At 46.5% G+C, this 140,812-nt stretch overlaps 5 protein-coding genes and 1 pseudogene across 11 annotated transcripts in view; 4 read left to right on the top strand and 2 right to left on the bottom strand.

The window, feature by feature from the left end:
• Positions 1-9,648: 9,648 nt before the first annotated feature.
• Positions 9,649-51,600, bottom strand: GTF2H1 (general transcription factor IIH subunit 1). Its single transcript, XM_062196406.1, has 15 exons — positions 51,361-51,600; positions 42,758-42,926; positions 39,263-39,455; positions 38,272-38,437; positions 36,928-37,021; positions 35,087-35,236; positions 34,568-34,647; positions 27,819-27,946; positions 27,628-27,706; positions 21,882-21,970; positions 21,388-21,505; positions 16,871-16,961; positions 16,308-16,423; positions 13,670-13,762; positions 9,649-10,680 (listed from the first exon to the last, which is right to left on the bottom strand). Exons 2-15 carry the CDS (start codon positions 42,909-42,911, stop codon positions 10,594-10,596), a joined length of 1,638 nt encoding a protein of 545 aa, XP_062052390.1. The 5' UTR covers positions 42,912-42,926; positions 51,361-51,600; the 3' UTR covers positions 9,649-10,593.
• Positions 51,601-51,821: 221 nt separating this feature from the next.
• HPS5 (HPS5 biogenesis of lysosomal organelles complex 2 subunit 2) lies at positions 51,822-102,856 on the top strand. 6 transcript variants are annotated; one of them, XM_062196403.1, is made up of 24 exons: positions 51,915-52,149; positions 52,468-52,616; positions 58,899-59,067; positions 60,726-60,836; positions 60,975-61,039; positions 61,463-61,655; positions 63,928-64,061; positions 69,191-69,403; positions 69,703-69,774; positions 77,073-77,161; positions 79,779-79,957; positions 80,599-80,757; positions 81,964-82,153; positions 82,806-82,929; positions 84,196-84,345; positions 85,650-85,727; positions 85,991-86,571; positions 91,421-91,541; positions 91,746-91,901; positions 93,094-93,213; positions 93,954-94,067; positions 96,568-96,674; positions 100,026-100,296; positions 102,131-102,856. In XM_062196403.1, exons 3-24 carry the CDS (start codon positions 58,960-58,962, stop codon positions 102,189-102,191), a joined length of 3,396 nt encoding a protein of 1,131 aa, XP_062052387.1. In that variant the 5' UTR covers positions 51,915-52,149; positions 52,468-52,616; positions 58,899-58,959; the 3' UTR covers positions 102,192-102,856. The 6 variants fall into 6 exon arrangements, 5 of the variants coding, with proteins under 5 accessions (XP_062052386.1, XP_062052387.1, XP_062052385.1 ...); XM_062196402.1 differs by lacking the exons at positions 51,915-52,149; positions 52,468-52,616 and adding an exon at positions 51,822-51,904; XM_062196401.1 differs by lacking the exon at positions 52,468-52,616.
• On the top strand, positions 87,651-88,575 carry LOC133764408 (COX assembly mitochondrial protein homolog; annotated as a pseudogene).
• A 13,767-nt stretch (positions 102,857-116,623) lies between the features above and the next one.
• Positions 116,624-119,141, top strand: LOC133763140 (serum amyloid A-1 protein). Its single transcript, XM_062196410.1, has 4 exons — positions 116,624-116,776; positions 117,917-118,011; positions 118,309-118,447; positions 118,891-119,141. Exons 2-4 carry the CDS (start codon positions 117,921-117,923, stop codon positions 119,027-119,029), a joined length of 369 nt encoding a protein of 122 aa, XP_062052394.1. The 5' UTR covers positions 116,624-116,776; positions 117,917-117,920; the 3' UTR covers positions 119,030-119,141.
• A 4,244-nt stretch (positions 119,142-123,385) lies between these two features.
• Positions 123,386-128,026, bottom strand: LOC133763138 (serum amyloid A-1 protein-like). Its single transcript, XM_062196407.1, has 4 exons — positions 127,917-128,026; positions 127,394-127,488; positions 124,083-124,221; positions 123,386-123,635 (listed from the first exon to the last, which is right to left on the bottom strand). Exons 2-4 carry the CDS (start codon positions 127,482-127,484, stop codon positions 123,497-123,499), a joined length of 369 nt encoding a protein of 122 aa, XP_062052391.1. The 5' UTR covers positions 127,485-127,488; positions 127,917-128,026; the 3' UTR covers positions 123,386-123,496.
• A 10,596-nt stretch (positions 128,027-138,622) lies between these two features.
• Positions 138,623-140,812, top strand: part of SAA4 (serum amyloid A4, constitutive) — a 6,945-nt gene continuing 4,755 nt past the window's right edge. For both annotated transcript variants that reach the window (XM_062196409.1, XM_062196408.1), the window contains exons 1-2: positions 138,623-138,721; positions 139,486-139,580. In XM_062196409.1, coding sequence (XP_062052393.1) covers positions 139,490-139,580 — 91 coding nt within the window. In that variant the 5' untranslated portion in view covers positions 138,623-138,721; positions 139,486-139,489. The remainder of the gene's footprint in view (positions 138,722-139,485; positions 139,581-140,812) is intronic.

Here is a 140,812-nt window from a genome sequence, read left to right on the forward strand (position 1 = left end):
ACAGTGCTGGCCCCAACACTTTCCTTCCCTCCTTCCTTCCTTCTCCCCTCCCTTTTTTTTTTTTTTTTTTTTTTTTTTTTTTAAAGATTTACCTATTTATTTGAAAGGCAGAGCTACAGAGAGGCAGAGGCAGAGGAGAGAGAGAGAGTCTTCCATCCGCTGGCTCACTCCAGCTGGAGCTGAGCTGATCTGAAGCCAGGAGCCAGGAGCTTTCTCTGGGACTCCCACGTGGGTGCAGGGACTTTAGGACTCAGGATGTCTTCCACTGGCACCCCCCCGCCCCCCAGGCCATAGCAGAAAGCTGGATCGGCCATTTTCCAGAGTGAATGCGGGGAGAAAACAAGACAACAAAGACCCTTTGAAATCTTCCCAGGGCCTACAGCTTAATGAATAGGTGATGGCACTAATAACATAACTGGAGCTGGTGCGCCTCCCTGGTGGCTTGGATCCAGGAAGCTGTCTGCTCGTTGGACCTCAGGAGAATGAAGCAGTGAGTCCACCTCAGAGCCGTCTGTGCTTGTCAGGATGCGGCCTGATCCCGCCTCCATTATTTATGGCAGGCAGAAGCAAAAGTTCCAGCCGCAGGAGCAGGCTGCAGAGACAGCGAGAGAGTGCGGGGAGAGGTCGTCTCCCACTGCACAGATGGTGCGTGCATTCCAGCGTCGAGCTTGAACCTTGGCTCTCCACTTCCAAGTCATTTCCCCTCTCTGAGCCTCGGTTCATTCTGAGGCTCCACGAGGGCACAGACTGTCTCCCATCAGCTAGGAGAGTGCTTTCAAGACTATGCAGCTCTGCAAGGGGAGGGCTGGAAGCATAGTGCCTAACTGTTGAATGAATTCTCTGCACGAAGCACGAATGGCCACATGGCATGGCACACATCTGGCAATAAGATCTAATAGATGTTCCTTTCTTTCCCTCGTTCTCTCTCAGTGTTGGTATTACATTTCAGCCTGAGTCAGCCAGCTTCCAGCTGCAGCCGGGCAGGGGTGAACAATCGTAATAAATGATAGGAAAACAAGCGAATGCTCGTTTGTGCCAGATCCTAGTCTGCATCTCTTTAAGATTTGTTTATTAATTGGAAAGAGCAACAGAGTGAGAAGGAGAGACAGAGAGAGCTCTTCACTCTCTGCTTCACTCCCCAAATGCCTGCAACAGCTAGGGCTCGGTCAGGCTGAAGTCAGGAACCTGGGAACTCCATCCGGGTCTTGCATGTGGGTGACAGGGACCCAAGGTGCATTAGCAGGCAGGTGGATTGGGAGCAGAACAGCAGGGACTTGAGCTGGCACTCTAATATGGGCCGTGGGTGTCCCAAGCGGCAGCTTTACCTGCTGTGCCGCAAGGCCTGCCTCCAGACCCTCTTCTAAGCAGTTACACTTATTAGTGAATTCAGTCTTCACAATAAATCTAATATTCTCACTGTGCCCATTTTATAAATGAAGAAGCTCATGTTTGGAGATTAAGGAGTCACATGGTTATTAGGTGGCAGGGTGGGGATTTGAACCCAGACAGCTCAATTGTGGCGTTTGCATGTTTAAAACACCTGCACGGATCTATCCACAGGACACGTCAAGTGGATGACTTTTGTGTTTTTAAGGAAATTCCTCTTTCCCAGTCCTAGCTGTGATATGTGGCACTACCATCTTCAGGACGAGTTGTGCTCGCTGGAGCCTGTGAGGAACTCTGCTTTGAAGAGAAACCTTTTGCACGTATTTGATCAAATTTCAAGGCTGCTCTCCTCCCAACTCAGCAGGTTCGCAATGGCTCCTTTTCCTCCTTTAAAAAATATTATTTATTTATATTATTATTTATTTATTATTTTATATTATTTATCCTTTTCCATTGGTTCACCCCACAATGGCTGCCGCGGCCAGCGCGCTGTAGCTGGCGCACCACGCTGATCCGAAGCCAGGAGCCAGGTGCTTCTCCTGGTCTCCCGTGGGGTGCAGGGCCCAAGGACTTGGGCCATCCTCCACTGCACTCCCGGGCCACAGCAGAGAGCTGGCCTGGATGAGGGGCAACCGGGACAGAACCCGGCGCCCCAACCGGGACTAGAACCAGGTGTGCCGGCGCCGCAAGGCGGAGGATTAGCCTAATGAGCCTCGGCACCGGCCTTTTCCTTCCTTTTTAAAAAAGATTTATTTGAAAGAGCCAGAGAGAGAGGAGAGAGAGGAGAGAGAAAGAATGAGAATCTTCCATCAATGGTTCACTCCCCAGATGGCTTCAACAGCCAGGGCTGGGCCAGGCTGAAGCCAGGAGCCATGAGCCTCTTCCAGGCATCCCACGAGTGGCAGGAGAACCAAGCACTTGGGTCATTCTCCGCTGATTTTCCCAGGCCATTACCTGGGAGCTGGATCGGAAGTGGAACAGCAGGGACACGAACCAGCACCCATATGGGATGCTGGCACTGCAGGTGGCAGCTTTATCTGCTATGCCCTAACACTGAAGTGTATGGCTTCTTCTTTTACCTCCGGTTTCATTCCAACCTCTCCAATTTTAGCAAATGGCTAAAACAGCACATGCTTTTCTTCCCATTCTCACCGAAAACATTCTGCCCCCTAAATAACAAACATAAAATCCAAATGAAACATTAATTTCAAAAGGATTCTGGATTCTAATTTTCAGTGTTCTCTTACTTGAAGCTGACATTTGACCCAGATTTTACATATTACACTCTAGGCAAAAATGAAGGAAACATTCTTCTTATGTCCCTGAGTGGAATTTATTTCATAAATACTGCAAATGAAGATGTGAAATGCCATAAGCAATATGTTTTTTAAAACCTCAAAATGCTCCTAAGTTGGAGAATGCAGGACACCACAAAAAACAAAAAAATCCCGAATAAAGCCGGCGCCGCGGCTCACTAGGCTAATCCTCCACCTGCGGCGCTGGCACACCGGGTTCTAGTCCAGGTCAGGGCGCCGGATTCTGTCCCGGTTGCCCCTCTTCCAGGCCAGCCCTCTACTATGGCCCGGGAGTGCAGCGGAGGATGGCCCAAGTGCTTGGGCCCTGCACCCTACGGGAGACCAGGAGAAGCACCTGGCTCCTGGCTTCGGATCAGCGCGATGCGCCGGCCGTGGCGGCCATTGGAGGGTGAACCAACGGCAAAGGAAGACCTTTCTCTCTCTTTCTCTCACTGTCCACTCTGCCTGTCAAAAAAAAAAAAAAAAAAAAAAAATCCCTAATAAAAGCACTTGCATGGTCCGTTGAGGGAGTTTTCTTCTGCTTGTGTTTCTAAGGGTAAGCAAGGAAACCAAGGTGCAGCAGTGCTCCACTGCACGGCTCAGCAAACCTGCCTGAGGATGTTACAGCAAAGGCGGCACTTGGCACCTGCTGGACTCGGCGCCAAGCCTCTGTCTCATGTACCCCAGGCCCATCTTGTAGACGAAGAAACAGAGATGCAGATGAGTTGTTCAAGATCACAGAGCAGTGAGTGATGTAGCTGAGATTCAAACCCAAACAGCTTTGGTCCAATGTCTGTGCTGTGTGCCACAGCTCGGCTGTCCCGCGTCTTTGCTGTGGAGGAGTCAGGCCGGCCCGGAAGCCCACTGGAACACTCTGCTACATTCTAAACGTGGGGCTGAAGGTTCCAGGTGAGAGGGACCTGGCTGGCACAGGGAGAACGCTAGGACCTGCAGTGGCCCAGGCCAAACTTGTTCTCACACACAACCAACCAGCTGCCAGAAACAGCATACTAATGGCCGAAAGCCACAAGCACTGGGCTTAGTAAGGACTACTAATGGATTCTTCTTTAGGGAGCCGAGCTCCTTGGTCAACATGGCTCTTACAGTGCAGTCAAGTGTGTGGGTATCGCTGTCAAAAAAACCTCGGGCTGCAGGCTGGAAAAAGAATTTGAGTGCACAGAAAAATGCCCAGGAGTAAATGCACAGAGCACTAGCTCAGCAGAGTGGGGCTTGGGGACAAGGGAACAGCAACATTTTCTATTTTATATATTTCAGCTCTACACAAACCTTCAAGAAAACAGGAATTCTACTTTACTTACCTTTTTTTGAAATATTTGAGAGGCAGAGCTACAGAGTGGCAGAGGCAGAGAAAAGGGAGGTCTTCTATCTGCTGGTTCGCTCTCCAAATGGCCGCAATGGCAGGAGCTGGGCCGATCCAAAGCCAGGCGCTTCTTTCGTGTCTCCTACACAGGTGCAAGGGCCCAAATACTTAGGCCGTCTTCTGCTTTCCCAGGCCATAGCAGAGAGCTGGATCACAAGTGGAGCAGCCGGGACTCGAAGCAGCGCCCATATGGGTTGATGGCACTGCAGGCTGCAGCTCTCCCTGCTGTGCCACAGCCAGCCCCTAACTTACCCTTTTTGAAGTTTTATTTCAAAAGCAGAGTGACAGAGAGGGAGGGACAGATAGAGGTCCTCCAACTGCTCATTCATTGCCCGTATGTTCACAATAGCCTGGGTTGGGCCAGGTTGAAGCCAGGAGACCAGAACCCAGTTTGGGTCTCCCACGTGGACAGCAGGAATCCAATCACTTGGGCCACTGTCTGCTGCCTTCTCTGGGGCATCAGTTGGAAGCTGAGCAGCGGGGACTCGAACAGCTGTGCAATATGTGATACAGTGTCTCCAAGCAGCAGCTTAACCTTCTGTGCCACAATGCCCCCCTCACTTTACAATAATTTCTTTCAAAACATTGGGGACTGGCATTGTGGCACAGTGGGTTAAGTAAGCTGACACTTGCAACGCTGGCATCTCACACAAAAGTGCCAGTTGATGGGGAGAGACAAGGGAAGGAGAGGTCGAGATCGAGATCTTTCATCTGCTGGTTCGCTCCCCACATGCCCACAACAGCCAGGTAAGGGCCAGGTCAAAGCCAGGAGCCAGGAACTTCATCCAGGTCTCCAGTGTGGGTGGCAGGGACTCAAGTACTGTGGGTCATTACCTGTTACCTTCCCAGGCACATGAGCAGGGAGCTGGATTGGAAGTGGAGTAGCTGGGGTTCACCAGCACTCACTCTGAGGATATAGGTGTCCTAAGTGGCAGCTTAATCTCGTGCCACAGCACAGGCCCCTACAATAATTTTAAAAGTGGGTATTAGTGGGCAATAATACTGTATATGATATTTCCTCCCCTCTTATTTGAGACAGAGAGGGATAGGGAGATAGGGGAGGAGGAAGATGGATCTTTCATCCACCTGTTCACACCCCAAATGCCTGCAAGAGCCAGAACCCAATTTGGGTCTCTAACATGGGCAGCAGGAATCCAAGAACTTGAGCTGTCATCTGGGGGCTGCCAGGGTATACATCAGCAGGGAGTAGGTGGGAAGCAGTGCAGCCAGGACTTAGACCAGGCACTGACATGGGAAGCAGACACCCAAAGCACCAATCCAGCTGTGGTGCCACACCAGTCCCTGCCATCCCCTTTTTGTTGCTCATGTAGCTGCTTGGACTGGAGACAAATAGTTTAAGGAGAGGCCTTCGGATCCCAACATCTAGTGAACGTGAATCTGACACCCGACGGGAGGGCGAGTCAGGTGAGGTAAGGATGCATCTCTGTGACTATAATAAACATTTGGGTGTCTTGCTGTTCAGTCTGTTCACCTTTTAAGATTTTCATTTACCTAATTTATTTGAGAGGCAGAAAAAATTCTTCTATCTGTGGGCTCACACCTCAAATGCTCACAACAGCTGGAATTGGGTCACGCTGGAGCCAGGAGCTAGACATTCAGTCCAGTCTCCATGTGGGTGGCAAGGAGCCACCTACTTGCTGCCAGCTGGGGTGCACGGCAGCAGCAAGCTGGAATGCAGCGCAGAAGCAGGACTTGAACCACACTCCGGTTCAGTGGTGATCTCCACACTGTGCCCAGACTTCCCCGTCTGTTTACCTTTCATGTAACTGCTGAGAGCAGGGTTTAAGCCTACCATCTTGCCATTTATTTCTGTCATCAGAGCTGGGTAAAAATTTAAGCCAGATTGATATCACACTTCAACTTCAGTCCACTCCTGGTATCAGCCACCACCACCCCCGCCCCCCCACAGCAGTTTGCTGGTGTTGGTTTTTCATGCTCACTCTGCTGGGGTGGGTGTAGGAGCTGGGCCTCTGACTCCAACCCAACAGGTCCAACACCGTGATCACCATTAGGTATTATGGGTTCTGTGAAACACTCTATGCAAGCAGAGTTCTCTGGTTAGTCGGGAAACCATTTAGCCTCTTCTAAAGCTTCAATATGCATCCAAATAAGGGAACGCAGTACACACTGAGGGCGAATCACTCCTTCACCAGGTCTAGGCAATGCTCCAGTACTGGACAATCTGACAGCTGAAAGTAACTGAGACTTCCCTGGCCTCAAGACCTGGAAGAACAGCTGAGTCTTGAAGAAGCTAAACTGGGAAAGGGCAGAGGTAATCCTGAGGAATCCCATGTACGTCTTGACGCTACAGACAGCAAATCTAAGTTTGAAATGGGCAGCTGCCATCCCAGGGCACTGCCAGTGTGAGAGAAGACGGGGAAGGCACCAATAGGAAACGACTTTCTGGATTAAACTCTTGGGCTGCACGAGTGGGTTACCTTTCTAGGCAGATATTAAAACATTCTTCTGTTTTCCAGATTGAAATGGTTATCACCAGGTTTTTTTGTAGTCTAAGGCTGAAGCAGACAAACACTACTGACGTTACTCTTCTAGCCAGAAGAAACTTTCTCCAGGGCAGAACATGCTTCCGTTAAATATATTAAAATAACTGTATTTTGGAGTCCTCTGGGATCCTGGGGCCTACTAGACAGACTAATTCCATAATGTGATTTGTGACAAATGAAGCACAGAGCAGAATCAGAGGCAGGAATGATACAGCAATCAAATGAAAAACTGGGCAATGGAGTGCCGGGCTGGGTAGGAAATGCAGACATCTCAATCACTAAGGGAGTGGAGAAGCCTTAGCAATTGAGAATAATTGGAGGCCTCTGCCACTAACCTACTTGTGTGACTTGGGTAACTTATTTAACCTTGAAATCATTTCTAATCCGTCAACCAACCTGTGGTATCCACCTGCTTTGCCAGTGGTTGGGAATGAAGTGAGGCAGTGGGGAATGCTTGGCACAGGGCTGGCCTGGGGCAGCCCTCACCCACCAGCGGCTGTTATTTCCTTAAAGGGGAGGCAGGGAGCCGCTGATACAGCTACTGAAGTTCATCTGTAAAGGGCTCCATGGCTCAGAGGTTTCCCAAATGCAAGCTGGACATTGTATGGGAGGTTTGCTCTGGTGAAAGCACCCTGAATTCCCGACTCCTGAGAGTGGGCACGTGCACCTCAGGGATGAAAACGCCTTTACTCAGCCCCCTCTTTTCTCCTGACCGGAACCTATTTTAATCTGGATATGATTTCCAGTCTGGATTATACCAATGGGATTCTGGGTTCTGGACTCCCAAACCGTCAGAACTTCGTATTCTAAACAATAAACACCTTCTCCCCTCAAAAAATTTGCTGGCTCAAAATTTCTGGCCAGACCCCTCAGGCCTTATGGGTTACGCCTGAATTTCTGACCTTAGAATACAAGGCTATCCACATCCTGAATTAAGTCCATTTTCCTAACCTCCAGTCTAACAAATTCTTCCTGTTCCCCTAACACATCAGGGCCTTTCAAATCCCCGCACCTCCTCATGCTTTCCCCTCCCTCAATCTTGAACAAATGACTCTCTATCCTGCCAATCCTATTCGACTTTCAAGGCTCAGCTGCAATACTACCATTCTAAATAAAGCCCACTTCAATTCCCCCAAATTCTTTTCTTCCTTCAGGCTCAATTATATGTATCTTTTTTTTTTTTTTAACATTCATTTATTTATTTGAAAGGCAGAGTTGGAGGGAGGGGGAAAGAAACAGAGAGACAGATAGAGAGAGAGAGAGAGAGAGAGAGAGTGATTGATTCCATCCTCTGGTTCACTATTCAAATGGCTCCAATAGCTGAAGCAAGGAGCCTGCAACTTCATCTGGGTCTCCCACATAGGTGGCAGAGGCCCAAGTACTTGGAACATCTTTGCTTTCCCAGGCACATAAACAGGAAGGTGATCAGGTAGAGTAGCTGGGACTTGCATAAAGGCTCATAAGGGACGGTACTCAAAAAGGATTGTTGTGTCACAATGCCAGCCCCTGTATCATTTAAATTTTTTTTTTTTTTTAAATTTATTTTAAAGGCAGAGTTAGAGAGAGGCAGAGGCAGAGACAAAGAGAGGTCTTCCATCTGCTGGTTCACTCCCCAGAAGGCTGCAATGGTGAGTTGTGCAGATCCAAAGCCAGGAGCCAGGAGCCTCCTCCAGGTCTCCCATGCAGGTGCAGGGGCTCAAGGACTTGGGCCATCTTCTATTGCCTTCCCAGGCCATAGCAGAGAGCTGGATTGGAAGTGGAGCAGCCACAACCTAAACCGGCACCCATATGGGATGCCGGCAGACTGCAGATTTAAAACGCTTCGCTAGAGCGCCGGCCCCGTATCATTTAATCTTAGTACTCAGCAGAACATTTTATTTATGTCTGCTTCTCCCAGTAGACATACTTTTTAATTTCAGACCTTTTTTTCTAGCTGCTCCACTGCTGCCAGGAGTAATTGCAGCAGTCTTAATGCAATGGAAAGCATTTTGTGGAACTGGAAGGTGTAAAGGATTGAACCATGGCTGGTCTGATCTGCAGAAGAAAAAGCAAGAATGAGGCAGAAAATGACACGGACTCTATTCCTTTTTACCAGTTCAACATCACAGGTTTTGACTTGTAACCACTGTATGAAGAATTAACAGCTTGTAAGATACCTTAAAAAAGAATGAGTACGGGTGAGCATTTAGCCCAGTGGTTGTGACGCCCATGTCCTGGAGGCTGGCATTGTGGCACATAATTAAGCCGCTGTCTATGGTGCCAGCATCCCATATGGGCACCGGTTTGTGTCCCAGCTGCTCCACTTCCGAGCTAGCTTCCTGATAATGTGCCTGGGAAAGCAACAAAGAATGGCTCAAGTCCTTGGGCCCCTGTGCCTTCGTGGGAGATCCAGATGAAGCTCTGATCCTTGGCTTTGGCCTGGCCCAGCCACGGCCACTGTAGCCTTTTGGGGAGTGAAACAGCAGATGGAAGATTGACGTATCTTTACCTGGCCCCCCTTCCTTCTCTCTGTAACTCTGCCTTTCAAATAAGTAAATGAAACCTTGAAAAAAAAATGCCCATGGTCCCACATCAGAGTGCCGGAGTTTGAAACTCCAGTTTCCTGCTCATGCCGACCCTGGGAGGCAGGGGTGGTGGCTCAAGTATTGGGTTCCTGCCCCCTGTGAGACTTGGATTGAGTTTCCAGCAATTGGCTTCAGCTGTAGATATCCAGGGAGTGAACCAGTGGATAGGAACCTCTAAAATTTAAACTAAGAATGAGCAGTCCTTGAGCAGCTCACCCATGCAAATATCACATATAATAAGGAATGACAAGATGTGTTACAGTTCAGAGTATCTATAAAAAGTTTTACTTTTTTGTGTAAATTTTAATACAAGATGTCTAAAGTCTTAGATAAACTGAGTTGATCGTGTTAGGAACAAAATATGGCATGGATTCCAGAACAAGAATATATGAATAGATGTGTAAGTATGTAAATGTGTGTATGCGTGCGCGTGTGTTCAGTCGCTATGCAGTGATTATCAATTTGCCAAGGACAGTAAGATACTGCAGAAAAGGATATATGAGAAACATCTTTTATTTCTTCTAAAGAGGTGAAAATAAGTAAGATTTCTTATATTTTTCACTCATAAGATTTTAAACTCTTAAAAATGCAATATCTTCTTTCAAAGCACATGCCATCTTTAAAAAAAAACTTAGCAATGTACATTTGCACTCAAAAGAAAAACATGCAGCGTCATTGTCTCCTGACAAAAGTCTGCATATAAACCCCACGCAGCTTTCACATGTTCCCTCTTTATATTTAGGGCCTCAAGACCACCAACATTCAGTGCAATATTTATCGATTCTTATTTCCCTAGGAAACACAGGACCAATGATGTCTTCTGACTACAACTGTCTCTGGATGGCTGAGCAACAGTCTCCCTCTGATTTAAAGCACCCTCTTTGTAACTTGCGGATGTAAGGTACAACTAGAAGTCAGAGAAACTTGAGGATCCAAGGGGAGGAAGGAGGAGAAACACTTTAGGTCTACCCTGTGCCATAAACTTAGGAAAACAATTTACACAGAAAAAAAAACCACAAAACAAAAAAACCTCAGATTTTATCAATGCACCCTTTAAAAAAGTATTTTTAAATTTCTGAAAGCAGCTTAATGTGAATCAAAAGCAGTTCCTGAGTAACTGCAGTAAACAGTCTTTTAAAATATATATATGTACACATATATATGTACACATACATACATACATACATATATATATATTAGCAACCTAGCTCATTTTGGTTCTGCCTTAATTTACCTCCCCAGCATTCAGCTGAATCAGTCCCTTTCTTCTTGTCAGCTCCCCATGTGCAAGTACAATAGCATCAGCTCTGGGAGTCGGCAGAGTGCAGATGTTTCTTGTCACTCTGTGTGGTCATCTGCATGTCTACTAGGCCAGGTTTCCAGAGTCACTGCAGGTCACATTTCTCTTCGATCTCACATCACATGTGATAGTCATGGACTCCTCACGTTTTCTTCATTAGACGCCGAGACTGCCACGTGTGGAGCTTGTTGTAGGCTGTCTGCAGCATCTCTTCTATGTGGCTCACCAACTGAAAAAAAAACAAAAACAAAACAAAACACCACAGCGGGACATTTAACTGCTGGGCAAAGGCAGGGGAAGTTCCTGCTTCTGACCGGACTCTGGCAAGTACATCAGAGTGTGGTTTCCACACTCACCTGCAGTGCCCAGTCCACAAGGCACTGGGCAAGCCCCCTGCAAAGGCGCTAGCAGACACATTCTGTACGGGAAGATACGCTGATGTGCAGGAAAGAGGCTGGAAGCTCACCCGCAATGTCTGCCTGTCACCCAGCAGCAAGTGGACAACATCAAAGCAGTCATTGGCCTCTGTGCCCATTTATCTGTCAAATGGGGCTGCAGGGGCCAAACTCGGGTGGTGATTTCTAGATTTAAACACTGTTAAAGCTGATTAAAGCAAGAATGGTGGCAACAACAGAACTTTTTAACAGAGCATCTGAAAAATGCTGTACTCCCCTGAAGATTCTGAATCAGCAGGCCCAGGATGAGACCGGGGAATCTTTTTTCTTTCTTTCTTTATTGATTTATTTGCGGGAAAGGGGGAAAGAGAGAAGGGAAGAGAGAATCCATGTATTGGTTCACTCTCCAAATGCCCACAATGACTAAGCAGATGGCAGGAACCTCATTATCTGAGCCAATGACTGCCTCCTAGGGCCTGGAAGAGTGGGAGCTGGGAACTGAACACAGGCACCCTAAAGTGGGACACAGACATCTCACTGCTAAGCCAATCACTCATTGTCCCAGGGATCTTTTGGCTTTTCAAAAGTGCCTTCAGTTAACTCTTCTGCACAATTTTATGAAGTACTTTTCTGTTTTCTTAATAGTTTTTCCCAGCTCCAACCTGACAAGATGTCAATGTAACTTAGTCGATTACCTACTACCTGGATGGTTTCAAGGCTCTGGATAATGGACTACATCACATTTTAGATCAGGACTACAGAACTGAGCAGAGATCCGTCCCGGTCATGGGCATAACTGAAGTCAACAGGATCACACTGACTCTTGAAGTAGAGTATCTTTAAAATACCTATTTTCTTGGTGGTGGATAATGTTTACATGGTTAGAAGTCTTTATAAAGGTCCGGCATTGCCGGTGCAGTGGCTCAACAGGCTAATCCTCCGCCTTGTGGCGCCGGCACACCCGGTTCTAGTCCCGGTCGGGGTGCCAGATTCTGTCCAGGTTGCCCCTCTTCCAGGCCAGCTTTCTGCTGTGGCCAGGGAGTGCAGTGGAGAATGGCCCAAGTGCTTGGGCCCTGCACCCGCATGGGAGACCAGGAGAAGCACCTGGCTCCTGCCATTGGATCAGCGCGGAGCGCCGGCTGCAGCGCACCGGCCGCGGCAGCCATTGGAGGGCGAACCAATGGCAAAGGAAGACCTTTCTCTCTGTTTCTCTCTCTCTCACTGTCCACTCTGCCTGTCAAAAAAAAAAAAAAAAAAAAAAAAAAGGCCAGCGCTGTGGCTCACTAGGCCAATCCTCTGCCTGAGGCGCTGGCACCCCAGGTTCTAGTCCCGGTTGGGGTGCCGGTTCTGAAATGGTTGCTCCTCTTTCAGTCTGGCTCTCTGCTATGGCCCGGGAAGGCAGTGGAGGATGGCCCACGTGGTTGGGCTCTGCACCTGCATGGGAGACCAGGAAAAAGCACCTGGCTCCTGGCTTCAGATCAGCGCACTGCGCCGGCCATAGCGGCCATTTGGGGGGTGAACCAATGGAAGGAAGACCTTTCTCTTTGTCTCTCTGTCAAAAAAAAAAAAAAAAAAAAAATTGTCTTTATAAAGTCTTTAGGTCAATTCTGGGAGGATGGAGAACATGAAGTCCTTGATTCCTTTTTTTTTTTTTTTTTGACAGGCAGAGTGGACAGTGAGAGAGAGAGACAGAGAGAAAGGTCTTCCTTTGCCGTTGGTTCACCCTCCAATGGCTGCTGCGGTAGGCGTGCTGCGGCCAGCACACCGCGCTGATCCGATGGCAGGAGACAGGTGCTTCTCCTGGTCTCCCATGGGGTGCAGGGCCCAAGGACTTGGGCCGTCCTCCACTGCACTCCCTGGCCACAGCAGAGAGCTGGCCTGGAAGAGGGGCAACCGGGACAGGATCGGTGCCCCGACCGGGACTAGAACCCGGTGTGCCGGCGCCGCAAGGCGGAGGATTAGCCTATTGAGCCGCGGCGCCGGCCTCCTTTTTTTTTTTAAGCTTGTCAATGGCCAAGATAAAAGCAGTCCAGAGTTAAAAGAGCCCTCTTACTTGCCACATCTATTGTTATAATGTCTGGACAGTATAATAATTATGGCTCGATGGGTTGTGGCTCTACTGAATCAACTGGAAGAGATCAAAAAAAGGGAGACGAACACCTGAAGAGTGCTGACACCACAGCCTCCTGCACAGCTGTACATGGCTCCTCGTCACCACACCGCTACAGGCACAGCGCAGCTACAGCCAATTGAGGAGGCCCACAAGCCAGAATCTGTCACCCTTGCCTGTTTGGGGAGACATGGCAAGCTTCTTTTCTAAGTAATGCTGTTTTGTATTCTGAGAAAATTCACTTAGAACATTAGGGAAGAGACACAAAACTGTACTGGTGATGATTTTTCTGCTTTTGATTATCCTCGATATTAAGGCAGCTGGAAGCCAGACACAACCTAAGTAACAGTCAGTTTACTGTCAGGGCAATTCTACTTTTCCCCACGTTGACAGGTTTGCTACCAAGTTTTTCCAAATTAATGGTACACATTTTTAAGAACATATAAATAGGCTCTAAATCTATAAATAAAAGGATAGAGGTAATTATCACAACTGTCTGGTCAGTTATGACCTCTAGAGAGAGGGGAGTGGTGTGCAATTGGAAACAATTGTCACACAACAGTAACAATCTACTGCTATTCCTGATTGGTGAGTATACAGCATTTTATTAAAAAAAAAAACTCCAAGCAGCAGAAAACAAAGTATCTACTCACTCAGATTAAAGCAAAGTTAATTTTACTATAAACAGAAAGAAAATCAGATTGTTGTCTTACATTTGTGCTTAAATACTGTCTTCGAATTTTTTCTTGGAATGGGCAGAGCTTTGTAACCTGGAATCGTTCCAAATTACTTTTCATTTTTATTACCTAAAAAAGATGAAAAACAATTATAGAAATATCTCAAGAGAACCTGTAAGAACCAAGACAAAAACACTGCTTTCCACATAGGAAGGTTATATTTTAAAAAGGGCTGGTGCTGTGGGATAGTGGGCAAAGTTGCTGCCTGCAGCACTGGCATCCCATGCTGGCACCAGTTCAAGTCCCAGCTGCTCCACTTCTGATCCAGCTTCCCGCTAATGAGCCTGGGAAAGCAACAGAAGGTGGCTGAAGTGCTTGGGTCCTTGCAACTTCGTAGAAGACCTGGAAGAAGCTCTTGGCTTCTAATTAGCCCAGCTCCGGCTGTTGCAGCCATTTGGGGAGCAAACCAGCAGATGAAAATCTCACTCTCTGTGACTCTGCCTTTCACATAAAAAAAAAAAATCTTTAAAAAAATTTATACCATTTCTATTTTAGTGACAGAGGAACATCTCTGTTCTTGGATATTTATATACACTGTTAATTACTTCCTTAAATTCCTAATTGATGAATTTCTAAATCAAAACACTCCACAAAAGGTAATATTACTAGCAGTGGAAGGTTCTCAGCAATCTGGCCAATCTGATTTTAAGTTTTTTGTTCTTTTACAAATTAATAAGTGCAAACGGTCTTTTACTTTAGTTTTAATTATTTATTAATGGGTCTGAAAATTTCTTCTTATACTTACTGGGCCACTAGCATTTTTTTAAAGAAAAGATTTATTTATTTGAAAGGAAGAATTACAGAGAGAGGGAGAGGGAAACAGATACCTTTCTTCCATTGGTTCACTCCCAAATGGCCCCAACAATGGGGGGTTGGGTCAGGCAGGAGCCAGGAGCTTGGAACCGCATCTGGGTCACCCATGTGGGTTCAAGGACCCAAGGTCTTGGGGCATCTTTTTTTTTGACAGGCAGAGTGGACAGTGAGAGAGAGAGAGACAGAGAGAAAGGTCTCCCTTTTTTCCATTGGTTCATCCCCAATGGTTGCTACAGCCAGTGCACTGCACCGATTCGAAGCCAGGAGCCAGGTGCTTCTCCTGGGCTCCCATGTGGGTGCAGGGCCCAAGCACTTGGGCCATCCTCCACTGCACTCCCAGGCCACAGCAGAGAGCTGGACAGGAAGAGGAGCAACCAGGACAGAATCCGGCGCCCCAACCAGGACTAGAACCTGGTGTGCCAGCGCCGCAGTGGAGGATTAGGCCATTGAGCCACAGTGCCAGCCGGGGCATCTTATGCTGCTCTACAAGGATTATTAGCAGGGAGGCTGGATGGGAAGTGGAATAGCTGGGGCTTGAATAGGCACTCACAAGGGAGGCCAGCATTGCAGGCAGCGGCTTAAGCCATTGCCATCATGCTGGGCCCGCCACTAGCAGTCTTAGTGAGTTGCCTAATCTTCTGCCTTCTGTTATTAACGAAATAGTTATCTTTCCCTGTTTGTAAGAATAATCCACAAAGTAAAGCTGTTACTACAATTAATGTATAAATATCTTACCATTTATCAACAGCCCTCTTTGTTTTAAACATTATTTGAGAGGCAGAGATGGAGAGTGAACTCCTCTACTGACTTTCCCCACAATGGCTACAGCCAGGCCAGGGCTGAAGCCAGGAGCAAGGAGCTCAATGAGGGTCTCTTACGTGGGTGGTAGGAATGCGACTACTTCATGACCATCACCACTGCTTCCCATGGTCTGCATTAGCAGCTAAATGGAATCTGAAGCCAGAGCCAAGACACAAAGCAAAGCACTAAAATACAGAATGTGAGTATCTCAACCAGCACCAACTGCCAGATCAAATGGTTCCCCATGTCAATCATCCTTTATTTGGTTAAAAGGATTTTAGTGTTTATAGTTAGTGCTATATTTGTTGTTGAGTCCTCAATTTGGATTTCTGTACCCTTAAAAATATTCCAAATAATCTAATGTGATTTTTTTTTTTTTTTTTTTTTTTTTAATTTTTGACAGGCAGAGTGGACAGTGAGAGAGAGAGAGACAGAGAGAAAGGTCTTCCTTGTTGCCATTGGTTCACCCTCCAATGGCCGCTGCGGCTGGCACATCTGGCTGATCTGAAGCCAGGAGCCAGGTGCTTCTCCTGGTCTCCCATGCGGGTGCAGGGCCCAAGGACTTGGGCCATCCTCCACTGCCTTCCCGGGCCACAGCAGAGAGCTGGCCTGGAAGAGGGGCAACCAGGACAGAATCCGGTGCCCTGACCGGGACTAGAACCCGGTGTGCCGGCGCCACAAGGCGGAGGATTAGCCTGTTAAGCCACGGCGCTGGCCTGTATTTTAATTACTCATACAATGGCTTGGAGATTAAGTCCAAGTTTTAAGTTATATTAGTTATGCAACTGGTCTAGGTCTCAATTTTCTCATCTATGAAATGAGTATAATCAACACTTACTCCATAAAGATCTTGTGAGGCTTAAATGAAATAACGTATATAAAAATAGTTACCCCAGTGGCTGGCCCATACTCAACACTCAATACAATTTGGTGATTTCAAATTAACACCTCACTAAGTTGCTAGCACAAACAGCTGGCTGTACTTAGGATTAGTTCCAACCTTTTCTTCTAGGAATGGTGTATTAACAGGAAAACAGGACCAGAAATGCCGCAGAAGTTCTCCAACAGCCACATACAAGTGTTTCAATTCAGACTGAATATCATTTGGCACCATCTCTGCAAAAGAAGGAAGACATCCAAAGATAAAACCTATTTCCACACATGTATAGTCTCTTGAAAAACAACTAATCTGAGAATAAATCTGAACATGCACTTTTGACCAATGCCAAACCAGGATGTGTTATTCTGAGAAATGGTTTTGTGGCTTAGAGAGATCACATAATTAAAAATTATATGGGATTCTGCAGGGACTTTCTGATTTCCCCTTTAGTCTAAGAGGTAGGGAAAGAGGCTTTTAGTATGACGTTAGGAAAACTAGCAATATGTCATATATTTATAATAGTAAGACAATTCTGGAACCTAAACTCTCATCTAGATGTTTTAGAATCTGAGTCTACAAGACAACCATCTCTGAAACATCCCAAAGGGAAACCAGCAGAACATGAGCGCTCCGCCCACTTTGCTCTTCAGAGCTCACTGAAGCAGAGGGACAGCAGTACATACGGTTTATGGCTTGCTGTGTCCCTCCTTGCATAAGTGCTCCTCCAGGTGACAATGCTGTAATGGTACAACTGGCAGCACCACTTGAGAGAACCTGAAAGGAACAAAGACATACAGATTGGTTTTCCTCCTTATTGCTGCTTTTCTTAAATTTCAGCTTTACAACAAAAGGTGAAGTAGAACACTTATTCCTGTATAAACACATCCTTTACAGCAGGGGTGAGAAACATCTGGCTTGTTGGCTGTAGAAGGCCCATGAAATCATCACAATGGCAATGACAATGGCAAGCAGGACAACAAATTCAGTAAATTTACAGAAGGCTAATCTTTATAACAGTGATTACTTTTGAAAAAGATTTATTATTTATTTGAAAGGCAGGGTTACAGAGAGAGAGGGAGAGACACAGAGATCTTGCATTTGCTGGTTCACTCTCCAAATGGCCACAACAGCCAGGGCTGGGCCAGGCCAAAGTCAGAAACTTGAAACTTCATCTGGCTCTCCTATGTGGGTGGCAGAAGCTCAAATACTGGGGCTATCTTCTACAGCAGGTTAATTCTTTAAAAACAAACAAACAAACAAAAAAAACAACTTTATTTATGTATTTGAGATGCAGAGTTACAGACAGAGTGAGGGAAAGAGAAAGAAAAAGGTCTTCTATCCACTGGTTCACTCCCCAAATTGCCCTCAACGGCTAGAGCTGGGCTGATTTGAAGCCAGGAGCCAGGAGTGTCTAAGGTCTCCCAAGTGGGTGCAGGGCCCAAGCGCTTGGGCCATCTTCCACTGCTTTCCTAGGCCATAAACAGAGAGCTGGATTGGAAGAGATGTAGCTGAGACATGAACTGGCACCCGTTTGGGATGCTAGTGACACAGGTGGAGGCTTGGCCTCCTACGCCACTGCGTAGGTTCCTATGTAGGTTAAATTATTTATTTATTTATTTATTTATTTTTGACAGGCAGAGTGGATAGTGAGAGAGAGAGACAGAGAGAAAAGTCTTCCTTTGCCATTGGTTCACCCTCCAATGGCTGCTGTGGCTGGCGCGCTACTGCCGGTGCACCACGCTGATCCAAAGGCAGGAGCCAAGTGCTTATCCTGGTCTCCCATGCGGGTGCAGGGCCCAAGGATTTGGGCCATCCTCCACTGCACTCCTGGGCCACAGCAGAGAGCTGGCCTGGAAGAGGGGCAACCGGGATAGAATCTGGCGCCCCGACCGGGACTAGAACCCAGTGTGCCGGCACCGGTAGGCGGAGGATTAGCCTGTTGAGCCATGGCGCTGGCCCGGTTAATTTTCAAACTAATAATTTTTATGTCCTGCGAATAATGTTACAAATATCCAAAAGATGGGCTGGTGCTGCAGGGCAGTGTGGGTAAGCTGCCATTTTTCATGCTTGATTCCATATCAGAACACCAGTTTGCATCCTGGCTGCTCTGCTTCTGATCTAGCTCCCTGTTAATGTGCTTGAGAAAGCAGTGGCCCAAATAGTTGTGACTTCAGATGGCTCAGTCTCAACTGTTGCAGCTGTTTGGGCAGTGAATCAGCGGGTGGAAGATCTGTCATTCTGCCTTTCAAATAAATAAATCTTTAATAAATACATAGGTTATCTGTAGTTTCACCTTTCAGAGATTTACTTACCTTTGATCAACTGCAGTCAAAAAATACTAAGTGGAAAAGTCCAGAAACAATTCCTAAGTTTTAAATTCTGTGTCATTTTTAGTAGTATGATACACTCTTATGTTGTCTCACTCCATCCTCTAGGACAAAACAAGCCTTTGTCAACTAATCTACAGGCTACCCACCTTTTATTAACACAGAAGCTGTCTCAATGATCAGATCAAACTGTCATGTTATTGCAGGGCTACTGTTCAAGTTTTACTTAATAATAAAGTACAAGAGTAGTGATGCTGGCAATTTAGATATTCCTAAGAGAAGTCACAATGTGTTTCTTCTAGTCTAAGTGAAAATGTGAAAGCTCTTAACTTAATAAGGGAAGAAAAAAAAAATTGTATGCTGAAGTTACTAAGATCTGTGTTAAGAATGAATTTTAAAAGGTGAAGAAGGGGAGCTGGCACTGTGGCATAGTAGGTAAAGGTGCCGCCTGCAATGCCAGCATCCCACATGGGTGCTGGTTAGAGTCCTGACTGCTCCATTTCCAATCCAGCTGAGATTGCCTGGGAAAGCAGTAGAAGATGGCCTAAGTCTTTGGGCCCCTGCACCCACGTGGGAGACTTAGAGGAAGCTCCTGGCTGCTCCATTTCCAATCCAGCTCTCTGCTATGGCCTGAGAAAGCACTGAAGATAGCTCAAGTGCTTGGGTACCTGCACCCAGAAGAAGCCCCTGGCTCCATATGGGCCTAGCTCCAGCTGTTGTGGCCATTTGGAAGTGAACCAGCAGAAGGAAGCTCTCTCTCCCCCTCTACCCCTCTGTAACTCTTTCAATAAATAAATCAATCTTAAAAAAATAGTCAGGAAAGAAAACACAATTCATGTTATGTGAGGTGTTGTGGTACAGCATGGGATCCCCAAATCCTGTATCAGAGTACCTGGTTCAAACCTGGTTATATCACTTCTGATCCAGTTTCCTGCTACTGTCTAGGAGACAGCGGAGGATGACTCAAGTAACTGAGTCCCTGTCACCAATGTAGGAGACTAGGATGGAGTTCCTGGCTCCTGGTTGTTTGGACATCTGGGGAGTCAACCAGCAAACAGAAGATCTATGTCTCTTACTCTGCTACTCTCAAATAAATTAATAAATTCCAATCTTCTAAAAATTCTTATTTTTTTAAAAATTTTATTTGTAAGTCAGTTAGAGAGAGAGAGGGAGAGATAGGAGATCTTCCATCTGCTGGTTTACTCCTGAAATGGCCATAGCAGCCAAGCTGAAGCCAGGAATAGGAGCTTCATCCTGGTCTCCCATATGGGTGTGGGGACCCAAGGACCTGGGCCATCCTCCACTGCTTTCTCAGGTGAATTAGCAGGGAGCTGGATTGAGAGCAGAACAGCCAGGACTTGAATAAGTACCCCAACGAGATGATGGCATTGCAGACGACGGCTTCACCTGCAAAGACAGCCAGGTGGCCATGCCACAGTGCCCCCCACCCCTTTCATTTTTATTCTAAAGGCAGAGACAGAGACAGACAAAAAAAAAAAGACCTTCCATCCACAGGTTCACTCATCAGATGTCCACAATAGAGGGCTGGACCAGGCCGCAGCGACAAGCCCAGAACTTAATCAGGGTCTCCCATATGGTTGGCAGGAAACCAAAGCACTTGAGCTGTCATTTGATGCCTCCAAGGGTGGGTATTAATGAGGCACTGGAACTAGAAGTGCAGCTGGGACTCAAACCCAGACACACTGATACACGAACAGGGTTGTCTTTTTTTTTTTTTTTTAAAGATTTATTTGTTTATTATGTGAAAGGCAGAGTTACAGAGGAGCAGAAGCAGAGAGAGAGAAGGAGGTCTTCCATTAGCTGGCTCACTCCCCAGAGGGCCACAATGGCTGTAGCTGGGCCGATCTGAAGGCAGAAGCCAGGAGCCTCCTCCGGACCTCCCATGCAAGCCTAGGGGCTCAAGGACTTGGGCCATCATCCTCTGCCCTTCCAGGCCATAGCAGAGAGCTAGATCAGAAGTGGAGCAGCTGGGACCTGAACCAGCGCGCATATGAGATGCCAGCACTGCAGGTGGCGGCTTCATCTGCTAAGCCATAGCACTGGCCCCCGACAAGGGTCTTCCAAGCAGTGTCTTAACCACTATGTAAAATGTCCATCTCTATGTTAGTCTTGCTGTTGCAACTCAAATTGTCAAAGTTACACTACAGTGCATAGTAATTTCACTATTAAGATGGAAAATGCATTACATTAAACAGCCTAATACTATCTGTGGCTTGAAGCATCCACTGCAGGTCTTAGGACATAACCCTTTGGATAAGGAAGATTTTCCCAATAAATGAGTATATGGAAGTAAAAAATGAGCAACCAAAAAACTCAATACCCTGTTTTATATTACCATCTTTTCTTCAGATGGCACTTGAACATGAAAAACACCTTTTCTCCCTACTTCTTGATTTTTTCTCAATGTATTTAGCAGAAATATGTCTTTAAGCACACTTATAAGTGGTACAGCTCGATCTGGCTGTATTCATCAAATGACAAAGGAACTGTGGGAATTCTGTTCTTTAAACTGCACAAGGGGCCGGCACTGTGGCACAGTAGGTTAATCCCCTGCCTGCTGCGCCAGCATCCCATATGGGCACTGGTTCTAGTCCCGGCTGCTCCTTTTCCGATCTGGTTCTCAGCTCTTGCCTGGGAAAGCAGTAGAAGATGGCTCAAGTCCTTGGGCCCCTGCACCCTGCTGTGGGAGATTCAGAAGAAGCTCCTGGTTTCAGATCAGCCCAGCTCCGGACATTGTAGCCATTTGGGGAGAGAACCAGTGGATGGAAGACCTTTCTGTTTTTCCCTGTCTGTGGCTCCACCTCTCAAATAAAATCTTTAAATAAAATAAATATACTGTACAAGTCACCTACCTGAGTTAACCTAGGTGTATAAGCTTCCATTTCTTGCCTAATACTTTGAAAAGAATTAATAATGTCCTGACTTGTTGCATACTGTAGTGACTGGATTGGAGTCGGACCATGATAATACCTGAAGGTGAGCAGAGAAGAAATAATTAATTACAAAGAGTAAAAGAGTGCAAACATTTGTATTTCAAACATTTTAGTGACCAATACAATATTCCCCCTCAAGGCAAAAATTACACTACAGTTAAGATTTCAATAAAATAAAACTTAATTTTCAAAGTCAATATTAAAACACAACAAAAATCCAAAACTTATTTTCTTACTTTAATCATCTGGATGCCTCCCCAAGATGTACAGAGTGAATTTTTCAGGAAAAAGGCTATCCTACTTTTACAGTAACAAATCGATTAAAATGTGTTTCACTTGCTGTATATTTTCTACACTGGATTATTTTAGTTAACCATTCTGTTTCAAGTTAATTTAGTAACAATAAGACTTACCTATCTGACTTCTTAAGGTTTAGTGCAATTGTTTTCACAGAATTATTTTTCCCCAAGTCTTCATATTCAATGGATTCTTGTAACTTTGCCTATAATGATTAACAGAAGTTTTTATTTTGTAACTTATGTAAGTAATGAACATGATTGAAAAATAAAACTGTACGGAGAGAAAAAGTTTTCTCATCATGAGCTTCACTTTCTAGAGATGACTCTTACAGTTGAACCAATTTTCTCACCAACCATTTACATATAGTACCTGTTTTCCTATATTCTGATACTAAGTCATTATTAAATCTCTAATTTCCATCAGTCTGGTAGGTAAAAGTTACCTCCTCCCCTTTGCTGGCTCACTCAACCCTCCCCCACCGCCACCCCTAGTGAATTATCTGGTCATGCTTTCTATTGGATAATTTTTTAAAAATTCTAGGTGCTGTAAACACTTTCCTAGTTTGTAAATTTTTTTTTGTTTTAGTGATTAGAAAAAAATCCTTATTCACCTTTTTTGCTTATCACAGTTTAAATTTTGCTTAAATCGTAGATACACTCAGAGCTTATTTTGGAATAACGAGTAGGTAGGAAGTCTGAGTTGATTTTTACTATTTATTTTTTGAAATGATTATTTAAAAAAGATTTATTTCTTTTTTTGAAAATCAGAGTTACAAAGAGGGAGAACCACAGAATAATCTTCCACCCAATGGTTCACTCCCGATGGCTGTAATTGTCATGGCTGGGACAGGCTGAAGCCAGGAGCCAGATACTTTATCCAGATTTCCCACACGGAAGCAGAGACCCAAGCACTTGGGACACACTCTGCTGCTTTTCCCAGGACATTATCAGGATCAAAAGTGGAGCAGCTGGGACAAGAACTGGTGCCCATTTAGGATGCTGGCATCACAGGTGGCGGCTTTACCCACTATGCTGCAAAATACTGACCAGTAACTAAATTATTAGTTTTTTAAGATTTTATTTATTTGAATAATTTCAGGGGGGAGAGGGAGAGAGAGCAGACAGGGAGAGGAGGTGGAGAGAGGGAGGGAGGGAGAGGGAGAGGGAGAGGGGTCGTCCATTTGCTGGTTCACTCCCCAAATGGCTGCAACTGCCAGAGCTGCGATGACTTGAAGCCAAAAGCTAGGAGCTTCCTCTGTGTCTCCCACGTGGGTGCAGGGGTCCAAGGACCTGGGCCATCCTATGTTGCTTTCCCAGGCACATTAGCAGGGAAGCTGGATTGGAAGTGGAGAAGTGGGGACTTGAACCAGCGCCCATATGTAATGCTGGCACTACAGGCTGGGGCTTTAACCTACTGTGCTACAGCACTGGCCCCTAATTAGTTAACACTATGGTTTTGAAATGTCCTATGTGTGATATATACTTAATTTCCCATGTATTTGGGCTTACTTCTGACTTTCTTTTTATTAATCCTTTTCTCCTGTGTTAGTAGCAAATTGCCCAAGTTTCTCAAAACAAAAGGTAATGCCTATAAAGATTAAATAAACTATGTAAACATTTTTTTAGTAAAGCAAGATTTATTTGTCAGAAACCTCCTGCCACAGCAGCCAGGAGGGGGGCTCCAAGCAAGGGAGACCCCATAAACATTTTTAAAAATCAGTTCTATACCATTTATTGTCTATATGGCTATGAAATTCATCTTTAACTACCAAGATTAGAATCAGAACATGTATATTATTAAATATATCTCAAAAAAGGTTGACAGCTTAGTACTTTATTTACATATCTGAGAGTTAGACACAGAGAGGGAGAAAAATCTTTCTGTTGGTTCAATCCCCAAATGCCAGCAATAGCTGGTGCCTGGTCAGATTTAAGTTGGGAGGCAAGAACCCATTTCTCCCCTGGGGGTGACAAGGACCCAAGTACTTGAGCCATCTCCTGTTGCCTGCATATCAGGAAGAAGCTAGAATTGGAATTGGAACTAGGACTCAAACTCAGGCATTCTTATTTGGGAAATCGGCATCCCAAAAGGCATCTTAAAAGCTATGTTAAGGGGCTAGCATTGTGGTTTAGCAGATAAAGCATAACGCCACCACCTACAATGCCAGCATCCCATATGGACAGCAGTTCATGTCCCAGTTACTCCACTTCTTTTTTTTTTTTTTGACAGGCAGAGTGGACAGTGAGAGAGACAGACAGAAAGGTCTTCCTTTGCTGTTGGTTCACCCTCCAATGGCCGGCGCGCTGCAGCCGGTGCACCGCGCTGATCCGAAGGCAGGAGCCAGGTGCTTATCCTGGTCTCCCATGGGGTGCAGGGCCCAAGCACTTGGGCCATCCTTCACTGCACTCCCTGGCCACAGTTGCTCCACTTCTGATCCAGTTCCCTGCTAATGGATAAGAAGAAACAGCAGAGGATGGCCCAAGAGCCTGTGCCCCTAACACCTACGTGAGAGACTGGATGGAATTCTAGGCTCCTGGCTGCGGCCTGGCCCAGCACAGCTCTTTGCAGCCATCTGGGGATTAAACCAGTAGAAGGAAACTGTCTCTCTTCCTCTAGTGTAACTCTTGCCTTTAAAATAAATAAATTAAAAAAAAAAAAAAAATTCAAAGGGGCCGGCACTGTGGCATAGCATGTTAAGCCGCAGCCTGCAATACCCATCTTATGTTGAGGCTGGTTGGAGACCCAATGGCTCCACTTCAATTCAGCTCCTTGCTAAGGCACCTGGGAAAGTAGAAGACAGCCCAAGTACATGGGCCCCTACATCCATATGGGAGACCCACAAGCAGCCGTGGGCTTCTGGTTTTGGCCTGGTCCAGCCCTGGCCATGTGGGAAGTGAACCAGGGGATGGAAGCATGTGTGCTCTTGTGTGCTCTCTCTTTCTCTCACCCCCATCTATGAACTCTGCTTTTCAAGTAAATAAAAAATAAATCAGTTTTTCTTTTTTAAATGCTATGTTAAATGCCAGCCCCAACAACTATTTCTGAACCTCCCATTTTGTAAAAACCCTCATATAATACACAGCAGTTCTGACTTGAAAGAATATTTATAGGCAGGATTTACTGAATATTGTAAAAATTCACACAAAGAAAAGATTCTGGAAACGTTCACAACCAAAAATCAAGATTATTTATTGAAAAGAACAGCATGGCATCCTAGAATTCTTATTTAACTTCTTTCTGTATCTTAGAACTTAGTTTTGCTTTTTTTAGTTCAACAAAGAAGTATCTCAGAGTTTTGTTAATTTTAAAGGTAACACATGACTGTAGAAACATTAAATTACTGAAAATACATGAAGTGAGGTTTTCTTACAATTCCTTTACTGAAATTAAAAAAACAAAAAACAAAACAAAAAAATTTATTTATTTGAAAGGCAGAGCTACACAGAGAAACGAGAAACAGACCTTCCATCTGTTGGTTCACTCCCCGAATGGCTGCTAAGGCTGGGGCTTGGCCAGGCTGAATTCAAGAGCCAGGAGCTTCTTCTGGGTCTCCCACGTGGGTTCAAGGGCCCACGTATTTCGGCCATCTTCCACTGCTTTACCAGGCACATTAGCAGGGAGCTGGATCGGAAGTGGAGCAGCCAGGTTGCGAACCAGCCACCCATATAGGATGTTGGCATTGCAGGTGGTTGTTTAATCCACTGTGCCACAATACCAGCCCCAAGATGATAATTTGTATTATTCCTTTTGCAGGTCACTTAAAACTCATAAACATTTTGTTACATGTTAAAATTACATTATAGAGAGCCGGCACTGTGGTGCAGCAGGTTAATGTCCTGGCCTGAAGTGCCAGCATCCCATATAGGCCCGGTTCAAGTCCCGGCTGTTCCACTTCCAATCCAGCTCTCTGCTATGCCCCTGCACCCGCATGTGTGACCCAGAAGAAGCTCCTGGCTCCTGGCTCTGGATCAGCACAGCTCCAGCAGTTGCAGCCAACTGGGGAGTGAATCATAGGATGGAAGATCCCTCTTTCTCTCTCTCTGCCTCTCCTCTGTGTAACTCTCACTTTCAAATAAATGAATAAATTAAAAAAAAACTATATTATAGGACTATAGTCTGATCTATGAACCATTTTTAAAATTTTTATTTATTTTTTAGTATTTGAGAGGAAGAGAGAGGGACAAAAAGAGCTCCTATCCACTAAATGCCTACAACAACTGGGCTTGGGCTGGGACAGAACTGGGATTGAAACCAGGAACTAGGAATGCGATCCAGTTTTCCCACATGAGTGGCAGGAACCTAATTACTTGAGCTATCACTGCTGCATCCCAGGGTCTGCATTAGCAGGAAGTTGGAGTCAGGAGCTAGAGCCAGGCATCTCTGATATGGGCACAGGGTTCTTAACTGCTAGGCCAAATGTCTGCCCAGTCAACTCTTTTAGATGCAATATACATGCTCTTCAACCTTTAACATTTTTGACAACGTTGGGGTTTATCAGGGTCTACTTCAGGGACCATGGGTCTATTTCCTGAAAAACCCCAACTTTGTCAAAAATGTTAAATTGAAAATGTATTCAATATCCTGGTAAATCTATCATGAAGTTGAAAAATTGAACATCAAATTATCCTAAGTCCAAGAGTCTTGCATATCATGATTTCTTTTAACTTTAAAAATGATTTATTTAATTTTCATTTAATTTAAAAAGGAAAACAAAGAGTGAGAAAGAAAGCAATCTTCTATCTGCTGGTTTCCTCCCTAAATGCCTGATAGGCCAGGCTGAAGCCAGGAACTCACAGAACTCAATCTGGGTCTCCCACATGAGTGGAAGGGAATTAAGTTCTTCCACCATCACCTGTTGCCTCCATGGTACAGCTTAGCAGGGAGCTGATCAGAAGCAGAGTGGCTGCGATTTGAAACAGGCACTCAGATATGATATGCAGGCATTCCAAACAGTAACTTAAACACTGAGCCACATGCCCACCTCAGGAATCCTTTTAAAGTCATTAATCACTATATCAATTTCCATCGTATAAGGGTGGGGGCCCAGCCTAGTAGGTAGGATACCAGAATCCCATACTGGAGTGCCTGGGTTCAAGTCCCAGCTCTGCTCCTGATTCCAGCTTCTTACAAATGTGCAATGGTTGATGGCTCAAATACCTGGGTCTCTGGCACTCATGTGTTAAGACTCGGCCTGAGTTCCCTGCTCCTGGCTTCAGGGTGGCCTAGCCCCAGCTATTGCAGGCATCGGAAGGAGTAAATCAGTGGGTGGGAGATCTCTGCTTCTGCCTTTCAAATAAAAATTTTAAGTGGGGGAAAAAAATTCCATCGCATGGATGTACCATAGATATCAAGATGTTTACTACTGTCTCTAGTTTGGCAAAGTTACAGAAAAGGAAGGAATAACAAGTAGCTAACTCTATCCATATTCCCACATCTCCAAATATTCCCCACAACCCCAAATGAGTTCTTCAATAATGAGAAGATACTTCCAGCTCTGAATGCTAGTTTAAAAATGACTTTCTTTTAAAATCATATACACGAAACTTTATAGTTTTTCTTTCTGTCATACTGCCTCCACAGAATATTCTTTCCTAGAAAACAAGTTCACTTACACACATAGGCACACAGAAACACATTTGTGGGTAAGTGTACATGTGACAGGGAAAAAGCCAATGAAGTTGGTTAATAGACTTGAGTCAAAGGCTTTGGCAAGCCAAAGCTGAGGAAGTATTCTTTATAATGCTCTACACTTGCGGCAAAATACTTAACATGTTGAGTTAGATGAAATAAGCAATATAAAGTTGTCAAAGGTGTCTGGAGAAACCTGAGCCCCAAATGGTCCAAATTTTCTGCCCATACCCTCTTGACTGCTGGCTGAAAGCAGTCGGCATCTCCGGAATTTCCATCAATGCTGCTGGGCTCACCATTTTGTGCTTCTCTTAAAACAAAGGAGAAAATTAATGTTAAAAGCTATAATCAGAACATCACCACAGCTCCATCTGGATATCCTGAGAAGCCCAGTTCACGGCACTCTGGCTTGTATACTTAACTGTTTCCTGAGACCTGCTGCCAGAACCATGGCACTGTGATGGTTGAATCTCTTGATGATGGCAGCATTACTATTCTCCTTTATGGACTTAGAATTGGAAGTAGATGGCACGGAGGAAATGCCATAGCCCTATGAGAAACAAGTTAGCAGATTAAAAATCAAAGTAAGGGTCTGATTTTTCAAAAAAAGATTTATTTATTTCAAAGGCAGGGCAATAGAGAGGGAAAGACCAAGAGGAATTTTCCATCTGTTGGCTCACTCCCCAAGAGCCACATTGGCAAGGTGTGGGCCAGGCTGAAGCCAGGCAAGAACTCTATCCTGGTCTCCCATGTGGGTGGCAGTGGCCCAAGCACTTGGGCCATCTTTCACTGCTCTTCCAAGCACATGAACAGAAAGCCGGATTGGAAGTGGAGCAGTCAGGACTCAAAACTGGCACTCTGATAAGGGATGTCACTGTAGCAAGCTGCAGTTTAACCTAATGCAACATCAGTCCCAGCGGTCTGATTTTTTTTTTTTTTTTTTTTTTGACAGGCAGAGTGGATAGTGAGAGAGAGAGAGACAGAGAGAAAGGTCTTCCTTTTTGCTGTTGGTTCACCCTCCAATGGCCGCTGCGATTGGCGCATCGTGCTGATCCGAAGCCAGGAGCCAGGTGCTTCTCCTGGTCTCCCATGCGGGTGCAGGGCCCAAGCACTTGGGCCGTCCTCCACTGCCTTCCCAGGCCATAGCAGAGAGCTGGCCTAGAAGACAGGCAACCGGGATAGAATCTGGCGCCTGGAACCGGGACTAGAACCCGGTGTGCCGGCGCCGCAAGGCGGAGGATTAGCCTGTTAAGCCACGGCGCTGGCCGGTCTGATTTTATCTATTATGAAACATATGTTCAATTGAAAACATTTGCTGGGTTATGGGAGTTAACTCTCATGAATATTACTAAATATCTGTAGGTAAGCATTTAAAATAAGTAACATAAATAAAAATTAAGCGGTATCACTAACTTGTGTTTCTAATTAATTTTTAAAAGTAGAGTTCCTATCTAATGGTTCACTCCCCCAAATGTCCACAACAGACAGGGCTAGGTTAGTCCAAAGCAGGGAGCTCAATTCCATCCAGGATTCCTATAAGGGTGGCAGGGACCTAACTATTTATGCCATTATCTGCTGCCTCCCAGGGTGTGCATGAGCATGAAGCTGGGATCAGGCAGAGATGAAACTCAAACCCACTCACTTTATTACAGGCTGTGGGTGTCCCAAGCAGCAAATTAACTGCTAGGTCAGACACCTGACCCATAACTACTCTTTTTTTTTTTTTTTTGGACAGGCAGAGTTAGTGAAAGAGACAGAGAGAAAGGTCTTCCTTTTCCGTTGGTTCACCCCCTAAGTGGCCGCTATGGCCGGCGTGCTGCGCATCTGAAGCCAGGAGCCAGGTGCTTCTTCCTGGTCTCCCATACGGGTGCAGGGCCCAAGGACTTGGGCCATCCTCCACTGCACTCCCGGGCTACAGCAGAGAGCTGGACTGGAAGAGGAGCAACCGGGACAGAATCTGGCACCCCAACCGGGACTAGAACCTGGGGTGCCGGCGCCGCAGGCGGAGGACTAGCCTAGTGAGCCGCGGCTCTGGCCCATAACTACTCTTAGTATCACAAAAGTCTTACACTCTGCAATTCTTTTTTAAAGAGTAATTTTGGTTTAGTTAGCAAAACAGCTAACTAAAAAGTGAACAGAATACAGTGTGAATAAAACATGAACTATGGAACCTGAAAGATTCAAAATCTGGCTTTATTACTTTTTCTACTATTATTCTAGGCAAGATAATATACTTCCCCAAGTTCTATAAAATGGGAAACTGGGGAATTACATAGTATGGGTGTTTTAAACATTGTATATTGAGTGCATGCTATATGTGGATGACCGATTAGACATTTGTTCTAATGTCACCTCTTCAGAGACAGCTCACTAGTCATCTTATTTAAAGTAGCTTCCGTCACTTAATCCAGTCATTCCCATCACGTTACCCTCTCTACTTTCTTTATAACAAATGTCACTTTCAAAAAAAAACCTGTGTTCTTACCTTATTTTATCTGATAACTGCCAGTCCTAGGCAGACTCCTCACTACAGCCTCAGTTCCATGAGGCTGACCTTGTTCTTACTTTCTGGCCTACCCAGGGCATATATTAAGTGCTCAGTAATTATTTGATAAACTGAGACGACCTTGTGCCACAAGAACCTAAATATTAATTAGCAAGAACCTGAGCTGTAAGCTAGGACATGCAGGTAAGAAGTAGTAGTCAATCCCCTTGGAAGAGAGGAGGAGTAGGTTTGAAAAAGCTTCATGGAGCATTGCCACGCAGAGATGGGAGACAGTAACACTTAAGGATGAGGAAATTGCTTAAACAAAGGCACAGAAGCAATGTAGTAGGCACTGTATCACAGCTTTATTTGTGGTTCAGTACAGCCAGAATGAGGTGGGCCTGGGACTGGTGAGACATAAGGCTAAAGAGGAAAAGGTCTGTCAGAAAAAGACTCTCATGTTATTCACCAACTTATCAAATAATTACCAAGTACTTATATAGACCATATGTTAGTGAAAGGCCAGCACACCATAAAGTCTCGGGGTGCTCACGCTCTGGAAGACTGCAATTATCAGGTAAAAGAAAGTAAAAACAAGATCATTTTTCAAACTGACAAACATGACAGGGAAAATAGGATAATATGGTAGGAGAGATTGTATAAGGGGAAGCTCCTTTAGATAGGGTGGTTAGGAAGATCTCTGTTTATGTGTCATCAGACTAGATGTCTACTGCCAGCATGACACAGAGGGTTAAGTCATCATTTGCGACACCAGCACCCCATATTCCATTCTAAAGTGCAGGTTCAAGCTGTAGTGGCTCTACTTCCAATCCAGCTTTCTGCTAACGTGCCTGGGAAAGCAGCAGATGATGGCCCAAGTATCTGGGTTCTCATCACCTGCCTACATCAGAGACCCAGTAGGAGTTCTAGGCTCCTGGCTTTGCCCTGGCCTGGCTCTGACTGTTGCAGGCATTTAGGGAGTGAACAAGTGGATAAAAGATCCATCGCGGGGCCAGTGCTGCGGCATAGCAGGTTAAGCCTCTGCCTGCAGTGCTGGCATACCACATGGACGCTGGTTTGAGTACCGGCTGCTCCACTTCCAATGCAGTTTTAGGCTATGGCCTGAGAAAGCAGTGGAAGATGGCCCAAGTTTTTGGGCCCCTGCACCCACGTGGGAGACCCCAGGAGAAGCTCCTGTCTCCTGGCTTTTGATCACCTCAGCCCCGGCCGTTGCGGTCAATTGGGGAGTGAACCAGAGGATGGAAGACCTCTCTCTTTCTCTCTGCCTCTCCTTCTCTTTCTGTGTAACTCTTTCAAATAAATCTTAGAAAAAAAAAAAAAAAAAAAAAAAAGACCTTTCTCTGTCTCTCCCTGTCACTCTGCCTTTCAAACAAGTCTTTTTTCTTTTTTCTTTTTTTTTTTTTAAAAAAGAGGGGCTGTGGCCAGCGCCGCGGCTCACTAGGCTAGTCCTCTGCCTGCGGCACCGGCACCCCAGGTTCTAGTCCCGGTTAGGGCGCCGGATTCTGTCCTGGTTGCTCCTCTTCCAGTCCAGCTCTCTGCTGTGGCCCGGGAGTGCAGTGGAGGATGGCCCAAGTCCTTGGGCCCTGCACCCGTATGGGAGACCAGGAGAAGCACCTGGCTCCTGGCTTCGGATCAGTGTGATGCGCCGGCCGCAGCGGCCATTGGAGGGTGAACCAATGGCAAAAAGGAACACCTTTCTCTCTGTCTCTCTCTAACTTTGCCTGTCAAAAAAAAAAAAAAAAAAAAAAGAGGGGCTGCTATTGTGGTCTATTGCCTATGATGCTGGCATATCATATCTGAGCACCAGTTTGAGTCCCTGCTGCTCTGCTTCCAATTCAGCTCTCTGCTAATGCATAGAAAGCAACAGAATATGGCTCTTTGCTTGAACCCCTGCCACCCACATAGGAGATAGAGTTCCAGGCTCTGGCTTTGGCCTCGCCTAGCCCTAATTGTCACAGGCATCTGGGAAGTAAACCAGTGGCTAGAAGATCTCTGTCACTCTTTCAAATAAATAAACAAACCTTAAAAAGAAAAATCAGATAAAAAAATAACAGACATTAATCATTGAAAGAAGCTAGTTAGGGGAAGAACAGGTAGAGAAACAAGTACAAATACCTTTAAGTCAAAAAGCTTACCAAGGAACTAAAAGGTAATTGCATCTGGGGCATGAGTGATTGGGAGGGGTCCAAGCTGAGGTACAAAGAAGCTGGGAACTCAATTCCACTCTCTTATGTGTGGGTGGCAGGGACCCAAGTACTTGAGCCATTATTTGCTGTCTCCCATGGTGTGCAAGCACCTCACTGTAGGACACAGGTTTTACAATTTTTTTTTTTTTTTTTTTTGACAGGCAGAGTGGATAGTGAGAGAGAGAGACAGAGAGAAAGGTCTTCCTTTTTGCCATCGGTTCACCCTCCAATGGCCGCTGCGGCCGGCGCATCGCGCTGATCCGAAGCCAGGAGCCATGTGCTTCTCCTGGTCTCCCATGCGGGTGCAGGGCCCAAGGACTTGGGGCATCCTCCACTGCCTTCCCGGGCCATAGCAGAGAGCTGGCCTGGAAGAGGGGCAACCGGGACAGGATCGGTGCCCCGACCGGGACTAGAACCCGGTGTGCCGGCGCCGCAAGGCGGAGGATTAGCCTGTTAAGCCACGGCGCCGGCCAGGTTTTACAATTTTTTTAAAATAAAGCTTTATTTATTTATTTGAAAGGCAGAGTAACAGAAAAAGAGGGAGACACAGAGAAGCCAGGAGCCAGGAACTCTGTCCTGGTCTCCTACATGGGTGGCAGGAATCCAAGGACTTGGCCCATCATCTGTTGCCTTCTTAGGTGCAGCAGGAAGCTGGATCAGAAGCAAAGTAGCCGGGACTCAAACTGGCACTTCAATATGGTATGCTGGCACTGCAAGTGGCAGATTAACCTGCTGTACCACGCCAGTTCCACAAGCAACATCTTAACCACTACACCAAACACTGGCCCCAGGCAGTAGTTTTGATTTTATTCTAAGTTCAATGAGAAGGCATTAGAGTTTTACCTAGAGGAGCACTATGATCTAGTTTTAATTACAATTCTTACTGCTAGAAAATGAATTATCAAGGATAAGAGTGCAAACAGCAAGATCAGGGGCCAACACTGTGGCCCAAAAGGTTAGCCTGTTGCCTGTGACACAGCATCCCATATCAGAGCACAGGTTAAAATCCTGGATGATCCACTTTCCATTTAGCTCCCTGATAATGTGCCTGGGAAAGCAGCCGCAAAGGGGACCCAACTACTTGGCCCCTGCCACTCACATGGGAGACCTGGATGGAATTCCAGGCTCCTGGTTTCAGCGTGGACCAGTCCCCAGCCATTGTGTCCATTTGAGGAGTGAACTAGTAAGTGAAGATCTCTGTTTCTCTGGCTTTCAAATAAATAAATCTTAAAAAAAAAAAAATTATTAAGAACCACCAATGGGGAAAACGAGAAAATTGCATTTAAAAAGTTCTGGCAGGGTGGGTGTTTGGTGTATCACCAAACAGTGATATCAGTCACTGCTTGGGATGACCATACCTTATATTGGAGTCCCTGGACTTGACTCAGCTCCATGTCCTATTCAGTTTATGAATACTCTGGTAGGAAGCAGGTTATAGCTTAAGTACCTGGGACCCTGTCACCCATGTGGAAGACCTGGGTTGAGTTCTAGACTCCTGCATTGGCCTGGAGTATTTATTTAGTATTTACCTAGCTCCGGGTATTTATTGTGGGCATCTGTAGGGAAACCAGTGAATACAAGATCTCTCTCTGCCTTTCAAGTAAACATTAAAAAAAAAAAAAAAAAAAAAAAAAAGTTTAGCACCTCATACAGGAATTCAAGATAATTTTAATGGCAAGTAGCATTTGTAAACAGCATTTTTGACAAATCACTTCCAACAGAAGAACTTTGCTTTTTTTTTTTTTTTTTTAAATTTATTTACTTATTTGAAAGGAGGAGTTAGAGAGGCAGAGACAGAGAAAGAAAAAGAGAGAGAGAGAGAGAGAGAGGCTTAGAGGGGTCTTCTACCCACTGGTTCACTCTCCAGATGGCTGCCAATAGCTGGAGTTGAGCCAATCCAAAGCCAGGAGCTTCTTCGGGTCTCCCACATGGGCACAGGGGCCCAAGCCCTTGGGCCATCTTCCACTGCTTTCCTACGCCATAGCAGAGAGCTTGATTGGAAGTGGAGCAAACGGGATTCAAACCTGCACCCATACGGGATGCCAGCATTGCAGGTGGGGGCTTCACCCACTATACCACACAGTATAAGCTCCACTTTGCTTGTTTTATATTCTCAAGTAGAACATTTACATTTAAGACAATTTAAAAACTGTATACTTAAGAATAGGCTGTCAAAACTCCATTTATTACTTCTTTTTTTCTAAAAAGATCTTCCATCTACTGGTTCACTCCCTAAATGGCCACAACAGACAGGGCTGTGCCAGGCCAGAGCCAGGAACTTCATCTGGGTCTCCTGTGTGGGTGCAAGGGCCCAAGCACTTAGGGCATCCTCCACCGCTTTCCCAGGTGTATTGGCAGGGAGCTGGTTTAGAAGTAGAGCAGCTGGTACTCGAACTGGTGCCCATAAGGGATGCCGGCATTGCAGGTGGAGGCTTAAACTTCTATAGCACAGCGCTGATTCATATTTATTGCTTCTTACCTCATCTAATGGTTTATCCTCTAAAGCTGTCAAATCCAGTAGTGGGTTCTTCACTCCTAATGAAACCATTGTTTTTAATCCTAGAAAGTAAACAAAATAAAAGTTCATTAAGTCTTGTTTTTCCCAGAAATCAAAAAACATTTCATTAAGCATTTTCTGTATTTTATTTATTTGACAGGTTGAAAAATAGAGCATGAGAGAGGGAGACAAAGAACTCTCTCATCTACCAGTTCATTTAACAAACACCCCCAATAGTTGGGGCTGGGCCAGGTCAAAGCTAGGGAGCTGCAAACTCAACGCAGGTCTGCCACATGGGTGGCAGGGACCTAACAACTTGAGCCATCACCTGCTGCCAGAGTACACATGAACAGGAAGCTGAAATTGAAAGTGGCGGTGGGATGCAAACCCAGATACTCCAACATAGGATGCGGGTGTCCCGATGTCTTAACTGCTAGACCAAGCACCCATCTGACATTAAAGCTTTAATGACAGATACCGGTGAGTCAGGGATAAAGTTACCTTTTTCATCTATTTTGGCACATTCTGCAAAGAGATCCTTTGACCCTGTATTCAGCCTGTCCCTATGAAAATAATGGGACTGGAAAAACCGCGTCCAGAATTCCTTTTCTGTCATGTTGTGAGGAACATTTTCTGCATATTTCATTTTTACTGTGGAAAAAAAAAACCATAAGTTACATACCGAATTCCCAATTCTTTTTATGTTTTGTTTTAGTTTTATTTATTTACTTGAGAAGCAGAGTTACAGAGAGAGGGAGAGACAGAAACGTCTTCCATCCGCTGGTTCACTCCCAAAATGGCTACAACGGTGGGTGCTGGGCCAATCAGGAGCCAGGAGCTTCTTCTAGGTCTCTCACATGGGTGAAGGGGCCTGAGTACTTGGGCCATCTTCTACTCCTTTCCCAGGCCACAGCAGAGTGCCAGATCAGAAGTGGAACAGCCGGGACATGAACCGGGGCCCATATGGGATGCCATTGCCACAGGTGGCTACACCACAGCACCGGCTCCATGAATTCCTAATTCTTAAGGAATTAAGTTATTGAAACCTAGATTATTAACAAAACCTTATTTTGCACATGAAATTAAGTTTTGAAGCTTTAGTAGCAACACCAAGAGTCTAGGAGTGAGATCTTGGTTTGCTTGTTCATTTGTATTTGTGTGTGCTTTCAATCTCTGGTACTGCATTAGGTGGCAGGAAAGGAAGAGCCCAATACCTACTCAGAAGCTCTTCACTCCAGAAGCTTACTGTCTAGGGAACATAGTGTAAAGGGCATGGTTTCTTTTTTTTAATTTTTATTTTTTTATTTTTGACAGGCAGAGTGGACAGAGAGAGAGAGAGACAGAGAGAAAGGTCTTCCTTTTGCCGTTGGTTCACCCTCCGATGGCTGCCGCGGCCGGCGCACCGCGCTGATCCCAAGGCAGGAGCCAGGTGCTTCTCCTGTTCTCCCATGGGGTACAGGGCCCAAGCACTTGGGCCATCCTCCACTGCACACCCAGGCCATAGCAGAGAGCTGGCCTGGAAGAAGGGCAACCGGGACAGAATCTGGTGCCCCTACCGGGACTAGAACCTGGTGTGCTGGCGCCGCAAGGTGGAGGATTAGCCTGTTGAGCTACGGCGCTAGCCAAGGGCATGATGTCTTGACCCAGAGCCTGAATTTAAAATTCTAGGTCTGCCAGCTTCTATCTGCGTGACTTTGGGCATATTACTTAAATGTCCCTGTACTTCGGTTTCCTCAACTATAAACTGAGGGTTATAATAGTTCCCATTTCATAGGGTATTTGTGATGATTAAAAGGAAATGAGGATTTTTTAAAAGTAGCAATGAGGGGAGTCCTAAGGGAAGACAATTCCTAAGGACAACATGGGCTGGACCAGAAAGTGGGAAGACCAGTATATGGTTTAAGAAGCTCTGCTCAGTCACCCTTAGCTGCGCATCACAAACCACTAGTCCTGGGGTCAAGCATACTTTTAGTATGGTGTCAGCAAGGGAAAGGATTTGAGTTAGAAAGGTCACTCTGGATGCAGTCTGAGGAGTGATCTGAGTGAGTGCTGTGGAGAGACTCATTTACCGTTCTCTCTGTAGTATGTCATTTTGTTCAGGGATGCTGAAGGCCAACTAAAGCCTCAGAACCACCAATGGAGAGAATAATAAAATCTTAACAATGAACTGATTATAGTACATTATTTACTGAGACCTTAGTATCCACCATATGTCAAATACTGGGTAAAATATATATTTCACTGTACTTGATTAGGAATAAAGGATAAACATTTTGCTTTTTATTGATATATTACAAAATTAATCCGAATATTTAACCATCTGGAGAACTGTCTTTCCTTACCTGCTGGGTAAGTCCTAAAAATGGACTCAATGATATCAGAAGTTAAATTGTATCTCAAACCATTACAGCCATCTGTTTGGGGCCGGACATCAGCCTAAAACAAAGACCAGAGTCATGTATATATGCATATATTAGAAGATCAGGGACTATGTCAGATAATGGACAAAGATGGAAAATGACTTTCTAACTGAAATGCTGGAACTGTTAAGTCCCTCACCTTCACCTCTGGCAAGGAGACAGGGATCAAAGAAGCCCAGAATGACTTTTCAGTCTTAATGATCTGTAAAATGTGCTTCTTTGAAAGTCCAATATGGTCAAACAGGCATTAAGTGTGAACAAAGGCAGAGTGAAACTTTAATATAACATTTCCATAGCTTCCAAACTACTATAAACCTTGTTTAATAATTAAACTAACATTAACTGATTGTTTTGGTTTTTTTTTGACAGGCAGAGTGGATAGTGAGAGAGAGAGACAGAGAGAAAGGTCTTCCTTTTTGCTGTTGGTTCACCCTCCAATGGCCGCTGCGGCCGGCGCATCGCACTGATCCGAAGCCAGGAGCCAGGTGCTTCTCCTGGTCTCCCATGCGGGTGCAGGGCCCAAGCACTTGGGCCATCCTCCACTGCCTTCCCGGGCCATAGCAGAGAGCTGGCCTGGAAGAGGGGCAACCGGGACAGAATCCGGCGCCCCAACCGGGACTAGAACCTGGTGTGCCGGCGCCGCAAGGCGGAGGATTAGCCTGTTAAGCCACGGCGCCAGCAACTGATTGGTTTCTTTAGGAAAGACCTTCTCGATGCAGTTCACTGCTAAGCATGCAGAAAGATACAAAACATACAACTGGCAATCAAGCTTTTGTTGAGATGTAAAATAAATACTGCCCTAGTTCCACTGGAGTAGACTAAATGAACTCCTTTTTCTAATTCTACAGGTTAGGAATGTCCAGCTTTTCTGGGATTATTACACACAACTAACTCTGTATTTAAAGTAAAATATAGTAATACTCTGGTTTCTCTTCAGATCGTATAAATCTTTCACCTGAAAGTAAAATATAGCAATCATTTAAAAAGTACCAGAAAGCACTAACTTTGAAATTATCAGAAGAATAATTATGACCCACCATGCTAGGGTCAAGTCCAAAAACCAAGAAAATACAACTAATACAGAGAAATATAAATTAAAAAAAAAAAAATACTGTATATAATTTTAAGACATTTTAGAAGACTACCAGATACTGAATCTGTTAATTTACTTTAAGGAAATGTGAAATTCCACACAAGAAATTGCTTTGTTAGCAGATACTGGGGTTTTCACTTTTTAAAATTCAGCAATCTGAAAGGGTCACATACCAGAAATGCTGCAGAAATACCAACGTCCTGCTTATGGTTGGATGTGGAAGAACTATCTGTTGTGTTCACATTTAAGCGATTGGCCCAGAATTCCTCAGCACTGATCACTTGACTCACAACCAGGTCTTTATAGAGCTGAAACAAAACAGGATCTTCTTGCAGCATTCTGGTGACAGAATATATTGAATATAATTGAATTTCTAGAATAAAATGCCATTTAGGTAAAAAGACTTCAGTGACATGAAACATGGAAATACAATTCTTTCGAAATGAGCAGCAGAGGTCATTTAGTTCATTTTTTTAGTGATTCACAGCAAAATTCCCTCTTTGGAGGAACAAATGAAGTGGAAACAAAAGACTGAACTCTTTCAGGGTGTGGATTTGGTCTTATTCTCTGTGGCTCAATGACAAAAATCAGTGTGGCTGTAATTTGTACTGTAGTGTATCCTCTTTAACAAATATGGTGCGTGGGGAAGAGAGGCGGGAATCCTTGAGATTTTCCAGCACTAATTTTTTCATGGTAACCGTACTGGGAGCTGTAAGTACTGACAGCCTAACAGACATTAGTGATGGAACAGTTAACCTGATCAGAAAGTCTCATTATCTTACATGTGTCTACCCTTTTCACAGCATGCATTCTTTCAAGTTTCTTGTTCACACTCTTCAATGATTTACTTTTTTTCTCTGTGACTGGGAAAAGAAATTAAGGAACCACAATACCTTCTCATCTCAATTATGCTCCTAATCAGACATTAGGCTTGATGCAGTTAATTTAACTTCTGAGTTTGCACATTCTCATTGGCCCAAAGTCACTTATTAGTAAGATATTAGTTGAGAACAAACACAAGAGGTAAAGATACTACCGAAGTCCTTATTTTCCTGTATTACAGTATCACAGCAAAAGTGGAAAGGGGTTAACAACCTATCACTCTACTGGGAGACCAGAGAAAATCTAGCATTTCTTCAAAAGGCTAGTCTTTTCCTCCTTCACCTGTTTTTCTCTTCCAGTTCTTTATTTGCTTTCCTCTTAAATTTGGGCAGCAGCTGCTGAAGAAGGTCCTTTACTGCATCACGCTCTTTCACTGCTGTGCTTTCATTGGAAAAATGGAAGTTTGTTGTGTCCCCTGCATGCAGGACCAGCTGAAGCTGAATTTTAGCTTTTCCTTCTGGACTGATTTTCTGGCCTAAAAAGAAGCATGAGACTAATTAGATGAGGACATTCACACGTCAAAATCACTGTGTAACAGGTTAGCTCCACTCAAAAGATTCAGGATTCCTTTCGGTTTTAGCTGCCTTGTTCCTACCTCAGTGTTTTTGCAGTAATGAACTCTTCTCAAATAATCCCATATAACCAGAGTATAGCTAAATAAATCCACTGCTAACATCCTGTTTCTCCTCTTCAGTATCCTTCTGGTGTGGCACTTTTCACTCATTGCTCTCACTTCCAAATACTACTGGGCTTTTGTTTCCATTTAACTGGAGCAAACCTCTTTAAAGCATTCTAAACAGCCAACCAGGAGCCCTGAATCCACCTTTAACAACTGCATCCCATCAATATTATTATTAATAAAAATGGCTAGTCATGGTCCAAAGACTACAAAATATAGTCTGTGGCTTACTAACAACAAAGAAAAATATGTTATTATGCATGTGTGGGATCTGCTGTCATCACTTTAACCAAGTTATCAAATTCATTTATTATTATTCTTGCTCCAAATATTTAACCTGAATATAATCAAGCCTTCAGATCTTTCAGTTTAAAAGGAAACCAGAGGCCAGCGCCGTGGCTCAACAGGCTAATCCTCCGCCTTGCGGAGCACACCGGGTTCTAGTCCCGGTCAGGGCGCCGGATTCTGTCCCGGTTGCCCCTCTTCCAGGCCAGCTCTCTGCTATGGCCCGGGAAGGCAGTGGAGGATGGCCCAAGTGCTTGGGCCCTGCACCCCATGGGAGACCAGGATAAGTACCTGGCTCCTGCCTTCGGATCAGTGCGGTGCTGATCACCCATTGGAGGGTGAACCAACGGCAAAGGAAGACCTTTCTTTCTGTCTCTCTCTCACTGTCCACTCTGCCTGTCAAAAATAAATAAATAAATTAATTAATTAATTAAAAAAAAAAAAAAGGAAACCAGAGGTACAGGAATAGATTTAACAAAACCTTAAACGGACAGCCAGACAGATTTAGAATATGTGACACTCTATAAGCCTACACTGTACTATGGTAGAGACTGAAGAGACCACAACTGGGACAAGCATGGCACAGTGGGTTAAGCCACAATTTTGGATGCCCACACATCCATTATTGGAGTGCTGGTTCAAATCCTGCTATTCCACTTCCACTCCAGTTTCATATTAAATCTCTGGCAACCAGCAGATAATGGTTCAAGCACTTGTGTAGCTGCCAATCACATGAGAGACCTGGAAGGAGTTCTAGACTCCTAGCTTTGGTCTGGCCCAGCCCTGGCTATTGCAACCATTTGGGGAATGAAACAGCAGATGGAAGATATCTCTCTTTCTCTGCTTTTTAAATAAACAAACCTTGGCCAAAAAAAAAAAAAAAGAGAGAGAGAGAGAGCACAACTCTATGAACCTAGATTAGATACTGGCTTGATTAAAAAAAAATCAAAATAATATCTATGAAAGAAATTATTGGGACAACAGAGGAAATGTAACAACGAGCTATAAATTTATTATTGAAATGTTTTTGGTATCCTAATGATATTCAATAAAAGTGTATCTGGGGCCGGTGCTGTGGCGTAGCAGGTAAAGCCGCCACCTGCAATGCTGGCATCCCATGTGGGCGCCAGTTTGAGTCCTGACTGCTCCACTTCTGATCGAGCTCTCTGCTACGGCCTGGGAAAGCAGTGGAATATGGCCCAAATCCTTGGGCCTCTGCACCCCCCTGAGAGACCTGGAAGAAACTCCTGACTTCAGCTCTGGCTGTTGCGGCTATCTGGGGAGTGAACCAGTGTTTGGAAAACCTCTCTCTTTCTCTCTCTGTAGCTCTGCCTTTCAAATAAATAAATAAATAAAAAGTAAATATTTAAATTTTTTTTTTATCTTTGGAGATAAAATATGAATGCTGGTGCTGCATGCAGCAGCTAAACCTGCTGTGCTACAATGCTGGCCCCAGTTCCTATTGATAAGTTTTACTGTTGTTTAACTGTTAAATCTGTAATGTTATCATTGGAAACTTATGAGGCATTTTCCCACAGAAACAAAGTTTGAAAAGGAGGTATTATTAACAGGATAGTAGACAAAAAATCATATAACTTAGTACTGAAACCATGATGAAATTAAGATTCCAAGTTACTTTAATGGAGAAAGACAGAGATGTTGGTGATTTGCAGCAGCAAAGTGAAGGTCAATCCTTAGGGTATGACAGCTGTTTATAAACAAAAGACATTCATAAATAGGGCCTCTGCAAGTTGAAGGCTGTCTGCTTTTGGTGGTGTCACGTTGCTTGAAATCCACACTGGATTTTATCTAGAACAATCTATATCCAGGGAAATAGATGAATCCTCAGTACTGGTCACAGTTAAGGTACCTCAACTTGTCAAGGGATTATTGCCCCACCTCTCCTGGGTCTCCACCACGTCAAGATCTTTAGTCAGGTGAATTGTAGAAATTCCTGACAGATGGGGACAGCACTGTGGCACAATGAGTTAAGCCATGCCTATAGTGCTGGCATTCAATATGGATACCAGTTTGAGTCCCACTGCTCTGCTTCTGATCCAGTTCTCTGCTAATGTTTCTGGGAAGGCAATGGAAGATGGCCCAGGTCCAGGTCCCTGGGGCTCTGCCACCCATGTGGGAGATCTGGAAGAACTCCTGGTTTCAGCCTGGCCCAGCCCCAGTCGTCATGGCCATTTGGGGAGTGAATCAACGGAGGGAAGATCTTTCTGTCTCTTCAGCTCAAATAAATAATAAATAAATAAAAACTTAAATAAATAAATAATAATAAAAAGGCAGTTAGAGAGAAAGGGAGAAAGTGAGTGAGAGAAATCGTCCATCTGCTGGTCTGAGGCTGGGCCAGGCTGAAGCCAGGAGCCTGGAACTCCATCTGGGTCTACTTACATGTGTGGCAGGAGCCCAAGCACTCCAGTCATCTTCCATTGCTTTCCCAGCCTCATTAGCAGGGAGCTGGATTGGAAGTGGAGTAGCCAGGACATGAACTGGTACTCGCAAGGGACACTGGCATCACAGTCAACAGTGAAACCTGCTATATTACAATGCTGGCCCCAGATTATGCAACTCAAAGTATGTATGGAGATCTTCATCTGACTGACACACATGAACCTGTAAACACTCCATTATTAAGTGAAAAAAAAAAATTATATAATAGTACATATTCTATGATCAGATTTATTTCTACATGGTTGATTTTTCTGGATATCAAATAAAAAATCCACAAAGATAGTATAACTTTGTACAAAATTACTAGCAAACATGACATACACACATATCAGACCTTAATACAGGTGACTTACATTTAATGTCCGCATACATATGGCTGATTGTAAACCTATCTTTGCCTTCAGGTGCCCAAGCAATTCTTTCTGCCATGAGGTACAGAGCTCCATCCTGCTTCTTCTGACGCACCTTCTTTACAATCAGCAATACTTCTTCAGAGGAAGTTGCCATGATGGTTAGACGGTGCTAGTAGATAAAGAAAAGATCAGGAAAAAAAAATTTCACACATCAGTTGGGGTTGGATTTTGTTGACTTCCAGAGTCCCTTCTAACTCTAAAATCTAAAGCAGAAAATTGACAAGAAGGGAAAAAAGTCTCTTCTCTCAACCAAAGTTGAAGATAAAGTCATGTGGCATCTTCTATGATCAAATTCTATGTTCATACCTCATATGAGTTTACACTATACTATGGTTCATAGCACTTAGCAATTTCCCAAAGCATTTCCACATATAAGGGTATTTTTCATTTATTTTAAGACTTACATAGGACTCTACTGAATTTAGGTCAAATCTGTTTCAGTTGGAACAACTAAGGTCCATAGAATTTGTGTGCCCTTCCCTGAACTATACGCAGAGCTGAAATCACACACCTGGTCTTCCATGTGCTGGTTCACTCCCCAAGTTTCCTGATTTCTGCTCTAAGTTTCTTCTAAGTGCTTCAAAACAAACTGAGATGTCAACACTTAAAAACTTCACATGCCAGCTTCCCATCTTTTAAAAATGAAATGTCTTCAATGATTCTCCTTGTTTAGGTTGATGATTTTCTTTGTACATGGCTACCCAGCTCCCTGGGAAACTCTCATGTTTCCACATGCTTGCCTCTCTCCCCCATATTCCATGCTTCTTGGACTCTTTTTTAATCTTTATTATTTGAGAGGCGGAATTATAGAAGGACAGAGAGAGATGTTCCATCTGCTGGTTCACTCCCCAAATGGCTACAACTCTGGCAAATCTGGAGTCAGGAGCTTCCTCCAAGTCTCCTGTATGGGTGCAGGGGCCAAGCACTTGGATTACCCTCTGCTGCTTTCCCAGGCCATTGGATCAGAAGTGGAACAGCTGGGACTTAAACTGGTACCCATATAGGATGCTGGTATCACAGGAAGAGGCTTTAGCCTACTACATCACAGCAATCGCTATGATTTTTGGAATCTTAAAATCACCCAGCCATTGAGCTGTCTGGGCTCTACGGCAGATGCCAAAACTGATGGTGATATTTGCCATAGGCCGGGATGGGGAAAGCTGTGATACAAATGTCATATACACACTAGTTTTGGTGAAGATACGACTGGTGTTTATCCTAAAGGAATGGTTTAAAAATATAATTAAAAAATTTACTTCTTTAGGGAAAAGTTCAAAGTATAATTTTGGAGAAGTCAGCTTAAGAATTAAGTTTGCCCTGAGCAAACAAGTGAAACTTTATGGAAAGCATTTCTGAGAGGTTAAAACAAATGGGAACAATGAAATATTGGCTCTGCTATTAATTATTCAAAATAATTAGAGCTTCTCTTTAGACAAAATGGGAAAACAAGCATTAGGAAGCACAGCAGATATTAAAAACAATGGAAATCAGCACTTGGGCCATCCTCCACTGCACTCCCGGGCCACAGCAGAGAGCTGGCCTGGAAGAGGGGCAACTGGGACAGAATCCAGTGCCCCGACCGGGACTAGAACCCCGTGTGCCAGTGCCGTAGGCGGAGGATTAGCCAATTGAGCCACAGCACCAGCTGAATTATTTTTTTTTAAAAAATATTTATTTGAAAGACAGAGTTACAGAGAGGCAGAGGCAGAGAGAGGTCTTCCATGTGCTGGTTCACTCCCCAAATGGCTGCAATGGCCAGAGTTGAATCGATCTGAAGCCAGGAGCCAGGCACTTCCTCCAGGTCTCCCACGTGGGTGCATGGGCTCAAGGAGTTGGACCATCTTCCACTGCTTTCCCAGGCCATTAGCAGGGTGCTGGATCAGAAGTGGAGCAGCCATGACTCAAACTGGTGCCCATATGGGATGCCGGCACTGCAGGAGGTGGCTTTACCTGCCGCACCAGAGCATTGGCCCCAGTGAATTACTTCTTAAACCATCATCTCATAGGATTATAAAAGACATCACTAGATTTAAAGCACTATTATTTCTTTCTCAATGAAGCAGTTTTTTTTGTTTGTTTGTTTGTTTTTTTAGTTTAAAGTAAAATCTTGCTTTCTCTGAAGGTATCTCAACTCTGAGCACCCAGATCTCCCCTTTCATAGGTCTCTCCTTCAGTAGGTCTTTACAGGTCACTTCATTCTACAAGAAGGAAAAGGGTCAGTGTGAATACATTTATTCAATACATTTGTACTCAGCCTAGGAGCAATCGATCCAAATATGAATGTCTTTCAACATGATTCTTGCTTTCAAAGAGCTTCCAGGGGCGGTGCTGTGGCCTAGCAGGTAAAGCTGCTGCCTGCAGTGCTGGCATCCCATATGGGCGCTGGTTCAAGTCCCAGTTGCTCCATTTCCGATCCAGCTCTCTGCTATGGCCTGGGAAAGCAGTAGAAGATGGCCCAAATCCTTGGGCCCCTGCACCTGCATGGGAGACCTGGAAGAAGCTCCTGGTTTCTGGCTTCGGAATGGCACAGCTCAAGCCACTGCGACCATCTGGGGAGTGAACCAACAGTGGAAGACCTCTCTCTGCCTCTCGTACTCTCTCTGTGTAACTCTGCCTTTCAAATAATAAACCTTAAAAAAAAAGAGCTTCCAGTCTAGCGAGCAAGATGTGTGTAGATGTGCTATTTGTCAGTGCACACAAACCTGAATGTGTAAAGATCCCTCCTCCAGACCGGCGCCGCGGCTCACTAGGCTAATCCTCTGCCTTGTGGCACCGGCACACCGGGTTCTAGTCCCGGTCGGGGCACCGGATTCTGTCCCGGTTGCCCCTCTTCCAGGCCAGCTCTCTGCTGTGGCCCGGGAGTGCAGTGGAGGATGGCCCAAGTGCTTGGGCCCTGCACCCCATGGGAGACCAGGATTAATACCTGGCTCCTGCCATCGGATCAGCGCGGGGCGCTGGCCGCAGCGCGCCAACCGCGGCGGCCATTGGAGGGTGAACCAACGGCAAAGGAAGACCTTTCTCTGTCTGTCTCTCTCTCTCACTGTCCACTCTTCCTGTCAAAAAAAAATAAATTAATTAATTAAAAAAAAAAAGAGCCCTCCTCCAAAATGTTCTGAATTAGGACCAAGACAATTTTTCATTTGGGATGCTCTGATAACAAAGGTTCACCATAGAATATGTCTAAATTAATTTTTTTGAAAATTGAAATATAATTGAAAATCAAAGAAATGCCTACTTCTCAGGTGTTCTGTCCGATGTACTGAGAATTGTACACTTATTCATCATTACCCAAATCAATACAGTGCAGTTCCATCACCCCTGAAAGTTTCCCCACGTCTCTTCACAGCTAATATTCCTTCCTACGGAACTCTTCTGCTGCGTCCCAAGCACATTAGCAGGGAGCTGGATCTGAAGCAGAATAGCCAGAACGTGAACCAGCACACTAATAAGGGAAGTGGACACAGCAAATATAGCTGCACCTGCTGTGTCACAACACCTGCCAGGTGAGGGTACCTTACTGCATGTTTTACTAATGTGTGTCAGACACTGGACTAATTCACAGGCATAATGTTATTCAGTCCCAGGTTAATGAACATCTTATGAGGTAGGTTCTATTTTTAGTCCATTCTGTAGACAAGGAAACTGGGTCTGAGAAATCAAAATACTTTCTCAAGCATCAAGAAAATAGCAAAACTGCTACGAATCTGGGTCAGTCTGACCTTGGCGTTCCACTATATTATTCTGCAAACATATATGACTGGAGAAGGACATCAAATTCACCAGTAATTACCAACAGGTGATAGAAATACAGAGGATATGGGGCCGGCACTGTGGCATAGTGGGTAAAGCCATGGCTTGCAGTGCCAGCATCCAAAATGGGCACCGGTTCAAGTCCTGACTGCTACACTTCCGATCCAGCTCTCTGCTATAGCCTGGGAAAGCAGTGGAATACGGCTCAAGTCCTTGGGCCCCTGCTCCAGCATGCAAGACCGGGGAGAAGCTCCTGGCTCTGGATTGGCTAAGCTCCAGCTGTTGTAGCTTTTTGGGGAGTGAAACAGTGGCTGGAAGATTTCTCTCTCTGCCTCTCTGTAATTCTTTCAAGTAAATAAATAAAATCTTTTTTTTTGTCTTCTGGACCACCTACAATAAATATGTACTATGTAATGAGAAAAACAGCTATTAAAATGTCTTCCCAACAGCTTATGCCCTATCAAACCAAATGTTTATAAGGTAACATGTGAAAGTTTAGGGGTTAAGTTAGTGTGGGTAAAATTAAAAGCGCTCCCTATTTTGATTGTTTATTTTCAGCAATATGTATCACCATATGTTTTTAAAATTATTTAAGAAATTATTCTTTAACACTTACTGGGGAGGGCAGTGCTGTGGCGTAGCCGGTAAAGCTGCCACCTGCAACGCTGGCATCCCATGTAAGCATCAGTTGCATCCCAGCTGCTTCATTTCCAATCCAGCTCCCTGCTAATGTGCCTGAGAAAGCAGTGGAGGATGGCCCAACTGCCTGCGCCCTTTTACCCACGAGGGAGACCTGGAAGAAACTCCTGGTTCCTGGCCTCAGCCTGGCCTAGCCTTGGCTGTTGTGGTCATTTGGGGAGTGAACCAGTGGATGGAAGATCTCTTTCTGCGTCTCTCCTTCTCTCTTTAATTCTGCCTTTCAAATAAATAAATCTTTAAAAAAAATCTACGGAACTGTTAATTTTAAAAGCTAACCCTGCCTATAGAATGTAAAACTATACTGTATACCATTACAAACATTTTAGAAAACATGAATTAGGGGCTGGCATTGTGGTGCAGAGGGTTAAGCCACAGTCTGCAATGTCAACATCTCATATGGGTACTGGTTCAAGTCTCAGCTGCTCCGCTTCTGATTAACAGCCTGCTAGTGTGCCTTGCAAAAACAATGGAAGATACAGAGCCCTAGTACTTGGACCCCTGCCTCCCATGTGTGAGACCCACATGGAGTTCCAGGCTCCTGACTTCGGTCTGGCCCAGCCTTCACCATTGCGGCCATTTGGGAGTGAACCAGCAGATAGAAGATTTCCCCTCCACCCACTAATTCTGCATTTCAAACAAATAAATCTTAAAAAAAAAAAAAAAAAAAAAACCATGAATTAAAATCTGACAGAGCAAGTCCCCCTTTAACTAGGCTTACAGGCACAGATGAAGAGTGTTAGCTTTGGAAAAGGACAGAAAAACTTTCCTGAGCTGGGAAGATAAGGAAGATGAGTCAAAGACACATTTAAGCGGAGAATATATTAGATCAACTGAACTGGTCTTGAGTAAGCCACTTTAAACCAATTAGGAAAAACCACCTCTTACATATAATATGAAAAATCATTCATATTACATTTCACTTGGGGAAACTTTAAAAAATAATTTAGAGATAAGTTATGGGACACTAGGCACAACTGGTCAACTGTCTCACAGCTCATTTGCTTGGCAAGTTTCCCTGGTCATCTGTAGCACCTCTGTTAGTTGTACAAGGACCAATTTCAGGAGATGTAATTAACCACGGGGGCTACCCTACAATGGTTTCTCTGATTTCCAGATTTTTCATGAAGTTAGGAGATTCCTTGGGTGGCAAACAATTCTTCCCAATAGAACTCTGAAAAAGCCACAAAATAATTTATGAAAAATATTATTGGTGCAGGCTATATTTAAACAAATCAGGTGGCTAAAGATCTAGACTGACTTAAAAGATTATTCACTTTATGAAATAATCTGTCACAAGACTTCTTTAAATAGCAAAATCCTTCGGCAAAGGCATTAAGAAACTTAGTTACTATCTCACTCATTTGTGGAGTCCAAAAACACAGCGATCTTTCTGAAAAGTATAATGGTGGTTACCACAGGCAGGGGAGGGGGAGAGGAAGGAGGGATGGGGAGAGGTTATTAATAGGTGCTAAGTTACTGATAGGAACAAGAAGTTTTGTAGTTCTTCTGCACAGTAGGATGACTACAGATAATGTTAATGTACTGTAAATTTCTTAAAAAAACTCTAGAAGACAGCACTTTGGATATTTTCATCATAAATAAATGTTTGAGGAGATACGTACTGAAACACCATACAGTGTCCATAAATATGTACAATTTGCATATGTCTGTTAAAAAAATTTTCTGAAGATAAGCATCTATGCCTTGTTATTTGGCCTCCATATATTCGTTTGGCCCTCTTCCCACCCATTAGCTCATTTTTTCACTTTAAGCATTAACGTTACTAGCTAAGATTTCCTAGCATCCTCGCCACACTTGCCACACTTCACTTTTGAAGTCATGATTTTGATGTACATCTCCCCTGACAGCCTGCCAGCTTCCTAAAGGAAGGCAGAGGCCACACGCACTATTTTGTGTTCACTGCAATACAACGCCCAGCAGCACAGTTAGGCCCACAGGAAGAACCCAATAAACCACTGAGACACTGAAGATCTTTGCTATTAAAAAGACAAAAGAAACCTTTGCACATACATCCTGGGCTAAACTCCAGGAAGTGCTACAGCTCTCAACTCACAGATGGGACTACTACTTCTCACAGATTCCAGTGATAGGAATAAGAAACAAGCGAGCAGAAACCTTTAAATTATTGCATCTCTGCATTTCCATTACCTATACCCCTAGATAAAGATAAATGGAGAGAAAAACCACAAGTGAAACATACACTCCTTGGCACTCTTTCTTAAGCTGCTGGTACGATCAGCACAAAAAAATGGAGATTGGGAATGCTGCTTGCCCTTAGGCAACAAAGTGTTTAGCAACTCAACATTACTGGGAATAACACCTTAGAAATACGTAAAAAGTGACCTAAACATGCTGGTTTAAGGACACCTTCCCAGTTGTTTTTCATTTCACAGCAGTGCAGGGAGAGGCAGGAGGGAAATGCGGCACAGATGCATAACAGAGGGCAACCGGCTCACACCCACTAATAAATACTGCAGGCTGACACGAGTCCATGTCCAAAATCAAGAGAAGAGTCATCAGTTGGCAATCCAAGTGAGAGAAGGACTATAAAATCAATGCCTGACCCCCCCACACTGAAGGCAAGAGAGATATAAAGTAAGGAGGGCACAAAGACAGCTCTAACAGCAGGATCCCTAAGGTAGAAATGGTGGCCAAAATGCTAGGGAAGCTCACAGCACACCAGACAACACTCTGCTGATAGGTGGGAAAAAAAAAAAAAAAAAAAAAAAGAACACAGAGAAGCAGGCTATTAAGATGGACCGATGTCAGCAGGGAGAAGCTCTGAGCCTTGAGGGCAGGACACATCAGGAGCATTCACAAACGCCTGGAGCTAACCATTTGCTTCACCTTTAACAAATTCTTCCTTTGGACTGCACCAATCCCCCTAGTATTTATAAAGAGCCCTTTCTCCATTGGCTTGGGTTACTTTTATACATTTGTACTGCAATGTGTATTTAGCTATCACCTATCAACGTGAGCCCCACTAAAGCTCAGCTGAGTGAGGTTAGCTGATCGTTTCTTTCTTTCTGAATGTGGAATTTTGGACTGCTAATAGTACAAAGTTCTTTCTAGAGTCCCAGACTCAACTGCTCTATTTTAAGTAAAAATTGGAGGCTGGCAACATCAGCTTAAATACCAAAGTCCAGATCAGTGGCTTTCAAATTGTGCTCCCAGAAGATGCTTCAGGGGCAGAGGCCAGGCTCAGGGCACGGGGTCTGGCCCTGCTAAACTCAGTTCTGCCAGAGCATGCGGTTTCCTAGGCTGGGGTCCGGGGCTTCCTGGGAGGAAATGGTTCTCCTTAAAAAGGTCTGGAACTCACCTGCCTGGATAGTCAGAACATCGATCTCTATGGAGCCAGTACTTACTGCAAGGTATATTTCAAATTACTCAATTTTCCAGTTTTTAAAACTGGATCTTCCAGTGCGTAAACATGTTATCTTTCCGCCACCTCCATTTTATAGATGTTAAAATGGTCGTTTAAGAGCCAATCAATATAGTATCTTACTCCACTCAGCCTCTGAGAACACTGGGAAATTTATAAAATAATTATGTATGTCCACATACAGATGGTCTACTTTTACAAAGGATTTGACAACCACATTGTGCATAACCAAAACTGGGTGTGTGGGTGGCACAAGTGTTAAGGCTTCTAAGAGAGGAAGGACTGACAGGTAGAAGCGAGGAATGTGCAGACCCCAAGGTGAGAGCTGCTCTTAACAGACATCGGCTCTAAGCACGTTCCCTAACGGGCAGGGCTCCCCTGCCCAGGAGAGGCCTCACTTCCTTATTTCTCACCAGGCAAGTCCGATCCTGGCTGTGGAGAAACCTCTGAGCCCTGCTCTCAGTGGAAGGGCAGGCATGCCTTAGACAAGTAGCTTAGCGGTCGCCTCCTCCCCGCTCTGGGATAATAAAGGGCAAACGAGACCGTAGGCTTGGGCACCGTGGCTACCGCGACAGCGACGCTGGGGTAAGGGACAGGATCCACGCCGTCCGGCGGCCCCGGGGCCTGTCAGCTCCTCACCGCCCACCACCGCCTACCGCTTGCCCACCCCCATTCTTCGGTCTTAACTTACCAGGTGGAAGCCACAACCCTGAGCAGAGAGTAAGTAGCTGTGTTGGGTCAGGTCGAGTTCCGCTGCGATTCTTAGAGCTGCTGCTGGGAAGAGGCGGAAACCCAGTGGCCGCAGCCGTCGCCACCGCCTCTGTTACTGGGGGGTCTCGCCTCCATCGCTGGCTGCGAGGGTTCTGAGGGCACGTGACCGGAAGTTCGAAGGCGGGCTTGCGGGACACGTGACCACAGAGCGCGGCCGCCATGACACCTTCCGCTAATTCCCTCCCTCCCCCACCGGTTCCCGGCTGTTTTGTTTCCTCTCTCCGGTCTTGAGCACTTAAGGATACTGGCATCCTGGCGGGCCACCCATTTGGTCTAGAGCTCCTCCGGTGCGGTCCAGCGCCGTGTCTTCAACCCGCGGCGGCTCGCCGACTGCAGGCCGTAGGGAGCGTCATTGCGACGGCGGCTCGAGGGGGTGGGGCCACGCGCAAGGGACGTAACCTGTCACGTGACAAGGAAGTGCCGTTAATGGCGTTGTCCCCGCGTCCCCGGCGCTCGTGGATGACGTAAGCAAGGGAAGGGCGGGGTAGGAGGGAATTGAAGTTCAGGTTTCGCTCTTAACTCCGAGTGGCCCGGTGCTGACCGAGAGAGTGCCTGACTTGAGAACTGGGAACTCCAGACCTGGATGTGGTGGAGCTGGGCTGAGACTTCTGGGCTGCTGATCTGTGAGCCTGGTTTGAAAACTTGGTTGCTGGGGCTCCTCTCTTCAAGAAATCTGAGTGCAGTATTTAAAGTTACTGCTGTTTAAAAGGTAGTAGTTCCCCCTAGGCGAAGAGCTGCTTGTGGTCAATGACTGTTTTGTTCATCCTGTGTCTCCAGTGATGCATGCAGGGCCTGGAACATAGTAGACATTCAGAATGGTGTGTGAATGAATGCATTATTGATTGAGTCGCTTTTTCTCCGTTGAGTTCCACAGTTCTCTGATCGTTACTTGTTGGATAGAAAGATCCCACTATAGAAATGGAAAAGACTGTTACTTTCCTATTGCAACATTTCTTTAATTTTTTTCTTTTTTTCTTTTTTTCTTTTTTTGTTTCTCCTTCCTTCTACAAACGCTTTTGTGGAGCAGCAAACACTGTTTACTACTCTTAGGTTATCATCAAGTGAATCGGGGAATGAAAAGATCTTGATTCAGGAGCCATGGGTTCCAGCTCCTTCTCTTGAGAGCTCGGTGACCCTTGGGCGGGCCAACCTCTCTGAGAAGTTTCACTGACTTAGGTAATACACATTTGTTGCCTCCTTCTGTGTACTTAGCATTTTGCTGAGCTGGAGCTGTGACAGACTTCGTAGAGGTAACATCGAAACTCAGCTTTGCAGAAATAGGGTTTTTGTTAGGTGGGGAAAGGCTCAGAAGGCAGCAAATACTAAATCACAGTCACAATCAGCTTACATAATGAAAGGGAAAGAAAAGTTTGTACAGGGGCTGCTGTGACACAGCGGGTTAAGCCAGGGCGTGGAGCCCTGGCATCCCATCTGAGTCCCCGCTGCTCCGATGCTAATGCACCTGGGGAGGCTGCAGATGATTTCCAGAGTACTTGGGCTCTTGCCACAATTGTGGGAGACCCAGATGGAGTTCCTGGCTGCTGGCCTTTGAGGCCATGTGGGGAGTAAACCAGATGATGGAAGATTTCTCCTTCTGATGCTCTGCCTTACAAATAGATAATTTTTTTGGAAAAAAAGAGAAATAGTACAATATAGTTGGGTAATGGGAGAATAAGATGCTCTATGAGGCTAGAAAAAAAGTAGGGATCAGATTATGTGTAAGAAGGGGAGCTAGCTGGCGCCGTGGCTTAACAGGCTAATCCTCTGCCTTGCGGTGCCGGCACACCGGGTTCTAGTCCCGGTTGGGGCGCCAGATTCTGTCCCGGTTGCCCCTCTTCCAGGCCAGCTCTCTGCTATGGCCCGGGAGGGCAGTGGAGGATGGCCCAAGTCTTTGGGCCCTGCACTTGCATGGGAGACCAGGAGATGCACCTGGCTCCTGGCTTTGGATCAGCGAGATGCGCCGGCCGCAGCAGCCATTGGAGGGTGAACCAACAGCAAAAAGGAAGACCTTTCTCTCTGTCTCTCTCTCTCTCACTATCCACTCTGCTGTCAAAAAAAAAAAAAAAAAGGGGGAGCTATTGGATGTTTGTACAGGGCTTGTTTTTTAAAGTACATTTAAAACTTTATTGTGGAAAATTTCAAACTCTGAGTTAGACATAATAAGATAATGAACCATCCCATATACCAGTTATAACAATGCATTGTTTGTACTGAGGTTTTAATTTCTAGGTATTTTTTATATCCCATTCTATTGTTTGTACTGAGCACTTAAATTTCTAGCTACTGTTGCATTTGGTTAATAGCAACTTTCAATTTGTGTTCAATGTTACTATATCTAGGTACTGAAGTAGCAAACTTTTATTTATCTTTTAAGAAAAATTTCTTTGGGTTTTAGATGACTGCTTCCTTGTTGTTCAGCCAACAGCCTGACATGGCCATTTTGAAAACACAGCTAATGCTATGTTTATAATATGGAAACTTAGTGTCCAGATCTAGGGAGCTATTGTTATCTACTCTATTTTGTGCTCATTCAGCTACTTAAGGGAATCATGTTGAGTTCTAAGCGCTGCATTCTCAGGCAAACTAAAGTGACTGTGGGTTGGCCAGAACACAGAAGAATTTAGAAAAGAAGACCTGACAATGCTTTTCAAATACTGAGAGGCTGTTCTGGAAGGAGCAAAATTATTTCCTTCAACTGTAGAAGCCACAGTTAGGCATAGTGGTAAGAGCTGTAAGTGATCAGATTTCAGACCTGTATTAAAAAAGACCTTGTAACACTGCGGGATGGAATAGGCAGCTTCAGGAGTGCTTGCTTTCAGTCACTGAAAATATTCAGGGATCTAGAGCAAAACTAATTTCTGAGTTAGGTGGATATGTACTGAATTACGTATGAGTCCTCTTCCACCTTAAGAATTCTGGGAAGGCAGTTAAGTGGAGTCCTGAAAGCTGGGTAAATCTAAATAAGAAGATCCAGAAGAGAGTGAGCCTAAAGTTAGGCATAAAGGTAGGTTTGGGGAACACTACCACCCAGCAACTTCTTTTGCTAGTACTGTTTTCTTTTGCATTCCCATCTTGGTTAAATCTTTTTTTTTTTTTAAACAAAGTAAGGACCTAAGTTTTTCCTCTGTTGTAAGATGTTCTGCCTTCATTGAGAACAAGGTGAAATGGCCTGTCTATCTCAGGCTTTTATTTCAGGAGTACAAGTAGAAGAGATGTTGTTGTCTTGATACCATCCCTTTCTGTCTCTTACGTCCTCTGTATTCAGAAAGTCAGAAGTTTTCTCCTTTCCCAGGAGACTTGTAAGGGAGCTGAAATGCCTTATCTTCACTTCCCCACCACCCACTCCTTAAGTTCCTTGTTTTCTAGCTTTAGCCCACAACATTTTACAGAACTTATTGTGCCCCTGCCCCAACACCAGATCTTTCAAAGCCTCTCTGTTGCCTGCTAAATTAAGTTTAGGTTCCTTGGTTTGAGATTCAGTGTTTTGTAATTTGGCCCCAATTGCCATTCCAGGTTTATCTTTCAAATTTCCATTGTCCTATGTTTCAACCTGTGTTTTCCAGACTAAACTTTTCTTCTCCAAATAGATGCTTTGCTTTTCCCTCTCAGGATCTTTGTTTGTTACTGCCCTATCTGCCGCCCTTTCCTTTTTCCTTGATAAGCCTGCTCTGTGCGCATGCTCCTTCCCTTTAAGACATTGTCTGTGATTCCCTTTAACTCAGTATGATCCCTCTATCCTCTCATTTCTAATACAGCACTTTGCTTAGGCTTCTTTTATGAGACCTCCATGTGCGTATGTATAGTATTTATTTTATATTCCCTATGTGGACATAAACTGGATGATATCTGGAATTATCTTACTTGCCTTGCTCCTAACATTGTGTGTGCCTGGTATTTTACTTTGTAGTTTATAAAATGAATGAGTGAGAAGAATAAAGGGGCCGGCGCCGCGGCTCAACAGGCTAATCTTCCGCCTAGCGGCGCCCGCACACCAGGTTCTAGTCCCAGTCGGGGTGCCGGATTCTATCCCGGTTGCCCCTCTTCCAGGCCAGCTCTCTGCTATGGCCCGGGAAGGCAGTGGAGGATGGCCCAAGTGCTTGGGCCCTGCACCCCATGGGAGACCAGGAGAAGCACCCGGCTCTTGCCTTGGAATCAGCACGGTGCGCCGGCCGTGGCGGCCATTGGAGGGTGAACCAGCAGCAAAAAGGAAGACCTTTCTCTCTGTCTCTCTCTCACTGTCCACTCTGCCTGTTAAAAAAAAAAAAAAGAATAAAGGAAAATTTTTCTCAGATCAGGAATTCTCAAATATTTTGAGTGTAGGCATACTAAAGAGTATATTTTATTTTATTTACTTATTTTTTAAGCACAATCACAATCCTTATAGAAGTTTGGCTGTTATTAATAAGAGTGTTATATGCAGAAAATAAGACTATCTTTTGTGCAAGCAGTGAAAAATATCATAAGCTTCCATATGTTTTGGTACTAGATAGAAATTATGTTCCATGGGGACAGGCATTCTGGTACAGCAGACTTCTTGGGACTGCTGCACTCCATGGTGGAGTGCCTGGTTCAAGTCCCAGATGTTCTGCTTCCAATCCATCTTCCTGCTAATGCATCCTGGGAGGCAGCGCATCATGGCTCAAGTGCTTGGGTCCCTGCGACCCACGTGGGAGACCCAGATGGAGGTCAGTGCTCCTGATTTCGGCTTGGCACCTGGGAAGTGAACCAGTGGGCAGAAGACCGATCTCTGTCTCTGTCTTTCAAATAGATGAACATAAATAAATAAACTTAAAAAATATATTCCATGAAAGTTAGGATGTTGTTTTGTACTTTGTGGTTATCTCCAGGACATAGAACCATACCTGGCATATAGATGGTGCTCAGTATATATTTGTTGAATAAATGAATGAGTGAATGATATATGTTTCTGGGGAAAACACCCCCACAAAACAAAGTATAAATAATGTAGAAAATGATTAAGTATAAACAGTTGTTTTTGAATTTTTCTGTGATATTATTTGACAGGATTGATAAAAGTTAAAAATAATAGGTAGAATTGCCTTAAATTTTATTGGTTTTTGTGGAAATCAGTGCCATGTGACAAAACTTGCATGTTAGAGTAGTCAGACAGATAACTCTTGTGTTTGTTTACAAATTCCCTCATTAGGAATTTGTCATTTCCTACTTTGTGTTCTTATTTGTTTATTTCTACCTTGTTTCTTTCACTGAATCTCTTATTCTTTGTGCTTTAGTTCCCTGTACTTTGCTTCTCACTTAGTAGGTGCACTCATATTCATTCAACCTACTTATTAAGCGCTTGCTAGGCTGGAGAAGAGACTTCCATGAAGAGTTACAGTGGAGGCTCATAGAGGTTTATAATTTAAGGCCTTTATAGAAGATTGCATTTTATGGGACACTTCTAAAGACAAGAAGATTTACAACTCAAAGAAGTGCAGCAGGGTTGCTCTTTTACCTCAGAGGAATTTTTTTAAAAGAGATTTATAGGCCGGTGCCGTGGCTCACTAGGCTAATCCTCTGCCTGCAGCGCCGGCACCCTGGGTTCTAGTCCCGGTTGGGGCGCCGGATTCTGTCCTGGTTACCCCTCTTTCAGTCCAGCTCTCTGCTGTGGCCAGGGAGTGCAGTGGAGGATGGCCCAAGTGCTTGGGCCCTGCACCCCATGGGAGACCAGGAGAAGCACCTGGCTCCTGCCATCGGATCAGTGTGGTGTGCAGGCCACAGTGGCCATTGGAGGGTGAACCAACGGCAAAAGGAAGACCTTTCTCTCTGTCTCTCTCTCACTGTCCACTCTGCCTGTCAAAAAAAAAAAAAAAAAAAAAAAAGAGATTTATAGGCCGGTGCCGTAGCTCACTAGGCTAATCCTCTGCCTTGCGGCGCTGGCACACCAGGTTCTAGTCCCGGTTGGGGCGCCGGATTCTGTCCCGGTTACCCCTCTTCCAGGCCAGCTCTCTGCTGTGGCCCAGGAGTGCAGTGGAGGATGGCCCAAGTGCCTGGGCCCTGCACCCCATGGGAGACTAGGAGAAACACCTGCTCTTGGCTTCGGATCGGCGCAGTGTGCCAGCCACAGCACGCCAGCCATAGCGGCCATTGGGGGGTGAACCAACGGAAAAAGGAAGACCTTTCTCTCTGTCTTTCTCTCTCACTGTCCACTCTGCCTGTCAAAAAAATAAAAAAGGAGAGGTTTATTTTATTTATTTGAAAGACAGAGTTACAGAGATAGGTAGAGCCAGAGAGAGAGAGGTCTTCCACCCACTGGTTAACTTCCCAAATGACTGCAACAGCCAGAGTTGAGCTGATCCAGAGCCAGGAGCTTCTTCTGGGTCTCCTACGCTGGTGCAGGGGCCCAAGGAGTTGGGCTGTCTTCTGCTGCTTTCCCAGGCCATAGCAGAGAGCTGGATCAGAAGTGGAGCAGCTGGGACTTAAACCGGCACCCATAATGGGATGCTGGTTCTGCAGACCAGGGATTTAACCAGTTGTGCCACAGCACCGATGCCCCTCAGAGGGATTTTACCAGTTTTCCTTATTTATTTATTTATCAAAAGATTTTATAAAGGTAAGTTTTAGTTATTTTATTTGAAAGTGAGATCCTTTCCAGATGCGGGTTCACTCTTCAAATGCCTGCGGCAGCCTTGTCTAGGTCAGACTGAAGCCAGGTGCCCAGACTCCATCTCAGTCAGGATGTCCCACATGTGGCAGGAACCCAACTACCCGAGCCATTACCTGCTGCTGCCTAGGATGTGCGTTAGCGTCAGCGGGAAGCTAGAATCGGAAGCACAGCCAGCGCTTGATCTCAGGCACCCTGATGTGAGGTCTAGATGTTCCAGGTGGCATCGTGACTGCTACACCAAAAGCCTAACCCGTTTGTTTTTAATTTGTTGGAGTAAAAAGCTCCTGTCTGCTGATTCGCTCCCTATAAATGGGCCTGTGCCCACAGTGGTCGTGGGGACAGAGGGAGATCAAAGCTGGGAGCCAGGAACTCAATCCAAATCTACATGGGTGGCAGAAAACCAACTACTTAAGCTATCCTTACTGCCCCCAGGGTCTTTTTCAGCAGGAAGCTGGCATCAAAAGCTGGGGTCAGATATCAAACTCAAGCACTCAGTTGTGATGGTTTAACCGCTGGGTCACAGGTTCGTCTCCAGTTTTCCTTTTTAGTCCTATTGTGCTCTCTTAGCTTACAGTGTCAGATAATAAAATGGGATTGGGTTATGGCGGGCCTTGAGAACCTGGACCAGATGCTGTAGGAATTTTAGATGGAATGATGTCTGAGCACACTGTTGCATGCAAATGACCCGTATGAGATCTCTTTCTACCTAGGTACAAAGTACTTCCAGAGTAGGGATCCTTGTCCCTTTCTCCCATTTCCCTGTGCACTGCATGAATTCATTAAATACATGAGTATGGAATGAATGATGAGCTTCTTAAATTCTGCGTTTGCAGGTTTTATTTGGACTGAGGAAAACTGTGCCTCTCAGAGAACAAGTTTCGACTTTCTGACTAAATGACTCTTGTGCCAGTCATAGCAGAACCCTACAGCCATGTGCTGGCAGAGTTTGAGTCTCTGGATCCGTTACTCTCAGCCCTGAGGCTGGACTCCAGTCGCCTAAAGGTCAGCGTCTTAATCCTTTTGTCGGTTTCATTTTCGTAATTTTGTGCGCTTGTTAAATGGGCCTGTGCCCTCGTAATTTTGTGCGCTTGTTAAATGGGCCTGTGCCCTCTAGTTCCTTGTGTTTTGTGGAATGTTGGGTGTCCTTACCTGTCTTAGTCATACCCTCCATAGCAATAGCATGATTTATCTTAGAGCTGTCATTTGAATTCTTCTCTCCCCTAGAAATCATGATCCTGACTGCTTAATTTTTCCCTCTCTGTGATCTTAGTGTCTTCTCTCAGAAAGTAATGTATTCGATTGAAAATAAAATAATAGCAATAAGTGTACACTCATCACATTTTTAAACATAAATATTTATTTATTCACTTATTTACTTGAAAGGCAGAGTTACAGAGAGAGTGGGAGAGACAGAGAGAGAGAGATACCTTCCATCTCCTGGTTCAGTCCTTAGATGCCTGCAACAGTCCATGGCGGGGCCAGGCCAAAGCTTGGAGTCAGGAGCTTCTAGAACAAAATTGTATAACTAATTCTAGAATATTCTCATTCCTACATTTTCACTGCGACCCCAAAGCAGCTTTCTACCCTCTGAGGAAAGGGAAGATAAGGAAGTGATAGGGAAAGTAATATGAGATATTATTATATTATTGTGAAGGTTGATATTAGAAGTTTTTCCACTGCAAGTCATGGACCACTTTACTCATAGTGGCTTAAGCAATAAAGACATTTGTATTTCTTTGGAGGTTAGTGTCTCAGGCTGTAGCATAGGGGCCCAACTATACTACTGAGGACACAGACCAGACTTTCCTCTTTCCTGTTCTGCTAGTATCCATATGACAGCAGGCATGGAGTAATACTGCATTCTTAATGTCCCCATTAGCCTCTCAATCAAGAATGAGGGGAACAAGGGCAAGGGTTTCCTGTACTTAGACTCTGCCTTTTATCTGAGAAAGTAAAACTTTCCAAGTAGCTCCCAGCAGACTTAGTTCCATTGGCTGCAACTGAGTCACATGGCTGCCCCTGGCAGCAATGGAAACTGGGAAAGTAAATACATAGGATTTCTAGCTTTTATGGTAGGAAGAAACAAAGGGGGCTGTGAATGTCTCAGATAATTTTTTGCCACAGGGTATTGAGCACAGCATGGCTCCTGATTTCTTTGGTGGATACAGAGAGGAATCAGGCCAAGGGGATGGAGAGACAGTCCAATGACCTGCATCTCTGCCCTATGCAGTCTCACTTGGCTGTCAGAGCTGTGGACATTTTGTGATGATTGTCTGGACAAGAAGTGATGTGAGTGAGCAAATGATTAGTGTGGGTGCTTTAATCCCTTGGTGAGTCATGTGGTCTTTCACTGTTGGGGTCAGCACTGGAATTGCAGCCAAATTGTACAAAACATGAATGGTGTAATTAGCAACTTTCGCCAAGGACAGATTACTCATTTACCCAGCTGAGCTTGTTGAGCCTTTTTCCATTATAACTTTAATAGTCAAGTGTTCTTTGGTATAAGAATTCAAGCATGAGTGCCTTATGTTGTGTCAATCTGAGCAGGGGGTCGGGGGAGAGGAGGAACCTGCAGGACACAGCCTCAGTGTTTGTTCCCAGTGCACAGTCTGTCTGGCTGAGTGCTGTGATTATCTCACACTGTCTCCTCACACATTTAGTGCACAAGCATAGCCGTGTCTCGGAAGTGGCTGGCTCTGGGCAGCTCGGGAGGAGGACTCCATCTCATTCAGAAAGAAGGCTGGAAGCACAGGCTGCTGCTCTCACACAGGGTAAGAGCAGAGGCGGCCCTGTCGCCCACCATTCAGCCTGTCTTGCAGAAGTGCACATTTCTCCAGTTTAGACAATCACTTGGAAGAAAAGAATGTAAAACTTGAGAGTTAAACATTATTTTCCCTTTTATGCTCTAGGAAGGTGCAATTTCTCAGGTTGCCTGTTGTTTACATGATGATGATTATGTTGCTGTGGCTACCAGGTGAGAAGCTTTTAAAATTAAATGTATTTTAATTAAAAATGTTTGTTAGGGTGACCAAAGATTCCAGTTTGCCTACAGCTGTCTCGGTTTTAGCAGTGAAAGTCCTCTCTCCTGGGGAATCTTTCTAGGCCCAGAAAACCAGGATGGACCGTTTGTTGGTCATCCTGGTGTTTATGGAAAGATGCTAATTTGAGGCAGTGATATTTCAAAGACCTTATAAGGGAAAGGGGAACAGAGATAATTTAAAACATTTAAGTTCTGTTATATTGGTCTAGTCACTAAAGCAAGGAAGTAGTATTTTGACACCTTTTTTTCTGAAGAATAAGAGTTGCATATATGTTTAATATAGTTGATACTGTGATTAATTAAGTCATACCTTTTCACCATTGCAAAAAACTTGATTCTGTGACTCACTTCTCACAGTCAAGGCCTTGTAGTTGTTTGGGAATTGAATCAAGAGCGTCGGGGGAAACCAGAACGAGTTTATGTGTCTTCAGAACACAAAGGCCGAAAAGTTACAGCTCTCTGTTGGGACACGGCTCTTCTTAGAGTGTTTGTAGGGGATCACGTGGGGAAAGTTTCTGCCATCAAACTCAACACTTCTAAACAGGCCAAGGTGAGAACCCGTCCAGTTCTTTGTGTATGTGCTTGGATATAAGGTGTAGTCTCATGGAGCTTTCAATTAAGGGATGTGAATTTACCAGCTGTATTTATTGGGGGGCTGATCTAGAGCCAAGAATGCAGGTTTTAAGGAGACTCATTTCTGTGTAGTACAGATGGGAGCCTGTTCCAGCTTGATTCTGTTGCAGAATGGCATCTGTAAACTAACTTCTATAATTTGCACATTGTATTGTAGTACTTCCTAATTCTCCTGTATGGCTCCTTTAAATCAAGTATTCTTTAATACAGGGTTATTAAAAAAAGATGTCTGTTTATTAGATAATGAGGATAAAATGGAAAGCAGAGACATCAGAGCAGTTATCCAGGCCCTGTTGTTCTCCTGGTCCTTAAAAGAAACTATTAAGTCTAGGAATATTTTCTTTCGGTATGGCTGTAGCTTGTTGTGGCTGGAATCACAAAGGCACCTGTGCTCAACTGCGCTCAGTTACTGCTGGAGTTAAAGGGCTGAGACTCAGGTTACCCTAGCAGAATGTTCCAGTCTGTTCTTGAAATAGAGCAGATCAGCTTCTCACAGCCCCACTCTTCTTACTGTCTTACTTTTGTGCGGGGTCCTAGCAGAAGAGATTAAATAAATGTTGGCTAAATTATTATTATTTTTTAAAATATTTATTTATTTATTTGAAAGGCAGAATTACAAAAAGAGAGAGAAGGAGAAAGAGAGTTCTTTCATCTATTGGATCAGTCTCCAGATGCCTGCAATGCCTAGGACCAAGCCAGGGGTCTGGAACTCCATCTAGGTTTCCCACATGGGTGACAGGGGCCCAGGTACTTGGGCCATCTTTGGCTGATTTTCCCAGGCGCATTAAAAGGGAACTGGATCAGAAGTGCAACAACTGGAACTTGAACTGGTGCTTATATGGGGTGCCAGCATTGCAGGCAGCTGCTTGACCTACTCTGCTACAATGCTAGCCTCCTGGCTAAATTATTTTAATGAACACATCAAATTATTATTCTGGCCTTGCCATCATGACCCATCAAGGTTACTGTTTAAATCTTCATATATTTTTGACCCAGAATACAATTGCTGCCTTACACATAGTATCTTTTTCCCAAAGGGAGAAGCACTATTTACCAGTGAAAAATTCTCTCATGTATTCTCAAACTTGCTTCATCTTTTTTCATTCCAAACTGTAAGGTTAGAAAAATCACAGGAGAGCCTTAAGAATTTTCTTCTGGGGGCTGGCACTGTGGCGTTGCGTGTAAAGCCACTGCCTGCAGTGCCAGCGTCCGTATGGGCACCAGTTTGAGTCCCAGCTGCTTCATTTTCAATCCAACTCTCTGCTATGGCCTGGGAAAGCAGTAGAAGATGGCCCAAGTCCTTGGGCCCCGGCACCTGTGTGGGAGACCCGGAGGAGCTCCTGGCTCCTGGCTCCTGGCTTTGGATTGGCCCAGTTCCAGCCACTGCAGCCAAATGGGGAGTGAACCAGCAGATAGAAGACCTCTCTCTCTCTCTCTCTCTCTCTCAGCCAGCAGATAGAAGACGTCTCTCTCTCTCTCTCTCTCTCTCTCTCTCAGCCAGCAGATAGAAGACGTCTCTCTCTCTCTTTCTCTCTCTCTCTCTCTCTCTCTCTCTCTCTCTCTCGGCTGGCGCCGTGGCTTAACAGGCTAATCCTCTGCCTTGCGGCGCCAGCACACCGGGTTCTAGTCCCGGTTGGGGCTCCGGATTCTATCCCAGTTGCCCCTCTTCCAGGCCAGCTCTCTGCTATGGCCCGGGAAGGCAGTGGAGGATGGCCCAAGTCCCTGGGCCCTGCACCCGCATGGGAGACCAGGAGAAGCACCTGGCTCCTGGCTTCGGATCAGCAAGATGCGCTGGCCGCAGCGGCCATTGGAGGGTGAACCAACGGCAAAAAGGAAGACCTGCCTCTCTCTCTCTCACTATCCACTCTGCCTGTCAAAAAAAAAAAAAAAAAAGAAGACGTGTCTCTTTCTCTCTCTGCTCTCTCTGCCTCTCTTTCTCTATGTATGTAACTCTGACTTTCAAATAAATAAATCTTTTTTTTTAAATAATTTTCTTCTGCAGTTATGTCCAAGTTATTTCACAAAACTTTTGAGTGAAACTTTGATACTCTAATAAGAAAATTAAATTTTAGCATATTTAAAATTTTTATTTTGCTCTTCAAGTTACTTTTATTCGGAAGGTAAAGAGGAAGAGGTTATGTATGTGTTCTGATAAAATACACTTTGTTTCCTTCTCATGTCCCTTTCAGGGAGCGGCTGCCTTTGTGATATTTCCTGTTCAGACGATAACAACAGTCGACTCCTGTGTTGTCCAGTTAGATTATTTGGATGGAAGACTACTCATATCTTCACTTACTCGATCCTTCTTGTGTGACACTGAGAGGTAAATTGACCAACCACGATTCAGCAGAAATACAGAAGTAATGGAAGGAACTTAGAAGTTATGTAGCTCAAACCCTTAGTCAGTTTTACAGATGTTAAAAAGGACCCAGTAAGGGAGGCAGGGCTGGCTGGATAGAGGAGGGAGAAAATCTGTTATGAGTCAGCTCTGGCCTGGGAACCCCAAGAGGAGATCAGGGGTGTACCCTCAGGAAGGAAAGTGGGGCCAAGCCTGGCACCTCTTGGGACAGAAAAACAGGGGCCAGGAGGTTGGAGCAAATGAACCCCGTGGCACCCTCACAGCCCCACTTCCTGCAGGCTGAGGGCCATCAGGAGCCCTGCCTGCTGTGGCAGGACTATCCTTACGTTCCAGCTGCCTCCCCCAACAACCCTGGGGTTCTGGCACAGCCTGGACCAGGTCATCCCCCATCCCCTACCCCCCAATCCTCCACCCCCACCCTACCAACAAAAAGAAAATAAAAAGGACCCAGTTATAGGGAAGCTGATGTGGGAAAGTAGAGTAGAGGTGACTGAGACAATCCAGGCGGTGACTAAGACAGGTATTAACTGAACTCTACTGCAAGGCATGGGCTAAGTGCCAGGAGAGAAGGCCAAAGGCCTTGACTGAGTTGTGTTGTTGTTTTTTAAAACTTGTTTTATAATTAATAGGATTTTATTAAAGATAAAAATTGGGTACAGAATATTTAGAAATATTTTGGTTGCGAAAGTCATGATTTCATTCTTTTTCTATGGCTGAGTAGTATTCCATATATATATGTACCACAATTTATTTGTTTTTAAAGATTTATTTATTTATTTGGAAGGCAGAGTTACAGAGAGGCACAGGTAGAAAGAGAGAGAGAGACAGAGAGAGAGAGAGAGAGAGATCTCTTCCATCTGCTGGTTCCTCCCCAAATAGCCACAATGAAGCCAGGAGCTTTCTCTAGGTCTCCCATGTGGGTGCAGGGGCCCAAGCACTTGGGCCATCCTCCAGTGCTTTCCCTGGCCATAGCAGAGAGCTGGATTGGAAGAGGAACAGCCAGGACTTGAATTGGCACCCATATGGGTTGCGGGCACTGTAGGCAGCAGCTTTACCTGCCACACCACAGCACTGGCCCCCCACAATTTCTTTATCCAATCATCAGTTGATGGACATCTGAATTGATTTCATCTTGGTTATTGTGAGTTGAGCTGCTATAAACATGAAGGTACAGCAGATCCTGTCTTTTGAAACAAAATGGATGCAATTGGTGACCATTATGCTTAGTGAGATAAGCCAGTCCCAAAAAGACAAATATCATATATTTTCCCTGATTTATGGTAACTAATATGCAGAGTACAAAAAAAGTATATGAGTGAAATTGACATTTTAAGATTTGCTTATTGTGTATAGCCCTTGTCTATACTCTTGAGTAACAGTGGTTTTTCTAATTACTCCTTGTTGAATTCTTTATTTAGTGGAGGGCTAAACTTGTGATTATAAAGTAAATTAAAAGTATGTCATTGTAAAAATTAAAAGAAATCAGAAGGAAGAGGAAAGATGGGAGCAAGGGAGGGAGAGAGGTTGAGTGGGAAGTATCATTATGCTCTTAAAACTGTCTATGAGATAGATAAAATTTGTTCCCCTTTTATAAATACAAAAATATTTTAACAAAGAAATTAGGGCAGCCTGTCTAGTAGGGGTTCTAGAGGAACTTAGAGCTTTCCATAAATACACCTTTCCAATGTCATTGAGTGATAGGTTTTGCTCTTCCATTTGCCCTTATGTTTGATAAGATGGTAATGAAAATGTCTATTATTTTGTTTGGTCCCCCTCTGAAATCTGACAGGAGGATTCCCAAAGACTTGCAGTGAGCCACCTTCACTACAGTTTATCTGATCTTAATTTGATAAAGACACAAAGGTCTAGGAAAGCAAGCTGTCTGCTTCCTCTGATAAAACAGTATCCTTTAGGCAGGAAAGACCACATTTGTCCTATTCATATGGGTGAAATGTTACTCTTATTCCCCTTAATTTTCAAAGGTCAAAATAGATAATAAAATCTTTTAAGATTTATTTATTTATTGGAAAGTCAGAGTTACACATCAGAGAGAGGAGAAGCAGAGAGAAAGAAAGAGAGGTCCTCCATCAGATGGTTCACTCCCCAGATGGTCACAATGGCCGGAGTTGCGCCAATCCGAAGCCAGGAGCCAGGAGCCTCCTCTGGGTCTCCCACGTGGGTGCAGGGGCCCAAGGACTTGGGCCATCTTCCATTGCTTTCCCAGGCCATAGCAGAGAGCTGTACCTGAAGTGGAGCAGCTGGGTCTCGAACTGGTGCCCATATGGATGCTGGCACTTCAGACCAGGGCGTTAACCCATTGTGCCACAATGCTGGCCTGATAATGAAATCTAAAGTAAACAAGGAAACAAAAAAGAGTTTTTGAAGTTGACAGATTTTTTTAAAAAATATTTAATTTATTTATTTGAGAGGTAGAGTTAAAGAGAGAGACAGATCTTCCATCTGCTAGTTCACTCACCAAATGGCTGCAACAGCAGGTGCTGGGCTAATTTGAAGTCAGGAGTCAGGAGCTTCTTCCAGGTCTCCCGTGTAGGTGCAGGGACCCAGGCACTTGGGCCATCTTCCACTGCTTTCCCAAGCTAAAAGCAGAGAGGGACATCACAAGTGGAGCAGGTGGGACATGAGCTGGTGCCTGTATGGGATGTTGGCTCTGCAAGTGGAGGCTTAGCAGCTACAGGGGCTGCCCCACTGACTTTCGCCAAAATCTCCAGGGTGGAGCCAGAGGTACAATGAATGGCACAGGAGTATATTTGAGGTAACTGTGAAATATCAGAGTGGGGAACAACTTGGAAAGAATCCTCTGTGTCAGTGTTCCAAAGGTCCTCAGCTATTTTCACATAGGGAAGTTTTCACCAGTCATTTTCTTTTTCTTGGATCCTGGCCAGCTACCATGTTCCTAAGGCCTATTCTTCCTTAGAAGTTTATTATGGGGAATTTTGAGCATACACAAGAGAGAAATGTATCATGAACCCGAATGTACCCATTTCACAGGGGTATAGCCAGAGTTGGATGACAGAAACATAGAACCCATTGCAAAAACAACATCTTTTAGATAAACCCACTGTCTGTTAGCTAGAATGCAGTTTTTAGGGAAATATACAGTACAATAATTTTTTTTTTTTTTTTGACAGGCAGAGTGACTGTGAGAGAGAGAGAGACAGAGAGAAAGGTCTTCCTTTTTCTGTTGGTTCACTCCCCATTGGCCGCTGTGGCCAGCACGCTGCAGCCAGCGCACCACGCTGTTCTGAAGCCAGGAGCCAGGTGCTTCTCCTGGTCTCCCATGCGGGTGCAGGGCTCAAGTATTTGGGCCATCCTCCACTGCACTCCCGGGCCACAGCAGAGAGCTGGACTGGAAGAGGAGCGACTGGGACAGAATCCAGCGCCCCGACCGGGACTAGAACCTGGTGTGCCGGCACCGCAGGCGGAAGACTAGCCTATTGAGCCGCAGCGCTGGCCAGTACAATAATTTTTTTAAATTATTTATATCAAAAAGTTGGGGGTTTTTTGTTTGCTTAACCTTTCCTTCCAACAAATAGCATTTAAGAAAAAAATAGTAGGATTCCTAATAACTAACCAAATAATAGATAAAAATTTACTTCTTCTGCCAACCATTGTGTAGTTTCTATCAGTATTGAGAATGAACAAGTTCAGTATCCTGAATAGAACAAAGAAAGAATTACTCGATGATAGAACACTGGATAATAGGACCTGATGATGCAATGTCAAGTTCTGGTTCTGCGTCTCTTTAAACCTTGCTGAAGGTCGGTTTCCCCACTACAATATGGTGATAGTTTTGAGGATTAACAAAGATAAGGTATATGAGAATACTTAAAGAAAACAAGATTCATGAGTATACAAGTAAGACAATAAGAAATATATTTTATTTTCCAAATAAGGAGAATAAAAATGCCATTACTTCTTATCTTGCTCTCTATATATTTCAAAGCACTTTTGTATCCATGTTCTTGGAATAAAGCATATGTTATATTTTTATTCACAAAGTAAATAAATACAGCAATATTTGTGGAGTTACCTGAGGTAATATAGTAAATTCATGCCAGTGAGTGTGTTAGACCATTCCCCAGTAGGAGACACTCAGTTTCTGGAGTGTTGGCAGTGCCGAGTGCTTTCTGTGGCCCAGACACTGCGCTGTACACCAACAGTTCAACTAAAGAGAAATAGAAAATAGCCTTTGTCCTGAAAAGTCGTAATCTCGTGTTCAGAGAGACGTCATTGCTGTATATAATGTGGTAAGCACCATGAAAACAGCACCAGAAGCTTGGATTCAGCCTGTGGGAGTCAAGGACATTTCTCAGAGGAACAGAGATGGCGCTGTCTTGGAGCATGGGTATCAGAAGTTTTTAGGGAGAGACCTTCTCCACACCACTGTTACTTTCTGTGTTCCCAGGCCATGTGCTGAGCTCTTGGGTAATCTAAGGCAACAGAGTTGCAGAAGACCTGGCATTTTGTGGGAGCAGCGAGGAGTTTATGGGGTGTTTATGATGAGGGAGATGAGAAGCTTCCAGGGAGTGTCCAGAAGACATTTTGCATGTGAGTGGGGATGCAGTCAGGGTTCGAGGGTAACTGAGATGCTTTGGTAGCCCTCACTTTGTAGATTTGCAAAGGGCAGTCCTCTTGATTGTAAATATTGATCATATACCCAGTAATGTTGCTTATTTCTCTTACTAGATTGTATTTAGTTTTGGATTATGTTGGATTATCTCTGTGTACAATAGTGTCATCCACATATATTGACAGTTTGTTGCTTAAAAGAAAAAAAAATGTCTTAATCAGGTTTTTTTTTTAAAAGGGGGCTTTCATATACTGCTGGGTCCCTCATTTTGTAGATAATAAGCTGAGTACTAATATGAAGTGGTTTGGTTCCTGTCACAGAAATGGCTGATGGCAAGATGGAGCCAGAGCCATATCTTGACGTTCCATTCTGTAGCTCTTTCCAGGAGATTGCTAACGTGACATTAGCGAGTGGACTCTTATTGGCAGTGCCGACTTGTAATGCTGTGACTTTTTCACTTTTCTGTAAGTAAATGTGCTTTCTCTTTCTTTCTGGGCATTAGAGAAAAGTTTTGGAAAATTGGAAACAAGGAAAGAGATGGAGAATATGGAGCTTGTTTCTTCCCCGGAAGGTGCTCTGGGAGCCAGCAACCTCTGATCTATTGTGCCCGCCCTGGCTCCAGGATGTGGGAAGTGAACTTTGATGGGGAAGTGATGAGTACACATCAGTTCAAGAAACTGCTCTCATTGCCACCTCTCCCTGTGATCAGTGTCAGGTACGGTTTTTATGAGTGATTGGAATTGTTAGAGGAATTTATATGGAGGGCTGGGATTGCAATCTCTGATATTCTATGTGTGTGTTAAATACTTTATTATACTGGTTTTAGAATGGAGTGGAATTTTTATTAAAAGATTTAGAGAAACCAAAAGTGTCTTTTCTCAATCATCTTTCCTATAATGGATGAATCAAATAAGGGAAGGTTCAGTTTGGCTTTTGGGGTTTTTTTGGAGGCAAGAGTTTCCTGCCATTGAAAAAAGTGTGATTAAGTCATTAACAGATGTGTTTACTTCCTAGATCAGAACCTCAGTATGATCATACAGTTGGCTCCTCCCAGTCTTTGTCTTTCCCCAGACTCTTGCATCTTAGGTAAGTTTCTCCTTTGATCCTCAAAATAAAATGGATGCTTAGCTTTTTCCTTTTGTTTCCTGTTCAGAGCAGGGTTTTTTTTTTTTTTTTTTTTTTTTTTGTAATACTTATTGGTGTATTTAACAGGCAGAATGACACTGAGAGAGAAAGAGAGAGGGGTGGGGGGAGAACCCCCATCTACTAGTTCAGTCCTCAAATAGCTGCAAAAGCTAGGGCTGATCCTGGCTGAAAAAGAGAGCCTGGCATTCTATCTGGATCTCTCGACTGCTTTCCCAGGTGCGTTAGCAGAGAGCTAGATCCAAAGTGGAATAACTAGGACTTGAACCAGCGCTCTGATATGGGATGCTGGCATCGCAGGTGGTGGATTAACTGGCTGTGCCACAATGCTAGCCCCTAGAAGCCCCTGACAGACAGAGTGGACAGTGAGAGAGAGAGACAGAGAGAAAGGTCTTCCTTTGCCATTGGTTCACCCTCCAATGGCCGGCGTGGCCGGCGTGCTGTGGCTGGCCCACCACGCTGATCCGATGGCAGGAGCCAGGTGCTTCTCCTGGTCTCCCATGGGGTGCAGGGCCCAAGCACTTGGGCCATCCTCCACTGCATTCCCTGGCCACAGCAGAGAGCTGGCCTGGAAGAGGGGCAACCTGGACAGAATCCGGTGCCCCGACCGGGACTAGAACCCAGGGTGCTGGTGCCGCAAGGCGGAGGATTAACCTATTGAGCCACGGCGCTGGCCTAGAAGCAAGTTTTTAAAATTGTTTTGGCTATGCTGTGGCGTAGCGGGTAAAGATGCCGCCTGCAGTGCCGGCATCCCATATGGGCGCCAATTTGTATCCCAGCTGCTCTATTTCCAATCCAGCTCTCTGCTATGGCTCGAGATAGCAGAAGATGGCCCAAGTCCTTGGGCCCCTGCACCCATGTGGGAGACCTGGAAGAAGCTCCTGCTCCTGGCTTCAGATCAGCTCAGTTGTGGCTGTTGCGGCCAATTGGGGAGTGAACCAGCAGATGGAAGACACCTCTCTCTCTCTTTCTATCTCTCTCTCTCCGCCTCTTCTTCTCTCTTTGTGTAATTCTGACTTTCAAATAAATAAATAAATCTTTTTTAAAAAAATACTTGACTAGTCTAAAAAAAGATTCTTTTTGCATTAATTTTGGAAAGTTAGGAAATAACTGTGTTACTTCAAGTGTTCTTTATCTAAGAAGAATGAAAAGATCCTAGAAATATACTTCCCTTTCCAAACCAACTGGACAGTTTAAGTGCCAGGGAACTTCTGGCACTTAGAGCTAAGAGCTATAGGTTGTGTTCTCTCAATCCCCCTACCTGGTAGAATGCTGTAATGAAAGCAAGTCCCAGGCTGAAATCACCATACACACAAGTAGAAGCACATAGCTAGCAGGCACAAAAATGCTGTAGAACTTGTAGAACTTGTAAGCTTGATGAAATTTCAGCTATCCTTTAGGGACTCTGGTAAGCATCATGCGTGGAAGGTCTGCTCCAGGCAATTCAGCCAAATGCTAATGTCAGGAATAAGCTAGCTCTCTAGTTGGCAAAACCCCCAGTTAACATAGCAACTCAGAGTGCCACTCTGAAGATGTCCACTGCTGGGCTTGCCAATTCTTACACCTGGTTCTGAGGGAAGTGGTGCAAGTGTTTGATTTACAGCTAACTGCTTTGTCTTGATCTCTACTTATTTCATCAATGAAAGGTATTTCTAATATCCCTTAGGCTGACTAATAAGATCTTGAATGCAGTTTTGGAGAATATCATGCAGAGGTTGTTAAAATGTACACTGAAGTGTAGACTCTTGATTGGGTTCTTTCAAAGGCCAATTACTCATAGAAAATGATTTTTTTTAAAGATGTATTTATTTATTTGAGAGACAGAATTATATATATAGAGAGGGGAGGATACAGAGAGATCTTTCATCCACTGGTTCACTCCCCAGATGGCCACAATGGTCGGAGCTAGACCAGTCTGAAGTCAAGAGCCAGGAGTTTTATCCAGATCTCCCATGTAGGTACAGGGGCCCAAGCACTTGGGCCATCCTCTGCTGCTTTCCCAGGAGCATTAGCAGGGAGTTGGATAGGAAGTGGAGCAGCCAGGTTTTGAACTGGTGGCTATATTGGGTGCTGGTGCCACAGATGGCAGTACTGTGTACAAAGCCACAGTACTGGCACATCTGCTTTTTTTAATTAGAGAGACATTTATTCATTTATTTGAAAGGCAGAGTGACAGAGAGGGTGAGAGAGAGACCAAAAGATATTTTATTTGCTTATTCTAATTGCCTATAATAGCCAGGGCTGGAATTCCATCTGGATCTCCTACATGGAATGGCAGAAACCCAAGTACTTGGACCATCATTTCCTGCCTTCCCAGGTGTGTTAGTAAGAAGCTGAATTGAAAACAGAGGAGCCAGGACTTGAACCACCTTTCCTAAGCAATGTTTTAAACTGCTGTGCCACAGTGCCAGCCCAAAGTGGTTGGTTTCCTACCACATACCACATGGGAGACCTGCACTGAGTTCCCATCTCCTTGTTTCTCTGCCTCAGCTGCTGTCAACCAGCAGATTTCTCTCTCTCTCTCTCTTTCTTTCTTTCTTTCTTTTTAAAGGTTTATTTATTTATTTTTGAAAGGCAGGATTACAGAGAGGGAAAGGCAGAGAGTCAGAAGTCTTCCATCCTCTGGTTCACTCCCCAAATAGCTGCAACAGCTTGGGGCTATGCCAGGCCAAAGCCAGGAGTCAGGAGCTTCTTCCAGGTCTCCCAGATGGGTGCAGGGGCCTAATCACATGGGCCATCTTCCACTGCTTTCCCAGATACATTAACATAGAGCTGGATTGGAAGTGGAGCAGCTGGGACTCGAACTGGTGTCCATATGGATTGCCAGCTCTGCAGGCGGCAGTTTAACCTGGTATGCCACAGCACTGGCCCTTCTATTTCTATCTCTCTCTGTCTCCTGCCTTTCAAAACAGAAAACAATTGTAATGTTAACTAATTGCCCCTAAGTGTGAGATTAAAAACTGATTTATGTATATGTCATATGCTCTACACTGAAGTGGTTAAAAATGAATTCTAGACAATATAATATATTAATAAATCCGTAATTTACCATGAAAGTTATTGACAAAAGATAGCTATTTGTCCATAATTAGATAAAGCATAATTTTAAAATCTTCCTTTAGCACACTTCTTTTATGGTACTTACTACAGATTATAACTATATACTCATGTAATATTTATGCTTTTTTTTTTTAACCTCTAAAAGGTAAGCTCCGTGAAAGTTCCATGTCTGTTTTGCTCACTACCATATTTTCCGTGCTTGGCCTAGTACCTGGCACGTGACAGACACTTAGATACCTGTTGGCTGTTGTGGGACGTCTGGGCTGTGGGGAGGTCCCTTACCTTATGTTTTTCTAATAGTTGGACCAAGTAGGCTTGGTTCTTCCAATAGAGTTGTTTTTTAGAGTTTAGCTTTTAAAAGGTCCTATTACTGTCCCTAGTGTGGCAAACAAAGCTTCTCATGTCTCTGCCTACTCCTCAGCCTAAGCAATAATTAATGCCACTTTGGAAACTTTGCTGACTCCTGCAGCAGGCTTGGTCTGTTGTCACACTCATGTATTATAAATTTCTTTCCCAGCACCAAAATCTCAACTTTTTTACCATGGGCACAGTGCTAGGCACATAGAAAGCTCTCAGCAAATAGCTAACTCAACAAAGATAAAAAAAAAAAAAAAACAGAAGACTTTTTGTTCCTGTTTATTTACTTTTTTCTCCATTTGTCTCCTTGCGTCCTTTGGTACCTTCACTATCAACGTATAAATCTCACAAGATGACATCTTTCTATACTATATTTTATTTTCTTTTGAGTATATAGGTATCTCTTTACTTGATTTTTTTAAGGAGACATTTTAAGAGATTTATTTATTATTTTAGTTATTTGAAAGTCAGAGGGAGAAAGAGAGGCAGTCAGAGAGATAGCGTCCATCCACTGGTTTGCTCCCCAGTTGGGCCAGGCCTAAGCAAGGATCCAAGAACTCAATCTGTGTCTCCCATTTGGGTGGCAGGAACCCAACTAATTGAGCCTGTTGCCTCCCTGCATGCACATAAGCAGGAAACCAGAATCAAGAGCGGAACCAGGACTTAAACCCAGGCTCTCCCTTATGGGATGTGAGTGTCCCAAGTGGATGCTTAAGTGCTACTGCAAACACCTGCCACCTTTCTTTGTCTTTTTAAACAGTGCTGTCCCAGTCTATTTATTATCAATGAAGGGATAAGTGAAAGAGGAATATATGAATTGCAAGTGTTAACTCTTATTTAGGTTCCACATTCCCATTTAATCTAGGCTGCTATTTCTAAGAAATGTCTCATACTGAATTTCAAGTAAAGCTATCAACACCAAGATATTGTATCTCTCAGCTCAGGGGTCCTCTGATGCCTTGTTTTTTTTTCTCCTCTGAATCTTGAAAGTAACCTCCCAGTTTTACTCACTTTGGACCAAAATTCTGACCATTTCTTTGATCATGTGACAAATATTATTTTCCTATGACGATAATGATCTAGTCTTTTATATTGAAAAAAAATGGTTATTATTTATGTGAGAACCCAAAACCTGTCAAATATTCCCCTTAGTTTCATGGCCATATGGAACTCTCGGAGACATAAAGGAAAAAATGAATGGCCCTGTTCTCAAGATTGTGAATTTTTTGAAAGATGTGGTTTATTTCTATAGAAAGTTTCAACAATAAAAAATAAGAGTTGTGACATGATTAAGTGCTGTAAGGGCGGAGTTGACCAAAAAAAGATTGTGTGCAGGAGGAGCCCATTGCTTTTGGCTGTAGGTGGATTTCAGATAGGAGCAGAACTTTTGCTGATCATTGGGCTGTGATGAGAGTGAAAACGTTGTTAAGCTGGGCATGCACTGACCAGAGGTAAGAGGAGAACGTTACTGGTGGTATACATAAAAAAGCAACATCCTCGAGAGAGGGAGATATTTGAAATATACTCATGTTGGCCGGCGCCGTGGCTTAACAGGCTAATCCTCCGCCTTGCGGCCCCAGCACACCGGGTTCTAGTCCCTGTTGGGGCGCCGGATTCTATCCCGGTTGCCCCTCTTACAGGCCAGCTCTCTGCTATGGCCCAGGAAGGCAGTGGAGGATGGCCCAAGTGCTTGGGCCCTGCACCCCATGGGAGACCAGGAGAAGCACCTGGCTCCTGGCTTCGGATCAGCGAGATGCGCTGGCCGCAGCGGCCATTGGAGGGTGAACCAATGGCAAAAAGGAAGACCTTTCTCTCTGTCTCTCTCTCTCACTATCCACTCTGCCTGTCAAAAAAATAAATAAATAAAATAAAATGAAATATACTCATGTTAATGTCAGCAAATTAGTATAGAAGGAAATGAGCAGAGATGGAGAGGAAGGTGGAGAACCAAGAAAGTATAGTGTCCTAGAATCTGGGGGGGGGGGTGAGATTTAGGAGGAGGAAAAATCAGCAGGCTTGGCCTCTCTTTGGGGGGGTCAGGAACCTGGAAATGGGAGTGGAGTTTGGCCTAATAATTTAGAAGTCTGTGTCTCATCTTGCACTGCCTGGCTTAATACTCAGCTCTGGCCCCTGGCTGCAGCTCACTGCTAATGCAACCCCTGGGAGGCAGCAGTGGTGTCTCAAGTAGTTGAGTTCTTACATCTATGTGGGAGACCCAGATTGCATTCCCACCTCCTGGTTCCAACCCCTGGAGGGGCATTAGTGGGCGTTTAGGGAGTGAACCAATGGATGGCAGCTCTCTTTCTCTGTTGCCTACCTCTCAAATAAATACTTTTTTTTTTTTTTTTAAAAAGCCCAATTAGATTATTCTAGGGGCCATATTAAAAAAAAGAAAAAAAGCAGGGCCGGCGCCGCAACTCAATAGGCTAATCCTCCACCTTGCGGCGCTGGCACACCAGGTTCTAGTCCCGGTCGGGGTGCCGGATTCTGTCCCGGTTGCCCCTCTTCCAAGCCAGCTCTCTGCTGTGGCCAGGGAGTGCAGAGGAGGATGGCCCAAGTCCTTGGGCCCTGCACCCCACGGGAGACCAGGATAAGCACCTTCGGATCAGCGCGGTGCGCCGGCCGCAGCGGCCATTGGAGGGTGAACAAACAGCACAAGGAAGACCTTTCTCTCTGTCTCTCTCATTGTCCACTCTGCCTGTCAAAAAAAAAAAAAAGAAAGAAAAAAGCAGTCTATGCCTTTCTGAGAATTCAGTCAAACTAATCAGAATTCCAGACAACGGTGCATCAGTAACAGAGGAAGTAGAGTCTATTAACCACAGAGAGAAGAAGTCTAAATTTGAACTCAGACCATTCTTGGTATAAATTGAACTCGTCCATATTCATGCTGAGTGACCTTGGACGTATTATTTCATCTCTCTAAGCCTGTGTTCTTTTTTCTTCTTCATCTTTTTTTTTTTTTTAATATAAAGTAGGAGTAATGCATACACCTTGATAAGCAGCTACAAAGTTACATGGTATAGGCAGAGCCCTTACTAAAGCTCTGGCACATAGTTGACCAAGGGCTCTTAGCCTTTTTCCACCTATACAATTAAGGACATCAAAATATTGCCGTTTGAGGCCAGTGCTGTGGCGTAGCAGGTAAAGCTGCCGCCTCCAGTGCCAGCATTCCATATGGGCACCAGTTCTAGTCCTGGCTGCTCCACTTTCAATCCAGCTCTCTGCTGTGGCCTGGGAAAGCAGTGGAAGATGGTCCAAGTCCTTGGACCCCTGCACCCACATGGGAGATCCGGAGGAGGCTCCTGGCTCCCGGCTTCAGATGGGTACAGCTCCGGCTGTTGGCAGCCAATTGGGGAGTGAGCTAGTGGATGGAAGACTTCTCTCTTTCTCTCTCTATGCCTCTCCTTTTCTCTCTGTGTATCCATGACTTTCAAATAAATAAATAAATCTTAAAAAAAAAATTGCCATTTATATAAGTGACTTGCCAGTATAGTGACGGGTGGTAGCATTTTAGTCTTTGTTTTAAATATGCCCCTTTTGGATCACGTGTTATTCATCTATTTAACAAACAGCTAAGTAGTCTGTAAGCTTTTCTTCTTGCAGATACCAGCCTTTTCTTTTTCTAGGAGATAGTATATATGTTTTTCAGTTTGACATCATTTTATGGGTTGTTGGTACAGACAGGAAGGAGGTGTTAGGAACTGATTTGTTGGATGACTGTTATTTTCTTTGCATGGTGTGATTTCACTTTAAATAGCTAATGAGAGGACTTCTGTATCCTAGCACACTCTAAATCTCTTGACTTCTTCCATTTTCTCTTGCAGTGAACATTGTGTGCTGACCTGGACAGAAAAAGGAATTTATATTTTCATTCCTCAGAATGTTCAGGTTCTTCTTTGGAGTGAAGTCAAAGGTAATTGTATTATTATTATTATTTAAGGATTTATTTATTTGTTTGAAAGGCAGAGTTATGGAGAGAGAGACACAGAGACAGAGTCAGAGATAGAGAGAGCAAGATCTCCCTCTGCTGGCTCATTCCGCAAATGTCTGCAATGGCCAGAGCTGGACCTGTCTGAAATCCATAACCGAGAGCTCCTCTGGCTCTTCAGTGTGGGTTCAGGAGCCCAAGTCCTTGGGCCATCTTCTGCTTTCCCAGGGTCATCAGAAGAAGAACAGCTAGGACTCAAACCCAGCACACATATAGGATGCTGACGCCACAGGCTTTACGTGCTATGCCATAGCACCAGCCCTGAACGATTTAATTATTGTAGGAGAAGTCTCTTGCAGTGTAAGAAGCTGAAAAATAGGGTGTGGGAGCATTTCTTTTAAAGATTAAGATCATAGATATTTTCAGTTGTAAGGTACTTGTCAAACATGTTTTTATGAATTTGTATTCAGCTGTTTATTTTTTCATGGATAATTTTAAGAACAATCTTCATTTATTTTTAGATATTAGTGATTATTACCAAAGAACAAATAGGCTAAAATTTTATTTATTTTCTTTTTTTTAAGATTTATTTATTTATTTGAAAAGCAGAGTGACAGAGAGAGAAGGAGAGATATGGAGAGATTTTCCATCTGCTGGTTCACTCCCCAAATGTCTGTAATGACCAGAAGTGGGCCAAAATGAAAAATCCAGGAGCTTCTTCCGGGTCTCCCACGTGGGTGCAGGGGCCCAAACACTTGACTTTTCTTCCACCACTTTCCCAGGCACATTAGTGGGGAGCTGGATAGGAAGTAGAGCAGCTGGGACTCGAACTGGTACCCATTTGGGATGCCAGCACTGCAGGCAGCTTTACCTGGTTTGCCACAGCGCTGCCCCCTATTTATTTTCATTTTTTGAAAGATAGAGAAACAAATAGAGAAACAAAAAGATAGAAAAGATCTTTTATCTTTTTTTTTTTTTTTTTTTGACAGGCAGAGTGGACAGTGAGAGAGAGACAGAGAGAAAGGTCTTCCTTTTTGCCGTTGGTTCACCCTCCAATGGCTGCCACGGTAGGCGCGCTGCGGCCGGCGCACCGCGCTGATCCGATGGCAGGAGCCAGGTGCTTCTCCTGGTCTCCCATGGGGTGCAGGGCCCAAGCACTTGGGCCATCCTCCACTGCACTCCCTGGCCACAGCAGAGAGCTGGCCTGGAAGAGGGGCAACCGGGACAGGATCGGTGCCCCGACCTGGACTAGAACCCGGTGTGCCGGGGCCGCAAGGCGGAGGATTAGCCTATTGAGCCGCGGCGCCAGCGAAAAGATCTTCTATCTATCTTCACTCTCCAAATGCCCACAATAGCCAGGGCTGGGCCTCACCAAAGTCAAGAACCCAGAACTGAGTCTAGGTCCCCTACATGGATGGCAGGGACACAAATACTTAAGTCATCTTGAGCTGGACCCTGGGGTGTGCAATTAGCAGGAGCTGAATGGGAAGCAGATGAGCCAGGACTTAAAACTCTGATATGAGATGCAAGCGTCCTAGGACGGCAGCTTATTCAGGGCATCAGATGCTCAGCCTACCTGGGTTAATCTGTATCCCTGCTAGACATTTTGCTTTGATGCCTGTTTTGTGTCTTAATAATTTGGGATTCAAAAATTCCTTGTTGGAACAATAACTGTTATATGTGACAGAGACAGGGAAAATTCATGTCTATATTCTTTTGGATAAAACCAGAAACAAGGAAAATCTACCTTTTTAAACATTGCTGTACAGTAGAGAGTTTATGTTCACCTTTTTTTTCTACTTTATATATAAAAAAATAGAAACCATATTTTCTAGTTGGATCATCATTGGCTTCTTATAGATTAAATTCCTTAGTGATGTCTCTTAAAAACTAGTTTTCAGTCATTTGCAGATGTTCTGCCAAGATAAATGCTTTCTCATGAAGTGTTTATTGATGTACATACTGTTGTAAAAATCCACTCATTGAGCATTGGGTTGTAACTCTCAGAAACAGTCTAGCCTGCAGCGCAGATTTTTAAGATCCCAATTCCTTTTCATGGAAAATATCATTTTTAACCAAGGATTTTATTTGCTTAGAAAGAATTTTTAAAAATTTAATCAGAGAGACAGAGACAGAACTCCTATTCCCTGGCCTACTCCCCAAATGCCTGCAGTGGGGAGCTAGCAAGAGCTGAAGCTGGGAGCTAGGAATTCAATTCAGGTCTCTCAGTTATTGGAGCCATCAACAGTGCCTCCCAGGGTTCAGTTAGCAAGAAGCTACAATCAAGAGCTGGACCCTGGGATCAAATCCTTTTATTCTGATGTGGGATGTGGCTATCTTAAGTGGGATCTCAACTATTATGAAAATCAATCACCCTTAGAGATAGGATTTTAGATCAGAGAGATGTGGTTCCTTCTCCATATCTTTTATTCTTGATCTTTTAAGAGTAGTGTTAAAATATGACTTCTTCATCGAAATGCAATTATAAAAAGAGATGAAATTCAGTCAAACCAAACCCTACACAAGGAGTGAATGGATGATTTCAGCCCTTGCCAAAATTGAAAAAGAGTGTGTGGTTAATTCACCTGCATGGTTTTTGTAGATATTCAGGATGTGGCTGTCTGCAAGAGTGAGCTGTTCTGTTTACACCTAAACGGGAAAGTCTCCCATCTCTCTCTGTTGTCCGTGGAGCGCTGTGTGGAACGACTGCTACGGAGAGGCCTATGGAACCTGGCTGCTCACACGTGCTGTCTTTTCCAAAATTCTATCATTGCCAGCAGAGTGAGTCAGAGCTAGACACTTTTCACATGGCTTGGTAAAACCATCTGGATTTGTATACAAAATTGTTTATCTATTAGCCTTGTCTATATGACCTACAGTACTGCAACCCATCTCCAAAGGAAGCATGACAGATGTTATCTCTGGGTTGGCAGAGGTTAAGGAGGGGACTCTTTCCATACAAAAGAATACCAAATTTACCCACAAATTTATTTGAATTTCAGAACTCATTTTTAATGTTTGTGTGAATGCTTACTCTTAATTAAATTGCTAATTCCTAACATAATTCTCATTAAGTCTTATCCTAGCATTTTTTTTTTTAAGATTTATTTAATTATTTGAAATTCAGAGTTACACAGATAGAGAAGGAGAGGCGAGAAAAAGAGAGAGAGGTCTTCCATCCTCTGGTTCACTCCCCAGTTGGCTGCAACAGCTGGAGCTGTGCCGATCCAAAGCCAGGAGCCTGGAGCTTCAGACCCAGGAGCCTGGTCTCCCGTGTGGGTGCAGGGGCCCAAGCACTTTTTAAAATTATCTTTGGAGTTTTATTTTCTGTGTTAGACTTCTTTCAGTACATTGACCTTTACATATAGGCTTAATTGCAAACAGTAAGCTAGTCCATTGTGTTTTTCTTATCCTTTTATTAGACAAGAAAAAGCTTGACAATAGATAAACTGGAGCATTTGAAATCTCAGCTGGACCTTGCAACCTGTAGTGATCTAATTTCTCAACTGGAAGAATTGATCTTAAGATTTGAACCTTTGGATTCTGCTTGCAGCAGTCGAAGAAGTTCCATTTCATCACATGTATGTATTCTCACTTTATATTTTTATTTATTAAAAAATCAGAAAGAGAGAGAAAGATACAGAGACAGATAAGGAGATCTTCTATCTGATGCTTCACTCCCCAAATGCTTGCAGCATCCGAGATGAGGCCGGGCTGAACTAGAATGCAATCTGCATCTCCCATGCAGATGGCAAAGACCCAACCTACTGCCTCCCAAGGCACGCGTTAGCAGCAGGCTGAGAGCAGATGCAGAGTCAGGACCAAACCCAAGCGTTCTTATATGGGATGGCAGTGTTCCAAGCAGCCTCTCAGCCCTGCTACCCTCACTTCTTCTTCTTCTTCTTCTTCTTTTTTTTTTTTTTTTTTTATAAAACACCATACTAGAATTAATTTTTTTAAGATTTTTTATTTATTTATTTGAAAATCAGAGTTACACAGAGAGAGGAGAGGCAGAGAGAGAGAGGTCTTTCATCCGTTGGTTCACTCCCCAATTGGCCACAATGGCTGGAGCTGCACCAGTCTGAAGTCAGGAGCCAGGAGCTTCTTCCAGGTCTCCCACATGGGTGCAGGAGCCCAAGGACTTGGGCCATCTTCTACTGCTTTCCCAGGCCATAGCAGAGAGCTGGATCGGAAGTGGAGCAGCCAGGTCTTGAACCGGCGTCCATATGGGATGCCGGCGCTTCAGGCCAGGGCATTAACCCACTACACCACAATGCCGGCCCCATACCTCCACTTCTAAGAGGATTGTGTTGTGGAATAATATTTCTCCAGCTTAGGTTACACTCTTTTATCACTGAGATTTCAAAACTTTTCTTGTGGTCCATCTTTTTGGAAGAAGGCAACTTGCTTTTAGCTATTAGATAGCTAAATGAAGCCTGTACTCACGTATGTCTTAGAGACACATCTGGTTTTGTCACTCTACTTCACACAACCTCCAGCGCAAGTCATGTTGCCCCTAGCACGTGATTTGAGATGCTTCATGCAGCTCAGGATTGTCTCATTTAATCCCTGCGCTTTCTGAAGACAAGCCAGAGAAATATTTCTGCGTATGCTACTGGCACACACAAGGCACACAGCTGCAGGCATCAAAACCTTGTTCTCCGTTTGTTCTGGTGAGCCACAATTGTTCTCCTTGACTTTCCACTTTAGAGTGAGTATTTCTCTGAAAAAGGTGTGTTGTGTTATAAAGGAAAGTTTTACTTTGTGTTTTTTTAATTCATTTTTAGGAAAGCTTCAGCATTTTGGACTCTGGTATTTACCGTATCATTAGTAGTAGAAGAGGCAGTCAGTCAGATGAAGACTCTTGCTCCCTTCACAGCCAAACCCTCTCAGAAGACGAGAGACTTAAAGAATTCGCCTCACATCAGGAGGAGGAGCAGCCGCCGGATCAGTGCTGTGGCTCCCAGGGACATGAAGGTGCTGACTCTGTCTGGAGTGGTTGCTGACATGAAGCGGTTATTCTCTGAGTTCTTGTTACGAGGATTGGCTTGTGCATAGGGTTTCTATAAGGTGTTGACAGTTTTTAACATGCCGTAGACTTTCCATCCAGGTCCGTGGATCTGCTTCCCACTAGAAGAGTAGGCTTATGCCTACTTTTTCACCCCTCGTGTTTGGGCTGACGTTAATAAAGTGCCTACTTTCAATCATGCATCGAAATGCTGGAAAGTTTAAGGTAGAAGTGGGAAGAATTTATCTTGACTAACCAAATTATTTTCCATCAGGAATGAGAAATTGCTACAGTTTTGGGGGCCAGTGCCTTCCATTTTCTATTCAAGTATTCCTGTGACTGGACTGTTGAGAAGAGATCAATAAAGCCTTTAAACTTCTTTTTTGACTTATGGGGATTCAGGGTCAGTAGGCCAATGCAGGTACCTCCATATGTTGTATGTGGACCATCCCGTGCATCTTGTAAACCTGAGTTCTGCCCATTTTGTATCTGAGTCAGTTGTGATTTGGGTATTGAAGCCTTCATCTCCTTTGAGTTATTCATCTCAGAATTTCTTTAAGGATTACAAAACTGCTCATGTGATTAGATTTTGTTTCTTTCTGCCCCCATTCCATTCGTTAGACAATGTTTCTCATGTTCCAGTGACGTTTGCGACAGATAAGAACGAAACTTTTCTCCCCTTCGGCATTCCATTATCATTTCGTTCTCCATCTCCTCTTGTGTCTCTTCAGGCTGTCAAAGAAAGGTAAACCACTTAGTGTGTATTTAATTCCAGCTCTAATTTAACTTCCGTTGTCATATTAGGCTCCTTGTGCTGAGAATGGAGACACTGTAAATGAGAAAAAAAAAAAAGTCCCTAAGTAATTTCTTCTAAAGCCTGTTAACTAAATAGTTAACTTGGTTTCTCATATAGCCTGAGAACTGTTAACTTCTCATTTCAACCTTGAGGCACTTAGCTTCCTTTTGTTTGTGCAGCTGGGATTTTGAGTTGATACAGATGTGAACTTTTTCCCCCTCCAGACAGAACTGAAATTTTTAAATCTGTTTTTTCCTTATCCCTGAAGGGAACATTTTTCCCATATCATTAATCGTTTCTTGATCCTTTTCTGTTTGGGTTCAGAATTGGAGACTTTTCAGAATTCTTTTCTTTCTCCTCTATGACACCAAGATTGGCATTTGAGTTTGAGAGAGAAGACTTTGTATAGCTACTTAACTGCTTATCTGAGTCTTACTGGACACAAACTGTGCTTATTAAGAAGGGTGTGTTGTGACTGCCGGGCAGCTGAGTGTCATGAAGAAATTCTGTTATTCTCTGCCCGGAAGGGGCTGATGATCACATGGCTTACTCTGCATAAGCTGACAGAAACATTATAGACATAACGAGTGTGGGAGGCATTTTCTTTCTTTTTTTTTTTAAAAAAAAAAAAGATTTATTAATGTATTTGAAAGTCAAAATCACAGAGACAGAGGGAGAGACAGAGAATGAGAGAGAGAGAGAGAGACAGAGAGATCTCCTATCTGCTGGTTCACTCCCCAAATGGCCACAAGCAGCCAGGAGCTTTGTCTGGGTCTCCCGTGTGAGTTCAGGGGCCCAAGTACTTGGGCTGCCATCTGCTGCTTTCCCAGGCCATTTGCAGGGAGCTGGATCAGAAGTAGAGCAGCCGGGACTTGAGCCAGCACCCATATAGGATGCTGGCGTTGCAGGTGGTGGGTTAACTCACTACGCCACAGTGTCAGCACAAGAAGACATTTTCTTTAGCTTTGAATCATTGGTTTTTCAGGGCAATTAGGTAAATGATAGTGAATTATTATAAGTTTTACTTGGGACTTAGGTGAAATATATGCCTATTGTTGACTGGAGAAGTTGCTGTAAACAGAATGTTTCTTTATATTAAGTCCAAAATGCCTTCCTAGGACTTATAGGAACATAAAATCTCAGGTACTGAATTTTTCATTCTTGGCTTGAATGAGATTTTTTTTTCATGTTAACATTTTGGTATTTGTCTTCCAGTGTTTCTACCTTTGTGCGTAAAACTACTGAGAAAATTGGTACCCTTCATACCAGCCCTGACCTGAAAGTGAGACCAGAACCCAGAGGTGAAGAGCAATCTTATGAAGAGGATGTGAGTGCAGTTTCCTGCCCAAAGGAGGAAGACATTGAGTAAGCTCTTGTATTAAATCTGTGTGAATTCTAGAGGAGTCAGCTGTCAGTTTGAAGAAAGCCACAGACTGTGTTCTGTTGGAGAAGGCACGTGTATGATCCTGCCCACTGCAGATTGTGCAGCTCAGAAAAAACTTCTGATGTCACAGTCTTGAAAAATTACATCAGTCCATAACGAATCTATTAAGAAAAAGAGCACCTAATTAAGACAATTTAGCACGTTTTTCCATCTTTCCCATGTACCCCGCTCTCACTCCCCTGTAATCTCTTCAAACTTCTGGGATGTCGGAGGAATTTAAGATTAAGATTGATTTCCTATGACTGCCATGGCTCTAGGCGCTGGCTGTTCTGCTTCTGACTAGCATGTGACTGTGGGCAATGCTTTCTGGCCTCCAAGAGACAGAATATGCTATTGCCTGATGGATCTAAAAGGGAATATTAGGTGTGTGAAGATAGTGAGAAAGAAAGGGACTCTTCAGGCAATGAAGAAACCACTCAAGCTGTTGGTGTTGATGTCCTGTCAGGTACCTTCCCGTGATATGCTGGTGGCATGTCCTCATGCTGCAGAGATGAAGTAGGCCCTTGGCTCTCATGGTGTGAAGTGTGTAGTTTGTCTGGTCTCTGCCTTGTCTCACTTCAGGGGTTCTGAGCAATAGCGGGAAGCAAGCTCAGCTAACAGTGGTCCTGGAACTGGGAGAGACCACACACAGGCCCAGAAAGTCTGGGCAGTCAGATAAAGTAAAGGGTGCCTTAGCCTCAAAATAATTTAGTGACTCCAAATGTTCATAGAAAAAGTTCATGGGAGAAAGGTTTTCTGACGTGGCATTTAAGGCAGCCCTCATCAGTCTGACTGTGGCCACCTTTTCAGCTTCATCCTTCCAAACACACTGAATTCCAGCCTGCCGGATGCAGTGTGTCCTCTGACACGTAGAATGTCCTGCGCCTGGAGGATTGTGCTATTTTTTGTGACATAAACACCACCTCCATGGGACTCTTCCTATGATCGCCTAGTCGGAGTAATTATTCCTTCTTCTCTCTTCTGTAGCACAGTGTTGTTGGGAAGTGCTACCCTTTAGTATTCATTATTTTGTTTTTGTGTTATCCTTACTTGTTTGCATGAGAGCTTGCTCTGACTTGAGCTTAGTCACCTTGAACCCATGGACTGTTTTGTGTCCCCCTCTGTCTCTTGAAACAAGCAATACAATCCCAGTACAATTTAGTAAGTGCTCAGAAGTATTTGTCTAGGAAAGTTCTGATCCCCTATAACTCTTGTGGATTTTATTCTTACTTTTCACCTTTTTTAGGGAGAAAGAAGAGGTGGCAAGTCAACCCCCAGAAAAAGACAGGTTCCACGAGCTCAAAGTAGCCACAGCAGCAGCAATGTAAGTGTGAATGAGCGAACTACGGTGAAGGGGCATAAGGCTTTCTGGTGTCATCAGTAATGGTCTTGAGAATTGGTAAAACATAACACGGTTAATGGTCTCTGTTTTGTCATCTTGCTGAGATAATTGTGATTTTAAGAATTGAAAAATAACATTTATTCCAGATGAGCATATGATATTGGTTAGGTTTATGTAACCTGAAATAATTTCTTTTTAAAAAAACACAGGAAACATGAATTTCATAACTTGTCTATTTTATATAGGACCGAGCTGCAGGACCCTCTGGTTTTATTTGACCCCGGGGCTCTGAGAATGGTTTTACAGGAGTGGCTTTCACAATTGGAAAAAACGCTTGCCATGAAGGACGATTCAGATGTTGCTGATACTGGCAGCTCATCCGTGACGGTGAACCAGGATGTGCTGTTGCCTGATGAGTCACAAAAGGGAGTGGTGGATGAAGACACTGAGAAAGAACAAAGGGACTCTTTGGGCCGTGAAGAACCTGTGGATCAAGCAGTGTGTGAGTCTGTGAGTGGTCTGGAGGAGCCACAGGATAATTTTTTTCAACTATGTTCTCCCTGCCCCATAGCAAATGATCTTCAGAAAGACCTGGCTGAGTTGACGACTTTGTGTTTGGAAATGAATGTATTGAGTTCTAAGATCAAATGCCCAAGTGGGCATGTGGATCACAGTCTGCAGCAGGGCTCTCCTGAAGATACTCTGGCTTGCCAGTTCCTGAGGAAGTATTTTTTCCTCCTGGACTTGAAAAGAGCAAAGGAGATCATCAAGCTTAGCTATGGAAACACCCCTCGTGTTTGGGATACTTTTATTGCAGGTTTGAAAGGTAATGACCAGAATGCCGTATCAAGGGTAGAATTGGGTGTAGAGGGAGTAGCTTTTGGGACGTCTGGGGCTTAACACAAGATTTAAGTAGAAAATTACCTCTGTTTTGGTCAACTGTCCATTCTGTTTTCCATTCATTTTAAATTTTTAATATTTCTTTACATATTAGTCTAATTTGCAACTGTATAAGAGAATTTTGTATTTCCATCACAATCACATTCAGAAAATGATGTAGCAGTATTGGAGAAAGAGGGGTTAAAGTAAAATGTTGATAAGTGCAGATAAATAAGAACAAGACAATCCCTCATGTAACTTCCTAAGACAGAAATGATAGGTCATCCCTTAGTATCCATAGTGGGTTGGTTCCAGGACTGTTGCTAGATCTGGAGACTATTTACAAATATTTACAAATATTGAGTGCTAGAGTGTGCAGCTATGTTGGTAAACACTTTTCAGGTATCATCTCATTCCGTCCTTGTAACGTTCTTCAGAGTGGATGATATTATTCCATTTTATAGGTGAAGAAACTGAAACACTTCAAGATAATAGCAGCTGAGCTGGCTGCACTGTAATGTTTGTATGGTAATAACTCAGATATAGGTTTACTTTTCGCTCATATTTTAACAGCCCATGTACAGGTGTCCCAAGTCAATGGCAGCTCCCTGCCATGTGGTAGGTAGGTTAGCATTCCATGTTCTTTCCATTATGTTAAGCTCTGTCCTTCCTTTGGGCTTGTGGTTGAGATTGGGCTGCTGTGCCCAGGGGAAAGCATGTGGAACACGCTGTCTTAGAGGCCTCTGTCTCTTCCCTTCACATTCCAGTGGTGAAAAATCTATCACAATGCCATCGACTGCAAAGGGAACCAGGAGATGTAATCTGTCTAGGTGCCCGGGAGGAAGAGAATGAATGTGGATAGAGTTTCATGTCTGCCTCGGATACCTCAGTGCACAGCCAGCTGTGTCTGCCTTAGACTTGACTGAAGGTCACAGAGCCATTCTGCTACAAAAACCAGCTCTCATACTCTAAACATCATGTGCTGCCCTTTCTACTGCTGTAGTCCCATGTTTCTAAAGAGGCAAAGTTTCTTTCCTTTTTTTAAAAAATTTATTTATGTGAAAGGCAGAGCATCAGAGAGAGTGAGAGAGAAAGATATCCTCCATCTGCTGTTTTACTCCCCAGAAGGCCTCAACAGCCAGGGCTGGGCCAGACTGAAGCCAGGAGCCAGAAACTCCATCCAGGTCTCCTGTGTGGATGTAAGGGGCTCAAGCACTTGGGCCATCATCTGCCATCTTTACAGGTGCACTAACAGGAAACTGGATTGGAGGTGGATCAGCTGGGACTCAACCAGCAGTCTGATATAGAATGCTGGCATTGTGAGCATTGACTTAACCTGCTGTGCCACAACGCCGGCTCCAAGGTGAATTTTCTAGTTCAAAATTCTGCTAAAGTAAATGATGACATGTTTCTAATAACCGATTGGCAGGTTTTTGCTCATTATTAAAAGCGCATAGCTGGGGAACCTCCGGGCAGTGGCACCCGTTGTCAAGCGCAGGCTCTTCCCTTTTCCACCCCCTTCCCCGCAGCCTCCATGTGGCTCTTTTCCTGCCCACTGAGATGGCGCTCGCTCCCGCAGAGCAGCATCTCAGACATGTCGAAAGACGTTTTGATCCCTAAAATAATGAGAGAGAAGGCCAAAGAGAAGTGTTCTGAACTAGTTCAAGATTTTACCAAATGTTGCAAGAAATCTAGAATCCTATGGTAGTAAAATGTCGGAAGGAAAATTCTGCATTGAAGGAATATCTAACTGCCTACTGTAGTGATCCAGCCTCTTGTGAAGGATGCAGAATGGAATGCCTGAAGGAAAGGGAAGACTTCAGAAAAACCGGAATTCCTACTAAGAAAAGACTAAAGAAACTTCCCACCAGCACGTAGAAAATATTCCAGTGACATTCAGAAACTGGAATAGCTGTGAAAGTCATTTACAATATAAATCACCTAGCATAATGGACTCAACATAAAAATGTTTCATCCTAATTATGAAAAATATTACTTAAAAGACAGATCTTTATTTCAAAGTTCTTATTTATTAAATGAGATAGAAGTAAAAAAAAAAAAACTGCATAGCCACAGGTGGAGATCAATTTTCATGTTATCTGACTTATGTGGATGTATAGTTTCTTTTCTTTCTTTCTTTTTTTTTTTTTTTTTAATTTTTGACAGGCAGAGTGGACAGTGAGAGAGAGACAGAAAGAAAGGTCTTCCTTTTGCCGTTGGTTCACCCTCCAATGGCCGCCGCGGTAGCGCGCTGCGTCCTACGCACCACCACGCTGATCCTATGGCAGGAGCCAGGTGCTTCTCCTGGTCTCCCATGGGGTGCAGGGCCCAAGCACTTGGGCCATCCTCCACTGCACTCCCTGGCCACAGTAGAGAGCTGGCCTGGAAGAGGGGCAACCGGGACAGGATCGGTGCCCCGACCAGGACTAGAACCCAGTATGCCGGCGCCGCAAGGCGGAGGATTAGCTTAGTGAGCCACGGCGCCGGCCCCTTTTTTTTTTTTTTAAGATTTATTTATTTATTTGAAAGGCAGAATTACACAGAGAAGAAGAGGCAGAGAGAGAGGTCTTCCATCTGCTGGTTCACTCCCCAATTGGCTGCAACAGCCAGAGCAGAGCCATTCTGAAGCCAGGAGCTTATTCTGAGTCTCCCACGCAGGTGCAGGGGCCCAAGGACTTGGGTCATCTGCTTTCCTAGGCCATAGCAGAGAGCTGGATTGGAAGTCAAGCAGCCAGGACTCGAACCAGTGCCCATATGAATGCCGGCACTGCAGGCAACAGCTTTACCCCCTAAGCCATAGCGCTGGTGCCTGTAGAGTTTCAGTTTTGCTTCAATTCACATGCAGCAGTTAAATGCCTACGAAATGATTTTTGGTTTCTTTTTCTGAGTTGTGGTAGATTTATTGTAAGATAAGAAGCAAGTCACTGCTCTTCAGATATGTTCAATTATGTGACATTACATACTGGAAATGTGTCTTATCGCTATTATAACATCATACCCAACCCTGGTCACAGGAGAATAGCAGAAAAGTCTCCATCAGCCTCAGTGATGGTTGTTACTTATTACCCAAGCTGCCTGGAGCAGGTGTGGTGGGCATTTTTGAGATGATGTTACCACTCACTTGATTTAGGTCTAGCTTAGAGCCCACCCAGTCCTTAAGTTTCCCCTTACTTCATCTGCTCTAAATGAGGCTTTCCTCCTGAATTTCTTAGGTACTTAGCTGCCTGAAACAATTAAACGAGAAACAGTGACTGGAACCAAAAATGACTTTAGGGAAGTTTATTTATTTTTATTTATTTAAAGGTAGAGCAAGAGGCGGGGGAGGTGGTGGTGGTGGAATTTTCCACCCACTGGTTCACCCCCCAGCTGGGGCTAGGCCAGGCCAAAACTAGGAACTCTGGTTCTCCCATGTGGGTGGCAGCTGTTCTGGTCTTTTCAGGGAGTGAACCAGCAAATGGAAGACTCTCTCTGCCTCTTCCTCTCCCTCTGCAATTCTGACTTTAAAATAAATAAATAAACTCAGTTTTTTCTTAACGATTTTATTTATTTATTTGAGAGAGTTCCAGAGAGAGGAAGAGACAGAGAGAAAGATCTTCCATCCACTGATTCACTCCCTAAATGGCCACAATAGCTAGAGCTAGGCTGATCTGAAGCCAGGAGGCAGGAGCTTCTTCCCAGGCTCCCACGTGGGTACAGAGGCCCAAGGACTTGGGCCATCTTCCATTGCTTTCTCAGGCCAGAGCAGGGAGCTGGATCGGAAGAGGAGCAGCTGGGATTCAAACCGGTATGCATATGTGATGCTAGCACCACAGGCAGAGGCCTAGCCTGCTATGCCACAGCACTGACCCCAACAAATAAATCTTTAAAAAAAAAATAAGTGAAGTAGGCAGGACCCAAACCAGGTACTTTGATATGGGATGTTGATGTCCTAAGCAGTGGCCTTACCCACTAAACCACAATGCCCACACCAGTGATGTTTTTAGAAACAAATATATCAGAAAGCAAAGGTTAGATTTTAGAACCTTTTGTTGAAAATAACTTTTGGAACTGAACTTTGAGATTTAAGAATTAATTAAAAACTACTTGGACCAAAAACTCATTTTACTTTAGATTCTTTAAAAATAAAACATACACACACACAAATAGTATTAGCTAGATCCTCACTAACTTTATTTGGCAGGCTTGGTTTTAAAAGATTTTTGACTTTCCCCCTAATCAGATCATTCTTCAAGGGATGGATATTTGCTAGACTGATTTTTTTTTTAAAAGATGTATTTATTTATTTGAAAGTCAGAGGTACAGAGAGAGAGAAGAGAGGCAGAGAGAGAGAGAGAGAGAAAGGTCTTCCATCCTATGGTTCACTCCCAGTATAAGCTATACTGTATATATACTGTATTATTTGACATATATAAGATATATATAAGCTATACTGTGTATATATATATGTGTGTGTATATGTATATATACATATACACACACATATATATATATAGCCCCAGGTACTCATTTTTTTCAAGGATAATATAATAGTCACTGTGTATTTGTTATCTGTTCCTTTGTTTTGTTTAAAACTTTCCATATACTTTGCCTCTCAATTTGTTTTTAAGGTCCTTAAAAGTAGAAATTACGTGTCTTTTTTTTATGGTTTGTCCTATAACAAGAAACATTAGGCCTTGCACATAATAGGTGGATACAGTAGGTCTGTGACTAATGACAACATTGTTAAATGAATGTGTTTATGAGTTGAATATTTGCAAGTTAGAGATGAAGAGGAAAGGATGTGCTTTATCTTCTAGAAATGGCGAGTTCCAATTCTACATACAGGGAGATGGAAGAAGGAGATCTCCCAACAAGACTAAAGTTATTAGATGACTCGGTTCCTTGTGACAGTCCTTTGTTGATTGCCTATGCTTCCCGGTAGGTTGAACTAAATGTTGTTTATATGAACTAAATATGTTGTTTATGTGAACTAACGTACAGGCATTGTTTTTGTGTCTTAGTCCCCAAAGTTTCACTCATTTGCATATTGGGCAGCTTCTTGTTAGCATATTTATTTGCATTTCTAATAAGCATTGAAGTTGGAGACTAAAGTGTTTTGTTTTGTTTTGCTTTTAAATGCAGGTTGTATGAGAAGTTTGGAGAATCTGCCCTTCGATCCTTGATCAGGTTTTACCCATCCATTTTGCCTTCAGATATCATGCTACTGTGTCACCATCATCCAGCTCAGTTTTTGGCCTATTTAGACAGTCTGGTGAAATCAAGGCCCGAAGATCAGCGGTGAGAAGTGCCTGCTTGCTAACTACTCTTTCTTTTGACAGGGCACTGGGGCTCTTATAAGCAGGTGTGATGTTTTTCCTGTTGACTACCTTTTTGTGGACAATATCTGAACTTTTTGCAGATTGTTCTTAGTTCCAGTTCTTCTCTTTTTAGAGTAATGCTTCATTTCCTGTCTCCCCATGTCCCTGTAAACACCCACACTCTTTTTGTTATTTTAGACTGGTGACTCCCTCCTCTCTGCTTTCTCTGATAAGAGCATATGTGCCACAGGGGTTTTTCTCTTTTTTTGTTTTGTTTTTGTGAATCTTTTGGCATTTCCTTATCTTTTTATTTATTTATTTATTTTTTTGACAGGCAGAGTGGACAGTGAGAGAGACAGACAGAGAGAAAGGTCTTCCTTTACTGTTGGTTCACCCTCTAATGGCCGCTGCGGCTGGCGCACCACACTGATCCGAAGCCAGGAGCCAGGTGCTTCTCCTGGTCTCCCGTGGGGTGCAGGGCCCAAGCACTTGGGCCATCCTCCACTGCCTTCCCGGGCCATAGCAGAGAGCTGGCCTGGAAGAGGAGCAACCGGGACAGAATCCGGCGCCCTGACCAGGACTAGAACCCGGTGTGCCGGCACCACAGGCGGAGGATTAGTCTATTGAGCCACGGTGTCAGCCTGGCATCTCCTTATCTTAAGGCTCAGCTATTCATTTAGAAGACTGTTATTTTCACCAACATTTCTATACATTTGCAGCAGGAGAGTTTTCAAGTTCTTCCATCTGTTCTATTGAACTCTAAATTTTATTCATCCCTCTGACATTTAAAAAATTATTCATTTATTTATTTGAAAGGCAGAGAGACGGCCAACTAGACAGACAGAGCTCCTATCCACTGGTTCACTTTCTGAGTGCCCACCATGGCTAGGGTTGAGCCAGGCTGGAGACAGGAACTCAATCCAGGTCTCCCACATGGGTTACAGAGCCCCAATTGCTTGAGCTATCACCTTCTACATCCCAGCATGTGAATTAGTGGGAAACTGGAGTTGACAGTGGAGCCAGGCCACAAACCCCGGCACTCCAATATGGAACGGGAGCATCACAACAAGGGTCTTAACAGCTAGGTCAAACTCTTGCCCCCACATCCCCGTATTTTATGTTTCCCTTCTTAGCATAAAGATTGGTGACCTTTCTCTCCAACTTTCTCTTAGGTCATTCTTCCTTGAGTCCCTTCTGCAACCAGAGTCTTTAAGATTGGATTGGCTGCTCTTGGCAGTGTCGCACAATGCTCCACCAAGCACAAGTACCATGGATGATGAAGGATACCCCAGGTATGGAAAGAGTCCTCTTCCTAAGGACTAAGCTCCAAAGTTCCTTTGGAGTGGAGACAGTTTATTCACATACGGCACTCAGGGGTCACTTTTGGAATAGCTGTGAAAAAGACTAAGTTGTGGTGGTGGTATGTCGAGTGTACTTCTTAGTGGTTGTGAATATTTGGGTCACAGACCTTATAAGATTCCTTTTAGAAGAGTACACATTAATGCAGCTTTACATATGACTAGAGAGATGATTAAATTGACCCTTGCAGCTCTTTCATGAACCCACAGGGAGAAAAGTGTGTGTGTGTGTGTGTGTACATGTGCGTGCGTGCCAAAAATTTGTCAAGGAATTTCTGCACACAACCTGCTTTAGAATTTACAAAAAAAAAAAAAAAAGAAAGAAAGAAAGAAAGAAAAAGAAGTTCACAAAAACAGGTGCTGGCACTTGTATGAGAAATGTTCCTTGTGTTTCCCTCCAGGAAAACCTTTGTAGAAGCCCTGTAAATGCCTGCCTTGTATGCCCAGGCACAGGCCTGGGAGGATATGCAGTGGCTCTCTGTGAATGATGAGTTATAGGCTTCTCTTTCTTTTGCTCTCAATTGTCTAAAACACCTGACTTTAGAAATGAGTAGGTTATAAAATGCTTTAAAGATATGACAGTGGAATATTATCTCTGTTCTTAGTAGATGCCTAGTAGGCACTTTCTGGAGCTTCTCTCACCCCTAACTTACTGCTGTTTTTTCATTTCACAGGCCTCATTCACACTTGCTTTCCTGGGGTTACAGTCAGCTAATCCTTCTTCTAATCAAACTTCCTGCAGATTTTACAACCAAAGAAAAAATGACTGAAATTTGTAGGTCTTGTGGGTAAGTAAGGATTTTTATAGAAGCTGAAGTTGAAGTTAATGTCCTTGGAGTTAAAGGGCCTGAATTGATGTGCTTTGTCATTTGGAAATTCTCTTTGCTACATTAAAATAAATGTAGCTTTTTGTTTTAACTGACAGAAAAGTAAACATCTGTTTCCTTTTAAATTTTGCACATATTTTTGGTGTGGCAGAAGCTGACCCTTGCTAATTCCTCCCAATGCTCTCTGCCTAGTAGCTCACCACAGTTCTCAGACCTGTGGATGGTGTTTAATTAAGCAGCAGTTATGGTTGATGTGGGATTTCTGGGACAAGATTGACCAGAATGGGCTCAGTGGAAGTGCTGGGGAAGGGCTCAGGGAGAAGGTGAGACTTTGGAGGTAACCCCTGGAGGCTGGGCAGGATTTCTGTCCGTAAAGGAGCCAGGAAGAGGGGGATCAGGTGAGAGAAGCAGGACGAGCAAGGGCCTGAAAAACTGGTGTTGCTTATTATTCACCTCGCACATGAGTCAGTTATTGATTGCCTGGCAATGTCTGATGGCTCCTCTTGGATTATAATCCTTTGTAGAGAGAGACTTGTGTCTGCTGTTTTTTATCTTAGAGTCTAATTTGTGCAGTGAGAGGCACTACATACATACTTGTTCATTAATAATGAGAGAGAACATTGGTCAGGTGATGGGTGATGAGATCATGCTGCATCTTGACAGCTGGTCCAAAGAATTTTGTTATCAGTGGAGACCCTTTTGAACTCTTTGGTCTGAAAATTACATAATTAAAGTGAAAGTTTCTAAAGTCTTTTCCTAAAAAGTCTGGAGAAAGGAAGGCTGGCTAGGAAGCTGTTGCAGTAAGTAGTTCAGGTGTAAGTGAATTGGTGACTGGCAGAACAGCAAAAGGAGCACACGCAAGAGATAGTTCAAAGGAAAATACAGTGGGATTTGTTGATACTGGATATCGCAAATGAAGGCAGGGAAACATCAGAAAAGAGAACTCCCATGGTTTGCATATTTGGAGAAGAAATATGCTACTTTGGTATTGAATCTTAAAGTTTATGAAGTATATAAAGCTTAAAAATGCCTCAGGATTGGTACTTGGTCTCAAATGTCAGTATTTATCATTAGCTTTTGTTATTTTCTTAAATGCCCTAGATCTGTTATCAAATAAAACATTCTGTGACATTGGAAATGTTCTGCACTGTCCAGTATAGTAGCCACCAGCCACATGTGGCTACTGAGTCCTTTTTTGTTTTTTGTTTTGTTTTGTTTAAAGATTTATTTATTTATTTGAGGGCCTGCGCTGTGGCTTAACAGGCTAATCCTCCGCCTTGCGGCGCCAGCACACCGGGTTCTAGTCCCGGTTGGGGCGCTGGATTCTATCCCGGTTCCCCCTCTTCCAGTCCAGCTCTCTGCTGTGGCCCGGGAGTGCAGTGGAGGATGGCCCAAGTGCTTGGGCCCTGCACCCGCATGGGAGACCAGGAGAAGCACCTGGCTCCTGGCTTCGGATCAGCACGATGAGCCATCCGCAGCGGCCATTGGAGGGTGAACCAACGGCAAAAAGGAAGACCTTTCTCTCTGTCCCTCTCTTTCTCACTATCCACTCTGCCTGTCAAAAAAAAAAAAGAAAAGATTTATTTATTTATTTGAATGTCAGAGTTACACTGAGAGAGAAGGAGAGGCAGAAAGAGAGAGAGAGGTCTCCCGTGTGCTGGTTCATTCCCCAAATGGCCACAACAGCTGGAGCTGGGCCAACCCGAAGCCAGGAGCCAGGAGCTTCCTCCAGGTCTCCCCTGTGGGTGCAGGGACCCATGGGCCATCTTCTGCTGCTTTCCCAGGCCATCGATGAAAGCTTGATTGGAAGAGGAGCAGCTGGAACTCGAACTGGCACCCATATGGGACTGAAACCAGTGCTCATATGGGATGCCAGCATTGCAGGTGGCAGCTCCACCCACTACACCACAGTGCCAGCCTCAGCCATTAAGTCCTTAAAATATGGATATACCATCTGAAAAACTAACTTTCACATTTTATAAACTGTTTTTTTATTTTTTTTATTTTTGACAGGCAGAATGGACAGTGAGAGAGAGACAGAGAGAAAGGTCTTCCTTTGCCGTTGGTTCACCCTCCAATGGCCGCTGCGGTAGGCGCGCTGCGGCTGGCGCACCGCGCTGATCCGATGGCAGGAGCCAGGTGCTTCTCCTGGTCTCCCATGGGGTGCAGGGCCCAAGCACTTGGGCCATCCTCCACTACACTCCCAGGCCACAGCAGAGAGCTGGCCTGGAAGAGGGGCAACTGGGACAGTATCGGTGCCCCGACCAGGACTAGAACCCGGTGTGCCGGCGCCGCAAGGCAGAGGATTAGCCTAGTGAGCCGCGGCGCCGGCCACATTTTATAAACTTTTTAAATTCAGCATAAAAAGTGACATGTGGCTGGTGTCTACCATATTGGACCATGCAGCTCCAGATAAATTCACTGCCTTTTATTCCTTTCTTCAACTTTGATTTCTTGAAAGTTTCTGGCCTGGATATCTTACTCTCTGTTTGGAGCTGGAGAGAAGACGAGAGGCCTTCACCAACATTGTGTGTCTGAATGATATGAGCCTGATGGAAGGGGACAATGGTATGTGAATCCCACTGCTTACTTTTGGCTGTAGTATTTTACAAGTCACTCCAGACTTTTCAGTAAAGAAATATAGTGGGGGCTGGTGCTGTGGTGTAGTGGGTAAAGCCGCTGCCTGCAGTGTCAGCATCCCATATGGGTGCCAGTTCGAGTCCCGGCTGCTCCACTTCTGATACAGCTCTCTGCTATGGCCTGGGAAAGCAGTAGAAGATGGCCTGAGTGCTTAGGCCCCTGCACCCATGTGGGAGACTCAGAGGAGGCTTCTGGCTCCTGGCTTTGGATCAGCGCAGCTCTGGCCATTGCAGCCATCTGGGGAATGAACCAGTGGATGGAAGACCTCTCTCTGTCTCACTCTGCCTCTGCCTCTCTGTAACTCTGCCTTTCAAATAAATAAATAAATCTTTAAAAGAAAATATATATGTATAGCGAACAGTTAAATGATCATATATTTAATTCTAGCTACTTGTCAGATTTGCAGAGGATTTTATCTGTACTATTTGGTTTATTTTGAAATCACAATTAATTATAAACTACAGGCAACTTAATAATTGATTAACATAACATAATTAATTAACATAACATAACATAATTAATTAAATAACATAATTAATTAACAACTACAGAACAGAGTAGCTACGCTGTTCTGATCAAGTGGCTGCTAATGTGCATCCTGGGGAGCAGCAGCTCACGTACTTGGCTCGCTGTGACCCACGTGGGAGACCTGGGCTGAGTTTCAGGCTCCTGGCTTCAGCCTGGCCCAGCCCTAGCTATTGTAGGCATTTGGAAAGTGAACCAGCAGATCAAAGATCTCTCTCTGTGTCTCTCTTTGCTTTTCAAATAAAATGAAAATAAGTAAATAAAATCTAAACAAAAATAAATAGTCAGCTATCTAAGTCTTCACAGGTGTTTTGATACTTAAATTTTTTAATGTATTTATTTAATCTGTTTGAAAGGCAGGGAGACAGAGAAAGAAACAGAGAGATCTTCCATCTTTTGATTCACTTCTCAAATGCCCACAACAGCCAAGGCTAGGCCAGGACAAAGCCAGGAGCCTGGAACTCAGTCCAGTGTTCCACAAGGGTGGCAGGGACCAAGCACTTGAGCAATCACTTGCTACCTCCCAGATTACACATTAACAAGAACTGGAATGGAGAGCAGAGATGGGACTGCTATGGGACACTGGTGTCTTTTTTTTTTTTTTTTAGATATTTATTTATTTATTTAAAAGGCAAAGTTGCAGAGAGGCAGAGGCAGAGAGAGAGAAATCTTCCATCTGCTGGTGCACTCCACAAATGGCCACAATGACCGGAACTAGGCCATTCCGAAGCCAGGAGCCAGGAGCTTCTTCCGGGTCTCCCTTGTGGATACAGGGGCCCAAGGACTTAGACCATCTTCTACTGCTCTCCCAGGCCATAACAGAGAGTGGGACTGGAAGTGAAGAAGCTGGGATTCAAACCAGCACTGGGATGCCAGCACTGCAGGCAGTACCTTTACACACTATGGCACAGTGCCAGCCCCAGAGGCAGGTGTTTTAAATGGTGGCTTAACCACTGTGTCAAATGCCAGCCTGCCTGTTCCATCCCCCCAAAGAAAAAATTTTCATCAATCCAATTCAGATCAACAGTCGGGGGGCCACGACTTTGATGTACTACATCTGAAGTCTGAGAGTCCATTCTGCACTCAGATGGGTGGTCCTGGTGTGCTTTGTGTGTGCTGTCTTCATCTCAGTGCAGAGCCGCCAACTGCGTGACGTCAGCGTCCTTCACCCGGCAGCAGAAGGAGCCACCGTCCTTTGTAGGCCCTGTGCAGCCTCTGGGCGTGGGAAAAGGACAGTCAGACAGAGCAAGGCCAGTTGACTTTGGAGGGTTAGCTTCTGGTGTCACAGCTGAGGTCACCTTGGTTTTAGAAGGGAAGCAAGCAGGCCAGGCAATTTTGGAGGACTCTCCTATATATACTTTAGAAAATACAACCAGAAAAATTAGCTATAAATTGTTTATATTTTAAAAGTTACAATATGATATGTTTGTTATGGAAAAATATAAAAAAATTCAGGAAGTACTAAGGAAATAAATATCACCTAAAATCTTCCTCACCCAGATAAGAGTGCTCCTAAACCTTCTGTTTGTGTAATAATAATATTAAGAATAAGCATCTGGTCTATTAAACAAGAGTCTTTTCTAGATACTTCTGATGACACATACCAGCTGCTGTCTAAGGTGTGTTGATTTGATTGCCAAATGCAAATTATGTGTCTTCCTTCTCTGAATGCATAATGAAATCCAGATTCTGAAGCTGGTCCTGAAGCCTGGCCCGCTGAGCTCATCCTCACCGCCCACTACCACCTTTGTGCCCCTTTGGTTTTTTAGAAACTCCTCAGCTCCGCTGGTGCTTCCCTGTGTCCTCAGATCCTCCTTGCTTCCCCCTTCCCTTCCCAGTGGCCCCTGCTCCACCGCTGTGCATTGTGTGGCCCACCTGCAGGCAGCCTCTCAGCTCTGCTCATCTTCCAGCTTCTGCTTCAATGCCACTTCCTCCTGGAGCCCTTCTCACGTCCGCAAACCAAACCAGCCGTTCTCTCTAATGGTTCCTTGTTCTTTTCCATCATGGTTCTTTTTTTTTTTTTTGACAGGCAGAGTGGACAGTGAGAGAGAGAGACAGAGAGAAAGGTCTTCCTTTGCCGTTGGTTCACCCTCCAATGGCCGCCGCAGCTTGCGTGCTGTGGCCGGCGCTCTGCAGCCAGCACACCGCGCTGATCCGAAGGCAGGAGCCAGGTGCTTCTCCTGGTCTCCCATGGGGTGCAGGGCCCAAGCACTTGGGCCATCCTCCACTGCACTCCCTGGCCACAGCAGAGAGCTGGCCTGGAAGAGGGGCAACCGGGACAGAATCCGGCGCCCCGACCGGGACTAGAACCCGGGGTGCCGGTGCCGCAAGGTGGAGGATTAGCCTAGTGAGCTGCGGCGCCGGCTCCATCATGGTTCTTAGCACGGATACGAAATGCATATTTATATGTGTGTTTAATTTCTGTCACCTTTGCCAGACTGTAAGCTCCGCGGGGTGCAGGGAGTGTGCCTGCTTGGTTCATCAGTGCATATCTAGCTCCTGGCACAGAGTTTGCAGTGGGTAATTACTGAGTGAAAGCGTTCGCAAGCTAATTTCATGGCTTCTCTTTAGTTATTGTGAACCATTTATCCCGTGAACGTTTAGAAAACAACTTTGGTGTTAGGGCGATGAGATGATGCTATTGAATACCTTTATGTTTTAATACGGAGTGCTTTCACAGATGGCTTGGAGCTGTCCTGTTGCAGGCGGTGTGCTGAGCCGTCAGGGCCAATGCCGATTCTGTGCACTGTGTAGGTTGGATCCCAGAGACTACGGAGGAATGGAAGCTGCTTCTCCATCTCGTACGGAACAAGAGCACAAGGCAAGCCCCCGAGGAGTCGCTAAATGGGAGCCTCAGCGATGGGCCTTCCCCCATGAACGTGGAGAACGTGGCACTCCTCTTAGCCAAGGCCATGGGCCCAGACCGGGCCTGGTCACTGCTGCAGGAATGTGGTCTGGCCTCTGAATTGTCGGAAAAGTTCACCAGAACCTGTGATATCCTGAGGATTGCCGAGAAAAGACAGAGGTAATACAGTCTGTCCCGCTCTCCCCTCAGTGCTTGAGACTGTAGAGCCCCACCCAGTGGGAGAGGCAGATGGGAGTGTAGGCACCGTCCAGCCCCGAGCCCTTACTGACAGGTGAGGAGACAGAGACTCACCCGGTGATCGAGCTGACTAAGGAAAGAGGCTAAAGTAATAGTTCGTTCAGCGTCATGACCAAGACCCCGGGTTAACGTGAGTACCCACGTCTGAAGTGGACTCGATCCTGTAAGAATATTATTGGTGCTTGACATCTCATTGTCTCAGTCAAGTATTTTTTTTATTGTGACAAATACACAGTAAATAGACTTGGCCATCTTAGCCAGTCAGTACCGTTAAGTGCTGCTGGGCAGCCAGTCTCCAGAACTCTTTCCACACTCGATAAACAGCAACTCCTCCGGCCTCCTCCCCCGGCGCTGGCAGCCTCCACTGTGCTTTCTGTTTCTGTGAAGCTGACGTTCTGCCTGCCTCGCCTAAATCATACGTATTTGTCTTTCGTGTGACTGGTGCATTTGACTTACCATGATGCCCTCAAATCATCCGTGGCGTAGCGGGTGTCAGAATTTGCCAGAAACATTTTGTTTTGGGTTGCTGCCACTTCGTGGCTTTTGTGCTGTAATGCTGGCATATGAACATCTCTTTGAGACCCTGCTTTCAGTTCTTTTGGGTGTATACTCAGAAGTGATAGTGCTGGACCCTATGGTAATCTTTTAATTTTTTGCCGAGGCATCATGATGTGTCCCATAGAGACTGCTGCACCTTCTTAGGTTCCTACCAGTTTCTCCCCACGCTTGCCAACACTTTTTTTTTTTTTTGACAGACAGAGTGGACAGTGAGAGAGAGACAGAGAGAAAGGTCTTCCTTTTTGCCATTGGTTCACCCTCCAATGGCTGCTGCGGCTGGTGCATCTCGCCAATCCGAAGCCAGGAGCCAGGTGCTTCTCCTGGTCTCCCATGCGGGTGCAGGGCCCAAGGACTTGGGCCATCCTCCACTGCCTTCCTGGGCCATAGCAGAGAGCTGGCCTGGAAGAGGGGCAACCGGGATAGACTCCGGCGCCCCAGCCGGGACTAGAACCCGGTGTGCCGGCGCCGCAAGGCGGAGGATTAGCCTGTTAAGCCACGGCGCCAGCCAACACTTCTTTTTTATACACTAACTACCTAGTGAGTATGGAGTAACCTCATTGTGGTTTTGAGTTCCATTTTCCAAAGGATAACTGGTGCTGAGCATCTTTTCCTATGCCTGGTGACCATTTGTATATCATCTTTGGAGAAATACCTATGCAAGTCCTCTGTCCATTTGTTTTTTGTGTTTATTTTCATCTACTTGAAAGGCAGAGTGAGAGATTGAGAGAGTGAGTGAAAGAGATCTTCCATCTACTGACTTACTCCCCAAATGCCTGTAAGTAGCCAGGCCATCTGGGTTTCCCACACGGGTTACCGGAGCCCACGCACTTGATCCGTCATCTGCTCCCTCCAGGATGCCTTAGCAGGAGCTGAATTGAACCATCACGCCAGTGTGGGTGGGGTGGCTTAACCTCTGCACCACACCCCTCCCTCTCTGTCCATTTTAAAATCAGAATTATTTGATGATTATTATTTTTGTTGTAGGAGTTATTTTAGATTCTGAGTGTTCACCCCTTATAAGGTATATAATAACTATTTTCTCCCACTCTGGGAGTTGGCTTTTCACTCTGTTGATTGTGGTTTTGATGCACAGTCAGTCAAACTTTGGAATCCTCCAGGTCTTTGTGGGTTGTAAGTTTTTTGTGAAGAATGAACAGTCGCACCTCAATTTGCTTGTTTCCTTTCTTTGGGATTGCAGGGCCTTGATACAAAGCATGCTCGAAAAATGTGATCGGTTTCTGTGGTCTCAGCAGGCCTAGTGGAAGAAGATTCGGCAGGATTTCCTGACATCTTGGGAAGGCTGGAGTCATGCTCCTCAACCTTCTGGATGCGTCTGTTACAGAAAGGAAGGCACCACCACACCCCTGCCACGTTTTTAGGGCCCCTTTTTCCAGTGTCTGTAGCCTTGCCATTTGTGGCTCTGGGACCTCAACAGTTACCAACCACGGTTGGATTTTGAAAGGAGTGTGAATATTCACAGCTGTGTAGTATTTATTCTGAACTCCAGTGTGACTTGCTGTCACTCGTGGTCTGGGGGAATTCTTGTCCTACTGTGTCCCTTGCATTAGTCACGGGAAGGCAGCTAATGCTATTGACTGGAGTTGAATTCTTGTTTTATCTTGTCTAGGGCCATGTAGAAATTACTGAAGTAGGACTTGGTATAATGGAATTCACATGTAAAACAAGCGAAGCACTGAAGTTTCAAATTATATTTAAATAAAATGGTCTCCTATCTAAGTTGAACTAATTTAATGTTTCCCCCCAGTATTTGACATTTTGTAATCTGAACCAGTATAGAACTGACTGATTAATTACTGGACATGTGTTATCTCTAATGATTCTCAAAAGAATCGTGCACTTTAAAAGATTATTTTTAAAAAGCCACAATAAAAGCTGAGTGCCAATAAAGGCTGTGTAAGTGCGTGTGCAGTTTAAGCTGACTGTCGTTTGTCAGGCTCCTTTACTTTACTTTTCTTTTAAAGATTTATTTATTTATTTGAAAGTTAGAGTTACACAGAGAGAGGAGAGGCAGACAGAGGTCCTCCATCCTATGGTTCACTCTCCAACTGGCCGCAACAGCCGGAGCTGTGCCAATCCGAAGCCAGGAGTCAGGAGCCTCTTCTGGGTCTCCCACATGGGTGCAGGGGCCCAAGGACTTGGGCCATCTTCTACTGCTTTCCCAGGCTATAGCAGAGAGCTGGATCGGAAGTGGAGCATCCAGGTCTTGAGCAGGTGGCCACATGGGATGATGGTGCTTCAGGCCAGGGCATTAACCCGCTGCTCCACAGCACGGGCCCCAGGCTCCTGTACTTTAATCTAGCGTGTTATATTCACTGTAAGTGTAAAATCTGATTCAAGTTTTCTTTGGAACAGAATGTATAAAGGGGCTCATCATGAGCAATTTGCAGGGAGATGAGGGGTAAACTCACTGTGCAGAAGGCCAAGAGCTGTATTTCATTAATGACACAACCAGAGAACATGGGCACGTACTTAACGTGACAACGAGGATCTGATGTGACCAGATGGGCTGAAGAGATCTTCCAGGAAAGGAGGTTTTGCAGAGCTGATTGGAATTTTGGGAAGCGTGGACAACCTTCCCACTTGGATCAGCCGAGTTTGGCTATATTGGATTTTGTTGACTGAGCTTGGGCTGATACGGCATGAGGGCCCTTCTCTCCCTGTCAGCTTTGGTCCTTAGGTGGTGACAAAAACAGGGCCCAGAGGAAAAACCTCATGACAAGCAGACAGCAAGAACTGGCAGGATTGTGCAATCATTTCCTGACAGACCAGCTCAGGGCACAGTAATCCTCATTTGCCAAAGGGTACAGAGAGAAATTTCTAGCATAAGCAACAAAAACATGACTTGAATTTACTTTCCAAGTCAAACAAACAAAAAAATCCCCTGAAATATGTAAGCTTGGATAGTCTATTTGAATATTAGGCAGTGTTTTCGAAAAGAACCTGTATGTGTCAGTTACCTAAAAATTCCACACAGACTGATTCACGGTTGCCCCACTTTGCCGTGTCTCGGGGCCTGACCCCTGTTCAGCAGTGCTGCTGGGCGGCGGAGTGGCCGAGAGTTTGCGTTCTGAGGCAGACTGCCAAGGATTTGAGCATCTGTTTCTTTCCCTAAGTGAACTTGAGGAAGGCAGGTTTTTCACTAAGTGGTTGCTTTCGCCTGTGGAAAATGAGAATCATGGTAGCACTCGTCCTGAGGAGCTCAGGGACTCCGCACGACTGAAGCCTGTGGCACAGCCTCTGGCACACAAGCGTGGAGCACAGAGCTGTGACGCGGTGAACAGGCCGTAATGTCAGCTGTCGTGCGCGAGGTTTGGGATGTCACCGCTTCACCTGGCAGCGATCACGTCCGCAGACATTGGGTTCACATGAGCCGGTGAGCGGGGAGACCAAGGCTGCCAGGGCTAATTTCCTAGTGCGTGTGGAGTCTGTCCCTGTCCTGCTCAAGGCTCAGACCTTGCGATGAACCTTGCCTCTTCCCCTTCCTTTAGCTTTCTAAGTCCTAAGTAAATCAACTCTCTGCTGTTTGGCTGTTCCATTAGAGATTTTCCCCCGTCTCCGTTCCCAGCCCACTACTTCTTTCCTAGACCATTGCTGCAGGTCCAGTGACCTTTCAGTCCTCACCCCTAAACACCGACCTCCCCCTGCCACCAGACAATCAGCACGCCAGCATGCAGATGACCTGGAGCATCACCCGGCTAGGGGGTCACAAACCTGTACACACCAAAACACCGCAGTGGCTTGTTCAAATACACGTCCCAGGGGTCCTGTCCCCGGCCCAGGATCGAGGAACTAACTTTAACTTCCCTCCACTTGCTGCTCACTCCCCGATCCTGTTCCTAGCTTTAGATAATAGCCTTATCCTCGTTTACAGATAGGCCGAGGCCTCTGGGGAAGTGACTGTCTTGGTCTCATGGGAAGTTAACTGTAGATCCACTGCCAGGATCCTTGTCCATGGTAGGCACCGCCTTAATTACACGCTGTCGATAAGAACTCCCAGCGGCTCCCTTCGCTCTCAGAATCAAGTCCAAACCTTTGAGCCTCAACTTTCTCTTTCTTTCTTTCTTTCTTTCTTTCTTTCTTTCTTTCTTTCTTTCTTTCTTTCTTTCTTTCTTTCTTCTTTCTTTCTTCTTTCTTTCTTTCTTTCTTTCTTTCTTTCTTTCTTTCTTTCTTTCTTTCTTTCTTTTTTTTTTTAGATTTATCTGTTTGAAGGGGACAATGATAGAGAAGGAGAGATAGATCTTCTGTCCACTGATGCGTTCCCCAAATGGACCCAGCAGGCAAGGTTGAGCCAGGCTGAAATAGGAGCCTGGAACTCTATCTGGATCTCCCACATGGGTGGCAGGGGGCCATCGTATGCAGCTTTTCCAAGTGCATTAACAGGGAGCTGGCTCAGATGCAGAGCAGCCAAGACTTGAACTGGTGCTCAGGTATGGGATGCCAGCATCACAGACAGCGGCTTAACTTGCTGCACCACGATGCCAGCTCCTTGAGCTTCATTTTTTTTTTTTTTTTTTTTTTGGTCAGGCAGAGTGGACAGTGAGAGACAGAGAGAAAGGTCTTCCTTCCATTGGTTTACCCCCCAGTGGCCACTGCGGCCAGCACACTGTGCTGGTCCGAAGGCAGGAGCCAGGTGCTTCTCCTGGTCTCCCATGGGGTGCAGGGCCCAAGCACTTGGGCCATCCTCCACTGCACTCCCGGGCCACGGCAAAGAGCTGGACAGGAAGAGGAGCAACCAGGACAGAATCCGGCGCCCTGACCGGGACTAGAACCCGGTGTGCCGGCGCCGCAAGGCAGAGGATTAGCCTAGTGAGCCGTGGCGCCAGCGAGTTTCACTTTTAAGGCCCACCATGACTTGTTTCTCAACTGTTTTTCTTAGTCTCAGATCCTAAGTTTATTCCTCATCCTAAATCCTCTGACTTTTGGAAACTTCCTGAACACTGTTCTCTCGGGTTAAGTCTTGCTCAATCCTGACATTAACTTTTACCCAGTGCCCACCTGCTGAGATCCTCCTCCTCCTGTCCGTTCCTTCAGGTTCTGTATGGCATGTGGTAGAACAAAGGGTTAAAATCTGCCTCCCAGCCCCTCCCCAACACACACACACACACACACTGCCAAGAACGGTACTGAAATTGAAGTCACAGCTGAAACCAGGTTTTCACATTACCTTCATAAGTGGAAGTGATAACATTGAAAGCAGAGCTCCCCCAGATGAGCCTGCCACGTAGTTCTTCCTAGAGGGTTTAGCACTGCTGTGTTCTTAACACAGAGGACTTTCTTCCAGACAGCCAGTTTTCCATCTCGCCCTGCTTGTAGTAGCTCCAGGCAGGTGACTCTGCACTTACTGTCAACCAAGTTAATGCATTCCCCTAGTGAGGCAGGCACTACCCGTATCTGACACAAGTAGGCAAAACCTGAGTTTAGTGGCACCGCAGCAGTGATTTGTGTATTAATTTGAGAGGCAGAGAGAGTGAGCTCCCGTCTGCTGGTTCGCTCTCCAAATGCCCACCAGGGCCAGGCTAGGCCAAGGCCAGGAGCTGGAAGCTCGATCCAGGTCTCCCACACGGGTGGCAGGAACCCAATCACTTGAGCCATCGTCACTGTCCTGATGTGCATTAGTCAGGAGTGGAGCCGGGCATCCAAGCCAGGCATTCGATACGGAACGTGGGCATCCTAAGCAGTATTGTAGCTGTTAGGCCAAACACCTGCCCCAGTATCAGTGCTTTGGATCCCCTGGGCTGGGCCACTTCCTGGTAAAACATCAGGCTGCATGACTTTGGGGCCTGTGCATTTGCTCAGGGCTCCTTGCTTGGTTTCAATTTCTCTTGAAATTCTTAATTTTGAGACAAGGGTCCCCACGTTTTTATTTTGCACCGGTACCCACAAATTACTGACTACCACAGTACACCCAGGGTCTAGCCTGAGATTTTACATTGCTTATGAGATGTTTCTGTCTTCGGCTCAGACTCTGAGTAGCCAGGTTCAGTTCACTGTGCGGTTCCACCACAACGTGCAGGAAACTGAAAGGTGTTAGGAAGCAGGAGTGCCTGGCAGCTGGAGTACCTGCACGAACCGTGAAGTGAAGCCTAAGTGTCTGTGTCTTTAAGCTTCTGTATTTTGCAGTATCCTTGGTAACAGCACTGTACCCTGAACCGCACTGAAGGAAGTGGAAGAGGGCAAGCCTCAGAGCTTGCTCTGTTCTCCGTTTCTTTAGCCTTGAGTAATGTTGGAAAAAACCTGTGGGGTGTGCGGTGGGAACTTGGCTCCGGCTGGGTCAAGCACAAACTCGGGCTCTGTGGCTCCCCTCCTCCAAGGCTCCTGGCTGCTGGTGAAATGGCCCTTCTGATCTGGGGCTGGAGACTGGGTCTGGAATTAGGAAGAAGACCTCGCGCTTCTAGCGCAGACCACGCCGTGCAGCCCAGCTTACCGCAGTTCTGCTTTGAACTTGGAGGCCAAACCCCAGCTAACAATGAAGTTGCTGTAACTTGTCTCCATCAGAGACCTTGTCGGTTCTGGTTGGGCATAAGATTCCTGCGTTCCTTGGATTCCCCTAACCCGAGCAGTCATCATGGTACCCTTGTATCCCAAATTCTCAAAAAGTCCTTTTATAGTAAGAAAACAAAAAGAAGTTATTCTTGGCAAAACATTGGGAGGTGTGTAACAGATGGAGTCTTGCCGTTAGGAATGCCACCGTGTCCCTAGACCTCCGGAAGCCCAGTAGATTTCCCAGACTCCCTCGGTGTCCTAGGGAGCTCTGTGCTCCCCTGCAAGTGTGGGACCACAAGATTTACGTCCATTCATTACATAAGTCCATGATGATGTACATTTCCCTGCCTTTCCCGGTTACTCACCTCCCTCCTGCTCTTGGCAGCCAAGTGTATTTTACCGCCCTCTATTTCCCAGTCTAACACACAGTCAGTCCCTTCATTTCTAAATGTTTTCTTTTTAAGATTTATTTATTTATTTGAAAGGCAGAGTTACACAGAGAGAGGAGAGGCAGAGAGAGAGAGAGGTCTTCCATCCTCTGGTTCACCCCACAATGGCCGCTGTGGCCGGAGCACCGCGCTGATCCGAAGCCAGGAGCCAGGTGCTTCTCCTGGTCTCCCATGTGGGTGCAGGGCCCAAGCACTTGGGCCATCCTCCACTGCCTTCCTGGGCCACAGCAGAGAGCTGGCCTGGAAGAGGGGCAACCGGGATAGAATCCGGAGCCCCAACCGGGACTAGAACCCGGTGTGCCGGCGCCGCAGGAAGAGGATTAGCCTAGTGAGCTGCGGCGCCTGCTATTATAATTTTTTAAAAGATTTATTTATTTATTTGAAAGGCAGAGTTACAGAAATGCAGAGAGGGAGAGAGAGAGAGAGAAAAAGAGAGAAAGAGAGATCTTCCATTTGCCGGTTCACTCCCCAAATAGCCACGACTGCTGGAGCTGAGCTGATCCGAAGCCAGGAGCCAGGAGCTTCTTCCAGGTCTCCCACATGGGTGCAGGAGCCCAAGCACTTGGGCCATCTTCTACTGCTTTCCCAGGCCATAGCAGAGAGCTGGATTGTAAGTGGAGCAGCCAGGACTTGAACCAGTGCTGATATGGGATGCCGGCACTGCAGGTGTCGGCTTTACCTGCTACTCCACTGTGCCGGCCCCTATAATTATTATTCACTGGCTTCCCACACCTCTGCAACGTTTGAATTGCTACCAGCATGTGCCCCTGTTGAGGTCCTTATTAAGATACGTTGTGAGTGTCTATCTACATATCTCACTTCCCACTTGGAACAATAAACGTTGTCAAATGAGGGAATGAAAAGTTTTGCAGGAAAATACTATGTAAGTTACTGTTCAAATGTGAGTTATGTTAGAAGGCCTTAAAGCTAGCAGGGAACCAACACGTATAAAAGAATTAGGTCGTAGAGCGTGGGGTACAGATGAGTCAGCAGGTGTGAACTGAGTGGTTGGAAGTCACAAACTCCACCCCAGAATGCGATGCATGGTTACTGGGAAGGCTCTTGGAGGAAGTGTGATTTACACTTGGTTCTGAATTCAAAGTTGGGCCAAAGATGAGGGAAACTATCAGGAGAGCCACTCTAGGTAGAATGAAAAGGAACAGGATAAGAATTGGATTAGAGATAGGAGATGGCATTGATGGTACCAGAGGATCAACTGCCAAGACTCGTGGGATTGGCTTTCCCAACGCCTAACGGAAAGAAGCCGCTGCGGGACAGGACGTGGTGGCAGAGAAGGGGAAAGCCACAGCTGGCGGGGGGTCCCTTCAGGACACAGGGAGTCTGGGAATGGCAATGAAATCACCGCAGAGGCCCAGGGTGCCCGGGGTCGGAGGTGGGTGGGTGAGGGGTGAGAGTTGATCTGCGTTGCTGCAGATATGAAGTGAGAGACGCGTATAAAGTGCCCAGGACATTGGAGACGCCTTTACCACTCATGGGCCAGTCAGGAGTCGGAGACATTCAAGAGGGAGAGTCTGACATAAAGAATTCTTAACCAGCAGCAGGAGGTTGGCTCCTAGGGCATCCAGAAGACAGGAAGGAAGCAACGTGGGAAAGGACGCTGGCAGGCTGAGGTTTGCACCACACCGTGTTGGAAGGCGCGTGGCGGTCACAGGTGCTGTTTGCTGCATGACACAGGCCAAAGGCGACATGCAAGCCCCCACCCCGGGAGATATCCACACAACGTGCTCAGGGGGGCAGAATTCAGTGGGCATGCACGCGGCTGGGATTCCCTGCAAATTCACTGGAAATTTGTTCACGCAGGGGTAGGAGGCAGGACGCTGCTGAACTTGGTGGGAAGCCAGGCAAGGTGCCTCCGAACCCACCGAGAAGCTGCCCCAGCCTTGGAATACCAGTGAAAGCCCCCACAACAAGCGCCACCGAGGTTGCTGCCCTGAGACGTCTTGCCCCACAGGAACCAGAAGGAAGCCAAGCACACAAGAGCAGGAAGAAAAGGTTTTGTTTCCTGCCTCGCCCTCTAGCGCCCTCTGCTGACAAAGATGAGCATCTTGCCCAACTGGCGAACGAGAAATGTTTACAGGGTTCAGCTCAAGTTACCACAACCAGAGAGAAGGGTGGATTTGGAACTCAAAATTAATAAATTAATTTCTGGCATACACTTTTACTTTGAAAATGGAATTGAGGCGACACTGTGGCGTAGCGGGTAAAGCCGCTGCCTGCAGTGCTGGCATCCCTTATGGGTGCCGGTTCAAGTCTTATGGGTGCCGGTTCAAGTCCTGGCTGTTCCCCTTCCAATCCAGCTCTCTGCTATGCCCTGGGGAAGCAGTAGAAGATGGCCCAACACCTTGGGCCCCTGCACCTGCGTGGGAGACCCCGAAGAAGCTCCGTGGTTACATGTCCGTTGCAAGTACTAAAGTTCTGGATTTTTGTGAAATGAAGAGAAGGCAAGCAAAGGGAAGAGAAAGGAGGCTAAGACTGGATAAAGTACGTTTTCCAAGTTTCTGTAGCTGTGAAAGTTAGAACGCCAGCACGGGACTCCTTAAATAATACCTGGACAGAGAAGTCCACCGACCAGCTCTAACAATCCACCTTCTTTTACTTCTTAGAACTGTAGTGTTTGCTTTAAAAAGAAACAAAGAGAGGTCGGCGCTGTGGCTCACTTGGCTAATCCTCCACCTGCGGCGCTGGCATCCCATATGGGCACCAGGTTCTAGTCCGGTTGCTCCTCTTCCAGTCCAGCTCTCTGCTGTGGCCCGGGAGGGCAGTGGAGGATGGCCCAAGTGCTTGGGCCCTGCACCCGCATGGGAGACCAGGAGGAAGCACCTGGCTCTTGGCTTTGGAGCCAGACCTTTCTCTCTGTCTCTCTCTCAGTTTATAACTCTACCTTTCAAATAAATAAATAAATTATAAAAAAAGAAACAAAGAAGGTTGGTTTAATCAGTAATTTATGAATCAGAGAGTTATAATTTCTGTGCTTGAATCAACCCAAATCACTAATATCGATGGCCATGGGTTTAGTCATTGTTGTTGTTGTTGTTTAGTAGGAAATGCCATGCTGCAGGCTCCCGTCTTTGGAAGGGCTCAGGAAGAGAGGGACTTCTCTCAAGGACACTGAACCTGCCAAAGACAGCACAAGTCTCCTGACATCTGGTCCTGATTTTGTCCCTAGGCCTAGCTTTCCTGACAGGCCTGGCTCCTGGGAAATTCTACCTGAGTGGCTGTAATTAGAGGAGAGGGAAATTGTTTTGACGGCATTTCTAGATGGAATGGAAGGAAACGGATTACCATGCAGAGAAACGAACAGGCGATCGGGAAGGCGGCCATAGCAGAGCGGGATTCCACAGTCCAGTTCTCCACGCACAGGAGAGCTCGCTGAGAACCAAGACCCTGAGGGCCCAGAAGGAGCCTGGGTACTGCCGGCAGGGGTGAGGAGGGAGGAGGCCTGCACGTGACAGCAGTGCAGCCACATGGACCTGGAGAGGCCGGCAGGTCTGATTCTGGAGGGGTTGGTGCAGGTGTTCCTGTGTGACACTGAGGTCCTCTCCCCCTAGCCAAACACTCAGGCCCAGCATTGACCTTCACCGTGGTATTCACTGATACCCTTTGTACCCAACAGCAGTCCCACCTCAAAGAACAACACAATGTAAACATTCTCAGTCTCCTCTGGTCCCCCTTGGGCTGCAGGAGCAGCAGAGAGAGGGAGGGCTGGGCATCGCTCGTGGCCCTGGGTTTGAGCCCATGGTTCTCAGCTGTGTCTGCATTTTCTGATCGCCTGGAGAGGTACTGCATGTCCTGATAACCAGACCACACTCAAGCCAATTCCCCCAGCCTCTGCAGGGTCGGTGGGAAGGGTCCTGGAAACCAGCAGTTCTTAGCACTCTCCAGCTGATTTCTATGCGTCCCTGACACCGGTGACAGCTGAGCCTTAGGATGTGGTATTGCACACACCTGCCTGGCCAACTGTGGCCTTGCATTCAGCCTCGCTCTGACACCTGGCACTGCATAGGCCAACGTGGCCTAGACAGTGGCTCTAACCCCCTAGAGGCCAGGCCTCCTTCAGCCTTACCTCTCACAGCCTCACCAATGAAGGAGAATCAGCCCTGGCTGCTGAATCCCAGGACAGGGAGGGGTGCAGGGGCCCCAGGACTTGGGCCATCTTCTACTGCTTTCCCAGGCCATAGCAGAGAGCTGGATCGGAAGTGGAGCAGCTGGGACTCGAACTGGTGCTCATATGGGATGCCGGCGCTTCAGGCAGCGGCCTTACCTGCCTTTTGATGAGTGAGGTGCTGATGATATACTGTGTGATCACACTGTGAGTGTGCTGATGTTCCACCTTGGTCCCAGTCTCCAGCAACAGGACTCCCTCTTGTCTGCATGATCTGAGCAGAGCTGGAGGCTGGCCTCAGGCAGCGCTGTGGCCATGTCACCCTTGAACCTCGAGAGAACGCAGAGTATCCGGGGATAAATGTGACTGGGTCAGTGCAGGAGATGGTAGGAGTCCTTGGAAGTTCATTCCTTTTTTAAAAAAGATTTATTTAGTCATTTGAAAGTTAGAGTGAGAGAGAGAGAGAGAGAGAGAGAGAGAGAGAGAGAGAGAATCTTCCCTCCGCTGGTTTACTCCCCAGAAGTAACAGTGGCCAGGGCTGAGCCTGGCCGGAGCCGGGGGTCAGGAGCTTCATCTGGGTTTCCCATGTGGGTGCAGGGGCCCAAACTCTTGGGCCATCTTCCGCTGCTTTTCCCGGGCATGTTAGCAGGGAGCTAGATGGGAAGCGGAACAGCCAGGGGACATGAACCAGCGCCCGCACACAGGATGCTGGCACTGCAGGCTGCGGCTTTCCCCACTCTGCCATGACGCCCGCCGCTGGAAGTTCATTTCTGACTGCAAAACAGAAAGCCAAGTCATCGACTGAGGAGGACCAAGGGGGAAGTGTTGCAAGTAAACTGTGGTCATCCAGGAGAGGGGAAAGTGAGGGAACTTGAGGGAGGTAGTGGGGTGGCGGGACGGGCAGCCCTGGCTGACGATGAGACATCAGAGCGAGAGCAGCCTCCCTGGGCACATCTGCTGTCACGGCAGACTCGTTTTCCAGCGAGGAGAGAAGGGTGTGTTGTCAGATGCTGGGTGTCAGATACTGTGAGCACGCAGGCTCGTAGTCGGCAGTTGGATGTCACTGCTTCCTGGATTCTTGCTGAGCTACGGAATGAATGAATGAATGGATGGATGGATGGATGGAAAGGTCAGAGGAGTCCTGGAATAATGAGGAAGGGTTGCAGAGCACAGGAAGGGTGTTGAGAGAGAGAGAGAGAGGGAGAGAGAGAGGGAGAGACTGAGGGTGTAAGATGGGGAACAACAAGCTTAGGGCCCCTGGGGAGGGCGTTGCTGAGTGTAACAGGGCTTTCTCTGAGACAGGAAGGAAAGGAGAGAACCTGAGGGGCTGGCCAGGCCAAAGGCAGGAGCCAAGGGCTTCATCTGAGTCTCCCACATGGATGCAGGGGCCCAAAGACTTGGTCCATCTTCCGCTGCTTTCCCAGGTTTATTTGCAGGGAGCTGTATTGGAAATGGAGCAGCTGGGACTTGAACCTGCACCCATATGGGATGCCAGCGTCACAGACATAGCTTAACCCACTATGCCAAGACGCTGGCCCCTGAATGTGAGCGTCCTAACCGCTGGGCCTAATGCCTGCCTGAGAAGCTAGCTTTTAAAATGGATGCCCAGCTTTCAACCTTGGAAGCAACAGGCCTATTAAGCCAGGCCTTGTACTTTTTGAAATCTATAATTCCTGGAAGAATCTAAGTGTACTCCCTAGGATGGGGATGCTTTGTTTACTGATGAATTCATCGTTTGTGTTCTTGCAGCTAAATCCTTCCCCACGTGTACACCACGTTGCCTAAGAATGATTCTTGAACTCATTAAGAAAAAAATCCACCTCCAAGCCCCTTCCTGCTGGAGAATCTGCAGAGCAGAAGTGGCCCCCTCGAGGGCCAGAACCCAGGACACACAGGCCTTGGCTGGTGCACTTTCTACGCCAGGTTTCTGCTTTCACTTCTGGCGATGTGGCCGCCCCTGGACACAATAAAGGAGGCTGGGGGAATTCCAGATTGCATAGTCTGGCTTGGGAGAATGCTTTGGGTCACGGTAGCCTGAGCATCTGGCAGCGGAAGCCTGGACTTTGGCCCATTCCATCTTTTCACATGTAACTGGCGGCAAGTCCCCTGACATGACATCAGAACACCTTTCCGGTAGAAGTCGGGACACTGAATTCCCATCACCACGGGAAACAAACAGCCACAACAGCTGGGGCTGGGCCAATCTGAAGCCAGGAGCCTCCTCCATGTCTCCCCACGGGGGTGCGTGTCTTCCATGTCTTACCATCTTCATGCTTCTCATCTTTAGCTCTGTCCAGGTCGTCCAGGAGTGCGTGCAAGAGTGGCAGTGAGAGGGGGATGCCCTTGTCTCGTTCACGGCCTTCTTGAGAGGCACCGGAGTTTCTTCTTTGCACCTGCTGTTTGCTGTGGAGCGTTCTTTCCCAAACACTTTCCCTCCAGACCCCTCCTCACTCTAAAATGTGTCAGGTTCTCAAGAAACGTTGATTGAAGGAGATTCTATCCAAAAATATTTACCATATAAAAATGAGAAATCTGAAAACATTTGTTAGTTTTGTTAAAACAAAAAAATCAACTAAATGTCTACAAAAATAATATACTGTTATGAGAAATAGCTTGCCTCAACAAAAAAATTGGAAAGAAGGGTGACATGGTTTTATATACTTGAATGTCTTTTAGTGTCTGGATTAAGAGACGATGGCAGATTCTTACATCTGATTTGCATTCCGTCTGCTGCAATGCATCATGGGGGTAAGCTGTGTGTGAAGACAGCTGTGCACAGATGTGTAGTGTGCAGTAACATTTTTGGAAGCATATGGTGTTCTTTGACACCAAGACCCAATAAGTCATTGTGTCTTTAAAGACCACTGGCAGTGGGGAGTCCAAAACATTATCAATGAACCTGAGCAAAAAAGGAAAGACTGTGTTTTAGTATTACAAGAAAAGGGATTCTGACCTCACAGATGCTTGGAAGAGAACGAGGGACCCTTAGTGTTCCCTGGAGCAGTTTGAGATCTGCTGATAAATATCATTGGTGCTTAGCTTTTATCAAGTTAGAAGGGTCTCTTCTTGCTTTGTTATCCATTTTCTTTACCATTACTAAATGTTGGCCATTGTGAAAGGTGTTTTCCATATCTAGTAAAATAAATATGTCGTGGCTGGCGCCGCAGCTCAATAGGCTAATCCTCCGCCTTGTGGCGCCGGCACACCAGGTTCTAGTCCTGGTTGGAGCGCCAGATTCTGTCCCGGTTGCCCCTCTTCCAGGCCAGCTCTCTGCTGTGGCCCGGGAGTGCAGTGGAGGATGGCCCAAGTGCTTGGGCCCTGCACCCGCATGGGAGACCAGGAGAAGCACCTGGCTCCTGGCTTCAGATCAGCACGATGCGCCGTCCGCAGCGGCCATTGGAGGGTGAACCAACGGAAAGGAAGACCTTTCTCTCTGTCTCTCTCTCACTGTCCACTCTGCTTGTCAAAAATAAAATAAAATAAAATAAAATAAAATAAAATAATATAAAATAAAATAATAAATAAATATGTCATTTTCCCTCCATTACAGATGGAGTAAATCACAAAGATAGTGAACCATTTTGGGATCCCCAGAATAAACCCCAGGAGATCATGATATGCTACAGCTTTCCATACCAGCTGTCTTACCTGAGTGTGTGTGAAAACCAAGTTCTAGAATGGACCGTGCAGTGGGCTAAGGGCGTGACATACAGACAAGGGAGGGCATCTGGGGAGGGTTCCAGAACACAAGACCATTGTCTGGATGAGAGCCACTCACTTGCTACCAGGCCTGTGGGGTCCCCTTCACATCCCCGCCTGGCCTTGCCCCTTTCCCAGAAATTTCCAGGGGGGTACCCCAAAAGGCCCAGCCCTCAGAGCATGAAGATGGGCTGCACTGGAGGAGCCCAGGGGAGCTGATGTGTGCACCGCCTCTGCTCACATCCTGGCCTCCCCAGTGCTGGGTGGGGGTACTGCCTCTCCCATCCCCGTGCTCTTCCACCAGCTGCTGCAGGGCAGGAGGGGCCATGTGATGTCTCAGGGCTGCACACAAGGACCCCCTCCCCAGGGGACAAAGAGCTCTCCCCACCTTTCCCCTGAGTGGGACTCAGGCACTGCTCATTAGGCACCACACTCTTACTCCCACCACGAGGGTCTCCAGGCTTGGGCCGGGGAAGCAAAGTCCCTTCTACTGCACCGACCCCCTCAGGAGCAAGCTCAGATGATGCATTTCCTAACAGGCTAGATCAGCTGAGCATGGGTAGCTGCGCCTTAGAGCTCAGGCTCCAAACCCCGAGACGGACCAGAGGAAGGAGGCGGCCGGGCACAGGAGATCTGGGGACCAGCCTGTCAGCTTTGGAGCTCAAGGACTTTAGACATGAAAGCAGGGGACCCAGTTGTCCCAGCAGCGCCATCTTGAGGCAATGAGTAGGAGTGCAAGGTCCTGCCTGGAAAAGCACCCACGGACTGCACACCTCCTGGCAGCCCTGGGGCCACTGCGGGGCTCCCCTGTCCTTTCTGCTCTCTGCCCCCATGGCCGCCAAGGCACAGCACACCCACCTGGCCTCCGCAGGTTGCACAACTGGGGACGAGACCTGTGAATGAAGCAACCACCGGTGTCCGGGAAGTCTCTTGCGTTTTCCTAGGGACTTTCCCAGGCACCATGGCTGGCTTTGCTTTCTCCGCAGGGTCCCAGTAGGGAGACTCGGTATAAAGGTGGCCTCCTGTTATTGGCAGGCAGCGACCGCAGCTCTGCTCGACCAGAACCCAGGTGAGGGCTCTTCCACAGAGTGATTCTTTAGAAAAAAATTGTTATTTTCTGTTGCCCAGCAAGATTGTTAATTTCCTTCAAAATATAATTATGCTGCTTTAGGTTTATCCTGTGAGGTCTGTGCTGGGCACAGGAGACACGTGGGGAATGCTTTCTGGTGAATTACCAGTGCTTTCAGAATTCTTTTTATTAGATTTATTTATTTGAAAGGCAGTGTTACAGAGAGGCAGAGGCAGAGAGAGAGGTCCTTCTCCACTGGTTCACTCTACGAATGACCTCAATGATCAGAGCTGAGCCGATCCAAAGCCAGGAGCCAGGAGCTTCTTCCAGGTCTCCTACGTGAGTGCAGGGGCCCAAGGACCTGGGTCATCTTCTACTGCTTTCCCAGGCCGTAGCAGAAAGTTGGATTGGAAATGGAGCAGCTGGGACTCGAACCAGTGCCCATATGGGATGCAGGCATTGCAGGTGGTGGCTTTCCCCACTATACCATTAGGCCGGCCCTGAATTACTAGTGCTTTTAAAAATGAGTTTTAGGGCCGGCACCTCTGCTCACTAGGCTAATCCTCCACCTGTGGCGCTAGCACCCTGGGTTCTAGTCCCGGTTGGGGCGCCGGATTCTGTCCTGGTTGCTCCTCTTCCAGTCCAGCTCTCTGCTATGGCCTGGGATAGCAGTAGAGGATGGCCCAAGTCCTTGGGCTCCTGCACCCACGTGGGAGACCCGGAAGAAGCTCCTGATCAGCACAGCTCCGGCCTTTGTGGCCATTTGGGGGAGTGAACCAGTGGATGGAAGACCTCTCTCTCTCTCTCTCTCTCTCTCTCTCTCTGCCTCTACTTTGCTCTCTGTGTAACTCTGACTTTCAAATAAATACATTAAAAAAAAAAAAAAAGCCACAGTCTGGTTCCAACCTCCCACTTCCTCCATCAGTGCCTCCTTGGGACCCTTGTAGAGAATCCTGGGCTCAGGGATGCTAGGTTCAGAGTAGAGGGCTGTGAGGTCCTGCTGCATGAGCTCCTTGGTGAAAATACTGCGATGCCAATGGAAACAAACAACTCAGCTCTCTTTGCAGTTTAAAGAGTGACAGGGGCTGCCCCCGTCCTGTCCCTGGACACTGACTCTCTGACCCTCTCCTTGCACTGCAGCACCATGAAGCTCCTCTTGGGCCTGCTTCTCTGCTCCTTGGTCCTGGGAGTCAGCAGCCAACGTTGGCTCTCCTTTGTCAGTGAGGCCACTCAAGGTAAGGCTGAGGGAAGAGATGGCTTCCAAAGAGCCTTAATTATGATGTTGCATAAAGTAGCACTGTGGACTGTCAAATACAACACAGGTGTGTCCACCTCAAGGACTGTTGGTAGTTACCTGCAGAAGTCCCCCAGGAATAAGAAATGCTCCTCCTACCCACGGTATCCAGGGGGTTATGATTGTAGATAGGTTCCCAAGTTAGTAGAAGATCATTTATTCTTTGACTCCTCTCTGAGCTGTCTCTGGATCCCTGTGTGCACCTGATTTTCCTATTACCCATGCATTTCTTCTCCAGGGGCATGGGACATGTGGAGAGCCTACTCCGACATGAGAGAAGCCAATTACAAAAATTCTGACAAGTACTTCCATGCCCGGGGCAACTATGACGCTGCCAAAAGGGGCCCTGGGGGTGTCTGGGCTGCCAAAGTGCTCAGGTAACTGGGCTCCCAGGGAGGGCAGGGCTGGGTGAGCAGAGTTCACTGCTCTGGGGCTGACAGGGGATGAGCCCCGGAGCAGGGTCCAGTGGGCTGGGCCGCCCTTGACCCTGCCTGTCTGGCCCACCCTCTCCATCTGACCCAGTGTAGTCCTTGAGCTCATGGTGGGCCCTGAGGATGGCCAGGGAAGCTGGGTGAACCTGCTCCTGAACAGGGAAGCCAGGGCCACGAGCAATGCCCAACCCCCCACCCCTCTGCTGCTCATGCAGCCCAAGAGGGACCAGCAGGGCTGAGCGGGCTCTCCCAGCAGGGTCAGGGCTTTGGCCCCTCCTGCCCGGGCTGTCCTGGGCTCCCCTCAGAGCCCACCTTGCCAAGGGCAGATTGGGGAGTGGCTGTGGCTCAGTGGCTGCCGCTGACTCCTCTTGCTGCTGCTTGGATTCCAGTGACGCCAGAGAGAACCTTCAGAGCCTCATGGGCCGCGGAGCAGAGGACACGGAAGCCGACCAGGCTGCCAACGAATGGGGCCGCAGCGGCAAAAACCCCAACCACTTCCGACCCAAGGGTCTGCCCGAAAAATACTGAGCTCCCTGCTCTGCTGCACCTGAGGTCTGGGACCCAGAGAACTGAGTTCCGTGTGCGTGAAGCTGGTGGAGGGCACACAACTGGTGTCTAATAAATGCTTGTGAGACTGAAACTGTTGAAACTCTGCTGTTCTTTGTGGTGGGGGCTGCCTGTCTGGTACAAAAGGTGATCACTGGGGCTGATGCTGTAGTGTAGTGGGTAAAATCATTGCCTACAGTGCTGGCATCCCAGATAGGCGCTGGTTCTAGTCTCGGCTGCTCCTCTTCTGATCCAGCTCTCTGCTATGGCCTGGGAAAGCAGTGGAGCATGATGGGCCCCTGCACCCACATGGGAGACCCAGAAGAAGCTCCTGGCTCCTGGCTTCAGATCGGCACAGCTCTGGCTGTTGCAGCCACTTGAGAGGTGTACCAGCAGATGGGAGATCTCTCTTTATCTGCCTCTCTGTAACTTTGCCTTTCAAATAAATAACTAAATCTTAAAAAAAAAAAAAAAAAAAAGGTGATCCGTGAACACCAAGGAGAAGGTCAAGGCTGGGCCAGAGTGTGGCCAGGGAAAAATGATCTCAGCAGCTACGGAGTGAAGACCACTGCACCCACTCACCTGAGTCAGAGCTGCTCTCTCCAGGCCCAGGTGGCTGCACTGTTCTGTTTCCAGGCCCTTCATGCCCAGGCCTCCTCACTCCCTGGCAGTGGTGTCCTGTCACCTTCTGTGGCCCCAGGGCCTTAGTTCTCAGTGGTCTCTGCCTATGGGGACAGGGCACACATTCGAGGACTATTGGGCCATGGAATCCTGCTCCGTTGCTGCCACGCTAATCTTCTGTTCATTTCCCAGCATCACCTAGAAGTTCAAATATCACTCAATATCTGTCCAGTCTAAGAATTGCCTTCAAGGAAACTTCCAGGAAGAAGCTCTTTCAGGAAGCTTAGGTGTACGGACATCATGATCAAGTTTCAGGAGCCTCCTGCTGCCTCTGACATGTTGTGTGTCCTTGGGGGAAGCTCCCCCCTTCCTAAGCCAATTCTAAAAAAAGGGAGCTTGACGCATGGAATTTCCTGTTAAGGAAAGCACAGTCATGGACCACAGTGGTTTGGGTTCGTCAAAGCGCAGAAGGAGTGAGTGTCTCTCTCAGTCTTAAAAATTCCTGGGCAAGCCAAGCAACACTTTCTCTGATTTTTTTTTTTTTAAATTATTAAGGTTCCAGTAAATGAAGTGCTCTGGTCCTTTGCAAGCTAGTGAATGGACTTCTCCATCCTAGTATTATTGCCAGTAATAATATGCTGACTTTCCAAATTTCCGATTTGCAGAAATTTAGAAAGCTTGACTTTTAAGTTAAAGACAGTAAGAGAATGGCAGACTTCTCAAATGGTCACAATAGCCAGGGCTGGGCCAGGACAACGCTAGGAGCCAGCAACTTCCATCTTGGTTTCCCCAATGGGTACCAGGTGCCCAAGTGCTCAGGCCATTGACCACTGCCCTCTCTGTTGCGTTAGGAGGGAGCTGGATCCGAAGAGGAGCAGCGGGGATTCAAACTGATGCTCCGACGCGGGATGGTGGTGTGCAGGCAGCGGCTTATCCTGTGGCTGCACCACAATGCCGGCTGCTGGCAAGCTTACAAGGCATTCTTTCCTTGACTCCTGCTGTCTCTCACTGCATTTCACAAAAATTGAGAGCCTTGGCATGTGCAGCAGATACTAACCACGGGCATTCTCACCGCAACAGATGGAGCCCTGACACCTGGGGCTGCTTCAGACAACCACGCTGAGTCCCGCGCTCAGCAGTGCTCTGAGCCTGCTCTCACCAGCGCCCTGGCCCCGCTGTCTCCCCAACCCCATCTGTCTTGTCTGGCCCCTTTAATTTCTCCTGGTTCAGTTCTCTACCGCTCACTGAGCCCTCCTCCGCCCACACTTCTGCCTGTGCCCTCTGCTGGGGGTTGCGGGAGAAAGTTCTGCTGTGAGCACCTCCACTTCCTGTTCACGCTTTTTCTTCCTCCTCCCTTGGGAGCTTCAACTTGTCTTTTCCCATCAATGTAAATTCAGCTGTGATTCTCTCCCCTGGGGGTCCTCTTTGCTCCGACTGAGGTGGGAGTATTTGCAGGTGTCGCACCCACATCGTCCCTTCTCTGCCTATTTGCCCTCCTGGGCTGGGACCTGTGTTTCTCCTATGCCAGAGAGGCACAATGTCAAGTTTGATCAGCAGAGGGCACCAGCAGGACTAGAAGGAAACCCCCAGCGGCCCTCGCCACGGGGCACTTTCAGTGGTGCTCATAGGCCACGCAGCTCCCTCCAAAATTTCTGTGGTCTTCCGCTGGATTTCCAGGGTTCTGAAGAGCATACAACTTCTCCTTGTCAGCTCCGGTGGCCATAACAGAATATCACAGACTGGGTACTTAGCACAGGCACCTCACCACTCTGGAAGTGGAGAAGTCCAGGGTCCAGGTGCAGGCTGGGTGGCTTCCTGGTGAGAATCCTCTGCCTGACTTGCAAACTGCACACCGTGCGCTCACATGGAGGAGACAGAGAGGCAATCCTCCCCTGTCCTCTTACACGGCTACGGGACCAGGGCTCACCCATGTCACCTCCCCTATCCATAGTCACTTCCCTGCTTCCAGTGGAGCCACACGTGGGATTAGGCCTTCGATATGTGGGTTTTGGGGGACACGATACATTCCTGAGCACTTTTCCCGGGGAATCCTAGCTCCTGCTCCCTTGTGGGCAGCTTCCAGGCGAGTTTGCAGGAACCACAGCTGCAGCTCGGTGAGTCCAAGTGCCCTCCTGGGCAGCGTCATGTCGAATCTCGCAGGCAGCTCAGCGGGGCTCATGCTTGTCAGTGGAGGCTTGTGGCACCCAGCTCAGGTCATTTGCCACCCAGCGAGCGACAAACTCAGACAATCTCAGTCTCCAAAGGGGGCTTTTTTACAAACTGTACTTCCTCGTATTTTTTCCCTGGATCCTCAATCTTGTTACAGTCTACAATTCCTAGCATAAAAATTTTGGTTATAAAATTATGCCTGTAGGGGGCCTGTATGTCACTTTTTGCTGCGACATACTTGGGTAAAGCTGCTGCCTGCAGTGCTGGCATCCTATATGGGCACTGGTTCTAGCCCTGGCTGCTCCACTTCTGATCCAGCTTCCTGCTGATGGCCTGGGAGAGCAGTAGAAGATGTTCCAAGTCCTTGGGCCCCTACACCCATGTGGAAGACCTGGAAGAAGCTCCAGGCTCCTGGCTTCAGATTAGCACAGCTCCAGCCATTGCGGCTATTTGGGGAGTGAATCAGTGGATGGAAGATCTCTTTCTCTCTCTCTCTTTTTTCTCTGCCTCTCTCTCTCTGCCTCCATAACTCTGCCTTTCAAACAAATAAATAAATCTTAATAAAATTACACCTGCATTCTTGTTCCGAACGTGCCCCCAGATTATTGCAAGGGGACATCTCTATCCTGCACTCTCATGCCTACAACATCCATGATTTCAGTTGACTCAAGCTGCAGAAAGCATAGGAAATATCCACAGTGGGTGACATGGCATTTTCACTGTGCTTAAAACACGACAGCCGGCGCCGTGGCTTAACAGGCTAATCCTCCGCCTTGCTGCTCCGGCTCACTGGGTTCTAGTCCCGGTTGGGGCGCCGGATTCTGTCCCGGTTGCCCCTCTTCCAGGCCAGCTCTCTGCTATGGCCCGGGAGGGCAGTGGAGGATGGCCCAAGTGCTTGGGCCCTGCATCCGCATAGGAGACCAGGAGAAGCACCTGGCTCCTGGCTTCGGATCAGCGAGATGCGCCATCTGCAGCGGCCATTGGAGGGTGAACCAATGGCAAAAAGGAAGACCTTTCTCTCTGTCTCTCTCTCTCACTATCCACTCTGCCTGTAAAAAAAAAACAAAACAAAAACAAAAAACCACGACAATGAAGCTAGGGTGACTGAGAGCGCTTGGAAGCCATCTGTGTGACAGAACAGACAGAAACGGAAGGAACTGGCAGGTGCTGCTGAGAAGTGAACAGCAGACCAAGAGGCAGCAGCAGAGCGGGAGTCCGTGTTCCCAGCCTCAGTGGCTGTGTCCTCTTTGCTCAGAGACACAGACCCCTGTGGACTGAGACCATGGGGGCACAGAAAGTGACAGGACACAGTTGACCGGGTGTGTGGCGTTCTGGCATGTGAGGGCCTGGGAATAGCCCCATTGCCACCGCGTGGTCCCTGAGAGCCAAGCAGGTTTGATTCTGCAGGTGCCCCCCCTGTGTGACACGGTGGTCATCTCCGCCAACACACACTCAGGCGCAGCATTGACCTTCACCGTGGTGTGCACGGATCACCCTTTGTACCAGACAGGCAGCCCCCACCACAAAGAACAGCAGAGTTTCAACAGATTCAGTCTCACAAGCATTTATTAGACACCAGTTGTGTGCCCTCCACCAGCTTCACGCACACGGAACTCAGTTCTCTGGGTCCCAGACCTCAGGTGCAGCAGAGCAGGGAGCTCAGTATTTGTCGGGCAGGCCCTTGGGTCGGAAGTGGTTGGGGTCTTTGCCGCTGCGGCCCCATCGGTTGGCAGCCTGGTCGGCTTCCGTGTCCTCTGCTCCGCGGCCCATGAAGCTCTGAAGGTTCTCTCTGGCGTCACTGGAATCCAAGCAGCAGCAAGGGGAGTCAGCGGCAGCCACTGAGCCACAGCCACTCCCCAATCTGCCCTTGGCAAGGTGGGCTCTGAGGGGAGCCCAGGACAGCCCGGGCAGGAGGGGCCAAAGCCCTGACCCTGCTGGGACAGCCCCGCTCAGCCCTGCTGGTCCCTCTTGGGCTGCATGAGCAGCAGAGGGGTGGGGGTTGGGCATTGCTCGTGGCCCTGGCTTCCCTTTTCAGGAGCAGGTTCACCCAGCTTCCCTGGCCATCCTCAGGGCCCACCATGAGCCCAAGGCCTACACTGGGTCAGATGGAGAGGGTGGGCCAGACAGGCAGGGTCAAGGGCGGCCCAGCCCACTGGACCCTGCTCCGGGGCTCATCCCCTGTCAGCCCCAGAGCAGTGAACTCTGCTCACCCACCCAGCCCTGCCCTCCCTGGGAGCCCAGTTACCTGATCACTCTGGCAGCCCAGACACCCCCAGGGCCCCTTTGGGCAGCGTCATAGTTGCCCCGGGCATGGAAGTACTTGTCAGAATTTTTGTAATTGGCTTCTCTCATGTCGGAGTAGGCTCTCCACATGTCCCATGCCCCTGGAGAGGAAATGCATGGGCAATAGGAAAATCAGACACACAGTGAGACCCAGAGACAGCTCAGAGAGGAGAGAAAGAATCGACAAGCTTCTCTTGACTCAAGATTTTAGCCCTGGATCGTAGCACCCTGGGGCACCCTGGGTTGAGAGGAACAACCCTTCGTCTCAGTGGGCTTCTCTAGTTCACTCTACCAGGAGTCATTTAGGTGGGATGCAGCTGTGTCGTGTGGGTCGCCTGCTATGGTGCTGTATGCTGCATCTCACTAAGATGGGTTGTGCGTCGTGTTTCATGGGTGATCCTGTGCCTGGCTGGGAGACTGCCTGCCTAGCCCATGCGGGAGGTTAGGAGGGCATGGCACACCATGCCTCCCCGGAAGGACTCTATGACCTGACCGCTGGCAGGTGGCAGGAGCCCCAAGCACACCCCCCCCCCCCCCGCTCCTGTTGAAGGGCCTTGTAATTGTCCATCAGGTACACAGCTCGCGGGGGTGGCCCAGACCCATATGTCCACCTGGGAGGCTCCATAGGCTACGTGACCTTCGTGCTGATTGGAGAAGCATTGCGGCACCAATATCAGTTCTATCCTACAGAATTAGTGTCGCCCTGAACTAGCTACTCCCCACTGCCTGCCCTTCAAAGCCTCTGCCTGATTGTTAATGAATGGACATGTTCACCGAAAACTTGTCTCTGGTGCTTATCGAAGAACGCTGTCACCCCACCATGCCGACAGTGCAGGCCTCGCAGGATGGGCCCTCAGTGTTTAAAGATGATGGAGGAAAAATTGTGAAGAAACAAGATCTCTCAACTTTAGCACTGTTGAAATACTGGGCCGGATAAGTCTTTGTCTTCCAAGACTGTCCTGAATACTGTAGGTGTTTGCAAGCATCCCTGGCTTCCGCTACCACTTGCTGTCACACATTCACCCTGTGGGACATCCAAACACACCTCTGGACTGTGTGCAATGAGCCCTGGGCCGCCACACTGCCACAGAATGAAGCGACATAGGGGGAGGTCCAGGCAGTGACCCGAGTGGAGTGGGGACGCAGAAGGCAGAGCCTGAGAAGGACTGCACAGCTAGAGAACACTTCCGCCCTGGCTCTCCTTGCAGACAGAACGCACAGAATCGTGGCTTGCGTGCCTCTGATGACGAGGGCCACTAATGTCCCGAAAATCTAAGTGGATGTCCTTGCTGATGCTGCAAGCTGACCGAGGAAGCGGTGACGCAATGCCTCCCGGCTGGGGCTGCACTTTCTGACCTCCTGGAGAGCTACTGAGCAGCCTAAGGGCCAGGTCAGGAGCCAGACTCTTGGGTGGGGGTGGGGTGGGGGTTCCAGGCGAGGGTAGTTTTGCAGGAGCTGCAGGTGACTTTGCCGCAGGCTGACGCTGACAACCTCTGGGCTTTAGGAGGCGCTAGGAGATTGACCTGGCGAGGCCTTAAGCCTCGTGCACCTCTGGGTTCCAACCTCAACTCAGCTATGCCCTCCCGGCTGCAACTCCCTGGGCAATGGACGCAGGTGCTCGAAGCCTCGGTTTTCTCACCTTTAAAGTGGGAGCAGACACTTGCCTCACAGATTTATTCTGCTAGAAATGAACAAACTGACAGCTCCTTGGGGGGACTTGATGGGTGTTGGTTCCCACTTTCTGTCACCAAATCAGGAAGGGCAGTCACGGAGAGAGTCAGGCCAAGGCCTGTTTAAATGACCCAGCCAGGAAACCGGAAGAAGGAAGAAGACTTAAGTGCTAATGCAGCCCTTTAATTACACTTTTATGGGGTTTGCTTGGATGGACATTTTATACCAATTTTAGGCCTACCAGAGTGCCTCAAAAAGTGTATGAAAAAATTAAAACATGTCTATCTTAGAGGACAAAGTTTTGAAATGCATGTATTCAGAAAATGTATGGAGCTGGCGCCGTGGGTCACTAGGCTAATCCTCCACCTGTGGTGTCGGCACCCCGGGGTTCTAGTCCCGGTTGGGGCGCTAGATTCTGTCCCAGTTGCTCCTCTTCCAGTCCAGCTCTCTGCTGTGGCCTGGGGAAGGCAGTGGAGGATGGCCCAAGTCCTTGGACCCTGCACCTGCATGGGAGACCAGGAGAAGCACCTGGCTCCTGGCTTCGGATCGGCGCAGCATGCCAACCATAGTGGCCATTTCGGGGGTAAACCAATGGAAAAGGAAGACCTTTCTCTCTGTCTCTCTCTCATTGTCTAACTCTGCCTGTAGAAAAAAAAATGCACAGAAATGCACATTATAAGAAAACTATGCATAGAATTCAAATTTTTTGGCACCAAAATAAATTTATCTTCTTATTCCAATTGTCCACGGACTTTGGGAAGTACCCCCATCTTTTTATCTTCTACCCAAAACAAATGGCTTAGCTTTCCTGGGAAAGATAATTGTGTTTTCTCTGAGTCATTGATTGACATAAATCTTAACCTTAAGCTCCCAAAACACCTGGCCCATTCTGCCACACTGGACAGCACCACATACCCCTGAAATCACACCTTACAGAGAGCCCCAAGTCCTCTGGGGCTGTGGCCAACTCCCTTCCCTTTCTGTGTGCCAGGGCTCTGCGTTTTTTGATAAATAAGAGCGATGCCTTACACACACATGGGAAACCCTGCCCTAAGGGAAAGCATATACTACAGCAGCTACCAGGCGTCTGTCGATGGGGCGGCAGCAACCCAGCAAACCCTTAGTTCCATCCAGTCCTGTGGCCATGCGGAAATGCACACATCTGAAAGTTTAAACGCTGCCTCGGAAAGCAGAACTGTGCCATTTCGTTAGGTGGGTGCAGTCTCATTCCTCTCCAGAAAATGCTTTCTCCCTTCCAGATCCCCTCAGAGCCTCCAGGGACCCTAACTCCCATGGATGGAGGGAGGGCAGGGATAAGTGTTTTCCCACTGGGCCACCTGGGAGCAGCCCAGAGCCATGGGGTGACTCAGAGCCCTGGTGTCCTGACCTGACCTGAGAACATCACTGACCACTTCTTCTGGGCCTCAGCACCCCAGAGACGGGGCCAAGACCTCGCTGGCCAGTGGCGAATAGGCTGGAGGAAAGGCAGGCTCTCGCTCTGCCCTGCGTGGCTTCTCCAGGCACCAGCTGCTTGGCCTGGAAACTACCCGAGGGGAGATCCTTGTGGTCCAGGAATGCCTTTCCCTCCCCTCTCAGCCTTACCTCTCACAGCCTCACCGGGGAAGGAGAGCCACCTTTGGCTGCTGACTCCGAGGACCAAGGAGCAGAGAAGCAGGCCCGAGAGGAGCTTCATGGTGCTGCAATGCACGGAGAGGGTCAGACACACACGAACAAGACAGGCCCGGCCCCTTGGCATCCGTGTTCCAAAGACAGCCTGGTGGTTACTTGTGCCGGTTCCCGGGGGAGTCCCAGTGGTTCCTCCAGGAGCTCCTGCAGAAGGTCCCCTCTCAGACCCACAGCCCTCAGCTCTGAACCATAGCCCTGAGTTCCAGAATCTAAGAGAATCCCAAGATGGCACTGACGGAGCAAGAGGGGGAAGGACCCCATTGTCACTCCCTGAAGAGCCCTACAACTCACCAGAAAGCTTTACCCACGGGGCCCCTGTGCCCAGGCCAGACCTCACTCAGGATAAAGACAGGCAGAACAGTTGCATTGTAAGGGCACAGAAAACAGAGTAAGGTTTTTGTTTGTTTTTGAAAGAGTCACCCCATGGAGGAGCCCTCACCTGGGTTCTGGTGGAGCAGCGCTGAGGTTGCCACCTGCTAGGGACGGGAGGCTGCCCCTTTATATTGAGTACCCCTGTTGGGACCCTGGGGAGAAGGCAAAGCCAGCCTTGGTGCCTGGGAAAGTCCCTCAGGTCATTTCCCCTGGGAAAGTGCAGAGGAGGCTTCCCGAACATGCATGGTTTCTTCATCCACAGATCCCGTCCCCAGTTGTGCAACCTGTGGAGGCCAGGGTCAGGGTGTGTGTGCTGTGCCTTGGCAGCCATGGGGACCGTGAATGCAGAGGAAGGGGGAGCCCAGTGACGGTGTGATCTGAGGATAGCTCTTCCAGGCAGGACCTCTCTCTGCCGGTCACTGCCCTAGGGTGGCCCCACTGGGACACCCAGCAGACGTGTCAGAGGTTAAGTCCCCCTGAGTTCATGTCAAAAGTCCTTGAGCTCTAAAGCTGACAGGCTTGCCCCCACCCCCACCCCGTCTCCCATGTCCTGGACGCTACATCATACGGCTCTGTGTGGCTGTGGGAAGCATGGAGTTTTAAGATGCAGCAACCCTGGCTCAGAGGCTTGGCCCATCAGGAAGAACAGAAAAACAGGAAAGTTGAGGGTAGGCATTTCAGCAGTGGCTAAGGCCCTGGTTGGGCGCTCACAGCCCACGATGGAGCACCTGGGTTCAAGTTCCAGACTCCAGTCCTGCTAACGCATACCCTGGGCGGCAACAGGTGGTAGCTGAAGTGGTTGGGCCCTGCCACCCATACAGGAGACTTGAGTTGCAGTCCCATTTCCTGGCCTTGCTGTGGGCATTTGGGGAGTGGATTAGCGGATGGGCAATCTATGCTGTCCCTCTGCCTTCCTCTCTCCCTCCTCGTTAGGGTGTAAGCGTCATGGCATGAGCTGTATTTGCCTGGCAACCATGTGCTGGCACATAAATGAATCTGGTGAATATATTTTTCTAAGAGAAGAAGCAAAAATAAGAAAGGTCGAAGACATTCTAGGTGGGCCTGATGCTACAGCAAAGTCTCCTTTTTCTCTGCTTTCTGACTACACTACACGGGTTTATGGACTTGTGTCTATTTACTGGGCCAGGCCGAACACAAGGCACAAGGCAGACTGAGGAGAGACACAGGATGGGTAAGTACAGACTGGGGAGGAGAGGTGATCATTCCCTGGGGTGTGTGCAGGGAAGGCTCCACGAGGGAGGTGGTAACCTGACAAGGTGGTGAGCAGCGGTGCTGGGGAGACAGTGTCCAGGGAGCAGCAGGCACCAAGGCCCACGGGTGGACACTGCAGTGGATGAACTCCCTTTGGCGACTATCTGAAAGCAAGAACAGAACAGAGCTTGAAACCGATGCTGGGCCTCTTTGTACTCTGACAGGGCCAGTGACTGAGTCCCACCAGCTCCCCCCGCCACCCCTCCCTGGTTCATTCTGTCAGGCAGAGCCCAGCAGGCTGCAGGGAGGCCCCAGCCTCAGCCAACAGCATTGGGGAGGAGCCACGGAGCTAGGTGCAGGCAGGTGTGAGAACAAGGCTGCAACTTGGGGGCGCTACCTAGAGGGAGAGGGCTGTCGCTGCGAGAGGGCTGTGGGCTTTGCAAGAAGCAAGTCAGGCGTCCACATCCTTAGTCCAACAGCGGGGACTTTCACACGCCCTCGGACTTGCTTGCTGAGTAGAAGAAACGAGAGGGAAATCCCTTCTCCTGCACTGGCTGGTTGGAGCGAGGACAGGAAGTAAAGGGCAGGAGACTTTTCACCCCTGGGTCCTCTCTCTGATTTTATTTATTTTAGGGGAATAGGAAGAGAATGAGAGGGGTGTTGGTACCCACGGCTTTTTGTTCTTAGTGGACACACGGTCTCAGTACAATTTGTGACACCTTGCTTTCTCTTTTCTTTCAACACCCTTTTTTTGTAGGCACAATTTTTTCTGTTTATTTTTGGGAATCTGATTTTACCATCCAATGAGTATGAGGCCTATGTAGGTATCATCCTTTTCTCCCCAATTTCAAGTCTCATTTTCATGAAGGCACTGTTCGGATCTTGTAATCTGCCCTCCCTACACTGCATACCCAAAGCTGAGCACAGAAGGTGTTGCCTGGAGGGCTCCTGATGAGTGGCTGATGAATGAACAAATACGTCATGCGTGCATGTTGACATTTCTCACAGGGACGGACAGCTGACACGATGGTGGTCCCTGAGGTGAAAATGGAGCTGCAAATTCCTATGCCTAGCGACACTGTAGCCGTCACAATGTCCTAGTGCAAGGCGTTAAGTGACATCTTGGCCGTGACGCTGGCGTGAAGTGACCTGCTGTGCTGCTAGTCGTATAAAAGCGTGGCACACACAGTGATGCACAGTGCTTTGTAAGAGTTGATGATAAAAGATGCTGCTGCTAGGGCTTGCATGTACAATGCGGCATTGTTATCATTTAGCATACATGAGCAGTGCGCTGTCTACCGCCAGCAGCCTCTGCAGTCTGCCAATCACATCAAGGTTCAATGTCATCGGATCGACGTGTGTTGTCTAGGTTAGTGTAAGGACGTGTGTGCTATGGTGTTCCCACAAAGACAAAATCATTTAATGATACATTTTTAAGAACGTTTCCTTGTTGCTAAGTAACACATGACTGGAAATGAGAATGCCATTCTAGAAAATTCTGAAACCCAGAATAACATAAACCATCCCGCTATCTAGAAACATGGACACCACTTCACGTGCAACACTCTGGGCTGTGTTTCACCCGGGAAGGTCTTTGAACAACAACATGGGCATCATATTCTGTATGACTCTCTTCCTTAGCACATTACCAGCGCTTCTCAGGGTCATCAAATGTCCCTCACCCATCAGTCACAGCAGATCCAAAGTCACTTCTAGGCCGTGCCACTCCTGGGTCCAGGGGCTGGGTTCCGGGATCTGTGATGGGAACTCCGTGTCCCGACCTCTACTGGAAAGGCGTTCTGGTGTTACATCAGGGGACTTGCTGCCAGAGGTACATGTGAAAAGATGGAATGGCCAAAGTCCAGGCTTCCCCTGCCAGAAGCTGGGAATGCTGGGACCATGGCATTCTCCTAAGCCAGATTATCCGATGCTAAACTGTCCCCAGCTGCCCTCGTCTTTTCCAGGAGTGGCTACAATGCCGGAAGAGAGCATTTGCGAGGTGCAGAGGCAAGGAGCTGGAGCAGAAACAGCTCTGGCCAAGTAGCTATTAGATAATTCCATAACTAGTATCGGAATTATTTTCTATTGTGTAGGTATATTTGGTAGACTGTTAAATAGATGTTCAAGTTATTCTCATAATATTTGTGAAAATTAGATAGGAAGGGATTATTTTTTTTATCTCATAAAACAAAGAACATAATTGCCATTCACAAAGTTTGCTATCACCAAGGCAAGCTTTTGACTCAGCAGGGAAGTCATTGCCCAGGACACCATGCCCCCTATCGCTGGAGTGCCTGGTTTGAGTCCTGGCTCTGCTTCCAGTCCAGCTTCCTGCTGATGCACACCTGTGAGCACTGAGTACTCGGGTCTCTGTCACCCACTTAGGAGACCTGTGGTCGGTTCTGGGCTCCTGGCTTTGGCCTGGCCCACATGTGTGTGTTGCAGTCATTTGAGAAGTGAACCAGCTGATGGAAAATCTCATCTCTCTCTCTCAAAACCATTGGTACCCTACCCTTAAGAACAATAGCGCCCCTACAGGAATAAGAGATGCAGATAACGAGGGTGTCGCTGTTTGTGCAATCCACTCCTTTAGTGGTCGCTGTGACATAAACACGAGACAGAGCTGTTCCAGCATACATGAAGGGGTGCACACCGGTGTCCCCCAGACGGATGATGAACACTGTGGCTACAAGCACGACAGGACACATAGGGCTTCTGTTCACTTACATTTCCACTGCACCTTGCAAGGGTTATTTACAAAGCTTATCTTGTAGGGTAACCAGACTCCGGAAAATACAGACTCTGGAAAAAAGAAACAACCAGACTCTGGAAATACAAACTCGCTTGTGCTTCCTGTACTTAAGTCTCCCAAACAGAAGTCCCTTTATCTTGATGACTTGCTGCTCTGTTAAGAATGTTATGATGGACAGAACTGACCACAAACAAATGTGGCAAATGGCATAAACACACACACAAATACAACATCCCTGTAGAGTCCAAAGGAAATCTTGGCGTATCTCTTCTCCCAAGGGTTATATATCTTACTCAAACTGGGAATCTGAGTAAGAGTCTCTATCTTGTGTATTAGCAAATAATGACCAGGTAGTTGGCTGTGCAAGCTGGGAGAGTTAAAGAATCGTATTCTCTGGTGAGTCCCTAAAGCATCCAGCAAGGAAAGCAATAGAAATTTACTTCGTTTGGCTTCAGACCCACATCAGTCCATCTCCTCATTCTGTCCGTTGAGGGTCGGCAACAATGTCACCTTGTCTAGGCAGAACCACATTCTGCAGGCTTCTCTTCTAGAATGTTCTGTAACCACAAGTCCGGAGAGGTACTTTCTCTCGGGAGCTGGAGGCTCTGTCATTTATTTACAGGCTTCTCCGAGTGGCTCTGCTGTGACCCCAGGCACCCATGTTCTCTGCAGAGCCTGGTAGTCCTTGCTGATATTTTTGTCTCACAGTGACAAGGGGGCAGAGAGTGACTCCCTAGGGTAACCGGCACACAAACACCTGCCCCTACTGTCCCCCAACTGGGAGCCTGGCACCACCCAGCTGGGTGCCGTTTCCCCTTGCCCCAAAGCACCTCCCTCTCTGTCCCATTGCAAGACTCCCAGAGTGGTTCCCTGCACACACTTTCCTCCCACCATGGGGGTCTCCAGTGTTGGTTTGGGGAGCCAGAAATTCCCACAGATTCATTGTCCCACTCAGAAGCCAACTTAGAAAACACCTTTGCTAACAGCGTCAGCCCGCTGAGCCGTGCTGTCTGTGCCTGGGAGCTGAGGACCTCATACCCAGAAGGAAGATTGCAGGGTCCTTTCGGGACACGCATGAGACTGAGGGGCAGCAGCCTGTCAGCTTTGTAGCTCAGCAACTGTAGACATGAACTCAGAGGGCCCAGTTTCGCGTGCATCATCCCTCGGTCCCCACAGGGTGCATCCTGGGGTCGTGACTGGGAGAGCGAGGTCCTGGATGGAACAGTCATCCTCAGCCCCCGGGGCTGCCACCCCTGGGCTCCCTCGTCCCCTAGGAAGCCTTGGTTTTCCCAGAATTGATGGGCAAGGCTGCTCCCTGCCCAGTGCAGACAAAGCACAGCGCACCTAACTGTGTCCTCAGGCCGCACAACCGGAGAGCTGACCTGGGGAGGAAGACAACACGGGTGTCCGGGAAGTTTCCTTTGCACTTTCCTGGGGAGATCGACCTGCAGGGACTCTCCCAGCGTCCAAGCCTGGCTCTCCCTTCTCCCCAGGATCCCAGGAGGAGCGGCTCAGCAGAAGCGCAGCCTCGTCTCCATGCCAGAGCAACCTCGGCTCTGCTCCACCAGGTGAGGGCTCCTCCAAGGAATGCCTTTCTAGAAACTTATGCTTTTGTCCTAATAGGTGGTAAATGCCTTTAAGACATAATTATCCTGTTATTTGTTTATCCCGTGTGAGGTCTGGGCTGGGCAGGGGGGGACATGTGTAACATGCTTTTTGGTGAATAACTGGCTACTTTAGGGAGTGACAATGTGGTCCTAACTCCCCTCTTCCTCCATCAGTGCCACCTTGGGATTCTCTCAGATTCTGGAACTCAGGGCTATGGTTCAGAGCTGAGGGCTGTGGGTCTGAGAGGGGACCTTCTGCAGGAGCTCCTGGAGGAACCACTGGGACTCCCCCGGGAACCGGCACAAGTAACCACCAGGCTGTCTTTGGAACACGGATGCCAAGGGGCCGGGCCGGTCCTGTCCGTGTGCGTCTGACTCTCTCCAAGCGATGCAGCACCACGAAGCTCCTCTCGGGCCTGCTTCTCTGCTCAGCCGCCACGGCTGCTGCTGCTTCACTGGGGAGGCTACAGCAGCCACCGAGAAGACCAGGGCCTTCTGGAGTTCATGTTCAAAGGCCTGGATGAGTTCCCTGGAAACGTGAGAGGAGACAGACCAGAGGTGAGGGAAGGGGTCCGCGCAGGGGTCTCTGCCCATCAGAAGCTGGGGGGACGGTGGATCCAGCAAAGCAGACTCAGGCGCAGCAGCTGTTGGGGAAAGAAAGCCGCTGTCCCAGAGTCCCTCGCGCTGCAGTTATGGCTCAGCGGGGTTAGATTCTGCCCGGCAGTTAGGAAACCGACCTTTGGATTAGCGGCACTGATCACTCGGCACAGAGGCTGTGGAGGAAGAGTGGCGTGGGGCAGATGAGAGACAGGACAGAGGAGGGTGTGCTGGCAACGCCTGGACCCGAGACTTCACCCGAACCACGGACCAGGTGGCAGTTACAACAAGCGCCCAGCAGCACATTAATTTATAGTCAGTCAGTGGCGTTTCTGCATATAGAAACTAGCAATTAGAAGAAATAATACAAGGCCGGTGCCGTGGCTTAACAGGCTAATCCTCCGCCTTGCGGCGCCAGCACACCAGGTTCTAGTCCCGGTTGGGGCGCCGGATTCTATCCCGGTTGCCCCTCTTCCAGGCCAACTCTCTGCTATGGCCCGGGAAGGCAGTGGAGGATGGCCCAAGTGCTTGGGCCCTGCACCCGCATGGGAGACCAGGAGAAGCACCTGGCTCCTGGCTTCGGGGTCGGCACGATGCGCCGGCCGCAGCGGCCATTGGAGGGTGAACCAATGGCAAAAAGGAAGACATTTCTCTCTGTCTCTCTCTCTCACTATCCACTCTGCCTGTCAAAAAAAAAAAAAATAATAATAATACAAAACAAACCTCAGCTACTTTTTTTCTTTTTTAAGTTTTATTTATTTATTTGAAAGTCAGAGTTACACAGAGAGAGGAGAGGGAGAGAGGGAACCATCCACTGGTTCACTACCCAACTGGCTGCAACAGCCGGAGTTGCACTGATCTGAAACCAGGAGCCAGCAGCTTCTTCTGGGTCTCCCATGCAGGCGCAGGGGCCCAAGAATTTGGGCCATCTTCTACTGCTTTCCCAGGCCATAGCAAAGAGCTGGACTGGAAGTCGAACAGCCAGGTCTCTAATCAGCACCCATATGGGATGCTGGCACTACAGGTAGTGGCTTTATCCGCTACGCCACAGCACCGGGCCCCCAACTACTTCTGAAAGAAAAGAATAACGTGGGCAATTAGTACGTGGAATGAAAGCCTCAGTAAGTACACAGAGAAGCACTGGCCAATAGAATAAAAGTCTCAGAGCTGGATACAGAGGGCTATGGGAATGGAGGGCATGGTGGAGGTGGCACGTGGAAGTAGCAAACAAAACATGGGCCCTTCAGAGCAGGCGCTTATGCCTGCCATCTGAGACCCTCCCATCCCTCTTCCGGTCCTGACTCCAACTTCCTGCCAGTGCAGCCCCTGGGAGCTGCTGGTGATGACTCAAGTAATTGAATTCCCATCCTCAACAGCACAGCTCCTGGCTCTGGCCTAGGCCCAGCCCCGGCCACTGTGGGCATTTGGGGGAATACTCAGCAGATAAGAGCTCTCTGTTTCTCTGTCTACTTCTCTCTCTCTTTGTCTCCCTGACTTTCTGCCTCTCAATTTTTTTTTTTTTTTTTTTGACAGGCAGAGTGGATAGTGAGAGAGAGAGACAGAGAGAAAGGTCTTCCTTTTTGCCGTTGGTTCACCCTCCAATGGCTGCCGTGGCCGGCGCACCACGCTGATCCGAAGCCAGGACCCAGGTGCTTCTCCTGGTCTCCCATGTGAGTGCAGGGCCCAAGGACTTGGGCCATCCTCCACTGCACCCCCGGGCCATAGCAGAGAGCTGGCCTGGAAGAGGGGCAACAGGGATAGAATCCAGCGCCCCAACCGGGACTAGAACCCAGTGTGCCAGCGCCGCAAGGCGGAGGATTAGCCTGTTAAGCCATGGCGCTGGCCTCAATTTTTTTTTTTTTTTTTTTTAGATTATTTATTTATTTGAAAGTCAGAGTTACACACAGAGAGAAGGAGCGGCGGAGAGAGAGAGAGGTCTTCTATCTTTATAAAGTTAGTTTTCTCATATTTTGTTGTAGTTATGAAAAGCTGACTAATACACTACCATTTTGTATAAGTACATGCTAAGACTTTCTAATATTTTAGCCATTTTGTTTGAGTCTTTTTTTCAGATTTATTTATTTATTTGAGAGGTAGACTTACAGACATTAAGAGAGAGAGGCAGAGAGAAAGGCGTTCGATCAGGCAATGGCCAGAGCTGGGCCTATCCAAAGCCAGGAGCCAGGAGCTTTCTCTGGGTCCCCCACGCAGGTGCAGGGGCCCAAGCACTTGGGCCATCTTCTAATACTTTCTGAGGCCATTAGCAGGGAGCTGGATCAAAAGTGGAGCAGCCGGAACAAGAACCATCTGCCTTATGGGATGCCAGTGTTGCAGGTGGCGGCTTTACCTGCTATGCCACAGTGCAGGCCCCCACAAACTCTCATACATATTTTGATGAAAAAGGAGATCTGATCTTTTCTTTCTTTCTTTCCTTTCTCTTTCTATGTTTCCACTTATCTATCTATGTCAAGTCTACTGCCTGAATACATACACTTTTGATCTTCATGCTATATTCCCTTCCTTCTGCTTCTCTCCCAGATTCATTACCTTGTCCCATGGCTGGTGGAGCAAAGTCACAATTCTCTTTTATCTTTACTTTCCTTAGAAAAGAACCACAAGAGACAGTCAAACATCTCATTTGCTAATTCCTACAATGTAGTATTGTTGTACCTGAGTGAGTGCAAACAAAGGAGCTCCACACATTGATAAAATTTGATGGTCCTTTATTGCCGGAGGTGGAGAGTGGGCTCATGCCCTAAAGAACTCTCGATCCTGAAGCCCAAAGCAACAGGGTTTATAAAGGCAAAAGCAACAAAATCGGGAGGGGAATACATGGTTGCTAGGATCGAGGGGGAATACATGGTTACTGGGGTCAAGCGGACCTAAAACCTATGTGAAACTAGTATCAATTATAATCTTGACAATACCAGTTACAATCTTAACAATTCCAATTATAATCTTGACATTAATCCAGGTATTGGCTTTAATCATATGTAGGACATAGACAAATTACATTTTTATCATTAAGCCAGGTGCAGCCTATCCACTTCCAAGCTTGAGCGATCATGCTAGGGGGTTTCTATGCTCTGCCAAGTGTGATGTAGTGGACTGCTATTGTTCAACTGTTTTAGATCATAGTTTCAGATCAGAGTCTCACGGTGTGGGGGGGCACCTTCCCAGAATGGAGTCTCAAGTGCTCCAAAATGGAGTCCCTACTGTCAAGGTGTTACTTCAGTATCTATGTGAGGCTTCTAAAAAAATTGAGAGAGCAAGCAAGAGTGAGAAGAGAGACAGTGCGAGAGAGAGAGAAAATGGTGGGGGTAGGGAGAGGGAGAGAGAGAGAGAAGGAGAGAGAGAGGGAGAGGAAGAGAGCTCCCATCCACTGTTCACTTCCCAAATGCCCTCAAAGGCCAGTTCTCAGTGAGTCGGGCAGAGCCAGAACAGTACTCCAGATGTCCTAGGTGGGCGGGAGGAACCCAATTATTTGAGCCATCACTGCTGCACCCAGGGTTGCACGAACGTAGAAGCTAGAGTCAGGAGCCAGATCTCAGGTACTCCAACGCGGGACATGAATGTCGTAATTAGGCTAAGAGGTCACCAATGTATGTGCCATTTTTGGGAAGATCCCCTCCTAAATAGCGATGAGAATGGAGAGCCACAAAGTGGAGAAGGAGCCCTGTCATCCCACATTTGGCTTTACAAATACAACTCCTTTCTGTGATATCAGAAGATAACAAGGGGCTGGCACTGTGGTGCAGCGGGTTAAAGCCCTGGCCTGCACCCGCCGGCATCCCATATGGGCACTGGTTCTATTCCCAGCTGCTCCTCTTCCAATCCAGCTCTCTGCTATGGCCTAGGAAAGCAGTAGAGGATGGCCCAAGTCCTCGGGTCCCTGCACCCGCATGGGAGATCCGGAAGAAGCTCCTGGCTCCTGGCTTCGGATCGGCGCAGCTCCGGCCATTGTGGCCATCTGGGGAGTGAACCAGTGGATGGAAGACCTTTCTCTCTTGCCTCTACCACTTTCTGTAACTCTGTCTTTCAAATAACTAAAATAAATCTTAACAAAAAAGAAGATAACAATATGGGGAAAATGGCAGTTAGGAAAAGCTGCCAGAAAACCAACACGTGGATGACCCAATTTAGAAATTACTTGTTGGCCGGCGCCGCGGCTCAATAGGCTAATCCTCCGCTTTGTGGCGCCAGCACACCGGGTTCTAGTCCAGGTCGGGGCGCCGGATTCTGTCCCGGTTGCTTCTTTTCCAGGCCAGCTCTCTGCTATGGCCCGGGAAGGCAGTGGAGGATGGCCCAAGTCCTTGGGCCCTGCACCCCATGGGAGACCAGGAGAAGCACCTGGCTCCTGCCTTTGGATCAGCGTGGTGCACGGGCCGCGGCGGCCATTGGAGGGTGAACCAATGGCAAAAGGAAGACCTTTCTCTCTGTCTCTCTCTCTTACTGTCCACTCTGCCTGTCAAAAAAAAAAAAAAAAAAAAAGAAAGAAATTCCTTGTTGATAAGGAAACACTATCACCCAATATGCTAAATTTTTGTTTACTGGGAAAAAATTGAGCAAGAGGGACTTTGCCAGGAGAGGGTGATGGATTTAAAGCTCCTCTCCCCATCTCTGCCCGATGCCAGTAAGCTCCTAGCGGCTGCCCTGTGATGAGCGGGTGCCAGCACTTCTGCTCCAGCTGAAGAGGCCCAGCAGGTGAGCCTCTCCCAGGGAGCACTTTCTTCTGTTTCACTCTGCAGAGCCTTAACTCACGCGAGCACTGAATTCCAGGGGAGGAGAAGCTGTCGTTTCTACTTCTTCATGGGATCAGTGCTGACCAGAGTAGAGCTCAAAAAATGTTTATTGTTTGACTTTAGTCTGCTTTACTGGGCATACATTGGCCATGGACCAATAACACTAGACACTGGGCTGAGAGTTAAGGGTTTACACTAAAAAAAAAAAAAAAAAAAAAAGGATTTATTTATTTAAAAGGCATAATAACAGAGAGTGAACCCATTGGTTCACTCCCCAAACAGCTACAATGGCTGGGGTTGGGACAGACTGAAGCCAGGAGCTGGGAGCTTCTTCTGGGTCTTCCTCACGGGTGCAGGGGCCCAAGCACTTGGGCCATCTTCCACTGCTTTTCCCAGGCCATCAGCAGGGAGCTGGATTGGAGGTGGAGCAGCCGGGACTCCAACCGGTGCCCATATGGGATGCTGGCGTCACAGGTGGCAGCTTTACCCGCTACACCACAGTGCCAACTCCCAAAGCAGATTTAAGATCTCTTTCTCTCTGATTCTCCCTTTCTCTGTCATTCTGCCTTTCACATAAATAAAAATAATTCTTTAAAAAGCTCTACTCATTTTGATCTTCTCATATACAAGAATGGAAAAGGGGATTCAGCTGTCTTTGAAATTCAAGACTTCCAAAGAGATGCACATTTTGACGGTGACTCTCTGCTCCTCTTTCTTTCACGTCAGCACAATGAGGCTTGTCACGGGCATTGTGCTGTGCTCCTTGGTCGTGGGAGTCAGTGGTGAAGGCTGGTTTTCATTCTTTAAGGAGGCTATACAAGGTAAGAAGGCTGGAGCCTGGACGCTTCATCCAGCTGTCCCCAAGATGCCCTCTGAGCAAAGGACACACACTTGCTGGATGTGTGTGTTCCTCAAAGGCACTGCGAATGGGCTGGTGCGGAAGGGTGGTTCTCCGTATCTGGTTCCCTGCCAGGCTGCTCTGACTCAGCACCTTCTCCTGGAATCTCCAGACCAAAGGTGAAAATGCTGTGAACCCAGCACAGACTGCTGGCATAGTGTGCAGAGAGATCAGGAATTCCAGGGGGCAAGCTCCCACTGAGTTTACAGTCTCAGAATGTAGCTCTCTGCCCACCCAGTCTCGTGCTCTACTCCAGGGAGGGAGTGTGCCTGGAGAGAGTAGATGAACGCCTGTGCTGAGAAGCCCCGCCCTATAACTCAGCACAGGGCCAATGGCTTTTCTGCAGCGCTCACGGGAAATTAAGCCCTAACTCCCAGCCTTGCAGTGAAAAGAGCAAACTCCCACAGATCAGCCACTCAAAAGCTGCAACCGGACCAGGAAACTGACTTCCGCATTTCCTCATGGTCAAGGAAGCTTTTAAAATGGCCAGTTTTTAAAATGGCAAAATCATGTTCATTTTTGGAATATTTTGAGCATCGTGGGCTATTAATTTTGTCATTTAGTTTCCGTAGTTTTCAAGTTGCTGCCTGGGTTGCCGACATCCTATATTGGAGTGCTGGCTCAAGTTCAAGTTCTTCTGCTTTCAGTCAACTTCCAACTAATGCATTCTGGGAGCAGCAGAAGATAGCTCATGTGCTTGGGGCCCTGCCACTCATGTGGGAGGTCTGGATTGAACTTTGGGCCCCTGGCTTTGACCTGGCCCAACCTCAGCCATTGTGCACATTTGGGGACTAAAGCAGCAGATAGAAAATTTCTCTCTGTGTCTCTTGCTCTTGCTCTCACTCTGCATTTCAAAGTAAAATAAAATAAACTTTTTAAAAAAGGATTTATTTATTTATTTGAAAGGCAGAAGGAGAGAGAGACAGAGTGAGAGACAGAGGTTTTCCATCCGCTGGTTCACTCCCTAAATGGCTGCAATGGCTGGAGCTGGGCTGATCCAAAGCTGGGTTCCAGGAGGAACCAGGATCTCCTGGTTCCTGGTTTGTTTAATTTAATTTATTTTACTTGTTTGAGAGGCAGAGTCACAGAGAGAGGGAGAGAGACCTTCCATCTGTTGGTTCACTCCCCAAATGGCCGCAATGGCCAGAGCTGGGA

The sequence above is a fragment of the Lepus europaeus genome, chromosome 7 (assembly GCF_033115175.1).
Source record: "Lepus europaeus isolate LE1 chromosome 7, mLepTim1.pri, whole genome shotgun sequence".
Taxonomy (NCBI): Eukaryota; Metazoa; Chordata; class Mammalia; order Lagomorpha; family Leporidae; genus Lepus; species Lepus europaeus.

Excerpts from the sequence above, each read along its gene's own strand:
- LOC133763138 (XM_062196407.1), bottom strand. The coding sequence starts at position 127,484 with ATGAAGCTCCTCTCGGGCCTGCTTCTCTGCTCCTTGGTCCTCGGAGTC. Across the intron at positions 124,222-127,393 it reads CCCCGGTGAGGCTGTGAGAG|GGGCATGGGACATGTGGAGA; the intron begins GTAAGGCTGAGA and ends TTTCCTCTCCAG. Across the intron at positions 123,636-124,082 it reads TGGGCTGCCAGAGTGATCAG|TGACGCCAGAGAGAACCTTC; the intron begins GTAACTGGGCTC and ends CTTGGATTCCAG.
- HPS5 (XM_062196402.1), top strand. The coding sequence starts at position 58,960 with ATGACTCTTGTGCCAGTCATAGCAGAACCCTACAGCCATGTGCTGGCA. Across the intron at positions 61,656-63,927 it reads ACACTTCTAAACAGGCCAAG|GGAGCGGCTGCCTTTGTGAT; the intron begins GTGAGAACCCGT and ends TGTCCCTTTCAG. Across the intron at positions 77,162-79,778 it reads TCTTTGGAGTGAAGTCAAAG|ATATTCAGGATGTGGCTGTC; the intron begins GTAATTGTATTA and ends TGGTTTTTGTAG.
- LOC133763140 (XM_062196410.1), top strand. The coding sequence starts at position 117,921 with ATGAAGCTCCTCTTGGGCCTGCTTCTCTGCTCCTTGGTCCTGGGAGTC. Across the intron at positions 118,012-118,308 it reads TGTCAGTGAGGCCACTCAAG|GGGCATGGGACATGTGGAGA; the intron begins GTAAGGCTGAGG and ends TTTCTTCTCCAG. Across the intron at positions 118,448-118,890 it reads TGGGCTGCCAAAGTGCTCAG|TGACGCCAGAGAGAACCTTC; the intron begins GTAACTGGGCTC and ends CTTGGATTCCAG.
- GTF2H1 (XM_062196406.1), bottom strand. The coding sequence starts at position 42,911 with ATGGCAACTTCCTCTGAAGAAGTATTGCTGATTGTAAAGAAGGTGCGT. Across the intron at positions 38,438-39,262 it reads GAACTGGAAGAGAAAAACAG|AATGCTGCAAGAAGATCCTG; the intron begins GTGAAGGAGGAA and ends TTCTGTCACCAG. Across the intron at positions 21,506-21,881 it reads AACCTTAAGAAGTCAGATAG|GTATTATCATGGTCCGACTC; the intron begins GTAAGTCTTATT and ends GCTCACCTTCAG.